Below are 144,179 nucleotides of genomic sequence, written 5' to 3' on the forward strand. Positions count from 1 at the left end.
TGTGACAAGAGATACTCTGATAAAAGCTGATCAAACATCAGAAAATACATACATGGAGGAGTTGTTTCATGATATCAATGAAATATCCCACTTAGCAAAATGTAGTTGAAAATAAGACTAAGTCCGAAGTCCAATATACATTGGTTGAAAGTGAAAGTTGAGAAGATGTTTTTCTGGCCATTTAACTTAATTTCAACGTACTTGCAGCCTATACACATGGATGCAGTGTAATAAATTAGTATATAATCAATTCTATTAACAATCCTACATCGCTCCAGTATTTCTTAACATTCAAGTGCTACTTGTCTTTATTCCACTACTGAAGAAGCATGACTCACATCACCTCATATTTCAAACATTCAGCCTGCCAAAATATACATGTTTTATTAGTCCATGCCTCACCACTAAGTTAATTATTGCCAATACATTTTAACAAAGGAGTGTACATTTGGTTTTGATCATTCATATTTACAAATCATGTAACATTTAGTAATCATAATTATTTATGCAACCAACTGACAATTTTTGGCTACAATTATATTGACATTGTTGCCCTGCTTATAAAATACCAGAGTTCATTCTCAGATGTGCCAACCCAAATGTACTAGAGCATGACATTGGGGACTGGGCCCCGATCCAACAACATCCTTATCAAGTGAACCCTGAAAAGTGAGAGAAGCTCTGCATGGAGGTGGAAAGTTACTACAGATATTAAGGAATGAGAAGCTAGTGAGCTTTAGGAAGATGAGAGTTCTAGAAGCTAGTGAGTTTTAGGAAATCAAATCAAATTTATTTATATAGCCCTTCGTACATCAGCTGATATCTCAAAGTGCTGTACAGAAACCCAGCCTAAAACCCCAAACAACAAGCAATGCAGGTGTAGAAGCACGGTGGCTAGGAAAAACTCCCAAAACCAAAACCTAGGAAGAAACCTAGAGAGGAACCAGGCTATGTGGGGTGGCCAGTCCTCTTCTGGCTGTGCCGGGTGGAGATTATAACAGAACGTGGCCAAGATTTTCAAATGTTCATAAGTGACCAGCATGGTCCAATAATAATAAGGCAGAACAGTTGAAACTGGAGCAGCAGTACGGCCAGGTGGTCTGGGGACAGCAAGGAGTCATCATGTCAGGTAGTCCTGAGGCATGGTCCTAGGGCTCAGGTCCTCCGAGAGAAAGAAAGAGAGAATTAGAGAGAGCACACTTAAATTCACACAGGACACCGAATAGGACAGGAGAAGTACTCCAGATATAACAAACTGACCCTAGCCCCCCCCCCACACACACACACACATAAACTACTGCAGCATAAATACTGGAGGCTGAGACAGGAGGGGTTCTAGAAGCTAGTGAGTTTTAGGATTCTATAGAAAGAAAAAGGAGACAAAAATAAAACGATTGGTATATTCATATTTAGAAATACGTGTTTTTCTTGTTTTTAATTGTTGCCAGCCAGTAGACACCATGTTTATATTTTAGAAGGTGAAGCAGTGTAGTTGATAATAATGTGAAATTGAAGTTTTCTGTTGGTGGTGAGCAAACCTGTCCATCCATATAGGATATATTTGTCTTAAAGGGGAACGTTTTACAGGCTTTGGTTTTTCCATTTATGTTTTGTGGTTGGATTTTAGCACGTCTAGCTCGTCAATACGTAAAGCTCGTCAGCGCGTATAGCTCATTAGCGTATACGCTCGTTAGTCAATGTGTTACACCTGTGCTGGCTTGTCCATCATGTTGTTAATATTTTAATCAATGGATTTTCCTTAGAGTGCTCATTAGTCTTTCAGATGTTAATCTTCTGTTTGTTATCCTCTTATGTTTGTTGTGTGTTAAATATTTCAGTTTATTTTCATTGTTTTTTATTTTTGTAAATTCATGTGAAGCCATTGTGTTGCATCCATGTCTGAAATGTGCTGTATAAATAAAGCTTGATTTGAACATATTGCAAAACAAATTAACCCAATGACTGACAATCAACAGACTTAATCATTTATTTAACCTTTAACTAGGCAAGTCAGTTAAGAACATATTCTTAATTACAATGATTGCCTACCAGGGGCAGAACAACATTTTTACCTTGTCAGCTCTAACCACTAGGCTACCTGCCGCCCTCTTGCATAACCAACGAGCACATATTTTAGTCCATCTTAGTATGAAAAACAGTCTCAATTCAGTATATCTTCCACTATGTCAAAACAGTATCACTTTTCAACCAACCCAGTGCATTTGTTGAAACTGAAAAGTTTTTAAATCAACAATATGTCAAAGGATTCAACAACTGTAAACTGAAACAAACAATTGGATCAAACAGATCAATACCACTGGACATTAGGTTTCATTCCGACCCTGCAGGGCTTAGATTAAGCCAGTACTAGTTAAACTAGGACATTTAAGTAGCTTTCCTGAACGTGGCTTAAATTAGGCAAAGTTAGTCGGAGACTGGAGAAGGTAAGTAAGCCTAAATGAGAACACCTGGGTTAATCCTGATTGGGTTCAGTATGAACACCTGGGTTAATCCTGATTAGGTTCGGTATGAACACCTGGGTTAATCCTGATTAGGTTCAGTATGAACACCTGCTGTTGGTCTAATGGTGCCCATTAAAACCCGGAATAGAAAACACCAATACTGGTGTGAATACTGAGACGAAACAATGGCAAAAATCATTTGTTTGTGTGAAAAAACGCTACCAAAACAAATGTTGTTAAAACATCCAGTTATTGAATGTAAAACCACACTGCTGCTACTGAGCAGTAGAACAAGCGGGTTGGGCTGCAATTAGCTGTGAATTCAATGGAAATGTGACCACAAGAAGAGTACAACAACTTTAGGTGAGATATCTGTATTATTATCAGTATTTCACATTTCTCATATTCATATTTTTTTGACATCACTTCTATTATTAAATTATATCTGCCTTTTATAGACTCTGTGGAAGAACCTTAAACTGACTTTAAAACGAGAAAGCAGAGATCAGAAGAGATCGATAAATTGGTTACTTCCATTGGTAAATATATTCCACTGTCTGTGTCTTTATTCTTCTTCATTCTAAGGACCATATGAGTTTATTTGTTTTTCTAACCGTGTTCTTTTTCCAGAGGAAGGAATGTTACTATGTAGTGAACAGGTTGTAAGAGCCAGTACACAGTGAGGGTGGAATGTGAACAGGTTGTAAGAGCCAGTACACAGTGAGGGTGGAACGTGAACAGGTTGTAAGAGCCAGTACACAGTGAGGGTGGAATGTGAACAGGTTGTAAGAGCCAGTACACAGTGAGTGTGTTCCCTCCACATCTGCTATAACATCCCTGAGAGAAGATGCTGCCACCACCTTTCAGCAGAGAACAAAGAAGATGACAATGCATGAAACATTAACCAGATAATTTCATGAGAATAAAATGAAATATCTGAAGAACATGAAATGAGAATTGGATATGAAGTTGGAAGAGAGAGTTATGATCCAACAAAGAGACAGTAAATGAGACAATGGTGTTGACCAGCCATGGTGAACAATATACTACATTTTAAACCAGCCTTGGTTTAGTCACTCATTTATTTTTGTTGCACACTATTTGAAATTTTAACAAACATTATCAAAGCAAAATTAAGCCATAATGAATAAATTCCATATTTAAATGCGTCTCATCTAGTTGAAGTGCTGCAGTGTGAAGCAACTCCATGTGCAATCCTCGTTGGTCATTGCCTGCCTCAGTCATGAGCACATCTACCTCAGTCATGGGTACATCTGCTTGATGCTGATCATGGGAGGATCAGAACAGCCATGCTGCTTCAGGTTGTGCATGCAGCACAGTTGTAGCAAGTTGCAGCATCTTATTGGCTTGAAACTAAGTGTTTTGCGAAAACACTGGAATCTATTTTTCCATACTCCAAACATACGCTGGACCATCCCACTCGTGTGGATATGAGCTTTGTTGTATATCTTTACTGCTCAGCTGTTGTGGGATTTATGTCTGGAGTGAATAAAAAGTTACTCTGATCATTTTACTATGTAGTAACTATTAGTAGACCACATGACTATGTAGTAACTGTTAGACCATATTACTATGTAGTAACTATTAGTAGACCACATTACTATATAGTAACTTTGTAGTAACTGTTAGACCATATTACTATGTAGTAACTATTAGTAGACCATGTTACATTGTAGTAACTATTAGTAGACCATATTACTATGTAGTAACTATTAGTAGACCATATTACTATGTAGTAACTATTAGTAGACCATATGACCACGTAGTAACTATTAGTAGACCACATTACTATGTAGTAACTGTTAGACCATATTACTATGTAGTAACTATTAGTAGACCACATTACTATGTAGTAACTATTAGTAGACCATATTACTATGTAGTAACTATTAGTAGACCACATTACTATGTAGTAACTATTAGTAGACCATATTACTATGTAGTAACTATTAGTAGACCACATTACTATGTAGTAACTATTAATAGACCATATTACTATGTAGTAACTATTAGTAGAGCATATTACTATGTAGTAACTATTAGTAGACCATATTACTATGTAGTAACTATTAGTGGACCATATTACTATGTAGTAACTATGTAGTAACTGTTAGTAGAACATGTTACTATGTAGTAACTATTAGTAGACCATGTTACTATGTAGTAACTATTAGTAGTTGTCCACTATGTTGTCCTCTCTGAAACTGAGACAAATGAAGAGTTGAGGGAAATCATTCAATCGTGAGTTGCACCTTTCCAACAGGCAACAATGTTTGAACTCTAAATGAGGAGTGCATCCACCCTGAACATTGATGGAAAACCAGTTGTTATGGTTACGGTACTCTTCAGCATCAGGTGTTGATGGACACTTGATGGGAACATGACATCCATCTAACCTGGGAAGTGCCCATATTCATAGAATTGAACTTTATAGTTGGCTTGACCAGCTGCATCAGAATCTTGATGTATAGACTCCTCAGTTCACAAATGGCCCTGCAGACTTTGTGCACAATTAAACACACATTTGCTTCACTGGCACCACACAAATCACCAGTTCACAATGAAAGATTCCAGATGCCAAAAACCTCAAAGTGATCAGAACTTGGAGAGAATTGGGTGAAGGCCTTCCTCTTTGAGACAGAGAGGAAAGTCTAGGCTCAAGCAGAGATATTATCTCCAATGCATTTTCTTTGTACATAGGAAAGCGGTCTCAAAGTAATGTAATGGATGACTCATATCCACCAGTACTGTTCTGGCCTCTGTAGTGCATGTTGGTCTTCATTTAGACATTCCACATAGTCCAGGCTCCCTCACAAACAGCACGAAGCAGAAGTTAAACCTGCCTCTTTGAAATATTCATTTAAGCTTCCATTTAGTCTTGGGGTAGCTCTAATTCTCCCTCTTGCAATTGGCTTTGTTTAGTCCAGAACAGGCTAAATCTACGACTATTTTAATATAAGTCTGTGCAAGTCGCTTTGGGTTAAGACAGCTCAAACAAGCATTTTGGTCTGGGACTAAACTTAAGCCTTTTATGTGAAACCGGGCCTGAGTGTTGTATATAATATGACTAAATGTGTTTCTGTGTTGCAGGGGCAGTCAAGAAATAGAACAGCAAGGCCACAGAACATGACATAAGCAGAGCTGTGGGAGACCACCTCAACACCCTGGTAGAGCCGGGGGTGGTGTTTACCACTCCACCACATCTTCAGCAGGCTTAAACTGTTTTTCATATTAAGATGGACCAAGAAATGTGTTGCTTTTAAACATATTTGTTCATTGGTTTGGCAAGAGTCTTGGTCAGTCAATGAGTTCATTTGTTTGTTCAAATAAAATTAAGCTTTATTTAAACAGCACATTTCAGACATGGATGGAAGGTGATGGCTTCACAGGAAATAAACAATATTTAGTACACAACATACATGAGGATATAAAACAAGACTAACAACTGGAAGTCTAATGAGCATTCTAAGGAAATGCCATTGATTAAAATATAAAAAATTTGATGCAACCTCCAACCCAAAATATACGTTTGTTTTACTACATTGTTTGTTATTACGTTCCCCAGCAGGAAAACCAGAAATGTCACTTAAATAGAAGAGGGAACTAACAAAGAGTCACTGACAGCAACCATGACACCCACTAAATCTGCCCAAGAAGAAAAACCCACAACAAACTAAAAGACAGGAAGCAAACCAAAAAGGTGGCTCAACTAAAAGGTGTTGACTCTCCACATTTATCAAGACAACTGGAGCACTGGGCCAGACACTCTTAAATAAAACCTGGACCAGCTCAGGTGAAACACCTTCCCACTAACGAGATGGACAAGCCAGCACAGGTGTAACACATACTGACTAACGAGGTGACACCAATCAGTGCGTCCTACGTATTAACGAGCTATACGTGCTAAAGTCCAACCTCAAAGCATAAATGGAAAAACCAAAGCCTGTAACACCTTCCCCCTTAAGAAAACAAATATATCCTATATTTTTGTTGGACAAGTTTGCTTACCAACAGAAAAAAACTTCAATTTCACATGATAATCAACTACAATGCTTCACCTTCACCAATATAAACATGGTGTCTACTGGCTGTCAACAATTAAGAAAAAACACGTATTTCTAAATATTAATATACAATCGTATTATTTTTTTCTCCTTTTTCTTTCTATAGAATCCTAAAACTCTTTAGCTTCTAGAACTCCTCTTTCTAAAACTCACTCGTTTCTAGAACTCTCCTTAATATCCGTAGTATCTCGTCCCCTTGGAAGGAGCCCAAACAAAACTCATCTCCAATAAAGAAAAATGTGCAGTCAAAATAAATTGTGATCCATGGCAACGCACTGGCTAAACACAAAACTTTTTGACTGCCACCCTTGAGACAATCAGCAACCAAGTTGTCCTTACCACGGACATGATTTCAAGAGGAAACTCCTGCAATATCCGTAGTAACTTTCCACCTCACTGCAGAGCTTCTTTCTGAATGGGGAGGCATGGAATAATAAAACATGTATTTTTTGTCAGGCTGGATGTTTGAAATATGAGGTGATTTGAGACATGCTTCTTCAGTAGTGGAATAAAGACAATTAGTATTTGAATGTTGTCATGGAGTGATGTAGGATTGTTAAGAAAATTGATTATAGACCAATTTATTATACTGCGTCCATGTGTATAGGCTGCAAGTACATTGAAACTAAATCACTGATATCGATTAGGGGGGAATTCAGATTGTACGTGCTGTTGAAACTAACACAACAACAAAAACATGGAAATGGGAGATATATTTTACCACCCTGGTTAGAGGACAACCTGGAGAAGACAGTCAGCTACATTTTGAGTTTATGGGTCCCCAACACTAAGAGAAAAACAACACGTATTTGTCATCACTCATATTGCGCAAGAGAGGGGGGGACATCATGTTAAAATTAACAGCTCAGAAACCACACAGAATCTGTGAATAATGTGTACATCACTGGTTAGAGGACAATTTCTAGAAAAGAGCTTGCTACATTTAAGTGCTGCATTTTGATTCAAGTGGGTCACTAACGTGGTAAGTATAACACAACTCTTTTTGTTACTCACTTTGTTAAATCATATAAATAGTACTCATTCATTTCAGAGCCTGGATTTTCCATCATCAAATCAATAGAACAGGGGGCAAACATTTAGGGTTCTACATTGTGACATTATTTCATTGATATCATGAAACAACTCGTTCAGGTATGTATTGTCTGATGTTTTATCAGAGATCTTTTATCAGAGTATCTCTTCCCACATTGATCACAGCCATGAGGTTTCTCTCCTGTGTGTGTTCTCAGATGTACTATCAGAGTGTTTGGCTGAGTAAAACTCTTCCCACATTGATTACAGCTATAAGATTGCTCTGTGTGTGTTCGCTGATGTGTAGTCAGATAGTTAGATGCAACAAACCTCTTCCCACATTGATCACAGCCATAAGGTTTCTCTCCGGTGTGTGCTCTTTGGTGCACTATCAGGCTGCCTGACTGAGTAAAACTCTTCCCACATTGATCACAGCCATAAGGTTTCTCTCCAGTGTGTATTCTCTGGTGTGATTTCAGGCTGCCTGACTGAGTAAAACTCTTCCCACATTGATCACAGCCATAAGGTTTATCTCCTGTGTGTGTTCTCTGGTGCACTAGCAGGTTGCCTGACTGAGCAAAACTCTTCCCACATTGATCACAGCTATAAGATTTCTCTCCAGTGTGAATTCTCAGGTGTCCTTGTAGTGAATTTAACCTTGAGTAATGTTTCCCACAGTAAGAGCAGCGGAAATTTTTCTCTCCTGTGTGAATTCTTTGGTGTACTTTTAGTGAATCTAATCTTGAGAAACTTTTCCCACAGTCAGAGCAGTGGTTAGGTTTCTCTCCTGTGTGTGTTCTCTGGTGCACTACCAGACAGCCTGACTGAGTAAAACTCTTCCCACATTGATCACAGCTATAAGGTTTCTCTCCTGTGTGAATTCTCTGGTGTACTTTTAGTGAATCTGAACATGAGTAACTCTTCCCACAGTAAAAACAGTGGTGAGATTTCTCTCCTGTGTGTACTCGCTGGTGTATTTTAAATTCTGATGAAGATTTGCAACATTTCCCACAGTCAGAGCAGCAGTGAGATTTCTTTCCTGTGGGTTTCTGCTGGTGTTTCTTGAGGTGTTCTGATGTGGAGAGACTCTTCTCTGCCTCGTCAGCATCATGATGTTGTTGAGGCTCCCGAGAGGATCCACGATAGTCTCGTCTCTCTCCTGTGTGAACGACAAAGTCAGACAGATGGTTAAAGGCCCACAACAGCAGAAATACACTGTAAAAGGGGTTGCCAACAGCGATGCCATGTTGTACAACAATTGACATCTGTAATGAATGTTAAAATTATTTGACAATCGTCTTAAAATGAGAAAGAAAAGTCATATTTTGTCTTAAGACAGTCAAGTGAGAAAGTCCTATTTTGTCTTATTCTCACATTAGTAATAACATCGATGATTGTAGGCTAGAAGAAAGTTATTACAGTTGCTGAACCCCTAAGCAGTGTGCCAGACGACTTTTGGTCTCCAATATAGGCCCCTTTCTGTGTTTAATAAAATTGCGGTACCAGGGCGATACGCACACAATCTGATTGCAGAAACTCCTCCTTGCTAATGAGGAAACCGCTAGTTACGGATGTAGTATATCTGCCTGGAACAAAAATGGTGAGTGAAGATTTTCGTTTTTCACAATGTATTCTGAATATTACAGCACACTATCAGTGCAAGATCAGGAGTGCTACTCAAGGAAACTCACATTAACTTATTTGGGATAGGGGGCAGTATTTTCACGTCCGGATGAAAAGCGTGCCCAGAGTAAACTGCCTGCTACTCAGGCCCAGAAGCTAGGATATGCATATTATTAGTTGATTCGGATAGAAAACACTTTGACGTTTCTAAAACTGATTGAATGATGTCTGTGAGTATAACAGAACTCATATGGCAGGCGGAAACCTGAGAAAAATCCAATCAGCAAGTGGGAAATCTGAGGTTTGTAGTTTTCCAATATCCAGTGTAAATGGGGTCAGATTGCACTTCTTATGGCTTCCACTAGATGTCAACAGTCTTTAGAAAGTTGTTTCAGGATTCTATTGTGAAAGGGGAGAGAATAAGACCACTCAGAGTTAGTGGCTCAGCTGAAAGCCATGAGTCGTTTATCGCTCGAGCTCCGTTGCCTTTCCTTTCTAATGACAACGGAATTGTCTGGTTGGAATATTAATGAAGATTTATGATTTTAAAAATCCTAGAGATTGATTATATACATCATTTGACATGTTTCTACAAACTTTAATGGAACTTTTTTGACTTTTCATCTGGACTTAGTGCCCGCGCTTTGTGCATTTGGATTAGTGAACTAAACGCCCGAAAAAAAGGAGGTATTTGGACATAAATTATGGACTTTATCGAACAAAATAAAAATTTATTGTGGAACTGGGATTCTTGAGAGTGCATTCCGATGAAGATCAAAGGTAAGTGAATATTTATAACGCTATTTCTGACCTTTGTTGACTCCACAACTTGCCGGGTATCTGTATGGCTTGAGCGCTGTACTCAGATTATCGCATGGTGTGCTTTCGCGGGTAAAGCTTTTTTGAAATCTGACACAGCGGTTGCATTAAGGAGAAGTTTATCTTTAAGCTCTGTGTCTATTTACGAATTCACCACAGTGGGGGAAACTCAGGGGAGTTCTCATAGGCTGACAGCAAAAAAAGCCTCCATTTACAGGTTGCTTATGAGTGCATTTCACACTACTTTGGATTATAATTGTAAGGCATGCTTGAATGTCCTGTGTGTTATTGATGCAAATCAACTGCTTTATACTTAATATAAGTGTCGAACAAATTGGCCCATAACTTCCCCTAACAACAACATAAATGACAGTATTGATTTGGGTGTTGTCAATAAAGTTAAGGTGACTCTCGGATAGAACCATTGGATTTAGCAAACTCAAATTATTTACAATTTCTGTGCCCATGAAAACTGTTTTCCCAGTGTAACATAGGGACACACTAAATGTTACGTGGTTAGAGTGCATTTCAGAGATCTGAATACAAAAAACTGTCCCACAGCAAGATTGAGTGTTTAAGTTGAAGTTCATCATATGACAAGCTTAACTTCATGACTATAACTACTGTTCCCTGAAGGAGGGAAACTAGGTACAACTTACTATTAAATCCAGACCTTGCTGGAAGCCCTGCCTTCCACAGGTGATGAGCGTGAGGCTCGGGTTTATTTCTTCAATTTAATACCGCTCTTCAACGACCCAGGAAGGGGTGGGGCCAATCAGGTTTTGTAATTCATTTCCCTCCTTCAGGGAGCAGTAATTATAGTCATAAAGTTACACTCCCTTTCGGTCAGTCAACTTCGGTACAACATACTATGGGGAAATAAAATCATTCCCCATGCCGACCCAAACGGATACTAAATGAAACGACCCATGGCAGACCACCCAGACCTTACTTCGCAAGATGCGTCAGTTTTGTCAATTTATTAATTGTCTTGTTTGAAACAATTCGGTCTATGTTGAGTAAGGACATACACCTGATTACCCACAGAGAAGTAGGACTAGTCTATCTGGCCTGCGCGCAAATGTAGACCTATAAATGTGCCCATTTGAGGATGTCTGGTAGTATTTCTGATTGTCTTAACGCTGCACCACTAATGAGTTGTGGAGGTTCTCAAAGCAAATGTTTCTTCACCTCAAACAGCAAGTAAACAAAGTCTAATCAAAATCAATTGCGAATGACAATGGTAAAAGATTTCCAGCTCTTACCCTTTCGATAACCACTCGGCATGAAAGGGAAAAATGTAATGCTCTGATCCAGTGGAAATGTCATAAAATAGCCTACAGCTGTGTCTGTCCAGAACTCAATGGCGCGGGAAACTGAGGGCTGAGAATATGTTTTACAATGTCGCAAGCTTGTTATCCGAGTTTCCTGACCCAGTTGATAGTTGATACAATGTTTCAAGTTGGTTGAAGACAGGCCATTTGAAGCCAATGTGATTTCTAGGATATTTACTTTTATCAGGATATTTTCTACCTGCAGGATGCAATGTTTTTATTTGTTGACTTTATGTAGGCTATTTTTTTTTACATAGTTGGCAATGGCAATAAAAGTTACTTTTAGATTTCTATAATTTTCATTTAGATTTACATTTAACATTTACATTTAAGTCATTTAGCAGACGCTCTTATCCAGAGCGACTTACAAATTGGTGCTTTCACCTTATGACATCCAGTGGAACAGCCACTTTACAATAGTGCATCTAGGTCTTTTAAGGGGGGGAACTACTATAAACTATTAATTTAGATAGATTAATCACAGACAATAATTTTGAGATGCTATTATAAATTAAATTAAACTGTTCCACGAAAATGTGCAAATGAAAATCTTAACTGGCACACAGATTAGCAGAAATGGTCAGATAAATTGGCACTCCAACTGGAAAAGGTTGCAGACTAATGGTGTCGTCTATTAGTCTATCTGTAGACTATTAGTCTATTACTGCAAACTTCATGTGCAGAACGGCAGAATTTACGAAGTCCAGCAGTGGAGGGGGGGCTCCCTCTGGTCGGGTTATGTTGACGACCGGCTCCCTCTGGTCGGGTTATGTTGACGACCGGCTCCCTCTGGTCGGGTTATGTTGACGACCGGCTCCCTCTGGTCGGGTTATGTTGACGACCGGCTCCCACTGGTCGGGTTATGTTGACGACCGGCTCCCTCTGGTCGGGTTATGTTTACGACCGGCTCCCTCTAGTTATGACTTCGAGTCATTTGTGTGTCTTAATTATTTAATCAAACAGAATGCTTAACTTCACTAGGGTAGAGGGCAGCATTCGGAATTTTGGATGAAAAGCATGCCTAAATTAAACTGCCTGCTAATCAGGCCGAGAAGCTAGGATATGCATATAATCAGTAGATTTGGATAGAAAACACACAAGTTTCCAAAACTGTTAAAATAATGTCTGTGAGTATAACAGAACAGATATGGCAGGCGAAAACCCGAGGAAAATCCATCCAGGAAGTACTATTATTTTGAAAGGCTGTTTTGCCATTGAAAGCCTATCCACCATACAAAGACGTAGGACCCAGTTCACGATCGCTATGGCTTCTTCTACATGTGGCCAGTCTTTAGGCATTGTTTCAGGCCTTTACTCTGAAAAATGAGGGAGATACAGCATTTTCAATGAGTGAACAGCGGATATTTCTAGCCATGAGCCAAGATTGGGAGCCCGCATTTCTTGTTTACCTTTTCTTTTGACGAAGCTTTTGTCCGGATGAAATATTATTAAATATTTATGACAAAAACAACCCGAGGATTGATTTTAAACATCGTTTGACATGTTTCTACAAACTTTTATTGTACTTTTTAAAACTATTCGTCTGATGTTGTGAGCGCGCATTGTGCCTTTTGATTACTGAACTAAACGCACCAACAAAACTGAGGTTTTTGGGCATAAAAAGGGACATTATCGAACAAAACGAACATTTATTGTCTAACATGAATACCTGGGAGTGCCACCAGATGAAGATCAAAGGTAAGTGACTAATTTCAACACTGTTTCTGACTTTTGTGACACCTCTCCTTGGTTGGAAAATGGCTATATGGTTCTCTGTGGCTAGGCACTGACCTAACAATCGCATGGTGTGCTTTCTTCGTAAAGCCTTTTTGAAATCTGACACAGCGGCTGGATTAACAAGACGTTTATCTTTAATCCTATGTATAAAACTTGTATTTTTCATCAATGTTTATGATGAGTATTTCTGCAATTTGATTTGGCTCTCTGAAATTTCACCGGATGTTTGTTTGAGACAATGATTACTGTACATAACGCGCCAATTTCAACTGGGGTTTTTGGACATAAAGAGGGACATTATCAAACAAAAGACACATGAAGTCCTGTGAGTGCCATCTGATGAAGATCATCAAAGGTTAGTGACAAATTTAATAGCTATTTCTGACTTTTGTGAGCCCTCTCCTTGGCTGGAAAATGGCTGGTTTTCTGTGACTAGGCGCTGACCTAACATAGTCAGATGGTGTGCTTTCGCCATAAAGCATTTTTGAAATCATACACTGGTTGGATTTGCAAGAAGTTTATCTTTAAAATGGTGTATAATACTTGTATGTTTGAGGAATTTTAATTATGGGATTTCTGTTGTTTTGAATTTGCCGCCATACAATTTCACTTGCTGTTGTCGAGGTGGGACGCTGGTGCCAGACAGGTTAAAGCATCAGACAAGTTCAGTACGTATATTTGATTTTATAAAAACACATGGGGCGATTGGTAGAGAGAACACTTGGTTGACCAAGATGTATTTTAGTTAGAGACAGCACTAGAACATGATTTTGGGACTCCCAGGTGGTGCAGAGGACACGGGATCTCAGGGCTTGAGGCACCACATCAGACACCCTGGATCAAATCCAGGTTTTATTACAACCGACCGTGATTGGGAGTCCCATAGGGCGGCGCACAATTGGCCCAGCGTCGTCCGGGGTAGGCAGTCATTGTAAATAAGAATTTGTTCTAAACTGACTTGCTTAGTTAAATAAAGGTTACATTTAAATAAATACAAAAAATGTTGTTTCATACAAATCCGTCAAGGCAACAACTTTGAGAAGGGATTAAAGCAAATGTTTCAAACCAATTCATGAATGTAATTGAATCTATGTATGTCTTGCCTTTAATGTAAGGGCATGAAAAAAAAAATTGGCTGATTATACAATGACTTATCAACAGCTCTAATAATTTGCCTCCATAGGAAATCTTCACTGGCAATTCTAGAATATATATATAGCCTAGAAACCTGTTTAAACTATCATTATGACATCATGGATGAATTCTAGAATATACTATATATCCTAGAAACCTGGTTAAACTATCATTATGACATCATGGATGAATTCTAGAATATACTATATATCCTAGAAACCTGGTTAAACTATCATTATGACATCATGGATGAATTCTAGAATATACTATATAGCCTAGAAACCTGGTCAAACTATCATTATGGCATCATGGATGGCCAGTTCTTGTATTCATAGTGTAGTGAATTCAGGGAGTAGCCCTGAGCTGAACTCAAACCTGGGTCCAGCGACTGTCAAGTTAACACCTTATAACTGTTACGCCAAGATGTCTGAACTTCTTGACGAGGTAGGGAGGTGTTGGGTTACGGTTTCTACAATAGCGTTCTCTATGAATGTGAGAGTGGTTACATTTCACCTTCTCCCATCCCTCAGTTGTTTACCAAACCAAGTCTCTAGGCAGCCATTTTGTTGCTGTTTAAAAAAAAACACACAACCCGGCAAACTGCAGTTCAAACTAGAGGTCGACCGATATTGATTTTTCAACGCTGATGCCGATACCGATTATTGGAGGACCAAAAAAGCAGATACCAATTTTTATTTTATTTGTAATAATGACAATTACAACAATACTGAAGGAACACTTACTTTAACTTAATATAATACATCAATAAAATCAATTTAGCGTCTAATAAATAATGAAACATGTTCAATTTGGTTTAAATAATGCAAAAACAAAGTGTTGGAGAAGAAAGTAAAAGTGCAATATGTGCCATGTAAAAAAGCTAACGTTTAAGTTCCTCGCTCAGAACATGAGAACATATGAAAGCTGGTGGTTCCTTTTAACATGAGTCTTCAATATTCCCAGGTAAGATGTTTTAGGTTGTAGTTATTATAGGAATTTAAGGACTATTTCCCTCTATACCATTTGTATTTCATTAACCTTTGACTATTGGATGTTCTTATAGGCACTTTAGTATTGCCTGTGTAACAGTATAGCTTCTGTCCCTCTTCTCCCTGGGCTTGAACCAGGAACACAACGACAACAGCCACCCTCGAAGCAGCGTTACCCATGCAGAGCAAGGGGAACAACTACTCCAAGTCTCAGAGCGAGTGACGTTTGAAACGCTATTAGCGCATGCTAACTAGCTAGCCATTTCACTTCGGTTACACCAGCCTCATCTCGGGAGTTGATAGGCTTAAAGTCATAAACAGCGCAATGCTTGATGCACAACGAAGAGCTGCTGGCAAAATGCACGAAAGTGCTGTTTGAATGAATGTTTACGCGCCTGCTTCTGCCTACCACCGCTCAGTCAGATACTTAGATACTTGTACGCTCAGTCAGATTATATGCAACGCAGGACACGTTAGATAATTTCTAGTAATATAATTTCTAGTAATATCATCAACCATGTGTAGTTAACTAGTTTAATGCTAGCTAGCAACTTACCTTGGCTTACTGCATTCACATAACAGGCAGGCTCCTTGTGGAATGCAACGGGAGGCAGGTCGTTATAGCGTTGGACTAGTTAACTGTAAGGTTGAAAATCAGTTGTTCTGCCCCTGAACGAGGCAGTTAACCCACCATTCCTATGCAGTCATTGAAAATAAGAATTTGTTCGTAATCGACTTTCCTAGTTAAATAAAGATGAAATAAAAGTAACAAATATTCGGGCCAAATCGGTATCCAAAAATACCGATTTCCGATTGTTATGAAAACTTGAAATTGGGCCTAATTAATCGGCCATTCCGAAAAAATCGGTCGACCTCTAGTTCAAACAATAAAAAATCTGTCATTCCACCACTGTTTTGGTAATAAGATAATTATGGGGTTGTAACTACAGAAGGACAGACGTATTGGATACAAGGACTGACCATCCATGATATCAACATTATAGTTTTAACCATGTGTTAGTTTACATTGTTTCTAAACATTAGAGTAAAAAAAAGCTTATTTGGGGATCTGATTGGGTACAACAGTTGAACTAAGCTCATGAAGCATGTGTTATATTCTTCAAGAGTCAATGGCTATAAGTAAATAATTTAAAAGTCACAATATTGATGTAGCAATTGCAGATTTCCGCTTTAACACCAAACATCAGTTCAACTGCAGAGTTCGTGCCTCTGTTTTTAAGACAATACTTGGTAGTGTTAATAAGGGAACGGTTTCTCAAAACCATCTTACGGCTAAATTCATCGTTAGAACCATTGGATGCCTTAAGATGCGTTTGGGAAACCGGGCCCAGATATCCGTGTTCTACACGTTACAGTGTAGCTTCAGCCATTCCTACAGAACAACATTAAAGTGTAGAACCCCTTTACTGCATATTGGTTCAACGACTGCAGAGACGGTACTTACTGGTGTTAAACAGATCTCCAACCTCCTCTACCTCCTCCTTCTCCTCTTTCAATGTGACAGTCATGTTCCCCTCCTTCACTCCAAAAACTGCATCCTCCTCTTTCTCCTCTTCTTTTACTGTAACATCCTCCTCTTCTTTCACTCTGAACGAGTATTCCTCTTCTTTCACTGAAACGTCTTTCTCTTCTTCTTTCACGGTAACAGCCTCACCCTCTACTTGTTTTTGTACTGTGACATCCTCCTCTTCCTCTTTCACGAGAGTTTCTCTCTCCGCCCAGCCGACCTCATCTTTATCAAGAGGAGAGTGGCTTAGTGAACTCATGGTCGGAGATGTTAGCTAGCTAGCATTAGCGACTAGCCTAGTTCTAAGCTAACTTAGAAAACCAAACCAGCTAGCTGACAAACAACGTCAATATATAATTAAATGGGCCAACAAGTACATACGACAGAAGTGTGTTTTCACACACAGCAACTAAAATACACAAAAACCGTGTAAAGAGCGTGAATGTTGTAGCTATGTTTGCTAGAAAGCTACGGAGGTGTCTGACTAGCTGTTGTTGTAGAAGAAGCGTCCCGTCCACTAGATTATACGTCACACTGGCAGCGTCTCCTGAACCTAAAAGACGTACATCGCCATCTGCTGACTGGAGTGGGCAACGCAGCTGAGGAACCAAACGTTTATTTTTCATTTATTTCACAAATGTTAAGTAGTATATTAATTAGTTAGAATTTAAAACAAACTTTACACCCACTACATATTTGCATTGAACCATACTTCTGATATGGATCATTTTGACCCCAGAGGCATATCTTTTATCATAGCCAAAAATGTGGTTTATTCAATTGTTTCAAATTTCCATGACTTTGTCAATCAACTTGTTCTTAATCAATCTAAATAACGGTTTAGTGTTTATGTATCAATATGGACTTTTAACAAATTAAAATCCTTTGGAGTCATTTTGACTCCAGCAAAAAACACCATTGATAAAAAGGACGTTTAAAAAAAAATCAAAATCGAATAACATTTTATTGGTCACATACACATGTTTAGCAGATGTTATTGCGGGTGTAGCAAAATGCTTGTGGTTCTAGCCATGACAGTGCAGTAATATCTAACAAGTATTATCTAACAATTTCACAACATACACACACATCTATGTATTTGAATCTAGTTTTCACTGTAGACATGATCCATTCCACCAGAGTGGAGGGGCACCTGTATCAGTGGTTTTGACTGGTAGAAAACTCTGCCAGTGGTATACAGTTAAGTATTCAGACCCCTTCACTTTTTTACACATTTTGTTACGTTACTAAAATTGAATCATTTTCCCCCCTCATCAATCTACACACTGTAAGCCATAATGACCAACCAAAAACAACCAAGACCGTTTGCTATGAGACTCGATATTGAGCTCAGATGCATCCTGATTCCATTGATCATCCTTGAGATGTTTCTACAACTTGATTGGAGTCCACTTGTGGTAAATGCAATTGATTGGACATGATTTGGAAGGCACACGCCTGTCTATATAAGGTCTCACAGTTCACAGTGCATGTCAGAGCAAAAACCAAGCCATGAGGTCAAAGGAATTGTCCATAGAGCTCTGAGACAGGATTGTATTGAGGCACAGATCTGGGGAAGGGTACCAAAAAAATTGTGCAGCATTGAATGTCCCCAAGAACACAGTGGCCTCCATTTTTAAATGGAAGAAGTTTGGAACCACCAAGACTCTTCCTAGAGCTGGCCACCCAGCCAAACTGAGCAATCGGGGGAGAAGGGCATTGATCGGGGAGGTGACCAAGAACCCGATGGTCACTCTGACAGAGCTCCAAAGTTCATCTGTGGAGATGGGAGAACCTTCCAGAAGAACAACAATAGGTGTGAAAGAGGAGGAGGGAGAGATTACTTTTTCATCGAAAAAGGAGGAGGAAGAAGAGGAGGAACCTGGAAAGCAAAGGCTAGCTTTTTCAAACATAAATTTGCATCCTGTAGCTCTAACTCCACCTAGTTTTGGGACACTGTAAAATCCATGGATAATAAGAGCACATCCTCCCAGCTGCCCACTGCACTGAGGCTAGGAAACACTGTCACCACCGATAAATCCACGATAATCGAGAATTTCAAGAAGCATTTCTCTAGGCTGGCCATGCTTTCCTCCTGGCTACCCCAACCCCGGCCAACAGCTCCGCACCCCCCGCAGCTACTTGCCCAAGCCTCCCCAGCTTCTCTTTCACCCAAATCCAGATAGCTGCTGTTCTGAATGAGCTGCAAAACCTGGACCCGTACAAATCAGCTGGACTAGACAATCTGGACCTGCTCTTTCTGAAATTATCCACCGCCATTGTTGCAAACCCTATTACTAGTCTGTTCAACCTCTTTCATATTGTCCAAGCTTCCGCGGTCATCCCCCTCTTCAAAAAGGGGTGACACTCTAGACCCAAACTGTTACAGACCTATATCCACCCTGTCCTGCCTTTCTAAAGTCTTCGAAAGCCAAGTTAACAGATCACTGACCATTTAGAATCCCACCGTACTTTCTCCGCTGTGCAATCCGGTTTCCGAGCTGGTCACGGGTGCACCTCAGCCACGCTCCAGGTACTAAACAATATCATAACCGCCATCGATTAAAGACACTACTGTGCAGCCGTCTTCATCGACCTGGCCTGTTGTCCGGACCTCTGGCAGTCTCTATGGGGGTACCACAGGGTTCAAATCTCGGGCCGATTCTTTTCTCTGTATATGTCAATGATGCCGCTCTTGCTGCGGGTGATGCCTTGATCCAACTCTACGCAGAGGACACCATTCTGTATACATCTGGCCCTTCTTTGGACACTGTGTTAACCGCTAGCGTCCCACCTCGCCAACACTCAGTGAAAGTGCAGGGCACCAAATTCGAAACAAAAATCTCATAATTAAAATTGCTCAAACATACAAGTATCTTACACCATTTTAAAGATACAATTCTCGTTAATCCAGCCACAGTGTCTGAATTAAAAAATGCTTTAAAGCAAAAGCACCACAAACGATTATGTTAGGTCACCACTGTCGTGTCTTTGGCTATGCCGGATTAAGTGATATGACATGCTATTCTGTAAAGTAATTTCTCCATAATTAATATCACCTGATTGAGCTAATCATGTAAATGTAATTAACTAGAGAGTCGGGCACCACAAAATAATATTCATGGAGCTGTTATCTTCCGAATAAACTCTTAAAGACCTAGTAATATTTTACATCAATAGCAGTCAATATCAATCGTCATCTTACTTCAGTCTCATCTGAAAGAACCCTGGCTAACAATTTGAATCAGCAATACAAAATTGGGTTTAATAATTTATTTACTAAATACCTAACTAATCACACAGAATTACACATACACATAATTAAATCATAACTTGATTACAAATGACGTCATAAAGGAAAACGTCCCTAGCGGGCGGAACAGATATGACAGCTTGTTACACAAAAGAAAAGGGGCTGGGTTTGGGTGAAAGAGAGGGAAGACTGAGGAACAAAGGGAAGAAGTTGTGCTATCGTAAATACAGTATCTTATGCATTCTAAATTACCGCCCATTTGGAAAAGGAAAATGCAATAAATATTTACTCTGAGCTGCGCTTCAGTAGGTTGGTGGTAGATGGAAGACCGTGTTGCCAAACCGAGTCCTCTGAAGAATGTCTCTGGTGGTCAATTGGATACATTGTAGTAACGTTGTTGTGTGATAGCAGGATACTCTGTCTGTTTCTTCCTAACCTTCGTTTGCATCTGCTGTTGCTAACTCAACAGCGAGGAGGTATCACTTCTGTAGTGAATAAGAGTTCAAATTTCATAACATTCGCAACCAAAGCTGACGCAGATGTTGTCTTCTGTAGTTGTTATCTGAACCCTTCTGACATAGGACCGTCGTCCTCAAGTCCTCGGAACAGGAAGTTCTATTATCGTCAAGGGCTTATATAGGAAGGGAGAGGAGGGTGTGTTTGAAAAGTTGTATGTCCCTTCACAGGGCTTCACAGGGCGGGCCACTGATTGAGCAGCCCTATCTTATGAAAACCCACATCTCACATTTTAGAAGCTAAAATCACATTTCATCCCCAATAATTTAATATTCAAACATTTACATTGAACAACAATTCCATGTGAATCCGATAACTCTGATGTGTAGACTATCCACTGTAGAGTTTATGTCATCTTATCATTGATGAGAATGTCTCAGATGACAACCTGTCACGGCAGATTTCCTCCTCTTCCTCTGAAGAGGTGAAACAAGGATCGGACCAATATGCAGCGTGGTAGGTGTCCATGGTTTTTAATAAGGAAAACTCAACATGAACACAAAAAAACAATAAACGTGAACTAACCGAAACAGTCCCGTGTGGCACAAACACTGACACAGGAAACAATCACCCACAAAATACCCAAAGAATATGGCTGCCTAAATATGGTTCCCAATCAGAGACAACGATAGACAGCTGCCTCTAATTGAGAACCAATCTAGGCAACCAAAGATATACAATTTACCTAGACAGGGCCAAGCCCCATAAACATACAAACCCCTATGTCACACCCTGACCTAACCAAAATAATAAAGAAAACAAAGATAACTAAGGCCAGGGCGTGACACAACCGAACTGACATCATATTCATATTCGGAATGTGCGATTAATTAGGGCCGATTTCAAGTTTTCATAATAATCGGAAATCTGTATTTTTGGGTGCCGATTTGTTTTTAAATATTTTTTTATATTTTAAAAAAAACATTTTTTTTATACCTTTATTTAACTAGGCAAGTCAGTTAAGAACACATTCTTATTTTCAATGACGGCCTAGGAACGGTGGGTTAACTGCCTTGTTCAGAGGCAGAACGACAGATTTTCACCTTGTCAGCTCGGGCGATCAAATCTTGCAACCTTACAGTTAACTAGTCCAATGCAATAACGACCTGCCTCTCTCTCGTTGCACTCCACAAGGAGACTGCCTGTTACGCGAATGCAGTAAGCCAAGGTAAGTTGCTAGCTAGCATTAAACTTATCTTATAAAAAACAATCAATCATAATCACTAGTTAACTACACATGGTCAATGATATTACTAGATATTATCTAGCGTGTCCTGCGTTGCATATAATCTGACTGAGCATACAAGCATCTAACTGAGTGGTGGTAGGCAGAAGCAGGCACGTAAACATTCATTCAAACAGCACTTTAGTGCATTTTGCCAGCAGCTCTTTGTTGTGCGTCAAAGCATTGCGCTGTTAATGACTTCAAGCCTATCAACTCCCGAGATGAGGCTGGTGTAACCGAAGTGAAGTGGCTAGCTAGTTAGCGCGTGCTAACTAGAGGGACGGAAGCTATACTGTTACACTGGCAATACTAAAGTGCCTATAAGAACATCCAATAGTCAAAGGTTAATGAAATACAAATGGTATAGAGGGAAATAGTCATATAATTACTATAATAACTACAACCTAAAACTTCTTACCTGGGAATATTGAAGACTCATGTTAAAAAGGAACCACCAGCTTTCATATGTTCTCATGTTCTGAGCAAGGAACTGAAATGTTAGCTTTCTTATATGGCACTTTTACTTTCTTCTCCAACACTTTGATTTTGCATTATTTAAACTAATTTGAACATGTTTCATTATTTACTTGAGGCTAAATTGATTTTATTGCTGTATTATATTAAGTTAAAATAAGTGTTCCTTCAGTATTGTTGTGATTGTCATTATTACAAATACATTATTTGAATTTTTTTTTAATCGCCCGATTAATCGGTATCTGCTTTTTTGGTCCTCCAATAATCTATATATATATTTTTTTTCACCTTTATTTAACCAGGTAGGCTAGTTGAGAACAAGTTGTCATTTGCAACTGCGACCTGGCCAAGATAAAGCGTAGCAATTCGACAACACAGAGATACACATGGAATAAACAAAACATAGTCAAAAAAAAAAACAAGAAAACAAAAAGTCTATATACAGTGAGTGCAAATGAGGTAAGTTAAGGAAATAAATAGACCATGGTGGCGAAGTAATTACAATATAGCAATTAAACACTGGAATGGTAGATCGGCAGAAGATGAATGTGCAGGTAGAGATACTGGGGTGCAAAGGAGCTAAATAAATAAATAAATACCAGTATGGGGATGAGGTAGGTAGATATCCCATCTGTAAACAGCCCCTGTATGTACAGGTGTAGTGATCTGTAAGCTGCTCTGACAGCTGGTGCTTAAAGCTAGTGAGGGAGATGTGAGTCTCCAGCTTCAGAGACTTTTGCAATTCGTTCCAGTCATGGGCAGCAGAGAACTGGAAGGAAAGACGACCAAAGGAGGAATTGGCTTTGGGGTGACCAGTGAGATATACCTGCTGGAGCGCGTACTACAAGTGGGTGCTGCTATGGTGACCAGTGAGCTGAGATAAGGTGGGGCTTTACCTAGCAGAGACTTGTAGATAACCTGCAGCCAGTGGGTTTGGGGACGAGTATGAAGCGAGGGCCAACCAACGAGAGCTTACAGGTCGGAATGGTGGATAGTGCATGGGGCTTTGGTGACAAAACGGATGGCACTGTGATAGACTGCATCCAGTTTGTTGAGTAGTGTTAGAAGCTATTTTATAGATGACATCACCGAAGTCGAGAATCGGTAGGATGGTCAGTTTTACGAGGGTATGTTTGGCAGCATGAGTGAAGGATGCTTTGTTGCGATATAGGAAGCCGATTCTAGATTTAATTTTGTATTGGAGATGCTTAATGTGAGTTTGGAAGGAGAGTTTACAGTCTAACCAGACAACCAGGTATTTGTAGTTGTCCACGTATTCTAAGTCCGAGCCGTCCAGAGTAGTGATGCTGGACGGACGAGCAGGTGCGGGCAGCGATCGATTGAAAAGCATGCATTTAGTTTTACTTGCGTTTAAGAGCAGTTGGAGGCCACGGAAGGAGAGTTGTAATGGCATTGAAGCTCGTCTGGAGGTTAGTTAACACAGTGTCCAAGGAGGGGCCAGAAGTATACAGAATGGTGTCGTCTGCGTAGAGGTGGATCAGAGAATCACCAGCAGCAAGAGCAACATCATTGATGTATACAGAAAAGAGACTCGGCCCGAGAATTGAACCCTGTGGCACACCCATAGAGACTGTCAGAGGTCCAGACAACAGGCCCTCCGATTTGACACACTGAACTCTATCAGAGAAGTAGTTGGTAAACCAGGCGATGCAATCATTTGAGAAACCAAGGCTGTCGAGTCTGCCAATAAGAATGTTGTGATTGACAGAATCGAAAGCCTTGGCCAGGTCGATGAATACGGCTGCACAATAATGTCTCTTATTGATGGCGGTTATGATGTCGTTTAGAACCTTGAGCGTGGCTGATTTGCACCCATGACCAGCTCTGAAACCAGATTGCATAGCGGAGAAGGTATGGTGGGATTCGAAATGGTCAGTAATCTGTTTGTTAACTTGGCTTTCGAAGACCTTAGAAAGACAGGGTAGGATAGATATAGGTCTGTAGCAGTTTGGGTCTAGAGTGTCACCCCCTTTGAAGAGGGGGATGACCGCGGCAGCTTTCCAATCTTTGGGAATCTCAGACGATACGAAAGAGAGGTTGAACAGGCTAGTAATAGGGGTTGCAACAATTTCGGCAGATAATTTTAGAAAGAGAGGGTCCAGATTGTCTAGCCCGGCTGATTTGTAGGGGTCCAGATTTTGCAGCTCTTTCAGAACATCGGCTATCTGGATTTGGGTAAAGGAGAAATAGTGGGGGCTTTGGCGGGTTGCTGTGGAGGGTGCCGTGCAGTTGACCGGGGTAGGGGTAGCCATGTGGAAAGCATGGCCAGCCGTAGAGAAATGCTTATTGAAATTCTCAATTAAAGTGGATTTATCGGTGGTGACAATGTTTCCTAGCCTCTGAGCAGTGGGCAGCTGGGTGGAGGTGCTCTTATTCTCCATGGACTTTACAGTGTCCCAGAAGTTTTTTGAGTTAGTACTACAGGATGCAAATTTCTGTTTGAAAAAGCTTGCTTTAGCTTTTCTAACTGCCTGTGTATATTTGTTCCTAACTTCCCTGAAAAGTTGCACATCACAGGGACTATTCGATGCTAATGCAGAACGCCACAGGATGTTTTTGTGCTGGTCAAGGGCAGACAGGTCTGGCGTGAACCAAGGACTATATCTATTCCTAGTTCTACATTTTTTGAGAGGGGCATGCTTCTTTAAGATGGTCAGGAAGGCACTTTTAAAGAATAGCCAGGCATCATCTACTGACGGGATGAGGTCAATGTCATTCCAGGATACACCGGCCAGGTCGATTAGAAAGGCCTGCTCGCAGAAGTGTTTCAGGGAGTGTTTGACAGTGATGAGGGGTGGTCGTTTGGTTGCAGACCCATTACGGATGCAGGCAATGATCGCTGAAATCTTGATTGAATGAGGGTGCCCGTGTTTACTGATTTGGGGTTGTACCTGGTAGGTTCATTGACAATTTGTGTGAGATTGAGGGCATCAAGCTTAGTTTGTAGGATGGCTGGGGTGTTACGCATGTCCCAGTTTAGGTCACCTAGTAGCACGAGCGCAGAAGATAGATGGGGGGCAATCAGTTCACATATAGTATCGAGGGCACAGCTGGGGGCAGAGGGAGGTCTATAGCGGCAACAGTAAGAGACCTGTTTCTGGAAAGGTGAATTTTTAGAAGTAGAAGCTCAAATTGTTTGGGTACAGACTTAGAAAGTAATACAGAACTCTGCAGGCTATCTTTGCAGTAGATTGCAACACCGCCCCCTTTGGCAGTTCTATCTTGGTGGAAAACGTTATAGTTAGCAATGGTGATTTCGGGGTTTTTGGTGGTTGTCCTAAACCAGGATTCAGGCGTGGCTAAGACATCTGGGTTGGCAGACTGTGCTAAAGCAGTGAGTAAAACAAACTTAGGGAGTAGGCTTCTAATGTTAACATGCATGAAACCAAGGCTTTTACGTTTACAGAAGTCAACAAATGAGAGCACCTGGGGGGTGGGAGTGGAGCTAGGCACTGCAGGACCTGGATTAACCTCCACATCACCAGAGGAACAGAGGAGAAGTAGGATAAGGGTACGGCTAAAGACTATACGAACTGGCCGTCTATCACTTTCAGAACAGAGAGTAAAAGGAGCAGGTTTCTGGGCACGATAGCGTAGATTCAAGGCATAGTGTACAGACAAAGGTAAGGTAGGATGTGAGTACATTGAAGGTAAACCTAGGCATTGAGTAATGAAGAGAGATAGACTGTATAGTCTCTAGAGATGTTTAAACCAGGTGATGTCATCGCATATGTAGGAGGTGGAACAACATGGTTGGTTAAGGCATATTGAGCAGGGCTATAGGCTCTACAGTGAAATAAGACAGTAAGCACTAACCAGGACAGTAATGGACAAGGCATATTGATATTAGAGAGAGGCATGCGTAGCCAAGTGAACATATGTGTCCAGTGAGTGGTTGGGCTGGCAGGGGACACAGTGATTCAGACAGTTAGCAGGCTAACAAGCTAACAGTTAGTAGGCCGGAGCTAAACAAGCTAGCAGTTAGCAGGCCGGGTTAGCAAGCAAGCAGTTAGCCTGGGCTAGCAGTTAGTAGACCAGGGCAAGCTAGCAATTAGCAGACTGGGTTAGCAAGCAAGCAGTTAGCAGACCGGGTTAGCAAGCAAGCAGTTAGCAAGGGCTAGCAGTTAGCAGACTGGGCAGGCAAGTTAGCAGTTAGCAGACCAGGGCCCGGCAGTTTAGCAGTTAGCAGACCGGGTTAGCAAGCAAGCAGATAGCAGGGGCTAGAAAGTTAGCCTTTGGGGGGGGGGGGGGGTCGCAATGGGGGTAAGTCTGTTTTTACCTCTTCGTGCTGTGACGTCGATAGACCAGTCGTGGAATTAGTAGGGTCACAAGTAGCTCTAGGTAGCTAGCAGGCCGATATTGTAGCCCAGGAGTATGCTTCGGTGGTAGCACAGGAGCCCTGGCCGGCTCAAGCTAAATTGGTGCTTGCTCTAGGATTGAAACGCTAGCCAGGAGTAGTCATCCGGGATTGCGGTTAGCTAGTTGTGAAGATCCAGATGAAAATGTTCAGTTTGCGGTTGGAATCCGGGGATAAAAATAACAGGTCCGTTATGCTCTGGTTAGAGTCACGTTGTTCGAACTGGCGAGAGCTTTCCGAGCTGAAGGTTAGCTGATGACCGCTGACAATGGTTTGCTGACTGATTTCTAGTAGTTAGCTGGCTAGCTTCAGTTGAGGGATTCCAGATCCGAAGTAAATATAAATACTTATATCGGTATCGGCGTTGAAAAATCATAATCGGACGACCTCTAGAATATATACTTGTGATGGTGAGAACATGTTTTTGTCTGAATTACAGCTGTAATGACCCTTTGGGAAGAATACAACTTGGTTAAACTTCTCTAGTGTCTGTGAGTTATTTACTATGAAAAATTAGAACTTAACGCTATAACTACTGTTCCCTGAAGGAGGGAACCGAGGTACAACACCTGTTTGGCCCCACCCCTTCCTGGGTCGGTGAAGAGCGGTATTAAATTTAGGGAATAAACCCGAGCCTCACGCTCATCACCTGTAGAAGGAGGGGCTGGCGTAACAGTAAGTCAAGTTTGTTTTTGTAAATGTTGTTTTTTTTCATATTTTTTTGTATATATTGCAATATATTTAGATTTCTTTTTCCATTTTTAAATTAAATATACCTTCCGGCAACCGTTCTCACCCAATGTGATACGGATCTGCTATTTTTTAGACCTTATAGCTAGAACCTCCATCAGAAGCTAACCAGCTAATTAGCTACTAGCTATTTAGTCATTGTTGGCCACGGCTAGCGGCCTTCACCTTTAGCTCAGACACCAGCCTCTTTTAGCCTGGATAATACCTGCCAGTTTGCACAGCGCAATATCAACCCTGAGCATATTGGACTGTTTTTCTCCACTACATCACCGTATTCCTGCCGTAAGCTTTGGAACATTACACCGGATACTGCTACCGAGTGGCCCAGCCCCGAAGCTAGCCTTGAGCCAGGCCCATCTCCCGGCCTGCTCAGTGGACCCTATGATCACTCGTCTACACAGCTGATGCGTCCCAGACTCTTCACTAAGACGACTAGAATCCACTACATCACCGGATTCCTGCCATAAAAGCTCTGGACAATTGCATCCGGAGTGGCTATAGTGGCTAACGCCCTTGTCCCAAAGCTAGCGCCAGTTAGCCTCGAGCCAGATGCATCTCCCTGCTAGTAAACAAAATTACTCCACCCACAATACCTCTTTTGCCAATTGGCCTGACCCTTTGTCGACGCGAAGGCCCGCCAATCCATCACGACTGGTCTGCCGACCGATGTGCCCTCAACCGGCCTTTGCCAGACGTTGGTGATGCCCATGTCCCAAAGATAGCACCAGTTAGCCTTGAGCCAGGCACATCTCCCGGCCAGCAGAGTAACGACTACCTAACGGCTTCCCTGTTTCATGTATTGCTGTTCACTGGACCTTCTGATCACTTGGCTACATAGCTGATGCCTGCTGGACTGTTCATTAATCATGGTACTCCATTTTGTTTATTTTGTTTATCTGTCGGTCCCAGCCTCGAACTCAGGCCTTGTGTGTAGTTAACTGACCCTCTCTGGCCATTCATCGCCATTTTACCTGTTGTCTTAGCTGATTAACTGTTGTCTTACCCGTTGTTGTCTTAGCTAGCTCTCCCAATCAAGACCTGTGATTTCTTTATGCCTCGCTTTATGTTTCTCTAATGTCAATATGCCTTGTATACTGTTGTTTAAGGTAGTTATCATTGTTTTATTTTACTGCGGAGCCCCTAGTCCCACACAACATGCCTCAGAGAGCTCTTTTGTCCAAACTCCCACACATGCGGTGACCTCACCTAGCATAACTAGGGCCTCAAGAGATGCAACCTCTCTTATCGTCACTCAATGCCGAGGTTTACCTCCATTGTACCCGCAAACTACCATACCCGTCTGTACATTATGCCTATCCTACCACGCCCAGAAAACTTCTCCTTTTATTCTCTGTTCCCAACACACTAGACGACCAGTTCTGATAGCCTTTAGCCGTACCCTCATTCTACTCCTCTGTTCCTCAGGTGATAAAGAGGTTAACCCAGGCCCTGTGTGTCCCCAGGCCCTCTCATTTGTTGACTACTGTAACCATAAAAGCCTTGGTTTCATGCATGTTAACATCAGAAGCCTCCTCCCTAAGTTTGTTTTACTCACTGCTTTAGCACACTCCGCCAACCTTGATGTCCTTTCCGTGTCTGAATCCTGGCTTTGGAAGGACACCAACAATTCTGAAATTGCTATCCCCATCTACAACATTTTCCGTCAAGATAGAACTGGCAAAAGGGGAAGGAGTTGCAATCTACTGCAGAGATGGCCTGCAAAGTAATGTCATACTTTCCAGGTCCATACCCAAACAGTTCGAACTACTAATTTTTAAAATTACTCTCTCCAGAAATAAGTCTCTCACTGTTGCCGCCTGCTACCGACCCCCCTCGGCTCCCAGCTGTGCCCTGGACACCATTTGTGAATTGATCGCCCCCCATCTAGCTTCAGAGTTTGTTCTGTTAGGATGACCTAAACTGGGATATGCTTAACACCCCAGCAGTTCTACAATCTAAGCTAGATGCCCTCAATCTCACACAAATCATCAAGGAACCCACCAGGTACAACCCTAAATCTGTAAACAAGGGCACCCTCATAGACGTCATCCTGACCAACTGGCCCTCCAAATACACCTCCGCTGTCTTCAACCAGGATCTCAGCGATCACTGCCTCATTGCCTGTATCCGCTATGGAGCCGCAGTCAAACGACCACCCCTCATCACTGTCAAACGCTCCCTAAAACACTTCTGTGAGCAGGCCTTTTTAATCGACCTGGCCCGGGTATCCTGGAAGGACATTGACCTCATCCCGCTCATCCCGTCAGTTGAGGATGCCTGGTCATTCTTTAAAAGTAACTTCCTCACCATTTTAGATAAGCATGCTCCGTTCAAAAAATGCAGAACTAGGAACAGATATAGCCCTTGGTTCACTCCAGACCTGACTGCCCTCGACCAGCACAAAAACATCCTGTGGCGGACTGCAATAGCATTGAATAGTCCCCGCGATATGCAACTGTTCAGGGAAGTCAGGAACCAATACATGCAGTCAGTCAGGAAAGCGAAGGCCAGCTTCTTCAGGCAGAAGTTTGCATCCTGTAGCTCCAACTCCAAAAGTTCTGGGACACTGTGAAGTCCATGGAGAACAAGAGCACCTCCTCCCAGCTGCCCACTGCACTGAGGCTAGGTAACACGGTCACCACCGATAAATCCATGATTATCGAAAACTTCAACAAGCATTTCTCAATGGCTGGCCATGCCTTCTGCCTGGCTACTCCAACCTCGGCCAACAGCTCCGCCCCCCCCCCCCCCCCGCAGCTACTCGCCCAAGCCTCTCCAGGTTCTCCTTTACCCAAATCCAGATAGCAGATGTTCTGAAAGAGCTGCAAAACCTGGACCCGTACAAATCAGCTGGGCTTGACAATCTGGACCCTCTATTTCTGAAACTATCCGCCGCCATTGTCGCAACCCCTATTACCAGCCTGTTCAACCTCTCTTTCATATCGTCTGAGATCCCCAAGGATTGAAAGCTGCCGCAGTCATCCCCCTCTTCAAAGGGGGAGACACCCTGGACCCAAACTGTTACAGACCTATATTACATTTACATTTAAGTCATTTAGCAGACGCTCTTATCCAGAGCGACTTACAAATTGGTGCTTTCACCTTATGTCCATCCTGCCCTGCCTATCTAAGGTCTTCGAAAGCCAAGTCAACAAACTGGTCACTGACCATCTCGAATCCCACCGTACCTTCTCCGCTGTGCATTCTGGTTTCCGAGCCGGTCACGGGTGCACCTCTGCCACGCTCAATGTACTAAACGATATCATAACCGCCATCGATAAAAGACAGTACTGTGCAGCCGTCTTCATCGACCTTGCCAAGGCTTTCGACTCTGTCAATCACCATATTCTTATCGGCAGACTCAGTAGCCTCGGTTTTTCGGATGACTGCCTTGCCTGGTTCACCAACTACTTTGCAGACAGAGTTCAGTGTGTCAAATCGGAGGGCATGCTGTCCGGTCCTCTGGCAGTCTCTATGGGGGTGCCACAGGGTTCAATCCTCGGGCCGACTCTTTTCTCTGTATATATCAATGATGTTGCTCTTGCTGCGGGCGATTCCCTGATCCACCTCTACGCAGACGACACCATTCTATATACTTCCGGCCCGTCCTTGGACACTGTGCTATCTAACCTCCAAACGAGCTTCAATGCCATACAACACTCCTTCCGTGGCCTCCAACTGCTCTTATTCGCCTACCTCCTCATGCCTTTTGCACACAATGTATATAGACTCCCCTTTTTTCCCCCCTACTGTGTTATTGACTTGTTAACTGTTTACTCCATGTGTAACTCTGTGTTGTCTGTTCATACTGCTATGCTTTATCTTGGCCAGGTCGCAGTTGCAAATGATAACTTGTTCTCAACTAGCCTACCTGGTTAAATAAAGGTGAAATAAAATAAAAAATCTCCCCCTCCTCTTTCACTCCAAAAACGGAATCCTCCTCTTTCACTTCCTCTTCTTTTACTGTAACATCCTCCTCTTTCACTCTGAACGTGTCTTCCTCTTCCTTCTCTGAAACGTCTTTCTCTTATTCTTTCACGGTAACAGCCTCACCCTCTACTTGTTTTTGTATTGAAACAGCCCCCTCTTCCTCCTCCTCTTTGACGAGACCCTCTTTCTCCGTTCAGCAGCCCCCCTCTTCTTTAGCAGGAGGAGAGTAGCTTAGTGATCTCATGGTCGGGGATGTTAGCTATGCTAATTGTTACGGATACAGTTATCCTGTGTGTGTGTATCCTGTGTGTGTGTTTCTTTTCTCTCCTTCTCCCCTCACAGGTGAAAATCATCACTCCCCAATCAGTCAACAATCAATCATCAATCAGAAGACACACCTCCTCCTACTTCCTATCCTATCACAGTTCCTTCCCCATGGTTTAAAAACCCCATCATTTGTTTGCTCTAGAGCAATCTCTCGCTCAATCTCTAGCTCAATCTCTCTGTAAATGCCATGTCTGTAGGTCTCTGTGTTTCACTCTCACTTTGTGTCTTAAACCTCTCTTTTGTTTAAAGCACATCCATAGCACGTTGTCATCACCTGTGAGTATTGTTTTTGGTTATGGTGTTTGTTTGTTTGCTGGTGGGAAAAGGGGGAACCAAGACAAGTCGCCCATGGGCATACACTACCCGTAGGTGAACTTTGTTAAATACACTAGTTAGAACTGGGCGGACCACCCACTGTATTTTTGGTTAGTTAGTTAGCTGTTGTTAAAGTAGGCTAGTCTAGCTTAGGGGTGTTTTTGAATACTTATTGTTTCTTTTCTTGGGTCCAGCTCAGCCCCTTTTCCTGCTCCCCCCCCCCCCCCCCCCCCCCCCCCCCCCCCCCCATTACCGTGTGTTTATAAATAAACCTAGAGTTTGACGGTAGATTTCTGTTGTCGTGGTTATTTCGTGCACACTTTTACTTTGTCACAATAATAATTTGCATGAGTTATGTTACGGGTCTCATTACCATCCCCCCTAGACTGTCGGGCCAAAAGGGATTCGTAACACTAATGCTAACTTAACCAGACCGCTAGCTGACTAATAACAACACCGTAAATATGAAATTAAATCGGATAACTAACTAGACGACAGAAGTGGGTTTAAAACACAGTTGCTAATATACACTAAAGAGTCTAAATAACTTTATTGTTTCGTCTACTTTGTCTAGCAAGCTACCGAGGTGTCTGACTAACTGTTGTTGCTGTTGAAAGAAGCGTTCTGTCCACTAGATTATACGTCACACTAACAGCATTGCCTTAAAGTCGCACATCGCCATCTGCTGACTGGAGTGGGTAACGCAGTTGAGTAAAATGTATATTTTGTCTTCAGACAAGTTAAAGTGTAGGAAGCATGAGTTTTTACTCACCAGTGTAAAGATACAGTGTGGTTAAAGACTTAGTAAGCTAGTTGTATTGAAGATCTGGTAACCTATAAGCACAACCAGTTATGTTTTTGAATTATCACATATGTTTTATATATTTTTATTTCACCTTTATTTAACCAGATAGGCCAGATGAGAACAAGTTCTCATTTACAACTGTGACCTGGCCAAGATAAATCAAAGTAGTGCAACACAAACAACACAGAGTTACACATGGAATAAACAAACGTACAGTCTAAAAAACAAGAGAAAAGGGTTATATACAGTGTTTGCAAATGAGGTAAGATTAGGGAGGTAAGGCAATAAATAGGCCGTAGTGACGAAGTAATTACAAATGAGCAATTAAACACTGGAGTGATAGATGTGCAGAAGATGAATGTGCAAGTAGAGATACTGGGGTGCAAAGGAGCAAAACAATAAATAACAATATGGGGATGAGGTACAGTTGAAGTCAGAACTTTACATACACCTTAGCCAAGTACATTTAAACTCAGTTTTTCACAATTCCTGACATTTAGTCCTAGTAAAAAAATCCCTGCCTCAGGTCAGTTAGGATCAACACTTTATTTTAAGAATGTGAAATGTCAGAATAATAGTAGAGAGTGATTTATTTCAGCATTTATTCCCTTTGGGTCAGAAGTTTACATACACTCAATTAGTATTTGGTAGCATTGCCTTTAAAACCTCTACTGACTCCCCATCCCGCATGCGGGAGCGTAATCATCGCCTGACACGAATTAGCATAACGCAACGGACATAAAAATCACAAATTAAATATATTGAGATACAGCTTAGCCTTTTGTTAATCACCCTGTCATCTTAGATTTTCGAAATATGCTTTACAGCCAAAGCTAGACAAGCATTTGCGTAAGTTTATCGATAGCCTAGCATAGAATTTTGTCCAGCTAGCAGCAGGTACCTTGGTCACGGAAATCAGAAAAGCAATCAAATTAAATCGTTTACGTTTTTTTCCAAAAATGAAAATACTGCCCCCTAGAGTCGCAACAGGTTTAAATTGTTTAACTTGGGTCAAACATTTCGGGTAGCCTTCCACAAGTTTCCCACAATAACTTGGGTGAATCTTGGCCCATTCCTACACCATAGCTGGTGTAACTGAGTCAGGTTTGTAGGCCTCCTTGCTCGCATACGCTTTTTCAGTTCTGTCCACAAATTCTCTATATGATTGAGAGAGAGCTATTCTCTATTCTATTCTATATAAGGCTATTCTGGCCTTGCTGGCAGGGTCTGAATCAAACCTAATGTCCACCTGGTACACTGGCAGGGTCTGAATCAAACCCAATGTCCACCTGGCACACTCTGGGCTAAACTTTGTGGTCTCTTTCCATGAAACATGGAGGCCAAATTAAAGTGCTTGGGAACCTAACAAGTCTTCAGGCAAGATTACTCATGTGGTTAACTATACCACCTCTAATAGACGTCACCTCTTTGGACCTCATCTCAGTGAGTTTAGGTTGGGAAACCATGGAGGAGAGGGCTTTGGACCTCATCTCAGTGAGTTTAGGTTGGGAAACCGTGGAGAGGGCTTTGAACCTCATCTCAGTGAGTTTAGGTTGGGGAAACCACGGAGGAGAGGGCTTTGGACCTAGTTCATTGCATTGAGGAGGAGAGAGCAGTTGTAACACAGTACCTGGTCTGGTTCCTGACATTGAGGAGGAGAGAGCAGCTGTAACACAGTACCAGTGGTGTAAAGTACTTAAGTAAAAATACTTTCAAGTACTACTGAAGTAATTGTTTTGGGGTATCTGTACTTTATTTTACTATTTTATTTTTTGACAACTTTTACTTCACTACATTCCTAAAAGAAAACAATGTACTTTTTACTCAATACATTTTCCCTGACACCCAAAAGTAGTCGTTACATTTTGAATGCTTAGCTGGACAAGAAAATGGTCCAATTCAGCACTTATCAAGAGAACATCCCTGGTCGTCCCTACTGCCTCTGATCTGACGGACTCACTAAACAGAGAACATCCCTGGTCGTCCCTACTGCCTCTTATCTGGAGGACTCACTAAACACAAATGCTTCACTTGTAAATTATGTAAATGTGTTGGAGTGTGCCCCTGGCTATCTGTAAATAAATAAAAAAACAAGAAAATGGTTCCGTCTGGTTTGCTTAATATCAGGAATTTGAATTGATTCATACTTTTACTTTTGATACTTAAATATATAAAAAAACATACTTTTAGACTTTTACTCAAGTAGTATTTTACTGGGTAACTTTCTATTAAGGTATCTATACTTTTACTCAAGTATGACAATTGAGTACTTTTTCCACCATTGATCATGAGTCTAATCTGGTCTCCTTCGACATGGTTAGCCTCATTATGAGTCGAATCTGGTCTCCTTCAACATGGTGAGCCTCATTATGAGTCTAATCTGGTCTCCTTCAACATGGTGAGCCTCAATATGAGACTAATCACTGATCAGTATCGATCAGACTTTTGTTTTCTTTCAAGTTATTAATTAATGATTAACACACACAAGTTCTCAGATGTGTGAGGTCTTTACCTATTTCTAACAGTATCATTTCAAATGGAGAAAACATCTCAGCAAAATGGAAACAATGTGGGAGTTTTAGCAAACCACATGTACAAGTGCATTGGACACGGCTATGAGGTCAATACTAATCCCATCATGTCTACATTGGACCCGTCTATGGGCTAGCAGGTAGCCTAGTGGTTAGAGCATTGGGCCAGAAACCAAAAGGTTGGTGGATCGAATCCCAAGCTGACAAGGTAAAAATATGTCGTTCTGCTCCTGAACAAGGCAGTCCATCATTGTAAATAAGTATTGGCTCTTAACGGTCTTTCCTTGTTAAATAAAGCTTAAATTAATAAAATAATTTTTAAATGTAGCAGAATTAAACAATGATTGTGTAATATCATCAGACTAAATTAGAGTAACAACACAATAAAACAAACACGGAATGTTCAATGACTGAAAAAGACACTATAGTTCATTCTGTGAATCAGCCCTTTATTTCCTATCATAAAGAACACCTGTGGAAATGGGTAGTGGGTTTAGGCATCCATCTGACTCCAAAACAAGACATGATTGAATAGTTGAATAGTGTCTAATCCAAATAATCAGCACAATGTCAGGTGATAGTGCAGGGCTGGAACAGAAACCTGCACACCCAGTAGCTAGATCTCTAGCAGCAAGGTTGGCCATGCATTTTCTACGTCTCTGCATCATTGCTTTAACAGTATTGGTGTAGTCATACAACATATATTATAACAGTAAACCAACAGCATATTCAGAACATTCAGAAAGTATTCAGACACCTTGACTTTTTCCACATTTTTACATTACAGCCTTATTCTAAAATGTATTAAATAATATTGTGTTCCTCATCAATCTACACACAATACCCCATAATGACATCCCAATAACGCATAATGAAAAACAGAAATACCTTATTTACATAAGTATTCAGACCCTTTGCTATGAGACTTAAAATTGAGCTCAGGTGCATCCTGTTTCCATTGATCATCCTTGAGATGTTTCTACAACTTGATTGGAGTCCACCTGCGGTAAATTCAATTGATTGGACATGATTTGGGCACACACCTTTCTATATAAGGTCCCACAGTTGAAAGCGCATGTCAGAGCAAAAACCAAGCCATGAGGTCGAAGGAATTGTCAGTGGAGCTCCGAGACAAGATTGTGTCGAGGCACAGATCTGGGAAAGGGTACCAAAAAATGTCTGCAGTATTGAAGGTCCCCAAGAACACAGTGGCCTCCATCATTCTTAAATGGAAGATGTTTGGAACCACCAAGACTCTTCAAGCATAGCAATCAGGGGAGAAGGGCCTTGTTCAAGGATGTGACCAAGAACCCGCTGGTCACTGTGACAGAGCTCCAGAGATCCTCTGTGGAGATGGGAGAACCTTCCAGAAGGACAACCATCTCTACAGCACTCTATCAATCAGGCCTTATGATAGTGTAGAGGTCGACCGTTTATGATTTTTCAACGCAGATACCGATTATTGGAGGACCAAAAAAGCCGATACCGATTAATCGGATGATTTTTTTAGTTGTTTGTAATAATGGCAATTACAACAATACTGAATGAACACTTATTTTAACTTAATATAATACATCAATAAAATCAATTTAGCCTCAAATAAATAATGAAACGTGTTCAATTTGGTTTAAATAATGCAAAAATAAAGTGTTGGAGAAGAAAGTAAAAGTGCAATATGTGCCATGTAAGAAAGCTAACGTTTAAGTTCCTTGCTGAGAACATGAGAACATATGAAAATTGGTGGTTCCTTTTAACATGAGTCTTCAATATTCCCAGGTAAGAAGTTTTAGGTTGTAGTTATAGGAATTATAGGACTATTTCCCTCTATACCATTTGTACTTCAATAACCATTGACTATTGGATGTTCATATAGGCAATTTAGTATTGCCAGTCTAACAGTATAGCTTCCGTCCCTCTCCTCGCTCCTCCCTGGGCTCAAACCAGGAACACAACGACAACAGCCAACCTCGAAGCAGCGTTACCCATGCAGAGCAAGAGGAACAACCACTCCAAGTCTCAGAGCGAGTGACGTTTGAAACGCTATTAGCGCGCACCCCGCTAACTAGCTAGCCATTTCACATCGGTTACACCAGCCTCATCTCGGGAGTTGATAGGCTTGAAGTCATAAACAGTGCAATGCTTGACGCACAACAAAGAGTTGCTGGCAAAATGCACAAAAGTGCTGTTTGAATGAATGCTTTCGAGCCTGCTGCTGCCTACCATCGCTCAGTCAGATATTTGTATCCTTGTATGCTCAGTCAGATTATATGCAACGCAGGACACGCTAGATAAACTAGTAATATCATTAACCATGTGTAGTTAACTAGTGATTATGATTGATTGATTGTTTTTTATAAGATAAGTTTAATGCTAGCTAGCAACTTACCTTGGCTTACTGCATTCGCGTAACAGGCAGTCTCCTTTTGGGGTGCAATGAGAGGCAGGTGGTTATATAGCGTTGGACTAGTTAACTGTAAGGTTGCAAGATTGTATCCCCCGAGCTGACAAGGTGAAAATCTGTCCCTGAACGAGGCAGTTAACCCACCGTTCCTAAGCCGTCATTGAAAATAAGAATGTGTTCTTAACTGACTTGCCTAGTTAAATAAAGATTAAATAAAGGTGTCCAAAAATACCAATTTCCGATTGTTATGAAAACTTGAAATCGGCCCTAATTAATCGGCCATTCCAATTAATCGGTCGACCTCTAATAGAGTGGCCAGCCGGAAGCCACTCCACAATAAAAGTCACATGACATCCCACTTGGAGTTCAAAAAAAGGCCTCTCAGACCATGAAAAACAAGATTCTCTGGTCTGATGAAACCAAGATTGAACTCTTTGGCCTGAATGCAAAGCATCACATCTGGAGGAAACCAGGCACCATCCCTACGGTGAAGCATGTTGGTGGCAGCATTATGCTGTGGGAATGTTTTCAGTGGCAGGGACTGGTAGACTAGTCAGGATCGAGAGAAAGAAGAACGGAGTACAAAACAATTTCCATTGATGAGGCTAATATCCATATCATGCTGAAATCAATTTAACAGGGGGGCAAACGTTTAGGGTTATACATTGTGACATCATAAAAACACTGCTACTACAATGTGTAAAACATTCTACATTGTGACATTATTTAATTGATATCATGAAACAACTCCTTCATGTATGTATTTTCTGATGTTTGATCAGAGATCTTTTATCAGAGTATCTTTTGTCACATTGATCACAGCTATGAGATTTCTCTCCTGTGTGTGTTCTCTGGTGTACAATCTGATGGCTAGATGTAGAAAAACTCATCCCACATTGATCACAGCTATAAGGTTTCTCTCCTGTGTGTTTTCTCTTGTGTGATACCAGGCTGCTTAAGTGAGTGAAACTCTTCCCACATTGAGTACAGCTATAAGGTTTCTCTCCTGTGTGTGTTCTCTGGTGTACAATCTGATGGCTCGATGTAGTAAAACTCATCCCACATTGATCACAACTATAAGGTTTCTCTCCTGTGTGTTTTCTCTTGTGTGATACCAGGCTGCTTAAGTGAGTGAAACTCTTCCCACATTGAGTACAGCTATAAGGTTTCTCTCCTGTGTGTGTTCTCTGGTGTACAATCAGATGGCTAGACGTAGTAAAACTATTCCCACATTGAGCACAGGTATAAGGTTTCTCTCCTGTGTGTGTTCTCTGGTGTGATACCAGGTTGCTTGACTGAGTAAAACTCTTCCCACATTGATCACAGCTATAAGATTTCTCTCCTGTGTGTTTTCTCTGGTGTGATAACAGGTTGCTTGAATGAGTGAAACTCTTTCCACATTGAGTACAGCTATATGGTTTCTCTCCTGTATGTGTTCTCTGGTGTATTGTCAGATAGCTAGATGTAGTGAAACTCTTCCCACATTGATCACAGCTATAAGCTTTTTCTCTTGTGTGAATTCTCATGTGTACTTTTAGTGATTTTGATCTTAAGTAACTCTTCCCACATTGAGTACATCTATAAGATTTATCTCCTGTGTGTACTCGCTGGTGTATTTTAAGTTCTGATGAAGACTTGCAATGTTTCCCACAGTCAGAGCAGCAATGAGATTTCTTCTCTGTGGGGTTCCGCTGGTGTTTCTTGAGGTGTTTTGATCTGGGGAGACTCTTCTCTGCCATGTCAGCATCATGATTTTGTTGAGGCTCCCCAGAGGACCCACGGTAGTCACTTCTCTCTCCTGTGTGAACAACAAAGTCAGACATACGGTTAAAGGCCCACAACAGCAGAAATCCACTGTAAACGTTGATGCCGACAGCCATTACGTTGTACAACAATTTACGTCTGTAATGAATGTTAAAATGATTTAACAAATGTCTTAAAATGAGAAAGAACAGTCATATTTTCATCTTGTTTTCACATTAGTAGTAATATTGATTATTGTAGGCTAGGAAACAGTTATTAAAGTTGTTGAAATCCTAAGCAGTGTGCCAATCGACTTTTGGTTTCCAATATAGTATAGTATGGTTTAAGGCCCACAATAGCAGAAATCCACTGTAAAAGTTGATGCCAACCGCGAAGCCATGATGTTGAACAACAATTAATGTCTAATGAATGTTAAAATTATTTGACAATTGTCTTAAGACAGTCAAGTGAGCAACAATAGTCAAATTTAGTTTTGTTTTCACATTAGTAGTAACATCGATGATGTAGGCAAAAAATAAGTTATTAATGTTGTTGAAATCCTAAGCGGTGTGCCAGAAGACTTTTGGTCTCCAACACAGGCCCCTTTCTGTGTTTACTAAAATTAGTGCACGAGGGCGATGCACACGCAATTTGGTTGCAGAAGCTCCTCCATGCTAATTAGGAAACAACTAGTTATGCCAATACCATAGACCTACTGTAGGACCCATAACTTCACCTAACAACAATATAGACCAGGACTATTAAATCATTTATATATCAGGTATTTCCCACTAGGCTACTCTTTAATGTGTTGTCATTCTAAATGTCCTGAATAAAGGAAAATAGCTCTGTGTGTTGTACAATAGCCTATCCGTCAAGGAACAATTCTCTACACTTGAGGTCGACCGATTATGATTTTTCAACGCCGATACCGATTTATTGGAGTACCAAAAAAAGCAGATACCGATTAATTGGACGATTTATATATATATTTGTAATAATGACAATTACAACAATACTGAATCGACAATGAACACTTTTATTTTAACTTAATAAAGTTAGAGTAGGTTGTATCTCTCTAGGTCATGCCAGTAGATTAGAGTAGGTTGTATCTCTCTAGGTCATGCCAGTAGGTTACAGTAGGTTGTATCTCTCCAGGTCATGCCAGTAGCCTACGGTAGGTTGTATCTCTCTAGGTCATGCCAATAGGTTACAGTAGGTTGAAACTCTCTAGGTCATGCCAATAGGCTACAGTAGGTTGTATCTCTCTAGGTCATGGCAGTAGATTACAGTAGGTTGTATATCTCTAGGTCATGCCAGTAGGCTACAGTAGGTTGTATCTCTCCAGGTCATGCCAGTAGCCTACAGTAGGTTGTATCTCTCTAGGTCATGGCAGTAGGTTACAGTAGGTTGTATCCAAGTGGTTCTCTCTCTCTAGGTCATGCCAGTAGGCTACAGTAGTTGTATCGCTTTAGGTTATGCCAGTAGAATACAGTAGGTTGTATATCTCTAGGTCATGCCAGTAGGCTACAGTAGGTTGCATCTCTCTAGGTCATGCCAGTAGCCTACAGTAGGTTGTATCTCTCTAGGTCATGCCAGTAGGCAACAGTAGGTTGTATCCAAGTGGTTGTATCTCTCTAGGTCATGGCAGTAGGCTACAGTAGTTTAAATCTCTCTAGGTCATGCCAGTAGGTTACAGTAGGTTTTATCTCTCTAGTTCATGCCAGTAGGTTACAGTAGGTTGTAACTCTCTAGGTCATGCCAGTAGGCTACAGTAGGTTGCATCTCTCTAGGTCATGGCAGTAGGTTACAGTAGGTTGTATCTCTCCAGGTCATGCCAGTAGCCTACAGTAGGTTGTATCTCTCTAGGTCATGCCGGTAGCCTACAGTAGGTTACAGTAGGTTGTAACTCTAGGTCATGCCAGTAGGCAACAGTAGATTGTATCTCTCTAGGTCATGGCAGTAGGTTACAGTAGGTTGTATCCAAGTGGTTCTCTCTCTCCAGGTCATGCCAGTAGCCTACAGTAGGTTGTATCTCTCTAGTTCATGCCAGTAGGTTACAGTAGGTTGTATCCAAGTGGTTCTCTCTTTCCAGGTCATGCCAGTAGCCTACAGTAGGTTGTATCTCTCTAGTTCATGCCAGTAGGTTACAGTAGGTTGAAACTCTCTAGGTCATGCCAGTAGGCTACAGTAGTTGTATCGCTTTAGGTTATGCCAGTAGAATACAGTAGGTTGTATATCTCTAGGTCATGGCAGTAGGTTACAGTATGTTGTATCTCTCCATGGTCATGCCAATAGCCTACAGTAGATTGTATCTCTCCAGGTCATGCCAATAGCCTACAGTAGGTTGTATCTCTCTAGGTCATGCCGGTAGCCTACAGTAGGTTACAGTAGGTTGTAACTCTAGGTCATGCCAGTAGGCTACAGTAGATTGTATCTCTCTAGGTCATGGCAGTAGGTTACAGTAGGTTGTATCCAAGTGGTTCTCTCTCTCTAGGTCATGCCAGTAGGCAACAGTAGGTTGTATCTCTCTAGGTCATGGCAGTAGGTTACAGTAGGTTGTATCCAAGTGGTTCTCTCTCTCTAGGTCATGCCAGTAGGCAACAGTAGGTTGTATCCAAGTGGTTGCATCTCTCTAGGTCATGCCAGTAGGTTACAGTAGGTTTTATCTCTCTACTTCATGCCAGTAGGTTGCAGTAGGTTGTAACTCTCTAGGTCATGCCAGTAGGCTACATTAGGCTGTATCGCTCTAGGTCATGCCAGTAGGCTACAGTAGGTTGTATCTCTATAGGTCATGCCAGTAGGCTACAGTAGGTTGCATCTCTCTAGGTCATGGCAGTAGGTTACAGTAGGTTGTATCTCTCCAGGTCATGCCAGTAGCCTACAGTAGGTTGTATCTCTCTAGGTCATGCCTGTAGGCTACAGTAGGTTGTAACTCTCTAGGTCATGCCAGTAGGCTACAGTAGGTTGTAACTATCTAGGTCATGCCAGTAGGCTACAGTAGGTTGCATCTCTCTAGGTCATGGCAGTAGGTTACAGTAGGTTGTATCTCTCCAGGTCATGCCAGTAGCCTACAGTAGGTTGTATCTCTCTAGGTCATGGCAGTAGGTTACAGTAGGTTGTATCCAAGTGGTTCTCTCTCTCCAGGTCATGCCAGTAGGCAACAGTAGGTTGTATCCAAGTGGTTGTATCTCTCTAGGTCATGCCAGTAGGTTACAGTAGGTTTTATCTCTCTAGTTCATGCCAGTAGGTTACATTAGGCTGTATCGCTCTAGGTCATGCCAGTAGGCTACAGTAGGTTGTATCTCTCTAGGTCATGCCAGTAGGCTACAGTAGGTTGCATCTCTCTAGGTCATGCCAGTAGGTTACAGTAGGTTGTAACTCTCTAGGTCATGCCAGTAGGCTACAGTAGGTTGTATCTCTCTAGGTCATGCCAGTAGCCTACAGTAGGTTGTAACTCTCTAGGTCATGCCAGTAGGTTACAGTAGGTTGTATCCAAGTGGTTCTCTCTCTCTAGGTCATGCCAGTAGACAACAGTAGGTTGCATCTCTCTAGGTCATGCCAGTAGCCAACAGTAGGTTGTAACTATCTAGGTCATGCCAGTAGGCTACAGTAGGTTGTATCTCTCTAGGTCATGGCAGTAGGTTACAGTAGGTTGTATCCAAGTGGTTCTCTCTCTCCAGGTCATGCCAGTAGCCTACAGTAGGTTGTAACTATCTAGGTCATGCCAGTAGGCTACAGTAGTTGTATCGCTTTAGGTTATGCCAGTAGAATACAGTAGGTTGTATATCTCTAGGTCATGCCAGTAGGCTACAGTAGGTTGTATCTCTCTAGGTCATGCCAGTAGCCTACAGTAGGTTGTATCCAAGTGGTTGTATCTCTCTAGGTCATGGCAGTAGGCTACAGTAGTTTACATCTCTCTAGGTCATGCCAGTAGGTTTCAGTAGGTTTTATCTCTCTAGTTCATGCCAGTAGGTTACAGTAGGTTGTAACTCTCTAGGTCATGGCAGTAGGTTACAGTAGGTTGTATCTCTCCAGGTCATGCCAGTAGCCTACAGTAGGTTTTATCTCTCTAGGTCATGCCGGTAGCCTACAGTAGGTTACAGTAGGTTGTAACTCTAGGTCATGCCAGTAGGCTACAGTAGATTGTATCTCTCTAGGTCATGGCAGTATGTTACAGTAGGTTGTATCCAAGTGGTTCTCTCTCTCTAGGTCATGCCAGTAGGCAACAGTAGGTTGTATCTCTCTAGGTCATGGCAGTAGGTTACAGTAGGTTGTATCCAAGTGGTTCTCTCTCTCCAGGTCATGCCAGTAGCCTACAGTAGGTTGTATCTCTCTAGTTCATGCCAGTAGGTTACAGTGGGTTGAAACTCTCTAGGTCATGCCAGTAGGCTACAGTAGTTGTATCGCTTTAGGTTATGCCAGTAGAATACAGTAGGTTGTATATCTCTAGGTCATGCCAGTAGGCTACAGTAGGTTGTATCTCTCTAGGTCATGGCAGTAGGTTACAGTAGGTTGTATCCAAGTGGTTCTCTCTCTCTAGGTCATGCCAGCAGGCAACAGTAGGTTGTATCCAAGTGGTTGTATCTCTCTAGGTCATGGCAGTAGGCTAAAGTAGTTTAAATCTCTCTAGGTCAGTCCAGTAGGTTACAGTAGATTACAGTAGGTTGTAACTCTAGGTCATGCCAGTAGGCTACAGTAGATTGTATCTCTCTAGGTCATGGCAGTATGTTACAGTAGGTTGTCTCCAAGTGGTTCTCTCTCTCTAGGTCATGCCAGTAGGCAACAGTAGGTTGTATCTCTCTAGGTCATGGCAGTAGGTTACAGTAGGTTGTATCCAAGTGGTTCTCTCTCTCCAGGTCATGCCAGTAGGCAACAGTAGGTTGTATCCAAGTGGTTGTATCTCTCTAGGTCATGCCAGTAGGTTACAGTAGGTTTTATCTCTCTAGTTCATGCCAGTAGGTTACATTAGGCTGTATCGCTCTAGGTCATGCCAGTAGGCTACAGTAGGTTGTATCTCTCTAGGTCATGCCAGTAGGCTACAGTAGGTTGCATCTCTCTAGGTCATGTCAGTAGGTTACAGTAGGTTGTAACTCTCTAGGTCATGCCAGTAGGCTACAGTAGGTTGTATCTCTCTAGGTCATGCCAGTAGCCTACAGTAGGTTGTATCCAAGTGGTTCTCTCTCTCTAGGTCATGCCAGTAGACAACAGTAGGTTGCATCTCTCTAGGTCATGCCAGTAGCCAACAGTAGGTTGAAACTATCTAGGTCATGCCAGTAGGCTACAGTAGGTTGTATCTCTCTAGGTCATGGCAGTAGGTTACAGTAGGTTGTATCCAAGTGGTTCTCTCTCTCTAGGTCATGCCAGTAGGCTACAGTAGTTGTATCGCTTTAGGTTATGCCAGTAGAATACAGTAGGTTGTATATCTCTAGGTCATGCCAGTAGGCTACAGTAGGTTGTATCTCTCTAGGTCATGCCAGTAGCCTACAGTAGGTTGTATCCAAGTGGTTGTATCTCTCTAGGTCATGGCAGTAGGCTACAGTAGTTTACATCTCTCTAGGTCATGCCAGTAGGTTTCAGTAGGTTTTATCTCTCTAGTTCATGCCAGTAGGTTACAGTAGGTTGTAACTCTCTAGGTCATGGCAGTAGGTTACAGTAGGTTGTATCTCTCCAGGTCATGCCAGTAGCCTACAGTAGGTTTTATCTCTCTAGGTCATGCCGGTAGCCTACAGTAGGTTACAGTAGGTTGTAACTCTAGGTCATGCCAGTAGGCTACAGTAGATTGTATCTCTCTAGGTCATGGCAGTATGTTACAGTAGGTTGTATCCAAGTGGTTCTCTCTCTCTAGGTCATGCCAGTAGGCAACAGTAGGTTGTATCTCTCTAGGTCATGGCAGTAGGTTACAGTAGGTTGTATCCAAGTGGTTCTCTCTCTCCAGGTCATGCCAGTAGCCTACAGTAGGTTGTATCTCTCTAGTTCATGCCAGTAGGTTACAGTAGGTTGAAACTCTCTAGGTCATGCCAGTAGGCTACAGTAGTTGTATCGCTTTAGGTTATGCCAGTAGAATACAGTAGGTTGTATATCTCTAGGTCATGCCAGTAGGCTACAGTAGGTTGTATCTCTCTATGTCATGCCAGCAGGCAACAGTAGGTTGTATCCAAGTGGTTGTATCTCTCTAGGTCATGGCAGTAGGCTAAAGTAGTTTAAATCTCTCTAGTTCATGCCAGTAGGTTACAGTAGGTTTTATCTCTCTAGTTCATGCCAGTAGGCTATAGTAGGTTGCATCTCTCTAGGTCATGGCAGTAGGTTACAGTAGGTTGTATCTCTCCAGGTCATGCCAATAGCCTACAGTAGGTTGTATCTCTCTAGGTCATGCCGGTAGCCAACAGTAGGTTACAGTAGGTTGTAACTCTAGGTCATGCCAGTAGGCTAGAGTAGATTGTATCTCTAGGTCATGGCAGTAGGTTACAGTATGTTGTATCCAAGTGGTTCTCTCTCTCTAGGTCATGCCAGTGGGCAACAGTAGGTTGTATCTCTCTAGGTCATGGCAGTAGGTTACAGTAGGTTGTATCCAAGTGGTTCTCTCTCTCTAGGTCATGCCAGTAGGCAACAGTAGGTTGTATCCAAGTGGTTGTATCTCTCTAGGTCATGCCAGTAGGTTACAGTAGGTTTTATCTCTCTAGTTCATGCCAATAGGTTGCAGTAGGTTGTAACTCTCTAGGTCATGCCAGTAGGCTACATTAGGCTGTATCGCTCTAGGTCATGCCAGTAGGCTACAGTAGGTTGTATCTCTCTAGGTCATGCCAGTAGGCTACAGTAGGTTGCATCTCTATAGGTCATGGCAGTAGGTTACAGTAGGTTGTATCCAAGTGGTTCTCTCTCCAGGTCATGCCAGTAGCCTACAGTAGGTTGTATCTCTCTAGTTCATGCCAGTAGGTTACAGTAGGTTAAAACTCTCTAGGTCATGCCAGTAGGCTACAGTAGTTGTATCGCTTTAGGTTATGCCAGTAGAATACAGTAGGTTGTATATCTCTAGGTCATGCCAGTAGGCTACAGTAGGTTGTATCTCTCTAGGTCATGGCAGTAGGTTACAGTAGGTTGTATCCAAGTGGTTCTCTCTCTCTAGGTCATGCCAGCAGGCAACAGTAGGTTGTATCCAAGTGGTTGTATCTCTCTAGGTCATGGCAGTAGGCTAAAGTAGTTTAAATCTCTCTAGGTCATGCCAGTAGGTTACAGTAGGTTTTATCTCTCTAGTTCATGCTAGTAGGCTACAGTAGGTTGCATCTCTCTAGGTCATGGCAGTAGGTTACAGTAGGTTGTATCTCTCTAGGTCATGCCGGTAGCCTACAGTAGGTTACAGTAGGTTGTAACTCTAGGTCATGCCAGTAGGCTACAGTAGATTGTATCTCTCTAGGTCATGGCAGTAGGTTACAGTAGTTGTATCCAAGTGGTTCTCTCTCTCTAGGTCATGCCAGTGGGCAACAGTAGGTTGTATCTCTCTAGGTCATGGCAGTAGGTTACAGTAGGTTGTATCCAAGTGGTTCTCTCTCTCTAGGTCATGCCAGTAGGCAACAGTAGGTTGTATCCAAGTGGTTGTATCTCTCTAGGTCATGCCAGTAGGTTACAGTAGGTTTTATCTCTCTAGTTCATGCCAATAGGTTGCAGTAGGTTGTAACTCTCTAGGTCATGCCAGTAGGCTACATTAGGCTGTATCGCTCTAGGTCATGCCAGTAGGCTACAGTAGGTTGTATCTCTCTAGGTCATGCCAGTAGGCTACAGTAGGTTGCATCTCTATAGGTCATGGCAGTAGGTTACAGTAGGTTGTATCCAAGTGGTTCTCTCTCTCCAGGTCATGCCAGTAGCCTACAGTAGGTTGTATCTCTCTAGTTCATGCCAGTAGGTTACAGTAGGTTGAAACTCTCTAGGTCATGCCAGTAGGCTACAGTAGTTGTATCGCTTTAGGTTATGCCAGTAGAATACAGTAGGTTGTATATCTCTAGGTCATGCCAGTAGGCTACAGTAGGTTGTATCTCTCTAGGTTATGGCAGTAGGTTACAGTAGGTTGTATCCAAGTGGTTCTCTCTCTCTAGGTCATGCCAGCAGGCAACAGTAGGTTGTATCCAAGTGGTTGTATCTCTCTAGGTCATGGCAGTAGGCTAAAGTAGTTTAAATCTCTCTAGGTCATGCCAGTAGGTTACAGTAGGTTTTATCTCTCTAGTTCATGCCAGTAGGCTACAGTAGGTTGCATCTCTCTAGGTCATGGCAGTAGGTTACAGTAGGTTGTATCTCTCCAGGTCATGCCAGTAGCCTACAGTAGGTTGTATCTCTCTAGGTCATGCCGGTAGCCTACAGTAGGTTACAGTAGGTTGTAACTCTAGGTCATGCCAGTAGGCTACAGTAGATTGTATCTCTCTAGGTCATGGCAGTAGGTTACAGTAGTTGTATCCAAGTGGTTCTCTCTCTCTAGGTCATGCCAGTGGGCAACAGTAGGTTGTATCTCTCTAGGTCATGGCAGTAGGTTACAGTAGGTTGTATCCAAGTGGTTCTCTCTCTCTAGGTCATGCCAGTAGGCAACAGTAGGTTGTATCCAAGTGGTTGTATCTCTCTAGGTCATGCCAGTAGGTTACAGTAGGTTTTATCTCTCTAGTTCATGCCAATAGGTTGCAGTAGGTTGTAACTCTCTAGGTCATGCCAGTAGGCTACATTAGGCTATATCGCTCTAGGTCATGCCAGTAGGCTACAGTAGGTTGTATCTCTCTAGGTCATGACAGTAGGCTACAGTAGGTTGCATCTCTATAGGTCATGGCAGTAGGTTACAGTAGGTTGTATCTCTCCAGGTCATGCCAGTAGCCTACAGTAGGTTGTATCTCTCTAGGTCATGCCAGTAGGTTACAGTAGGTTGTAACTCTCTAGGTCATGCCAGTAGGCTACAGTAGGTTGCATCTCTCTAGGTCATGGCAGTAGGTTACAGTAGGTTGTATCTCTCCAGGTCATGCCAGTAGCATACAGTAGGTTGTATCTCTCTAGGTAATGGCAGTAGGTTACAGTAGGTTGTATCCAAGTGGTTCTCTCTCTCTAGGTCATGCCAGCAGGCAACAGTAGGTTGTATCCAAGTGGTTGTATCTCTCTAGGTCATGGCAGTAGGCTAAAGTAGATAAAATCTCTCTAGGTCATGCCAGTAGGTTACAGTAGGTTATATCTCTCTAGTTCATGCCAGTAGGCTACAGTAGGTTGCATCTCTCTAGTTCATGGCAGTAGGTTACAGTAGGTTGTATCTCTCCAGGTCATGCCAATATCCTACAGTAGGTTGTATCTCTCCAGGTCATGCCAATAGCCTACAGTAGGTTTTATCTCTCTAGTTCATGCCAGTAGGTTACAGTAGGTTTTATCTCTCTAGTTCATGCCAGTAGGCTACAGTAGGTTGTATCTCTCTAGGTCATGCCAGTAGCCTACAGTAGGTTGTATCTCTCTAGGTCATGCCAGTAGGCTACAGTAGATTGTATCTCTCTAGGTCATGGCAGTAGGTTACAGTAGTTGTATCCAAGTGGTTCTCTCTCTCTAGGTCATGCCAGTGGGCAACAGTAGGTTGTATCTCTCTAGGTCATGGCAGTAGGTTACAGTAGGTTGTATCCAAGTGGTTCTCTCTCTCTAGGTCATGCCAGTAGGCAACAGTAGGTTGTATCCAAGTGGTTGTATCTCTCTAGGTCATGCCAGTAGGTTACAGTAGGTTTTATCTCTCTAGTTCATGCCAATAGGTTGCAGTAGGTTGTAACTCTCTAGGTCATGCCAGTAGGCTACATTAGGCTATATCGCTCTAGGTCATGCCAGTAGGCTACAGTAGGTTGTATCTCTCTAGGTCATGACAGTAGGCTACAGTAGGTTGCATCTCTATAGGTCATGGCAGTAGGTTACAGTAGGTTGTATCTCTCCAGGTCATGCCAGTAGCCTACAGTAGGTTGTATCTCTCTAGGTCATGCCAGTAGGTTACAGTAGGTTGTAACTCTCTAGGTCATGCCAGTAGGCTACAGTAGGTTGCATCTCTCTAGGTCATGGCAGTAGGTTACAGTAGGTTGTATCTCTCCAGGTCATGCCAGTAGCATACAGTAGGTTGTATCTCTCTAGGTAATGGCAGTAGGTTACAGTAGGTTGTATCCAAGTGGTTCTCTCTCTCTAGGTCATGCCAGCAGGCAACAGTAGGTTGTATCCAAGTGGTTGTATCTCTCTAGGTCATGGCAGTAGGCTAAAGTAGATAAAATCTCTCTAGGTCATGCCAGTAGGTTACAGTAGGTTATATCTCTCTAGTTCATGCCAGTAGGCTACAGTAGGTTGCATCTCTCTAGTTCATGGCAGTAGGTTACAGTAGGTTGTATCTCTCCAGGTCATGCCAATATCCTACAGTAGGTTGTATCTCTCCAGGTCATGCCAATAGCCTACAGTAGGTTTTATCTCTCTAGTTCATGCCAGTAGGTTACAGTAGGTTTTATCTCTCTAGTTCATGCCAGTAGGCTACAGTAGGTTGTATCTCTCTAGGTCATGCCAGTAGGCTACAGTAGGTTGCATCTCTCTAGGTCATGGCAGTAGGTTACAGTAGGTTGTATCTCTCCAGGTCATGCCAGTAGCCTACAGTAGGTTGTATCTCTCTAGGTCATGGCAGTATGTTACAGTAGGTTGTATCCAAGTGGTTCTCTCTCTCTAGGTCATGCCAGTAGGCAACAGTAGGTTGTATCTCTCTAGGTCATGGCAGTAGGTTACAGTAGGTTGTATCCAAGTGGTTCTCTCTCTCCAGGTCATGCCAGTAGCCTACAGTAGGTTGTATCTCTCTAGTTCATGCCAGTAGGTTACAGTAGGTTGAAACTCTCTAGGTCATGCCAGTAGGCTACAGTAGTTGTATCGCTTTAGGTTATGCCAGTAGAATACAGTAGGTTGTATATCTCTAGGTCATGCCAGTAGGCTACAGTAGGTTGTATCTCTCTATGTCATGCCAGCAGGCAACAGTAGGTTGTATCCAAGTGGTTGTATCTCTCTAGGTCATGGCAGTAGGCTAAAGTAGTTTAAATCTCTCTAGTTCATGCCAGTAGGTTACAGTAGGTTTTATCTCTCTAGTTCATGCCAGTAGGCTATAGTAGGTTGCATCTCTCTAGGTCATGGCAGTAGGTTACAGTAGGTTGTATCTCTCCAGGTCATGCCAATAGCCTACAGTAGGTTGTATCTCTCTAGGTCATGCCGGTAGCCAACAGTAGGTTACAGTAGGTTGTAACTCTAGGTCATGCCAGTAGGCTAGAGTAGATTGTATCTCTCTAGGTCATGGCAGTAGGTTACAGTATGTTGTATCCAAGTGGTTCTCTCTCTCTAGGTCATGCCAGTGGGCAACAGTAGGTTGTATCTCTCTAGGTCATGGCAGTAGGTTACAGTAGGTTGTATCCAAGTGGTTCTCTCTCTCTAGGTCATGCCAGTAGGCAACAGTAGGTTGTATCCAAGTGGTTGTATCTCTCTAGGTCATGCCAGTAGGTTACAGTAGGTTTTATCTCTCTAGTTCATGCCAATAGGTTGCAGTAGGTTGTAACTCTCTAGGTCATGCCAGTAGGCTACATTAGGCTGTATCGCTCTAGGTCATGCCAGTAGGCTACAGTAGGTTGTATCTCTCTAGGTCATGCCAGTAGGCTACAGTAGGTTGCATCTCTATAGGTCATGGCAGTAGGTTACAGTAGGTTGTATCCAAGTGGTTCTCTCTCTCCAGGTCATGCCAGTAGCCTACAGTAGGTTGTATCTCTCTAGTTCATGCCAGTAGGTTACAGTAGGTTAAAACTCTCTAGGTCATGCCAGTAGGCTACAGTAGTTGTATCGCTTTAGGTTATGCCAGTAGAATACAGTAGGTTGTATATCTCTAGGTCATGCCAGTAGGCTACAGTAGGTTGTATCTCTCTAGGTCATGGCAGTAGGTTACAGTAGGTTGTATCCAAGTGGTTCTCTCTCTCTAGGTCATGCCAGCAGGCAACAGTAGGTTGTATCCAAGTGGTTGTATCTCTCTAGGTCATGGCAGTAGGCTAAAGTAGTTTAAATCTCTCTAGGTCATGCCAGTAGGTTACAGTAGGTTTTATCTCTCTAGTTCATGCTAGTAGGCTACAGTAGGTTGCATCTCTCTAGGTCATGGCAGTAGGTTACAGTAGGTTGTATCTCTCTAGGTCATGCCGGTAGCCTACAGTAGGTTACAGTAGGTTGTAACTCTAGGTCATGCCAGTAGGCTACAGTAGATTGTATCTCTCTAGGTCATGGCAGTAGGTTACAGTAGTTGTATCCAAGTGGTTCTCTCTCTCTAGGTCATGCCAGTGGGCAACAGTAGGTTGTATCTCTCTAGGTCATGGCAGTAGGTTACAGTAGGTTGTATCCAAGTGGTTCTCTCTCTCTAGGTCATGCCAGTAGGCAACAGTAGGTTGTATCCAAGTGGTTGTATCTCTCTAGGTCATGCCAGTAGGTTACAGTAGGTTGTATCTCTCCAGGTCATGCCAGTAGCCTACAGTAGGTTGTATCTCTCTAGGTCATGCCGGTAGCCTACAGTAGGTTACAGTAGGTTGTAACTCTAGGTCATGCCAGTAGGCTACAGTAGATTGTATCTCTCTAGGTCATGGCAGTAGGTTACAGTAGTTGTATCCAAGTGGTTCTCTCTCTCTAGGTCATGCCAGTGGGCAACAGTAGGTTGTATCTCTCTAGGTCATGGCAGTAGGTTACAGTAGGTTGTATCCAAGTGGTTCTCTCTCTCTAGGTCATGCCAGTAGGCAACAGTAGGTTGTATCCAAGTGGTTGTATCTCTCTAGGTCATGCCAGTAGGTTACAGTAGGTTTTATCTCTCTAGTTCATGCCAATAGGTTGCAGTAGGTTGTAACTCTCTAGGTCATGCCAGTAGGCTACATTAGGCTATATCGCTCTAGGTCATGCCAGTAGGCTACAGTAGGTTGTATCTCTCTAGGTCATGACAGTAGGCTACAGTAGGTTGCATCTCTATAGGTCATGGCAGTAGGTTACAGTAGGTTGTATCTCTCCAGGTCATGCCAGTAGCCTACAGTAGGTTGTATCTCTCTAGGTCATGCCAGTAGGTTACAGTAGGTTGTAACTCTCTAGGTCATGCCAGTAGGCTACAGTAGGTTGCATCTCTCTAGGTCATGGCAGTAGGTTACAGTAGGTTGTATCTCTCCAGGTCATGCCAGTAGCATACAGTAGGTTGTATCTCTCTAGGTAATGGCAGTAGGTTACAGTAGGTTGTATCCAAGTGGTTCTCTCTCTCTAGGTCATGCCAGCAGGCAACAGTAGGTTGTATCCAAGTGGTTGTATCTCTCTAGGTCATGGCAGTAGGCTAAAGTAGATAAAATCTCTCTAGGTCATGCCAGTAGGTTACAGTAGGTTATATCTCTCTAGTTCATGCCAGTAGGCTACAGTAGGTTGCATCTCTCTAGTTCATGGCAGTAGGTTACAGTAGGTTGTATCTCTCCAGGTCATGCCAATATCCTACAGTAGGTTGTATCTCTCCAGGTCATGCCAATAGCCTACAGTAGGTTTTATCTCTCTAGTTCATGCCAGTAGGTTACAGTAGGTTTTATCTCTCTAGTTCATGCCAGTAGGCTACAGTAGGTTGTATCTCTCTAGGTCATGCCAGTAGCCTACAGTAGGTTGTATCTCTCTAGGTCATGCCAGTAGGCTACAGTAGATTGTATCTCTCTAGGTCATGGCAGTAGGTTACAGTAGTTGTATCCAAGTGGTTCTCTCTCTCTAGGTCATGCCAGTGGGCAACAGTAGGTTGTATCTCTCTAGGTCATGGCAGTAGGTTACAGTAGGTTGTATCCAAGTGGTTCTCTCTCTCTAGGTCATGCCAGTAGGCAACAGTAGGTTGTATCCAAGTGGTTGTATCTCTCTAGGTCATGCCAGTAGGTTACAGTAGGTTTTATCTCTCTAGTTCATGCCAATAGGTTGCAGTAGGTTGTAACTCTCTAGGTCATGCCAGTAGGCTACATTAGGCTATATCGCTCTAGGTCATGCCAGTAGGCTACAGTAGGTTGTATCTCTCTAGGTCATGACAGTAGGCTACAGTAGGTTGCATCTCTCCAGGTCATGCCAGTAGCCTACAGTAGGTTGTATCTCTCTAGGTCATGCCAGTAGGTTACAGTAGGTTGTAACTCTCTAGGTCATGCCAGTAGGCTACAGTAGGTTGCATCTCTCTAGGTCATGGCAGTAGGTTACAGTAGGTTGTATCTCTCCAGGTCATGCCAGTAGCATACAGTAGGTTGTATCTCTCTAGGTAATGGCAGTAGGTTACAGTAGGTTGTATCCAAGTGGTTCTCTCTCTCTAGGTCATGCCAGCAGGCAACAGTAGGTTGTATCCAAGTGGTTGTATCTCTCTAGGTCATGGCAGTAGGCTAAAGTAGATAAAATCTCTCTAGGTCATGCCAGTAGGTTACAGTAGGTTATATCTCTCTAGTTCATGCCAGTAGGCTACAGTAGGTTGCATCTCTCTAGTTCATGGCAGTAGGTTACAGTAGGTTGTATCTCTCCAGGTCATGCCAATATCCTACAGTAGGTTGTATCTCTCCAGGTCATGCCAATAGCCTACAGTAGGTTTTATCTCTCTAGTTCATGCCAGTAGGTTACAGTAGGTTTTATCTCTCTAGTTCATGCCAGTAGGCTACAGTAGGTTGTATCTCTCTAGGTCATGCCAGTAGGCTACAGTAGGTTGCATCTCTCTAGGTCATGGCAGTAGGTTACAGTAGGTTGTATCTCTCCAGGTCATGCCAGTAGCCTACAGTAGGTTGTATCTCTCTAGGTCATGCCAGTAGGTTACAGTAGGTTGTAACTCTCTAGGTTATGCCAGTAGGCTACAGTAGCTCGTAACTCTCTAGGTCATGCCAGTAGACTACAGTAGGTTGTAACTCTCTAGGTCATGCCAGTAGGCTACAGTAGGTTGCATCTCTCTAGGTCATGGCAGTAGGTTACAATAGGTTGTATCTCTCCAGGTCATGCCAGTAGCCAACAGTAGGTTGTAACTATCTAGGTCATGCCAGTAGGCTACAGTAGGTTCTATCTCTCTAGGTCATGGCAGTAGGTTACAGTAGGTTGTATCCAAGTGGTTCTCTCTCTCTCTCTAGGTCATGCCAGTAGGCAACAGTAGGTTGCATCTCTCTAGGTCATGCCAGTAGGCTACAGTAGATTGTATCTCTCTAGGTCATGGCAGTAGGTTACAGTAGGTTGTATCTCTCCAGGTGATGCCAGTAGCCTACAGTAGGTTGTATCTCTCCAGGTCATGCCAGTAGCCTACAGTAAGTTGTATCTCTCTAGGTCATGGCAGTAGGCTACAGTAGGTTGTATCCAAGTGGTTCTCTCTCTCTAGGTCAAGCCAGTAGGCAACAGTAGGTTGTATCTCTCTAGGTCATGGCAGTAGGTTACAGTAGGTTGTATCCAAGTGGTTCTCTCTCTCTAGGTCATGCCAGTAGGTTACAGTAGGTGTTATCTCTCTAGTTTATGCCAGTAGGTTACAGTAGGTTGTAACTCTCTAGGTCATGCCAGTAGGCTACATTAGGCTGTATCGCTCTAGGTCATGCCAGTAGGCTACAGTAGGTTGTATCTCTCTAGGTCATGCCAGTAGGCTACAGTAGGTTGCATCTCTCTAGGTCATGGCAGTAGGTTACAGTAGGTTGTATCTCTCCAGGTCATGCCAGTAGCCTACAGTAGGTTGTAACTATCTAGGTCATGCCAGTAGGCTACAGTAGGTTGTATCTCTCTAGGTCATGGCAGTAGGTTACAGTAGGTTGTATCCAAGTGGTTCTCTCTCTCTAGGTCATGCCAGTAGGCAACAGTAGGTTGCATCTCTCTAGGTCATGCCAGTAGCCAACAGTAGGTTGTAACTATCTAGGTCATGCCAGTAGGCTACAGTAGGTTGTATCTCTCTAGGTCATGGCAGTAGGTTACAGTAGGTTGTATCCAAGTGGTTCTCTCTCTCTAGGTCATGCCAGTAGGCTACAGTAGTTGTATCGCTTTAGGTTATGCCAGTAGAATACAGTAGGTTGTATATCTCTAGGTCATGCCAGTAGGCTACAGTAGGTTGCATCTCTCTAGGTCATGCCAGTAGCCTACAGTAGGTTGTATCTCTCTAGGTCATGCCAGTAGGCAACAGTAGGTTGTATCCAAGTGGTTGTATCTCTCTAGGTCATGGCAGTAGGCTAAAGTAGTTTACATCTCTCTAGGTCATGCCAGTAGGTTACAGTAGGTTTTATCTCTCTAGTTCATGCCAGTAGGTTACAGTAGGTTGTAACTCTCTAGGTCATGGCAGTAGGTTACAGTAGGTTGTATCTCTCCAGGTCATGCCAGTAGCCTACAGTAGGTTTTATCTCTCTAGGTCATGCCGGTAGCCTACAGTAGGTTACAGTAGGTTGTAACTCTAGGTCATGCCAGTAGGCTACAGTAGATTGTATCTCTCTAGGTCATGGCAGTAGGTTACAGTAGTTGTATCCAAGTGGTTCTCTCTCTCTAGGTCATGCCAGTGGGCAACAGTAGGTTGTATCTCTCTAGGTCATGGCAGTAGGTTACAGTAGGTTGTATCCAAGTGGTTCTCTCTCTCTAGGTCATGCCAGTAGGCAACAGTAGGTTGTATCCAAGTGGTTGTATCTCTCTAGGTCATGCCAGTAGGTTACAGTAGGTTTTATCTCTCTAGTTCATGCCAATAGGTTGCAGTAGGTTGTAACTCTCTAGGTCATGCCAGTAGGCTACATTAGGCTATATCGCTCTAGGTCATGCCAGTAGGCTACAGTAGGTTGTATCTCTCTAGGTCATGACAGTAGGCTACAGTAGGTTGCATCTCTATAGGTCATGGCAGTATGTTACAGTAGGTTGTATCTCTCCAGGTCATGCCAGTAGCCTACAGTAGGTTGTATCTCTCTAGGTCATGCCAGTAGGTTACAGTAGGTTGTAACTCTCTAGGTCATGCCAGTAGGCTACAGTAGGTTGCATCTCTCTAGGTCATGGCAGTAGGTTACAGTAGGTTGTATCTCTCCAGGTCATGCCAGTAGCATACAGTAGGTTGTATCTCTCTAGGTAATGGCAGTAGGTTACAGTAGGTTGTATCCAAGTGGTTCTCTCTCTCTAGGTCATGCCAGCAGGCAACAGTAGGTTGTATCCAAGTGGTTGTATCTCTCTAGGTCATGGCAGTAGGCTAAAGTAGATAAAATCTCTCTAGGTCATGCCAGTAGGTTACAGTAGGTTATATCTCTCTAGTTCATGCCAGTAGGCTACAGTAGGTTGCATCTCTCTAGTTCATGGCAGTAGGTTACAGTAGGTTGTATCTCTCCAGGTCATGCCAATATCCTACAGTAGGTTGTATCTCTCCAGGTCATGCCAATAGCCTACAGTAGGTTTTATCTCTCTAGTTCATGCCAGTAGGTTACAGTAGGTTTTATCTCTCTAGTTCATGCCAGTAGGCTACAGTAGGTTGTATCTCTCTAGGTCATGCCAGTAGGCTACAGTAGGTTGCATCTCTCTAGGTCATGGCAGTAGGTTACAGTAGGTTGTATCTCTCCAGGTCATGCCAGTAGCCTACAGTAGGTTGTATCTCTCTAGGTCATGCCAGTAGGTTACAGTAGGTTGTAACTCTCTAGGTTATGCCAGTAGGCTACAGTAGCTCGTAACTCTCTAGGTCATGCCAGTAGACTACAGTAGGTTGTAACTCTCTAGGTCATGCCAGTAGGCTACAGTAGGTTGCATCTCTCTAGGTCATGGCAGTAGGTTACAATAGGTTGTATCTCTCCAGGTCATGCCAGTAGCCAACAGTAGGTTGTAACTATCTAGGTCATGCCAGTAGGCTACAGTAGGTTCTATCTCTCTAGGTCATGGCAGTAGGTTACAGTAGGTTGTATCCAAGTGGTTCTCTCTCTCTCTAGGTCATGCCAGTAGGCAACAGTAGGTTGCATCTCTCTAGGTCATGCCAGTAGGCTACAGTAGATTGTATCTCTCTAGGTCATGGCAGTAGGTTACAGTAGGTTGTATCTCTCCAGGTGATGCCAGTAGCCTACAGTAGGTTGTATCTCTCCAGGTCATGCCAGTAGCCTACAGTAAGTTGTATCTCTCTAGGTCATGGCAGTAGGCTACAGTAGGTTGTATCCAAGTGGTTCTCTCTCTCTATGTCAAGCCAGTAGGCAACAGTAGGTTGTATCTCTCTAGGTCATGGCAGTAGGTTACAGTAGGTTGTATCCAAGTGGTTCTCTCTCTCTAGGTCATGCCAGTAGGCTACAGTAGTTGTATCGCTTTAGGTTATGCCAGTAGAATACAGTAGGTTGTATATCTCTAGGTCATGCCAGTAGGCTACAGTAGGTTGTATCTCTCTAGGTCATGGCAGTAGGTTACAGTAGGTTGTATCCAAGTGGTTCTCTCTCTCTAGGTCATGCCAGTAGGTTACAGTAGGTGTTATCTCTCTAGTTTATGCCAGTAGGTTACAGTAGGTTGTAACTCTCTAGGTCATGCCAGTAGGCTACATTAGGCTGTATCGCTCTAGGTCATGCCAGTAGGCTACAGTAGGTTGTATCTCTCTAGGTCATGCCAGTAGGCTACAGTAGGTTGCATCTCTCTAGGTCATGGCAGTAGGTTACAGTAGGTTGTATCTCTCCAGGTCATGCCAGTAGCCTACAGTAGGTTGTAACTATCTAGGTCATGCCAGTAGGCTACAGTAGGTTGTATCTCTCTAGGTCATGGCAGTAGGTTACAGTAGGTTGTATCCAAGTGGTTCTCTCTCTCTAGGTCATGCCAGTAGGCAACAGTAGGTTGCATCTCTCTAGGTCATGCCAGTAGCCAACAGTAGGTTGTAACTATCTAGGTCATGCCAGTAGGCTACAGTAGGTTGTATCTCTCTAGGTCATGGCAGTAGGTTACAGTAGGTTGTATCCAAGTGGTTCTCTCTCTCTAGGTCATGCCAGTAGGCTACAGTAGTTGTATCGCTTTAGGTTATGCCAGTAGAATACAGTAGGTTGTATATCTCTAGGTCATGCCAGTAGGCTACAGTAGGTTGCATCTCTCTAGGTCATGCCAGTAGCCTACAGTAGGTTGTATCTCTCTAGGTCATGCCAGTAGGCAACAGTAGGTTGTATCCAAGTGGTTGTATCTCTCTAGGTCATGGCAGTAGGCTACAGTACTTTACATCTCTCTAGGTCATGCCAGTAGGTTACAGTAGGTTTTATCTCTCTAGTTCATGCCAGTAGGCTACAGTAGGTTGTATCTCTCTAGGTCATGGCAGTAGGTTACAGTAGGTTGTATCCAAGTGGTTCTCTCTCTCTAGGTCATGCCAGTAGGCAACAGTAGGTTGCATCTCTCTAGGTCATGCCAGTAGCCAACAGTAGGTTGTAACTATCTAGGTCATGCCAGTAGGCTACAGTAGGTTGTATCTCTCTAGGTCATGGCAGTAGGTTACAGTAGGTTGTATCCAAGTGGTTCTCTCTCTCTAGGTCATGCCAGTAGGCTACAGTAGTTGTATCGCTTTAGGTTATGCCAGTAGAATACAGTAGGTTGTATATCTCTAGGTCATGCCAGTAGGCTACAGTAGGTTGCATCTCTCTAGGTCATGCCAGTAGCCTACAGTAGGTTGTATCTCTCTAGGTCATGCCAGTAGGCAACAGTAGGTTGTATCCAAGTGGTTGTATCTCTCTAGGTCATGGCAGTAGGCTACAGTACTTTACATCTCTCTAGGTCATGCCAGTAGGTTACAGTAGGTTGTATCTCTCCAGGTCATGCCAGTAGCCTACAGTAGGTTTTATCTCTCTAGGTCATGCCGGTAGCCTACAGTAGGTTACAGTAGGTTGTAACTCTAGGTCATGCCAGTAGGCTACAGTAGATTGTATCTCTCTAGGTCATGGCAGTATGTTACAGTAGGTTGTATCCAAGTGGTTCTCTCTCTCTAGGTCATGCCAGTAGGCAACAGTAGGTTGTATCTCTCTAGGTCATGGCAGTAGGTTACAGTAGGTTGTATCCAAGTGGTTCTCTCTCTCCAGGTCATGCCAGTAGCCTACAGTAGGTTGTATCTCTCTAGTTCATGGCAGTAGGTTACAGTAGGTTGAAACTCTCTAGGTCATGCCAGTAGGCTACAGTAGTTGTATCGCTTTAGGTTATGCCAGTAGAATACAGTAGGTTGTATATCTCTAGGTCATGCCAGTAGGCTACAGTAGGTTGTATCTCTCTAGGTCATGGCAGTAGGTTACAGTAGGTTGTATCCAAGTGGTTCTCTCTCTCTAGGTCATGCCAGTAGGCTACAGTAGTTGTATCGCTTTAGGTTATGCCAGTAGAATACAGTAGGTTGTATATCTCTAGGTCATGCCAGTAGGCTACAGTAGGTTGCATCTCTCTAGGTCATGCCAGTAGCCTACAGTAGGTTGTATCTCTCTAGGTCATGCCAGTAGGCAACAGTAGGTTGTATCCAAGTGGTTGTATCTCTCTAGGTCATGGCAGTAGGCTACAGTAGTTTACATCTCTCTAGGTCATGCCAGTAGGTTACAGTAGGTTTTATCTCTCTAGTTCATGGCAGTAGGTTACAGTAGGTTGAAACTCTCTAGGTCATGCCAGTAGGCTACAGTAGTTGTATCGCTTTAGGTTATGCCAGTAGAATACAGTAGGTTGTATATCTCTAGGTCATGCCAGTAGGCTACAGTAGGTTGTATCTCTCTAGGTCATGGCAGTAGGTTACAGTAGGTTGTATCCAAGTGGTTCTCTCTCTCTAGGTCATGCCAGCAGGCAACAGTAGGTTGTATCCAAGTGGTTGTATCTCTCTAGGTCATGGCAGTAGGCTAAAGTAGTTTAAATCTCTCTAGGTCATGGCAGTAGGTTACAGTAGGTTGTATCTCTCCAGGTCATGCCAATAGCCTACAGTAGTTTGTATCTCTCTAGGTCATGCCGGTAGCCAACAGTAGGTTACAGTAGGTTGTAACTCTAGGTCATGGCAGTAGGTTACAGTAGGTTGTATCCAAGTGGTTCTCTCTCTCTAGGTCATGCCAGTGGGCAACAGTAGGTTGTATCTCTCTAGGTCATGGCAGTAGGTTACAGTAGGTTGTATCCAAGTGGTTCTCTCTCTCTAGGTCATGCCAGTAGGCAACAGTAGGTTGTATCCAAGTGGTTGTATCTCTCTAGGTCATGCCAGTAGGTTACAGTAGGTTTTATCTCTCTAGGTCATGCCAGTAGGCTACAGTAGGTTGCATCTCTCTAGGTCATGGCAGTAGGTTACAGTAGGTTGTATCTCTCCAGGTCATGCCAGTAGCCTACAGTAGGTTGTATCTCTCTAGGTCATGCCAGTAGGTTACAGTAGGTTGTAACTCTCTAGGTTATGCCAGTAGGCTACAGTAGCTCGTAACTCTCTAGGTCATGCCAGTAGACTACAGTAGGTTGTAACTCTCTAGGTCATGCCAGTAGGCTACAGTAGGTTGCATCTCTCTAGGTCATGGCAGTAGGTTACAATAGGTTGTATCTCTCCAGGTCATGCCAGTAGCCAACAGTAGGTTGTAACTATCTAGGTCATGCCAGTAGGCTACAGTAGGTTCTATCTCTCTAGGTCATGGCAGTAGGTTACAGTAGGTTGTATCCAAGTGGTTCTCTCTCTCTCTAGGTCATGCCAGTAGGCAACAGTAGGTTGCATCTCTCTAGGTCATGCCAGTAGGCTACAGTAGATTGTATCTCTCTAGGTCATGGCAGTAGGTTACAGTAGGTTGTATCTCTCCAGGTGATGCCAGTAGCCTACAGTAGGTTGTATCTCTCCAGGTCATGCCAGTAGCCTACAGTAAGTTGTATCTCTCTAGGTCATGGCAGTAGGCTACAGTAGGTTGTATCCAAGTGGTTCTCTCTCTCTATGTCAAGCCAGTAGGCAACAGTAGGTTGTATCTCTCTAGGTCATGGCAGTAGGTTACAGTAGGTTGTATCCAAGTGGTTCTCTCTCTCTAGGTCATGCCAGTAGGCTACAGTAGTTGTATCGCTTTAGGTTATGCCAGTAGAATACAGTAGGTTGTATATCTCTAGGTCATGCCAGTAGGCTACAGTAGGTTGTATCTCTCTAGGTCATGGCAGTAGGTTACAGTAGGTTGTATCCAAGTGGTTCTCTCTCTCTAGGTCATGCCAGTAGGTTACAGTAGGTGTTATCTCTCTAGTTTATGCCAGTAGGTTACAGTAGGTTGTAACTCTCTAGGTCATGCCAGTAGGCTACATTAGGCTGTATCGCTCTAGGTCATGCCAGTAGGCTACAGTAGGTTGTATCTCTCTAGGTCATGCCAGTAGGCTACAGTAGGTTGCATCTCTCTAGGTCATGGCAGTAGGTTACAGTAGGTTGTATCTCTCCAGGTCATGCCAGTAGCCTACAGTAGGTTGTAACTATCTAGGTCATGCCAGTAGGCTACAGTAGGTTGTATCTCTCTAGGTCATGGCAGTAGGTTACAGTAGGTTGTATCCAAGTGGTTCTCTCTCTCTAGGTCATGCCAGTAGGCAACAGTAGGTTGCATCTCTCTAGGTCATGCCAGTAGCCAACAGTAGGTTGTAACTATCTAGGTCATGCCAGTAGGCTACAGTAGGTTGTATCTCTCTAGGTCATGGCAGTAGGTTACAGTAGGTTGTATCCAAGTGGTTCTCTCTCTCTAGGTCATGCCAGTAGGCTACAGTAGTTGTATCGCTTTAGGTTATGCCAGTAGAATACAGTAGGTTGTATATCTCTAGGTCATGCCAGTAGGCTACAGTAGGTTGCATCTCTCTAGGTCATGCCAGTAGCCTACAGTAGGTTGTATCTCTCTAGGTCATGCCAGTAGGCAACAGTAGGTTGTATCCAAGTGGTTGTATCTCTCTAGGTCATGGCAGTAGGCTACAGTACTTTACATCTCTCTAGGTCATGCCAGTAGGTTACAGTAGGTTTTATCTCTCTAGTTCATGCCAGTAGGCTACAGTAGGTTGTATCTCTCTAGGTCATGGCAGTAGGTTACAGTAGGTTGTATCCAAGTGGTTCTCTCTCTCTCATGCCAGTAGGCAACAGTAGGTTGCATCTCTCTAGGTCATGCCAGTAGCCAACAGTAGGTTGTAACTATCTAGGTCATGCCAGTAGGCTACAGTAGGTTGTATCTCTCTAGGTCATGGCAGTAGGTTACAGTAGGTTGTATCCAAGTGGTTCTCTCTCTCTAGGTCATGCCAGTAGGCTACAGTAGTTGTATCGCTTTAGGTTATGCCAGTAGAATACAGTAGGTTGTATATCTCTAGGTCATGCCAGTAGGCTACAGTAGGTTGCATCTCTCTAGGTCATGCCAGTAGCCTACAGTAGGTTGTATCTCTCTAGGTCATGCCAGTAGGCAACAGTAGGTTGTATCCAAGTGGTTGTATCTCTCTAGGTCATGGCAGTAGGCTACAGTACTTTACATCTCTCTAGGTCATGCCAGTAGGTTACAGTAGGTTGTATCTCTCCAGGTCATGCCAGTAGCCTACAGTAGGTTTTATCTCTCTAGGTCATGCCGGTAGCCTACAGTAGGTTACAGTAGGTTGTAACTCTAGGTCATGCCAGTAGGCTACAGTAGATTGTATCTCTAGGTCATGGCAGTATGTTACAGTAGGTTGTATCCAAGTGGTTCTCTCTCTCTAGGTCATGCCAGTAGGCAACAGTAGGTTGTATCTCTCTAGGTCATGGCAGTAGGTTACAGTAGGTTGTATCCAAGTGGTTCTCTCTCTCCAGGTCATGCCAGTAGCCTACAGTAGGTTGTATCTCTCTAGTTCATGGCAGTAGGTTACAGTAGGTTGAAACTCTCTAGGTCATGCCAGTAGGCTACAGTAGTTGTATCGCTTTAGGTTATGCCAGTAGAATACAGTAGGTTGTATATCTCTAGGTCATGCCAGTAGGCTACAGTAGGTTGTATCTCTCTAGGTCATGGCAGTAGGTTACAGTAGGTTGTATCCAAGTGGTTCTCTCTCTCTAGGTCATGCCAGTAGGCTACAGTAGTTGTATCGCTTTAGGTTATGCCAGTAGAATACAGTAGGTTGTATATCTCTAGGTCATGCCAGTAGGCTACAGTAGGTTGCATCTCTCTAGGTCATGCCAGTAGCCTACAGTAGGTTGTATCTCTCTAGGTCATGCCAGTAGGCAACAGTAGGTTGTATCCAAGTGGTTGTATCTCTCTAGGTCATGGCAGTAGGCTACAGTAGTTTACATCTCTCTAGGTCATGCCAGTAGGTTACAGTAGGTTTTATCTCTCTAGTTCATGGCAGTAGGTTACAGTAGGTTGAAACTCTCTAGGTCATGCCAGTAGGCTACAGTAGTTGTATCGCTTTAGGTTATGCCAGTAGAATACAGTAGGTTGTATATCTCTAGGTCATGCCAGTAGGCTACAGTAGGTTGTATCTCTCTAGGTCATGGCAGTAGGTTACAGTAGGTTGTATCCAAGTGGTTCTCTCTCTCTCTAGGTCATGCCAGCAGGCAACAGTAGGTTGTATCCAAGTGGTTGTATCTCTCTAGGTCATGGCAGTAGGCTAAAGTAGTTTAAATCTCTCTAGGTCATGGCAGTAGGTTACAGTAGGTTGTATCTCTCCAGGTCATGCCAATAGCCTACAGTAGTTTGTATCTCTCTAGGTCATGCCGGTAGCCAACAGTAGGTTACAGTAGGTTGTAACTCTAGGTCATGGCAGTAGGTTACAGTAGGTTGTATCCAAGTGGTTCTCTCTCTCTAGGTCATGCCAGTGGGCAACAGTAGGTTGTATCTCTCTAGGTCATGGCAGTAGGTTACAGTAGGTTGTATCCAAGTGGTTCTCTCTCTCTAGGTCATGCCAGTAGGCAACAGTAGGTTGTATCCAAGTGGTTGTATCTCTCTAGGTCATGCCAGTAGGTTACAGTAGGTTTTATCTCTCTAATTCATGCCAATAGGTTGCAGTAGGTTGTAACTCTCTAGGTCATGCCAGTAGGCTACATTAGGCTGTATCACTCTAGGTCATGCCAGTAGGCTACAGTAGGTTGTATCTCTCTAGGTCATGCCAGTAGGCTACAGTAGGTTGCATCTCTATAGGTCATGGCAGTAGGTTACAGTAGGTTGTATCCAAGTGGTTCTCTCTCTCCAGGTCATGCCAGTAGCCTACAGTAGGTTGTATCTCTCTAGTTCATGCCAGTAGGTTACAGTAGGTTGAAACTCTCTAGGTCATGCCAGTAGGCTACAGTAGTTGTATCGCTTTAGGTTATGCCAGTAGAATACAGTAGGTTGTATATCTCTAGGTCATGCCAGTAGGCTACAATAGGTTGTATCTCTCTAGGTCATGGCAGTAGGTTACAGTAGGTTGTATCCAAGTGGTTATCTCTCTCTAGGTCATGCCAGCAGGCAACAGTAGGTTGTATCCAAGTGGTTGTATCTCTCTAGGTCATGGCAGTAGGCTAAAGTAGTTTAAATCTCTCTAGGTCATGCCAGTAGGTTACAGTAGGTTTTATCTCTCTAGTTCATGCCAGTAGGCTACAGTAGGTTGCATCTCTCTAGGTCATGGCAGTAGGTTACAGTAGGTTGTATCTCTCCAGGTCATGCCAATAGCCTACAGTAGGTTGTATCTCTCTAGGTCATGCCGGTAGCCTACAGTAGGTTACAGTAGGTTGTAACTCTAGGTCATGCCAGTAGGCTACAGTAGATTGTATCTCTCTAGGTCATGGCAGTAGGTTACAGTAGTTGTATCCAAGTGGTTCTCTCTCTCTAGGTCATGCCAGTGGGCAACAGTAGGTTGTATCTCTCTAGGTCATGGCAGTAGGTTACAGTAGGTTGTATCCAAGTGGTTCTCTCTCTCTAGGTCATGCCAGTAGGCAACAGTAGGTTGTATCCAAGTGGTTGTATCTCTCTAGGTCATGCCAGTAGGTTACAGTAGGTTTTATCTCTCTAGTTCATGCCAATAGGTTGCAGTAGGTTGTAACTCTCTAGGTCATGCCAGTAGGCTACATTAGGCTGTATCGCTCTAGGTCATGCCAGTAGGCTACAGTAGGTTGTATCTCTCTAGGTCATGCCAGTAGGCTACAGTAGGTTGCATCTCTATAGGTCATGGCAGTAGGTTACAGTAGGTTGTATCTCTCCAGGTCATGCCAGTAGCCTACAGTAGGTTGTATCTCTCTAGGTCATGCCAGTAGGCTACAGTAGGTTGTAACTCTCTAGGTCATGCCAGTAGGCTACAGTAGGTTGCATCTCTCTAGGTCATGGCAGTAGGCTACAGTAGGTTGTAACTCTCTAGGTCATGCCAGTAGGTTACAGTAGGTTGTATCTCTCCAGGTCATGCCAGTAGCCTACAGTAGGTTGTATCTCTCTAGGTCATGCCAGTAGGCTACAGTAGGTTGTAACTCTCTAGGTCATGCCAGTAGGCTACAGTAGGTTGCATCTCTCTAGGTCATGGCAGTAGGTTACAGTAGGTTGTAACTCTCTAGGTCATGCCAGTAGGTTACAGTAGGTTGTAACTCTCTAGGTCATGGCAGTAGGTTACAGTAGGTTGTAACTCTCTAGGTCATGCCAGTAGGTTACAGTAGGTTGTAACTCTCTAGGTCATGCCAGTAGGCTACAGTAGGTTGTATCTCTCTAGGTCATGGCAGTAGGTTACAGTAGGTTGTATCCAAGTGGTTCTCTCTCTCTAGGTCATGCCAGTAGGCAACAGTAGGTTGTATCCAAGTGGTTGTATCTCTCTAGGTCATGCCAGTAGGTTACAGTAGGTTTTATCTCTCTAGTTCATGCCAGTAGGTTACAGTAGGTTGTAACTCTCTAGGTCATGCCAGTAGGCTACATTAGGCTGTATCGCTCTAGGTCATGCCAGTAGGCTACAGTAGGTTGTATCTCTCTAGGTCATGGCAGTAGGTTACAGTAGGTTGTATCTCTCCAGGTCATGCCAGTAGCCTACAGTAGGTTGTATCTCTCTAGGTCATGCCAGTAGGTTACAGTAGGTTGTAACTCTCTAGATCATGCCAGTAGGCTACAGTAGGTTGCATCTCTCTAGGTCATGCCAGTAGGCTACAGTAGGTTGTAACTCTCTAGGTCATGCCAGTAGGCTACAGCAGGTTGTAACTCTCTAGGTCATGCCAGTAGGCTACAGTAGGTTGTATCTCTCTAGGTCATGCCAGTAGGCTACAGTAGGTTGCATCTCTCTAGGACATGGCAGTAGGTTACAGTAGGTTGTAACTCTCTAGGTCATGCCAGTAGGCTACAGTAGGTTGTAACTCTCTAGGTCATGCCAGTAGGCTACAGCAGGTGGTAACTCTCTAGGTCATGCCAGTAGGCTACAGTAGGTTGCATCTCTCTAGGTCATGGCAGTAGGTTACCGTAGGTTGTATCTCTCCAGGTCATGCCAGTAGCCTACAGTAGGTTGTATCTCTCTAGATCATGCCAGTAGGTTACAGTAGGTTGTAACTCTCTAGGTCATGCCAGTAGGCTACAGTAGGTTGTATCTCTCTAGGTCATGCCAGTAGCCTACAGAAGGTTACAGTAGGTTGCATCTCTCTAGGTCATGGCAGTAGGTTACAGTAGGTTGTATCTCTCCAGGTCATGCCAGTAGCCTACAGTAGGTTGTATCTCTCTAGGTCATGCCAGTAGGTTACAGTAGGTTGTAACTCTCTAGGTCATGCCAGTAGCTACAGTAGGTTGTAACTCTCTAGGTCATGCCAGTAGGCTACAGTAGGTTGTAACTCTCTAGGTCATGCCAGTAGCCTACAGTAGGTTGTATCTCTCTAGGTCATGCCAGTAGGTTACAGTAGGTTGTATCTCTCTAGGTCATGCCAGTAGGTTACAGTAGGTTGTAACTCTCTAGGTCATGCCAGTAGGCTACAGTAGGTTGTATCTCTCTAGGTCATGCCAGTAGCCTACAGTAGGTCACAGTAGGTTGTAACTCTCTAGGTCATGCCAGTAGGCTACAGTAGGTTGTATCTCTCTAGGTCATGCCAGTAGCCAACAGTAGGTTGTAACTATCTAGGTCATCCCAGTAGGCTACAGTAGGTTGTATCTCTCTAGGTCATGCCAGTAGGTTACAGTAGGTTGTATCCAAGTGGTTCTCTCTCTCTAGGTCATGCCAGTAGGCAACAGTAGGTTGTATCCAAGTGGTTGTATCTCTCTAGGTCATGCCAGTAGGTTACAGTAGGGTTTATCTCTCTAGGTCATGCCAGTAGGCTACAGTAGGTTGTATCTCTCTAGGCCATGCCAGTAGATGACAGTAGGTTGTATCTCTCTAGGTCATGGCAGTAGGTTACAGTAGGTTGCATCCAAGTGGTTGTATCTCTCTAGGTCATGGCAGTAGGTTACAGTAGGTTATAACTCTCTAGGTCATGGCATTAGGCTACAGTAGGTTGCATCTCTCTAGGTCATGGCAGTAGGTTACCGTAGGTTGTATCTCTCCAGGTCATGCCAGTAGCCTACAGTAGGTTGTATCTCTCTAGATCATGCCAGTAGGTTACAGTAGGTTGTAACTCTCTAGGTCATGCCAGTAGGCTACAGTAGGTTGTATCTCTCTAGGTCATGCCAGTAGCCTACAGAAGGTTACAGTAGGTTGCATCTCTCTAGGTCATGGCAGTAGGTTACAGTAGGTTGTATCTCTCCAGGTCATGCCAGTAGCCTACAGTAGGTTGTATCTCTCTAGGTCATGCCAGTAGGTTACAGTAGGTTGTAACTCTCTATGTCATGCCAGTAGCTACAGTAGGTTGTAACTCTCTAGGTCATGCCAGTAGGCTACAGTAGGTTGTAACTCTCTAGGTCATGCCAGTAGCCTACAGTAGGTTGTATCTCTCTAGGTCATGCCAGTAGGTTACAGTAGGTTGTATCTCTCTAGGTCATGCCAGTAGGTTACAGTAGGTTGTAACTCTCTAGGTCATGCCAGTAGGCTACAGTAGGTTGTATCTCTCTAGGTCATGCCAGTAGCCTACAGTAGGTCACAGTAGGTTGTAACTCTCTAGGTCATGCCAGTAGGCTACAGTAGGTTGTATCTCTCTAGGTCATGCCAGTAGCCAACAGTAGGTTGTAACTATCTAGGTCATCCCAGTAGGCTACAGTAGGTTGTATCTCTCTAGGTCATGCCAGTAGGTTACAGTAGGTTGTATCCAAGTGGTTCTCTCTCTCTAGGTCATGCCAGTAGGCAACAGTAGGTTGTATCCAAGTGGTTGTATCTCTCTAGGTCATGCCAGTAGGTTACAGTAGGGTTTATCTCTCTAGGTCATGCCAGTAGGCTACAGTAGGTTGTATCTCTCTAGGCCATGCCAGTAGATGACAGTAGATTGTATCTCTCTAGGTCATGGCAGTAGGTTACAGTAGGTTGCATCCAAGTGGTTGTATCTCTCTAGGTCATGGCAGTAGGTTACAGTAGGTTATAACTCTCTAGGTCATGGCATTAGGTTACAGTAGGTTGCATCCAAGTGGTTTTAGCTCTCTAGGTCATGCCAGTTGGCTAGTGTCGAATTTGGTCAACAACAAAATTAATGGCTTATTTGCTACGTGAGGTATACTTGATCAAACAGAAGTTTGGTCATTCTTCGGTTGTTATGTGGACAGGACACGTGACATACCGACAACTTTGATAAAAACACTATTGGAGTGGTCTCCAGATCGCTATGTATATTAATGCTTATAGCTCAGCATCTCTCTCCATTGAATACAGGCGGTTGACGTCAACAACCCTCATAGATTATAAACAATAGATAATAATAATAAGATCGATCATTTCTTTGGATTGGTGGATACGCGGGAGCTAGACAACCCACCGTGCCGCTTTGTGGAAAACGACTCCACTTGTGAGGGCAGAGACATCTTGTCAGTATATCCATGATTTTTGGTGTAGCCAACCCAACTCTCACATGGCACTATTGGGGGGGCACGGTGTGTAGTAAATCATCACTACATTAAAATCACTACATGCCATACCCCCCAGTCTGCGGTCAACAGATAGACCCTTCTCAAATATATATGTTAAGTCACTTTTTGGAAACGGAACAGAGAAAACAAGGAGTAGCTTGCTCTCTGCGTCGTCTGATTCTAGACATATCAGTCATCATCCCAGGGCCCTCCGTTGAAGAGGTATTGACGAGGCAACTCCAGATATCCAAAGTTGAAAACCAATTTAAGGCAGTACTTACTGATGTTAATCGGATCTCCTATCTCCACCTCTTCATCTTTCAATGTGACAGTAATCTCCCCTTCCATCTTCACTCCAAAAACTGCATCCTCCTCTTCTTTCACAGTAACATCCTCCTCTTCTTTCACAGTAACATCCTCCTCATCTTTCACTCTGAACGAGTCTTCCTCTTCTTTCACTTTAACAGCCTCACCCTCTACTTCCTGTTTTACTGTGACATCCTCCTCCTCCTTCTCCTCTTTCACAACAATGTTCAGCCCCAGAGCTTCTTTCTCCGTCCAGCAGACCTCTTCTTTAACAGGAGGGGAGATGTTTAGGGAGCTCATGTTCGGGGATGTTAGCTAGCTATTATCATTAGCGACTAGGCTAGTGCTAATTTAACCAGACAGATACTATAGCTGACTAATACAAAATAACGTAATATTAAATTAAATAGGTTCACAAGTAGATACGACAGAAGTGTGTCTAAAACACGGTAGCTAATATACACCAAAAGTGTATAAATAGCTTGAATCTTTCGGCTATGTTGGCTAGACAGCTACGGAGGTGGTTGACGAGCTGTTTCTGAAGAACCGTCCACTAGATTATACGTCGCGCTGGCAGCGTCGCCTGAAAGACGCACATCGCCGTCTGCTGACTGGAGGGGCAACGCAGTTGAGGATCATATTTTATTTTCAGACAAAGATTATATTTAAATGGATTTAATTAAATAATACTATTATGTTGAGACATACAAAGACCTGAATGTGTTGATTGATTAGTGCGAATAAAAAAGGTTTACTACAGCAGATTTAAGGCAGTTTCATTAAGTCAAACTAAGTCTAAATAAGTAACAATACATCATGTAGATGTATATAATGAACAGACTAGGTTCATACTACTCCTACATGGTGTAACAATACATCATGTAGATGTATATAATGAACAGACTAGGTCCATACTGCTCCTACATGGTGTAACAATACATCATGTAGATGTACACTACCGTACATACGTTTGGGGTCACTTAGAAATGTCCTTGTTTTTTAAAGAAAATCAAATTTTTTTGTCCGTTAAAATAACATCACCAGCACCGCTGAAAACGTTTGTGCTGATTTAACAAAGCTTTTGTAAACAGTGTGTGGGCCTTCTTGTTCTTTATCAAAGCTTTTGTAAACAGTGTTGTTGCATAACAATCAGGCAGTAGAACAACAATAATCATCACCCTCTTGACCAATCTTCCCCTCTTAACATTGGGTTTGATTCAGACCCTGACAGTGTACCAGGTGGACATTGGGTTTGATTCAGACCCTGACAGTGTACTAGGTCGTCATTGGGTTTGATTCAGACCCTGTCAATGTGCCAGGTGGACATTGGGTTTGATTCAGACCCTGTCAGTGTGCCGCCAGGTGGACATTGGGTTTGATTCAGACCCTGCCCGCAGTGCCAGAAATGTATTCCAAGGTCTGTAACTTATAACCACAGAACCACCCCAGACCTTTCATGCATGACTAAAAACACCTAAGTATTCGATTTACTGCCATGGTCTAGTATGTCACCGCCTCAATGACACCATTCACAATGCTGGCTGAGGTACGAGTAAAACATGACATATTATTTCCTAACCTTTCACAATGCTAGCTGAGGTACGAGTAAAACATGACATATTATTTCCTAACCATTCACAATGCTGGCTGAGGTACGAGTAAAACATGACATATTATTTCCTAACCATTCACAAAAAATCCTTACTCCTTAATCAACTAGTCTCTCACTGTTCAACCAGAATAACATGAGTTGTGTCCGGAAATCATTAATTATCATGTTGCTCTCGTGAAATGAACAAAATATTTCACAATCATTACCACTGCTGAAATTCACATAGAATATATATAATAATTACAGGGATCATATTTCTCAGTTGCATTGACCTGCAGACATCAGACACGCCTTTCCCGTATGCACATGTGACTGAAAAGTAACCAAATCACATGGATTTATGCTATGATGAAAGCAGGGGAAGCTACTCCATTGTTGATGAAAGCAGGGGAAGCTACTCCATTGTTGAGGAAAGCAGGGGAAGCTACTCCATTGTTGATTAAAGCAGGGGAAGATACTCCATTGTTGAGGAAAGCAGGGGAAGCTACTCCATTGTTGATGAAAGCAGGGGAAGCTACTCCATTGTTGATGAAAGCAGGGGAAGCTACTCCATTGTTGATGAAAGCAGGGGAAGCTACTCCATTGTTGATGAAAGCAGGGGAAGCTACTCCATTGTTGATGAAAGCAGGGGAAGCTACTCCATTGTTGAGGAAAGCAGGGGAAGCTACTCCATTGTTGAGGAAGCTAGAGGTGTCACTACAGACCCTGGTTCAAATCCAGGCTGTTTCATAACAGGCCGTGATTGGGAGTCCCATAGGGCAGCGCACAATTGGCCCAGCATCGTCTGGGTTAGGGTTTGTCCGGGGCAGGCCGTCAATGTAAATAAGAATTTGTTCTTAACTGACATGCCTAGTTAAATAAAGGTTAAATATATTTAAAACATGTAGCTGCATTACACCGTTACAATGGCTGTGCTGCCATCCTGTTAGAAGGTAACAGATTATTTTATTACAATGGTTAAATTGGATTTTCATTGTGTTCAATGGTGTTATTTGCCCCCTAGTGGAGCTTTCTGGTACTTAGAAAGACTACGCAAACAGGAAGTAGAACATTTGTTCTGCAAGCATAAAAGCAGCTACAAACAACCCTACGGTGCAGGTCTTTCAATGTAGTTATTTCTTGTCACGCTTCAGCCTTGGAAAATATTTGTTTGTAAGTTCGATTCAAGCATTTAGTTAATTATGATAATCTTGTTATTGATATAGTTGCTTACATATCAATGTTGGTTGGTTGCATTTACTCACAAATGCCTTTCATGTATGTCGTTAGCTGTATTACTTTGCTCGTGCGTCATGCAAACGAATTGTAAAATATACAATACTGTAGTTTGTTACTGTTTCTAGTGTAATATGCTTTGTTATTCTACATAGATGGTTGTACATTATTAGAGTAATGAAAGGAGCCAATTGCCATGAGTAACAATTAGCTATATTGTTTGGCATCATGCCAGATGCATGGTACCTTAGCACGTGTTTTGTATTTATGCAACTTGAAATGTTTAATGTACAGCTACAGTATGTCGGTGTGAATTGAATACTAAAGTATATTATTTTCTGTATTTTGCAGTTTCACAACATAAACGTTTTCAATATATTAATTCAAGAAAAGTCACGCCTTGGGAGTTTTATTGAAGACTTAGTTGTTAGCTATCTGATTAGTTTTGCATGGGAACGCAACTCAAGGGCAGAATACTGGCATACAAACTCAGTAGCACAGAGTAGATCATCCATATGACCTTGGGAAATAGTGCATTGTGGGTAGTTTAGAAGATTTCCCGAAATAAGTTAATAAATATGTAATAACGCAAAAACATAACTGTTTGTACTTATAGGTAACCATACCGTGACTACAACTAGCTTACTATGTCTTTAACCACACTGTATTGTAACACTGGTGAGTAAAATGCTCACCTACACTTTAACTTGTTGTCTGAAGATAAAATTAACATTTTACTCAACTGCGTTACCCACTCAAAGTCAGCAGATGGAAATCTGCGACTTTAAAGCAATGCTGCTGGCGTATAATCTAGTGGACGGAACGCTTCTTTTAACAGCAGCAAGAGTTAGTCAGTCACCTCCGTCGCTTGCTAGACAAAATAGCCGAACCAATATAGCTCTTTAGACGCTTTAGTGTATATTAGCCACTGTGTTTTAAACCCACTTCTGTCGTCGAGTTAGTTATCCGATTTAATTTCATATTTACGGTGTTGTTATTAGTCAGCTAGCGGGCTGGTTAAGTTAGCATTAGCCTAGCCAGCTAACATCCCAGACCATGCGGTCACTAAACTACTCTTCTGCCCAAGAAGAGGAGGATATCACACTGAAACAAGGAGTAGAGGGTGATGCCGTTACTGTGAAAGAAGAGGAAGACGCGTTCAGAGTGAAAGAGGAGGAGGATGTTACAGTAAAAAGAGAGGAGGATGCAGTTTATGGAGTGGAAGAGGAGGAGGGAGAGATGTTAAATCATGTCGGTGACTATAACATAACGTGTGTAGGAGGCAAAATCCCAAGGAAAACTGTTCACAAAAAACACAATAGAAATATCCCTCCGCCAGTCTCTGTATTGTCAATGGCAAGGGAAATAGATGGCGTCCAGTTTACAATGCCTACAGCTTCCACACGATGTCGCCAGTACTGGCAATTGAGTTGAAGTTTATCCTTGGTTAGACGAGGAATAGGCACTTTCCTGTCTTCGGGTACACCAGAGGAAGTTACCATTCCACCATGGCCTTTTTTGCCTTTACCTCCCTTCTCACCTAATTTGCTCACATTGTATATAGACTTTTTTTTTTTTTTTTTTTTTTTTTTTTTACTGTATTATTGACTGTATGTTTGTTTTACTCCATGTGTAACTCTGTGTCGTTGTATGTGTCGAACTGCTTTGCTTTATCTTGGCCAGGTCGCAATTGTAAATGAGAACTTGTTCTCAACTTGCTTACCTGGTTAAATAAAGGTGAAATAAAAAAATAAAAAAAAAATGAAAGGGAGAATATGGACCATGATTTCAAGACTTGCTGCTATCGAATACAGATCGCCCCGTGATCCATTTGATCGATTATTAACGTTTACTAATACCTAAAGTTGGATTACAAAAGTAGTTTGAAGTGTTTTGTCAAAGTTTATAGGCAACTTTTTTAATTAAAAAAAATGACGTTGCGTTTTTGAAAGCAGTTTTTTTTCCTGATCAGACGGGCTTCATAAATGGATATTGTGGGTATACATGGATGGATTTAATCGAAAAAAAGACCCAATTGTGATGTTTATGGGACATCTAGGAGTGCCAACAAAGAAGCTCGTCAAAGGTAATGAATGTTTTATATTTTATTTCTGCGTTTTGTGTAGTGCCGGCTACGCTAATTATTCTGTTTACGTCCCCTTTGGGTATTTCGGGGGTTGCATGCTATCAGATAATAGCTTCTCATGCTTTCGCCGAAAAGCATTTTAAAAGTCTGACATGTTGGCTAAATTCACAACGAGTGTAGCTTTATTTGAGTACCCCGCATGTGTGTTTTAATGAAAGTTTGAGTTGTATCGAGTACTATTAGTTGTTACTCTGAAATTTCCGCTGATTTCCGCTGATGTTGATCCCTGTACAGGGCTGCAGCCCTAGGAGGTTTTAAGGCATCCAATGGTTCTAACGATGAATTTAGCCATAAGATGGTTTTGAGAAACCGTTCTCTGATTAACACTAGTAAGTACTGTCTTAAAAACAGAGGCACAAACTCTGCAGTTGTTGAGCTGATATTTGGTGTTAAAGCGGAAATCTGCAATTGCTACATCCATATTGTGACTTTTAAATTATTTATTTATAGCCATTGGTTCTTGAAGAATATAACACATGCTTCATGAGCTTAGTTCAACTGTTGTAACCCATCAGAACCCAAAATAAGCTTTTTTTACTCTAATGTTTAGAAACATTGTAAATCAACACTGTATAGCCTCAACATGGTTAAAACTATAATGTTGATATCATGGATGGCCGGTCCTTGCGTCCATAGGTCTGTCTGTCTGTAGTTACATTTCTCCAACCCCATAATCATCTTATTACCAAAACGGTGGTGGAATGACACATTTGTTATTGTTTGAACTGCAGATTGCTGGGTTGTGTGGGTTTTTTAAACAGCAGCAAAATTGCTGCCCAGAGGCTTGGTTTGGTAAACAGCTGAGGGATGGGGGAAGGAGAAGTGTAACCACTCTCAAATTCATAGAGAATGTTATTGTAGAAATCGTAACCCAACACCTAGCGACCTCGTGAAGAAGTTCAGACATCTTGGCTTAACAGTTGTAAGGTGTTGGCTTGACAGTCGCCGGACCCAAGTTTGACTTCAGCTCAGGGCTACTCCCTGAATTCACTACACTATGAATACAAGGACTGGCCATGCTTGATGTCATAATGATAGTTTAACCAGGTTTCTAGGCTAAATTGTATATTCTAGAATGGCCAGTGAAGATTACCTGTGGGGGTTAAGTTATTAGGGCTGTTGATAAGTCACCATATAATATTCAGCCAATGTATTTTCATGCCATTACATCAATATGCCCAACCAGAAGAGAGCGAACTCTTCCTGAACCACCTCGTCCTGCTGGCCTTCATAAATTCTGAAGTTGCTGGTAATAGGCTACACAAGCATCTTACCATCTTACCATTTATACTGATCTGCATGCCAGTTATGATTTTAATATTCTCATTTTCATGGAACAGTTCAATTCCATTGATAAAGTATCTCAAAATCATTGTCTGTGATTAATCTACATTCTATCTAAATCTAAATGAAATTTATACTATTAATTTATACTAACTTTTATTGCTTAACTATGTAAAAAATATCCTACAAATAAAAACATTGCAAATAAATATCCTGTAAATCACATGGCCTGTCTACAACAAACTTGAAACATTGTTTAAAATAATTCTGGGCTCTCGGTTTCCCGCGCCAGTGAGTTTGGGACTGACACAGTTGTTGGCTATTTGTAAAAGGGATAAGAAGTAATTAGGTATTTTATGACATTTCCAATGGATCAGCGCATTACATTTGTCCCTTTTGTGCTGAGTGGTTATCGAAAGGGCGAGAGCTGGAAATGTTTTTCAAATACTTTAAAGAACTATTCTCAATTGCAATTGATTTTGATTAGACATTGTATACTTGCTGTTTGCGGTGAAGAGAATTTTGCTTTGAGAAGCTCCACAACTCATTAGTGGTGGTGCGTTAAGACAATCAGAAATACTATCAGACATCCCCAAATAGGCACATTTCTAGGCCTATTTGCGCTCTGGCCAGGTAGATAAGTCCTACTTCTATATGCTACAGTAGGTCTATGTTAGGTGAAGTTATGGTTCCTACAGTAGGTCTATGTTGTTAGGTGAAGTTTTGTGCCAATTTGGCAAACACTTAGTGTACAAACCCTCATTGTCAGGCTGATGGATAAGCTAGCCAAAGAGCATTTTACTGGTTGAAGTGTTTTTAAAAAAAGTATAAAGCAGTTGATTTGTGACAATAACACAAACATCATATTAAGCAGGACATTCAAATGAGCCTTACAATTATAATCCAAAGTAGTGTGAAATGCACTCATAAACAACCTGGAAATGGAGGTTACTCCCCTGAGTTTACCCCCATTCACATTCAGAATACATTGCGAAAAACTAAAATCTTTGCTCACCATTTTTGCTCCAGGCAGATATACTACATCCATAACTAGCGGTTTCCTCATTAGCAGGGAGGAGTTTCTAAAACCAAATTGAGTGTGCATCGCCCTCGTGCCTCAATTTTAGTAAACACCGAAATTGTCCTATATTGGAGACCAAAAGTTGTCTGGCAAGAATATGACTTTTCTTGCTCATTTGAACTTTTACAGTGGATTTCTGCTGTTGTGGGCCTTTAAACATCTGTCTGACTTTGTTAGTCACGTCTCTCTCCTGCATGAACATCGTAGATCCTCGGGGGAGCTTCAACAACATCATGATGCTGACGAGGCAGAGAAGAGTCTCTCCACAACAGAACACCTCAAGAAAGACCAGCAGAGACCCACAGGGAAGAGAACTCATCACTGCTCTGATTGTGGGAAGAGATTCACCTCATCATCAGGCATTAAAATTCATCAGACAATCCACACAGGACAGAAATCCTTTAGCTGTATTCAATGTGGGAAGAGTTTGACTCAGTCAATCAGCCTGATATCACACCATAGAACACACACAGGAGAGAAGTCTTATAGCTGTGATGAATGTGGAAAGCGTTTTGTTTCATCTAGCAAGCGGACTACACACCATATAACACATACAGGAGAGAAATCCCCAGCTGTGGTCAGTGTTACCAGAGATAATCTGATTAAATACCTCTGATCAAACATCAGAAAATACATACACGAAGTAGTTGTTTCATGATATCAATGAATTAATGTCACAATGTAGAATGTTTAAACATTGTACTAGGAGTATTTTAATGTCACAACGTCGATCCGTATCATTTGCCCCCTGTTCTATTGATTTCAACTTGATAGGGATATTAGCCTCACGGGAAAATCCAGGCTCTGAATTGAATGAGTTACTATTTATGTGATTTGACAAAAAGTGACTAACAAAAAAAGAGATGTGTTGGCGACCCACTTGAATCAAAATGTAGCAATCTGTTTTAATTTTTTTTTTTTTTACAAATTCTCCTCTAACCAGTGATGTACATATTATTCCCAGATTCCGTGTGGGTTTTGAGCTGTTAGTTTTAACAGGATGTGCAACCTCATCTCCCTCCTCTCCCACAAATGATTTTTGCGATGAGTTATGACAAATAAGTGTTGTGTTCATTTGTTTAGCGACCTCTAAATTTAAATGCATCACTCCAAAATGTAGCTGACTGTCTTCTGCAGGTTGTCCTCTAACCAGTGAGGTAAAATATATCTCCCATTTCCATGTGTTCTTTTAGTTGTGTTAATTTCAACAGTACGTACAACCCGATTTCCCCCCTAATCGATATCAGTAATTTATTGCTACTTGTCAAAACAAGTGTTTTTGGTGCTTGTGCAGTTTATAAGATGCTTGTTTAAAAATACAAGTAATATGATTATTGTGGCAGATGTTTGTGTGTAAATAAACATAACATGTGCTAGGTTTTCAATTTATCCCAAACTGTTTCTGCATACTGGTTATCGATTTGGACACATTAAACCTGTGTTTTGACATTGGGCTATCCCACCTAGCAAAATGTAATTGAAAAGCAGTTGAAAATAACACTATGCAATCAAATATTCCATATTTACATTTCATGTAACATTTAGTAATGATAATTATTTATGCAACCAACTGACACATTTTTGGTACAATTTATATTGACATTGTTGCCCTGCTTTTATAATATCATGGTTCATTCTCAGATGTGCCAACCCAAATGTACTAGAGCATGACATTGGGGACTGGGCCCCGATCCAACAACATGCCTATCGAGGGAACCCTGATAAGAGAGAGAAGCTCCGCAGTTAGGTGGAAAGTTACTACGGATATTGCAGGAGTTTCCTCTTGATATCAAACATGTCCGTGCTAAGGACAACTTGGTTGCTGATTGTCTCAAGGGTGGGCAGTCAAAAAGTTTTGTGTTTTGCGTTTAGCCAGTGAGTTGCCATGGATCACAGTTTATTTTGACTGCATGTTTTTCCATATTGGAGATTAGTTTTGTTTGTGCTCGTTCCAAGGGGACGATAGTTCTAGAAGCTAGTGAGTTTTAGGAAGAAGAGAGTTCTTGAAGCTAGTGGGGGGAAGAAAAAAACATGTTTTTATCTTGTTTGTAATTGTTGACAGCCAGTAGACACCATGTTTATATTGGTGAAGGTGAAGGATTGTAGTTGATTATAATGTGAAATGGAAGTTGTTTTCTGTTGGTGGTAAGCATTCTCTTAAGGTGTTACAGTCTTTCGTTTTTCCATTTATGTTTTGAGGTTGGACTTTAGCCTGTTTTGCTCGTTAGAACGTAGGGTGCACTGATTGGTGTCACCTCGTTAGTCAGTATGTGTTACACCTGTGCTGGCTTGTCCATCTCGTTAGTGAGAAGGTGTTTCACCTGAGCTGGTCCAGGTTCTATTTAAGAGTGTCTGGCCCAGTGCTCCAGTTGTCTTGATAGATGTGGAGAGTCAACACCTTTAGTTGCTCCACCTTTTTGGATTTTTTTCCTGTTTATAAGTTTGAGGTGGTGGGACGGGTGCGCCATCGTCCGTGAGGAGATGGCGCAAAGTACATCTGGTCAGTCGGTTCCGGGGATTGGACTGGCCAACACGGTGCGCTTTTCTTGGCGGGAAAAAGAGATGGAGCCTTGGGGGAGAGAAACCTTCGGGAGGAACATCCTAATGGGGCACCTAAAATTGAAGGTTAAAGATGTTCTCTGCCTTCAGGGGAACCCAATGGAGAAGGGGTTTGATGTAACCCTATATTTGGAAGAAAAACACAATGAGATTATGAAGACGGTGACGGAAGGGAAAGAAGATGGTCCCCTGTGTCATTACACGGTGACCAGCCTGGCAAGAAACAACTTCAGGGTGGTCACCGTAACCATGTACAATCCGCACGTGAAGGACGAAGAAGTGAGGGCCTTTCTGGGGAGGTACATGGACAATGTCTCCTCAGCGAGGTACCTCAGGGACTCCCTGGGTTTCTGGAATGGGAAGAGAGGCTTCCAGGCGTTACTCAGGAGTCCCCGAAGAGTGTGGATGGCTACCTCCATCCTCCGGCAATGTTCTCCCTGGGGGCTGACAGGGAACCCTATACTATGCACGTCAGCCCCCGTTCTGCAGGCGTTGTATGGCCTACGGCCATACCCTGGCCTCGTGCAGTAACAAGAAATGTTGCTTTTGTGGGTCGGAAGAGCACGAGGCCAGGGAGTGTGACGAGCCCAAGGCTTGCCACGGGTGTGGCTCCAGAGAACACCTGTGGCGTGATTGCCCGGATCGTCAGAGGTCATACGCGTCTGCAGCTGGGGGGAGTGGGGGATGGGGGGAGGAAAGAAAGGACGCGTGCGGATTGTACGGATGGCACAGGGAAAAGAAGGCAAGAGAAGAGGATGGAAAGAAGGAAGAAATGAGAAGAAAGAGGCGGGAAGAAGGAAAGAGTGGAAAAGAAGAGGAGAAGGAAAAGAAGGCAGAAGAACGAAAGGAGCGGTGAAGGGGACAGTGGTGCGAGAAGGAGTGGAAGAGGGAACGGGGACAGTGACGGAGAAGGAGGGAGGAGTGGAGGTGGGAGGGAGGGGGAGGAGATGGGGGAAGGAGTGGGGACAGCCTGCCAGGCTTCCTCGAGGTCGAATGAGGGATTTGGTGGAGGAGTTAGCGGGGATGGGACGTTGTGTCTCCCCGCTACCTCCTTCACCAAAGAGGAAAGGGATGAAGAGGGGGAGCTTGGCAGGAAGTGAGAGGGAGGGGGTGTGGAGGGGGGGGGTTAAGAGAGTGGCGGGGGGGGAGGTAATTTGTCCTCCAGGTTTGCCTCAGCCCCTTGCATTTTAGTGGATGACTCCAGTGAGGGGTCGGTGGGCTGTTTGTTAGAGGGATCCCAACTCCTGTTTGAGGAGATGGGGTCCCCTACATGCAGCCCCGAGGCAAACAGGAGGGGGATGGTGGGTGGGGGGGAGGACCCAACACACTGCCTGGGTCATGGGTTGGGATGGAGGACGGGGGGCCAGGAGAGGAGAGGACGTCCCCGCCGGTGGAGATGGACCAGGGGAGCATCGGGTGAGTCTCCTGTTTTTTTTATTTTTTATTATTTTTTATTTGTTGTTAATAATTAAATGAATAGTTCTGTTTCTTTTTTTAGTCTAAATGTTAGGGGGTTAAGGAATAATGTTAAAAGGAGGGCGGTTTTTTGTTATTTAGAGGGTGTGGGGTTTGATTTCTGTTTTTTACAGGAGGTTCACCTGAGGGATGGTGGGGATGTGTGTAGATTTAAGAGGGAGTGGGATAAGGGGGAATCTTTTTGGGGCATAGGAGGGGTGCACTCAACAGGAGTAGGGATTTTGTGTGGGCATAGATAGGTTAAAATAGAGAACACTTTTGTAATAATGCAGGGTAGAGTTTTGGGGATAGATGTTAAGTTTAGAGAAGCTAGATATAGGTTAATTGGGGTGTATGGGCCACAGGTGGCGGCAGACAGGAGGGAGATGGTGGACTGTCTGGCGCCCCTGTGTGTTACAAACAGGCACTTGGTGATAGGAGGAGACTTTAATATAGATTTAGGGGTAGGCGGTGATAGCAGTGCAGGTGCCATCTCTGGGCTAATGGCTTGCCATGGTCTGGTTGATGGTGGCCTGCACACTACTCCGGCAATGGTCGGTCCTACATGGCGCAACTCCAGGGGGTTTGCACGGAGGCTCGACTACATTTTTGTATCCAGGTCCATGTGCGAGGGGGTGTTAGAGTGGTGGGATTTAGTTAAGGTGAGGATTAAGGGCTTTTATAATAGGATATTGTAGAAGGAAAAAAAGGGAGGAAAGGAGGGAGGTGGATCGTATCCAAAGGTTAATTGAACTCGAGTACGAGGCAGGCAACCTCGGCGGGTCGATTGACTGGGAGAGATTCGCAGCCCTAAAGGCGCAGCTCAGGGAGCTGCAGGAGCAGAAGGCTCGAGCTTTCCTGGAGCGTGCGCATAGTGGCTTTCTAGAACATAATGAGACTTGTTCCGCTATGTTCTTTAAGTCGGTTAGGGCCAGGCAGAGTAGGGAAGAAAATGGTAGTATAGTAAGTAAACCAGAGGAAATGGTCAGAGTGACAACTGATCATTTCCAAGGTTTATTTAAGGAAAGGGAAATAGATGTAGAGCAGGGAAACGTGTTTTTAGAACACTTGTCCCGGCGGTTGCCAGAGGACATTAGAGACGTGATGGAGGCCCAGATCTCACTAGAAGAGGTTGAGAGCGCTCTTAGGAGGATGGGAAAAGGGAAGGTGCCTGGGATGGATGGGCTGCCGGCTGAGTTTTACCTCAAGTTTTGGGGTATACTTGGACCAGTGGTTCTTGAAGTCTTGAAGGCCATCCTTGAGACGGGGGTCCCGGGGGGGGATCAATGGCTGTTGGTGTGCTGTCACTTCTTTATAAGAAGGGGGAAGCAACTGACCTTGGCAACTGGCGGCCATTGACCATGCTGTGCGTAGATTACAAGATTCTTGCAAAGGTTTTAGCAGACCGGTTGCGCACAGCCCTTCCCTACGTCGTCCACGAGGATCAGACGTGCGGGGTAGAGGGCCGCTCTATAAGAAGGAACCTACAGTTGATCAGGGATTCCATCGCTTGGGTTGAAGATAGAGGGCTGCCTTTAATGGTAGCAGCGCTAGATCAGGCGAAAGCTTTTGATCGCGTGAATAGATCTTTTTCTATTCAGGGTGTTAGGTAGATTAGGATTTGGGGAGAAGTTTATAGGATGGATCCGTACTTTATATGTCGGAGCGGGGTGTCGAGTTAGTGTAAATAGTCACTTAGGTGACGTTTTTGACCTCTCGTCTGGGGTCAGGCAGGGATGCCCACTCTCGGCTCTCCTCTTCATTCTGTACATGGAGCCTCTGGGGGCTGCCATTAGGGCAGACACAGGGGTGGAAGGCTTGTTGATCCCTGGAAGTGGTGGGCTGCGTGTTAAGATGACGCAGTACGCCGACGACACTTCCTTGCTGTTGTGCAAGGACTCGTGACTGACAAGGTCCCTTGCCATCTTTGGGGATTTCACCCGAGCGTCGGGAGCAGTTCTGAACCATGCAAAGTCTTCCGTCAAGTTTTTCGGAAGATGGCGAGGTAGAACGGATGTGCCTGGGGGGTTATCTCTCTGTGAAGGGGCCCTGAGGATTCTCGGGGTTCATTTTGAGACCTCCGGCTCAGCGACGCTAAACTGGAACATGCGTATCGCAGTGGTACAGAGGAAGCTAGCAATGTGGAAGGCTAGGTATTTGTCTTTTATGGGCAAAGTCCTGGTCCTAAAGGTGGATGTGTTGCCGTCTCTTTTGTATTTGGCATATATCTACCCATTGCCGGCTTGTCTGAGGAGGCCTCTAGTGAGGCTTGTGTTTCAGTTTATGTGGAGTGGCAGGTGCGAGTGGGTCACCAGGGCACGCATGATCTGTCCCATCGGGGAGGGAGGTAGGGGGGTACCACATTTCCCCCTCAAGCTGGACGCCATTTTTGTTTCTTTCTTGTTGACGGAGCTTGCTCGTCCGGTTATACACCCGTCCGGTTACCTCCTGCGTGTGATCTTCTCGTATCAGGCGAGAAGCGTAATGGTGTGGTCTAACACGGGTCCTCGGGCGGAACAGCTGCCGTGGCACTTTGGTCATGCGGCCAAGTGGCTGCATGCGCACCCCGAGGTTGAAGTTGCCCGAGTAGGTTTAGACCACAGGCACCTGTACGAGGAGGTCAGGCAGACAGGGAGTCCTGCGCCCGTAGCGGGCATCTCGTCAGTGGTCTGGGAGGGAGTGCAGGCGCGGGGCCTGGACAACAGGCTCAAGGACCTGAATTGGTTGAGCCTTCATAAGCGTTTGCCGGTACTTTCCATCTTGTACCGGTATAGTTTGGTGCGATCCCCCACCTGTCCAAGATCCTCTTGTGGCAGGGAGGAGACTGTGCGCCATGCCTTCTGGGACTGTGCCTTTGCCGGACTAGTCTGGGCTAGGGCACGGGTGATGTTAGGTGTGGTTAGGAGTGATTTTGTTTCGACATGGGCTAGGCTAGAGAGAGGCGTAGGGAGAGCAAAGGGAACGGATAGGGACAGGTTTCTGCTCTGGCTTCTCATGAGTCTCTTTAAAAAGGGACCGTGGGAAGCCAGGCAGAATTTAGTCAAGAAAGGGAGAGATTGGGGGGTGGAAGGGATAGTGAGAAGGGTGGAAGGTGATTTGAGGGGGAGGATGAAGAGGGAGGAGAGGAAGTGGGGGAAGCATGCGGCACGGGAGAGGTGGAAAGGGGGTTTAGGGCTGGGAGTGTTAGAGTGAGTTTGGTAAGGGGATAGATTAGGGAAGGGGAGATAGGGAAAGGGTTAGGTATTGGTTAGGTATGACGGGGAGGGACGATGCTCCCTGAGGTTTGTTTTTGTTTGATGTTTTTGTAAATAGAATTAATTAAGAATGAATGAGAATTATGATTTTGTAATAGTATGAATGGTATTGATTGTAATAAATTATTTTAACCACCTTTTTGGTTTACTTCTTGTCTTTAAGTTTGTTGTGGGTTTTTCTTTTGTTTGCCTCTTCTTGGGCAGATTTAGTGGGTCTCATGCTGGGTTTCTTTTTGGTTCCAGTTGTTGTTACTAGTCAACTTTCAGTGGACACTGAGAGTAAGATTTTGTTATAATACTTTCACTGCATTAATTGGTGGTTTTATGCAACAGAATAGAGGGTTCTTAGAACTATTGTGTCTGTGTGTTCTACTGAGGATGGGCCTCTGGGAGAAAACACTGACAGGAGATTTAGTGTCTTTTGGGTGATGAAACCTAAAGAGACCGCATTCCAGAGCACGAGTTAATGTATCTGTTCTATATGGTACCAGGGAGAGATGACCCCAGGGCCAGACCCTGGTCTCTACACAAAGAGGACTGTTTTTGCAGCAGATACTGTCTGCTGAGAATTATAAGTATCTTTCATTCAAATCTTAATCTTGTAACCTGTTCTATACATCTGTTTGTCATGTAGATTGAAAGGGGTGTATCTTGGCTGTAAAAGGCCTTTGTACTTTTGTCGTGGCTCTCAACGAATCATCTGGGGGTGATTTGTTGACCTGCCATCCTTATCATAGAGCACTCAATTGATTCACTTTATATGTGTGTTGTATTGACCTGATCCCTTAATAAGTGAATAAAGATTTAGTTTAAGAATAACTGACTTGTGTTTTAAGTTTCTCTCATTTACTTTAAAGAAAGGAACTACCACATTTGGCGATGGGGATGTATGATATGATAAATTGTGTGTAAAATGATTACTAGAGATTTGATGGAAGTAATACTGGGAGAAGTATTAGATACATTTTAAACAACCCATATGTAGACAAATGTAGGTTTTGAGTTGGTATCTTTAATGGATAATTTGATAAAGATGAGGTTTACGCATTATTCACCAGTCTACAAAGTCTGGGCAGTTGTTCTCCGTTCAGGTACTACGTTTGAAATAAAACTGAAAATGTGTGTGTGTGGGGGGGGGGTCTTCCCAGTATGAGAGGAGTTGCTATTGTAACGGCATAGCTTCTGTCCCTCTCCTCACCCCTACCCGGGCTCGAACCATAGAGCCACTGCACACATCGACAACAGCCACCTTCGAGGCATCGTTACCCATCGCTCCACAAAAGCCGCTACCTTTGCAGATCGGCTTCAAGGTCTCAGAGCGAGTGAAGTCACCGATTGAAACGCTGTTAGCGCGCACCCCGCTAACTAGCTAGCCAATTCACATTGGTTACACTATGTTTTTTGCATTAACCTTTTTGCATAAAGTTAGTGAACCAAGGTGGCTGACTAGCTGTTGATATTGAAGAAGCGTTCCGTGCACAAGATTATACGTCAGTGGCAGAATCACCTGAAAGATGCACATCGCCATCTGCTGACTGGAATTGGTATCGCAGTTGAATACTTTCAGACAAAAAGCTAAAAAGCAACTGCCCCTAAAAAACAACGACTCCCTTTGAAAATGGGCTATGTTGCATCAAACATTTATTGACGTGTAAAAATGTACTAAGTGTAGCTAAATAGAGTAACTTTGGTCATAACCACTCAGCACGTAACGACCAAGGACGTCGAATTATTGGCGATATCAGGTCTGTCTGTGGTGGCCGCTATTTTGCCCCAAAATAGTCATCCCAAATTGGGCTGTGTATAACTGTGTAAATGTCTCTCGGACAAGGTGACTTTGATCAATATACACACTAAAAAGTATAGGTTCCTGGAGTGTCCTGTAGGGCTTATTCAAATTGAAACTGGGGGAACCGCTTATCATGGTTCCACTAAGAACCTTTTGTGGTTCATTTTTTAAAACTCCCTGTCCACCCTCCATTACAAAAACATATTTTAATAATAACAATATTGACCATATTGATTTAAATAATTCATTGTTTATTTAGTGGCACCACAAAGGTGAATTAATATTTACAAAAAAATTGAACACATTTACTTTGTATAGTGCTTTTCATGACATTTCATGACAATATAAATAATGTACAATAAACCAACATACATTAAAAATGAATCATAGGTAAACTAACATTATTGTAGACTTGATGCTAAATGCAGATTTTTCAGCTTTAGTGTGTATATCATATCCACTTAGTTATGTTAGGAAGTTTGCCATCTTTATGACCGGCCCTGGTAACTTCACCCCAACTTCTCTTCTCCCCAGAACACAGTAATTTAACAACATCAGTGTTTTTCTGACATTTTTGGGAAATTTAAGGGAAAATACAAATACAGTCGTAGCAGAGCCCCAAGTCCCATGGGGATGTTTCCCCCCATCATAGGTCAGCGGGATTTCACTCTCATATCCATTCCCTGGACTTGATTAATTTCTGAGAAGATCTGGAAAGATCATTTGCACAGATTTGTATGCTAATAGATTTCAGTTTGTATTGACTGCTATGTAGGTTAAATGTACACTTCAAATGCAGCTGTCCTACAACATATCTGTACCTTCTTATTGATCCCAATTGCGTTGTGTCCATGTTCTGTCCTATAAGAATTTCAAAGGAAGAGAAAATGTGTCAAAGAATAGTCTTACAAGCATTTAAATATATATATATATATATATTCAATAAATATTGAAAGATAAATGGCATCGACATACAATTGAATGTAAAATAGAAGAACATATTGGATAAAGCATTAGCCAATACAGTACTGCCATACAGTAACAGTACTGCCATACAGTAACAGTACTGCCATACAGGCCTAATATCACATTTCAAGATATCTTTGTACACAAATCGTTCAAAATTTTATCAGGTTGACTTGAAAGATTATACGCAACATTTTGCTGCGTGGCAATACTGTGTTTGGATTCTGAAGGGCATTTATACAAAAGACGTAGTCTAGACACTGTATTAATACCATCATTTGAATTCCATCTGCAGCTACCATCTAAGATATTAATTTCCCTCCACAAGGGGGCGGACATATAACGTTTCCAAAATGGGAAAGTATTGTACCTGTCACGTTTCCAAAATGGGATAGTATTGTCCATGTAACGTTTCCAAAATGGAATAGTATTGTACATGTAACGTTATGCCCCCTTGTGAGTTAATAGTATTGCATGCTGTAGCAGGCTATATAAAGAGGAAGGCCTCCATTGACGATTCAGTTCGTTGTAACATCTCGTCTGGACAGGTCACCGTCCTTTGTTAGTTAGTTCGTTAGTTAGTTAACGTTAACTAGTTAATTATCACAAAAGTGAGAACTGCTCTAGATTGGAAACTTGCGTTAATGAGTGTAAAGCCATGTTGGCTTTATGGAAACGATATACAATATATGGGAAAGAATATAGTTCAGGGAAATAATCCAAACCTAGTTGTGCCTAGTTAGGACATAACGTTATCTAGCTAGATAACGGTACTGTACTGTAGCTCATACAACGCCGACGGTCAAACCCGGCTTTATAATATTTACGGTAATTAGCTATAGTAACGTTATGGAAGATAATCACAGAAAACCATCATTGTCTTCGTTATTCATTATTAGTATGTTATATTATTATATATAAATTATTTCAAGACATATTCAGAGCCAAACATCAACCCAAACTTAACATTTTTAACTTGTTAAGTTCAATAAAATGAATTAGTGAAACGGTTAAAAAATAGTATATGGCATATTAAATATATTAGGCTATTGTTATCATATAGAAACGTCATGGAATATTGTACATCATATTAGCATCAACATACATTATTGTTTCATTCAATTTCACATAATAAGGATATTTAATATTTTCAAGTTCAGAAGTCAGAACCCATCACCTGCTATGTAAAAGAGACAGAAGAATCCACAATGGTCAATGCTATCCGGGATCCTTGGGACATTCCTACCCTAAACCCTACCTTAACCCTTTTAAATGTCAACTTCAACGGGCTAGGGACGTCCCAAGGATGTATCTCTACCTGAAAATACATGATCTAAGTGATTGATAGTTGGTATTCAGCAGTCATAAAGCCTTAATTACTTTAATGAACTACTAAAATAGTGATTTTGTCAGACAGCAGCTCTACACTTTTTTGACTGACTGATCCATTTATCCTTCCATCCCTCCTCAGCCTTTCTCTCCTCTGAAGACCCAGTGAGGGTGAAGCTCAGTCAGAGAGCTGTTGAGGGACTGGTTAGGAAGATCACTTCTACAGCCAGAGAGGTAAGAGGTCACACATGGTTTAGATGGTAAATATTTATGTCGCCTTAACGGTTCATCACTTAAGCAAAAGGTAATATGTTCCATCATCCATGTTTATTTACATTAGTGCAAATTGTCTGATATTGGTGTAATTTCTCATCCCTTTTGGCTGTATGAATGTTAATTTCCTCTCAGGCACACACATTTGTTCTTTGATATTATGACGGTAATCTGTGTAGAATGTACTTTTCTCCACATCTCTTTACATTGCTTATGCATATTTGGTGGCCTGACTGTGTCCAGACTATGTCAAAGGCCCATCCTGTTAGATCTGAACCTAATGGTGCTTAGAATGATCGGATGACAGGAATCACATTTAGGTGCCAGGTGTAACTGAGGCCATAGATGCTCCATATCCATTAATTTGAGTGTTTTATATAATATGACTAAATATATTTATTTCTGTGTTGCAGGGGCAGTCAAGAAATGGAACAGCAAGGCCACAGAACATGACATAAGCAGAGCTGTGAGAGACCACCTCAAGCCCCTGGTAGAGCCGGGGGTGATGTTTACCACTCCACCACGCCTTCAGCAAGCTGGAAAAGAAAGATAGATCTGCTTGATCCATTTGTTAGTTTCAGTTTTCAGTAGTTGAATCCTTTAACATATTGTTGATTTCAACGTTTTTCAGGTTCAACAAATGCACTCGGTTGGTTGAAAAGTGATACTAAAATGACAAACCATAGTGGAAGACATACTGAATTTACACTAAGATGGACCAAGATATGTGTTGCTTTGGGACATATTTGTTCATTGGTTTGAAGAGAGTCAATTGACTGATGTTAACTGACTTGCCTAGTTAAAGGTTAAATAAATTATTAAGTCTGTTGATTGTCAGTCATTGGGTTAATTTGTTTTGCAATATGTTCAAATCAAATCAAGCTTTATTTATACAGCACATTTCAGACATGAATGCAACACAATGGTTTCACAGGAAAAAACATAAGAAACTAAAATAAACAAATATTTAATACACAAACATAAGAGGATAAAAAAACAGAATAACTGAAAAACTAAACTGGAAGACTAATGAACATTCAAACAAAAGAAAAACCCACACCAAACTTAAAGACTTAAAGACAGGAAGCAAACCAAAAAGGTGGAGCAACTAAAGGTGTTGACTTTCCACATCTATCAAGACAACTGGAGCACTGGGCCAGACACTCTTAAATAGAACCTGGACCAGCTCAGGTGAAACACCTTCCCACTAACGAGATGGAGAAGCCAGCAGAGAGCTGTTGCATTACCAACACACTGTTTGATATCTATGTCCATCTTCTCAAGGGTCTGTTTCACAAGGTCCACAAAGTACTGTCCAATCGATGACTCACAGTCAATGACCGTAATGAGTCTGTGACATATCGCAGAACTACTGCACACTGGTCTTTGGATGTTAAATCCTGTGTTGTGTCCATTCGTATTGAGAACATCCCTGCCTTTCTCACTTCAACAGCAACTGTCTGCTGAATCAACATTCTGATGGCTTCAATTACTTTAAATAAAATCAAATGTATTTATATAGCCCTTCGTACATCAGCTGATATTTCAAAGTGCTGTACAGAAACCCAGCCTAAAACCCCAAACAGCAAGCAATGCAGGTGTAGAAGCACGGTGGCTAGGAAAAACTCCCAAAACCTAGGAAGAAACCTAGAGAGGAACCAGGCAATGTGGGGTGGCCAGTCCTCTTCTGGCTGTGCCGGGTAGAGATTATAACAGAACATGGCCAAGATTTTCAAATGTTCATAAGTGACCAAAAATCCAACCTAGATGCACTCAATCTCACACAAATTATCAAGGAACCCACCAGATACAACCCTAAAAATCTATCTGTAAACAATAGTTGGAAAAATTACGTGTCATGCACAAAGTAGATGTCCTAGCCGACTTGCCAAAACTATAGGTTGTTAACAAGAAATTTGTGGAGTGGTTTTAATAACTCCAACCGAAGTGTATGTAAACTTCCGACTTCAACTGTAATTGTACCCAAAAATTGTCAGTTGGTTGCTTAAATAAATATGATTACTAATGTAAGTATGAAATATAAATACCAAATGTACACCCCTTTGTTAATATGTATTGGCAATAATTAACAGTGGTGAGGCATGGAATAATAAAATATGTATCTTTTGTCAGGCTGAAGGTTATTTGAGTCATGCTTCTTCAGTAGTGGAATAAAGACAATTAGCACTTGGATGTTGTAAATAAATACTGGAGTGATGTCGGATTAATAATAAAATTGATTATAGACCCATTTATTATACTGTGTCCATGTGTTCAGGCTGCAAGTACGTTGAAAAAACGAAAACCTCTCAACTAAAACCAAACGTGTACTGGACGTCGGGCATAGTCTTCTTTTCAACATCTTTTCAATTACATTTTGCTAGGGTGGGATAGCCCAATGTCAAAACACAGTTTTAACGTGTCCAAATCAATTGAACAGGGGACAAACGTTTAGGGTTCTACATTGTGACATCATTCAAATACTCCTACTACAATGTATAAACATTTTACATTGTGACATTATTAAAATACTCCTACTACAATGTATAAACATTCTACATTGTGACATTATTTAATTGATATCAGGAAACAACTCCTTCATGTATGTATTTTCTAATGTTTTATCAGATCGTTTATCAGAGTATCCACATCGATCACAGCTATAAGGTTTCTCTCCTGTGTGTTCTCTGGTGTATCTTCAGATAGCCAGATGTACCAAAATTCTTCCCACATTGATCACAGCAAAAATATTTGTCTCCTGTGTGTGTTCTCTGGTGCCTCTTCAGATAACCAATTGATACAAAATTCTTCCCACATTGAGTACAGCCATAAGCTGTCTCTTCTGTGTGTGTTCTCTTGTGTGATTTCAGGCCACCTGACTGAGTAAAACTCTTCCCACATTGAGTACAGCTATAAGGTTTTTCTCCTGTGTGTGTTCTTTGGTGTGATATCAGGCTGGTTGACTGAGTAAAACTCTTCCCACATTGAATACAGCTATAAGGTTTATCTCCTGTGTGTGTTCTCTGGTGTGATTTTAAACATCCTGAAGTACCAAAACTCTTTCCACAGTCAGGGCAGCTAAAAGGTTTCTCTCCTGTGTGTGTTCTCTGATGTTTAGTCAGACTGCCAGCTTTAGTAAAACTATTCCCACATTGATCACAGCTATAAGGTTTATCTCCTGTGTGTGTTCTCTGGTGTGATTTTAAACATCCCGAAGTACCAAAACTCTTTCCACAGTCAGAGCAGCTAAAAGGTTTCTCTCCTGTGTGGATTCTCTGGTGAATTTTAATGCCTGATGCTGTGGTGAATCTCTTCCCACATTGAGCACAGCTATAAGGTTTCTCCCCTGTGTGGATTCTCTGGTGAATTTTAATGCCTGATGAGGTGGTGAATCTCTTCCCACATTGAGCACAGCTATAAGGTTTCTCTCCTGTATGGATTCTCTGATGTCTTTTGAGGTCTGCTGAGGAGGTGAATCTCTTCCCACAGTCAGAGCAGCGGTGAGTTCTCTTCCCTGTGGGCCTCTGCTGGAGTTTCTTGAGGTGTTCTGATCTGGAGGAACTCTTCTCTGCCTCGTCAGCATCATGAGGTTGTTGAGGCTCCCCAGAGGATCCACGATAGTCCTGTCTCTCTCCTGTGTGAACAAAAAAGTCAGACAAATGGTTAAAGGCCCACAACAGCGGAAATCCACTAGAAAAAGGTGATGCCCAGAGCATAACCATGATTTTGTATAACAATTGTCATCTGTAATGAATGCTAAAATCATTTGACAATTGTCTTAAGACAGTCAAGTGAGCAACAAGTCATATTTTGTCTTGTTTACACATTAATAATAACATTGATGATTGTAGGCTAGAAATAAGTCATTACAGTTGCTGAATCCCTAAGCAGTGTGCCAGGCGCATTTGGTCTCCAATACAGGCCCCTTTCTGTGTTTGCTAACAATTGCGGCACGAGGGCAATGCACAAACAATTTGGTTGTAGAAACTCCTCCCTGCTAATGGGTAAACCGATAGTTATGGATGTAGTATATCTGGTAATGAGGAAACCACTAGTTATGGATGTAGTATATCTGGTAATGAGGAAACCACTAGTTATGGATGTAGTATATCTGTTAATGAGGAAACCACTAGTTATGGATGTAGTATATCTGGTAATGAGGAAACCACTAGTTATGGATGTAGTATATCTGGTAATGAGGAAACCACTAGTTATGGATGTAGTATATCTGCTAATGAGGAAACCACTAGTTATGGATGTAGTATATCTGCTAATGAGGAAACCACTAGTTATCGATGAAGTATATCTGCATGGAGCCAAAATGGTGAGCGAAGATTTTAGTTTTCACAATGTATTCTGAATATTACAGTAGGACGTTACCTAACAACGTTACCGAACAACAACATAGACCTACTGTAGGACCCATAACTTCACCTAACAATAACATAGACCTACTGTAGGACCCATAACTTCACCTAACAATAACATAGACCTACTGTAGGACCCATAACTTCACCTCACAATAACATAGACCTACTGTAGGACCCATAACTTCACCTAACAACAACAAAGACCTAGGACTATAAATAATTTAATATTTCAGGTGAAACATGGACAATAAAATGTCTTTGTCATGACATTTCATAACCTGATAATGTTGTGAATAATCCCACTAGCCTACTCTGTAACGTGTTGTCATTCAAGCAGACAATACAAATTATAAACATTCATTTGTTAGGGATGTTGGATCCAACGTGGAGCACGACATAACTGTCATGATGTTTGCATGTCGTGATGTTTGTCATGTGACTGGCATTCAGAAAATGATTTCCTGGATCAGCTGATGATAGTTGAACATGTGACTGTAACTGAACAGCAACAGTATTAAGAATTATGTTTAATTATTGAAGAATCGCATTAATGACAGTATCCATTGGGGTGTTGTCAATAAAGTTAAGGTAACTCTCGGTTAGAACCATTGGATTTAGCAAACTGAAATTATTTAGGATTTCTCAAAGTAATTTTTTCTTCACCTCAAACAGCAAGTAAACAAAGTCTTATTAGAATCAATTACGAATGACAATAGTTACTCAAAGTATTTAAAATATATTTCCAACTCTCGATAACCACTCGTCATTGAAAGGGAAAATGAAATTCTCTGATCCAGTGGAAATGTCATAAAATCCCTGATGACTTTTTATTCTTTGCACAAATAGCCTAGAGCTGTGTCAGTACAAAACTCACTAGAGCGGGAATCTTGAGGGCCCAGAATATTTTATACAGTGTTGCAAGCTTGCTATTGCTAGTTTTGGACGACCCAGTTGATACAATGTTTCAAGTTGGTTGTAGACAGGCCAAGTGCATCCAATAATGTGATTTATAAAGGACATTCATTTTAAACAGGATATTTAACTGCAGGCTGCAATGTTTTTATTTGCTTTATTTATGTTTACAATAAAAAATGACCTTTAGATTTGTATAATTTTCATTTAGATAGTTGATTTTATTAAACACATGGGGTGTGTCTATATATGAAAAAATACACATAACATTTTACCCAATCGTTTGGTAGAATGAACAGACGACTCTTGGTTGACCAAGATATATTTTAGTTGGCGACAGCACTAGAACAAACATGACTTTGGGTCTGCCGAGTGGTGCAGCGGTCAAAGGCACTGCAACTCAGAGCTTGCGGCGTCACTACAGACACCCTGGTTCGAATCACACAACTTCCCTTTTTCCACATTTTGTTTTGGTAGTCTTATTCTAATAATTATTACAATTAAAATAAATCCCCATTAATCTACACAAAATAGACAAAAATGAAAACAGGTTTTTAGAAATGTTTGCTCATTTATTAAAAATGAAACACAAATACCTTGTTTAGTTAAGCATTCAGACCCTTTGCTATGAGACTTCAGGTGAATCCTGTTTCCATTAATCATCCTTGAGATGTATCTACAACTTGAGTGGAGTCCACCTGTGGTAAATTGAATTGATTGGACATGATTTGGAAGGCACACACCTGTCTATATAAGGTCCCACAGTTGACAGTGCATGTTAGAGCAAAAACCAAGCCATGAGGTCGAACGAATTGTCCGTAGAGCTCCAAGACAAGATTGTGTCAAGGCACAAATATGGGGAAGGGTGCCAAAAATGTCTGCAGCATTGAAGGTCCCCAAGAACACAGTGGCCTCCAACATTCTTAAATGGAAGAAGTTTAAAGCAACTAAGAGCTCCAAAGTTCCTCTGTGGAGATGGAAGAACTTTCCAGAAGGACAATCATCCCTGCAGCACTCCACCAATCAGACCTTGATGATAGAGTGGTCAGGTGGAAACCACTCCTCAGTAAAAGGCACATGACAGCCTGCTCGGAGTTTGCCAAAATGCACCTCAAGGACTCTCAGACCATGAGAAACAAGATTGGCCTGAATGCCAAGAGTCATGTCTGGAGGAAACCTGGCACCATCCCTACGGTGGAGCATGGTTGTGGTAGCATCATGCTGTGGGGATCTTTTTCAGCAGCAGGGACTGGGAAACTAGTCAGGATCGAGGGAAATATTAACGGAGCAAAGTGCAGAGAGATCGTTGATGAAAGACCTGCTCCAGAGTGCTCAGGACCTCAGACTGGGGCAAAGGTTCACCGTCCAACAGGACAACGACCTTAAGCATACAACCAAGACAACACAGGAGTGGCTTCAGGACAAGTCTCTGAATGTCCTTGAGTGGCCAAGCCAGAGCCCAGACTTGAGCCCGATCTAACATCTCTGGAGAGACTTTAAAGATAGCTGTGCAGTGATGTTCCCCATCCAACTTGACAGAGCTAGAGAGGATCTGCAGAGAAGGATGGGACAAACTCCACAAATGCAGGTGTGCCAAATAAATGAGCTAAATTAAAGTTTTTAAAAACTAATTTAAACTCCCTGTTCGAAGACTGATTTAAGTCTGTCAATCACACAGCATCATCTGATTTAGGAATTTGCAGTGAGCCAGGCTTTTGTGAGAAACAATTGTCATCTAAAGCAGCATTGGTTTGGTCGTTTTCATGCAAGATTTGTACTGTAAAGCCACATTGGTACTTGTGCTGATTCATTGACTTTGCTTTGTAAAGGCAGCTATTGCACACATAAGAACCCTGACCACAACGTGATTTGAACACGCAACCTTTTGATGTGGAGTCAGCCGTGCAACCGTGCTTTTTTGAAGGGTTGCCTAGTTCAGATTTCATTGATTGTATCATTTGGAATGAAGGCCTGGTTCTCTGGGGAAATGTACCATCTGACAATGCCCCCTCGTCAGTCCGTGCCTCTGACCGGCAGGTTAGGTGTATGAAAATAAGCAAATTTAGAGCTCGGATAGTTCAGTCAGTAGAGCATCAGGCTTTTAATCTGAGGGTCCAGGGTTCAAGTCCCTGTTTGGGCTTTGCTTCAATCTTCACCCTCCTTCAGTAGGCAGTCTTTCTATACTTGAATTTTCTATTACTTTCCATGACATGTTCACCTGTGGACAATACACTCCCAGAGCCAAAACAGCTTAGTCTGAAAACTTTTGGATTTTTAATCTGAACCTCCAGGTTTAACCTTTCTGGCGCAGGCGTTCCGCTAGCAAACCACATCGACAACATCCAGTGTAATTGCAGAGTGCCAAATTCAAAATACAGAAATAGTCATAATAAATACTCACAAAAATACACGTTATACATTGGTTTAAAGATTAACTTCTTGTTAATCCAGCGTCTTTGTCAGATTTCAAAGAGGCTTTATGGTGAAAGAATACCATGCGCTTATCTGAGGACAGCGCCTCGCTTACAAAAGCATACAAACATTTTCCAACCAAATAGGAGTCACGAAAGTCAGTAATAGCGATAAAATTAATCACTTACCTTTGAAGATCTTCATCTGGTTGCAGTCACAAGAGTCCCAGCTACACAATAAATGTTTGTTTTGTTCAATAAAGTCCCTCATTATCTCCCTAAAACTCTATTTTGTTGGCGCGTTGTGTTCAGTAATCCACAGGCTCAAAGGTGGTCAAAACAGGCAGACTAATACATCCTAACTGTACCGGTAAAGTTTGTTGAAACATCTCAAACGATGTTTATAATTCATCTTCAGGATGTCGGTTGTCTAAATAATCGATAATATTTCAAACGGACAATAGAGTATTCAATAATAAGGGAAAAAAAAACAAAGGGCACGCACCAGACTTCAAAATACTGCCCCCAAGCCATAAGAATTTAATCAAATTTAGAATAAGGCTTTAAAGTAACAAAATGTGGAGAAAGGCAATTTGGAATACTTTCCAAATGCACTGTATACAGCAGTTTCGGTAAAAAGCTGAGGGATGGAGCTGGAGAAATGCAACCATCCATGATATCAACATTCTAGTTTTATCCATGTTTTGAGTATATACAGTGTTTGTTTATATTAACTGACGAACATTGGAGTAAAAAAAAGCTTATATTTTGGGTTCTGATGGGGTACAACAGTTGAACTAAGTTCATGAGGCATTTATAAGTGAATTATTCAAGAAACAGGTGGGTACATATCATTAATGTATAAGTCCCAAAATGGATGTAACAACTGCTGATTGCCCCTTTAAGACTACATATTGGGCTAATCTAATAGGAGATATTGATGAATACAGTATTTCAGGCATTGCCATTGGATGCATTTCATCAATTGTTAACGTTTTGTTGATGGTCCACTCTTGATGTTCTACACGTTACAGTGTAGCTTCAGCCATTACTACAGAACAACATTAAAGTGTAGAACCCCTTTACTGCATATTGGTTCAATGATTGCAGAGACGGTACTTACTGGTGTTAAACAGATATCCAACCACCTCTTTCACTCCAAAAACTGCATCCTCCTCTTTCTCTGCCTCCTCTTCTTTTACTGTAACATTATCCTCCTCTTTCACTCTGAACGCGTCTTCCTCTTCTTTCACTGAAACGTCTTTCTCTTCTTCTTTCACGGTAACAGCCTCACCCTCTACATGTTTTTGTATTGTAACATCTTTCTCTTCCTCCTCCTCTTTCACCAAAGCTTCTTTCTCCGTCCAGCAGACCACCTCTTCTTTAACAGGAGAGTAGCTTAGTGAACTCATGGTCGGAGATGTTAGCTAGTTAGCATTAGCGACTAGCCTAGTTCTAAGCTAATTTAGCAAACCAGCTTGCTGACAAACAACGTAAATATATATTTAAATGGGCCAACAAGTACATACGACAGAAGTGTGTTTAATACACAGCGACTAATATACACCAAAACAGTGTAAAGAGCATGAATGTTGTAGCTATGATTGCTAGAAAGCTACACAGGTGTCTGACTAGCTGTTGTTGTTGAAGGAGCGTACCGTCCACTAGATTATTCGTCACACTGGCAGCGTCGCCTGAACCTAAAATATGCACATCGCCATCTGCTGACTGGAGTGGGCAACGCAGTTGAAGAACCAAACGTTTATTTTTCATTTATTTCATAAACGTTTAATATTATATTAAGTCGTTCAAAGATAAGCATGTGTTGATCGATTCGTGTTTAATGAGTGAGAATTTAAAACCATATTACACCCAGTACACATTTTAATGAGTGAGAAATTAAAACAAACTTTTCACCCACTACATATTTGCATTGAAGCATAATTCTGACAGGGATCATTTTGACCCCAGAGGCATATCTTTTATCATAGCCAAAATGTGGTTTATTCAATTCTATTCAATTTTTCACTACTTTGTCAATCAACTTGTTAGTAAATCTAAATCATGGTTTAGTGTTTCTGTATCAATATGGACTTTTAAATAATTCAAATCCTTTGGAGTCATTTTGACCCCAGGCAAAAGCACCTTTGATAAATAGGACATTTATTTCAAATCAAAATCAAATCACATTTTATTGGTCACATACACATGTTTAGCAGATATTATTGCGGGTGTAGCTAAATGCTTGTGTTTCAAGCTCTGACAGTGCAGTAATATCTAACAGGTAATATCTAACCATTTCACAACATATACCCAATACACACACATCTAAGTATTTGAATCTAGGTTTCTCTGTAGGCATGATCCATCCCACCAAAGGGTGGAGGGGCACCTGTATCGGTGGTTTTGACCAGATAAACACCTGCAGATATAGTGCCTCCCATGTTCTCTCCTAAGATTGGATTTTTCTAGACCATGTGTCACATGACTGTGTACAAAACTGCCAACGGTATACAACTCTACCAGGGGTAGAAAACTCTGCCAGGGGTATACAGCGCATTCGTAATGTATTCAGACCCCTTCACTTTTTCCACATTTTGTTACATTACAGATTTTTTTCCCTCATCAATCTACACACAATACCCCATAATGACATCACAAAATCCCATAATGAAAAAACAAAAATAGGTTTTTAGACATTGTTGCACATTCATTTACAGTATTCAGACCCTTTACTGTGAGACTCGAAATTGAGCTCAGATGCATCCTAATTCCATTGATCACCCGTGAGATTTTTCTACAACTTGTTTGGAGTCCACCTGTGGTAAATTCAATTGATTGGACACGATTTGGAAAGGCACACACCTGTCTATATAAAGTCCCACAGGTAACCAAGCCACGGGGTCAAAGGAATTGTCCGTAGAGCTCTGAGACAGGATTGTGGCGAGGCACAGATCTGGGGAAGGGTACCAAAACATTTCTGCAGCATTGAAGGTCCCCAAAGAACACAGTGGCCTCCATCATACACAATGGAAGAAGTTTATTATTATTTGAAGTCTTGCATGTCGTCTACTTTGATGCTAATTGTCATTTTCGAATCTGTGAATAAAGGATCCCCATTAGTTCCTGCCAACGCAGCAGCTACTCTTCCTGGGGTCCAGCAAAATAAAGGCAGTAATACAATTTTAAAAACATTACAATACATTCAAAACACACGATGTGCCCTCAGTCACATTGTCCTAGAGAGATTTACATGGTTATTTACATGGTTATCAAAACATCACACCAGGGTGAGCCTAAACAAAACACAGCCCTATGGGAAAAATGAATGGTGGATAAACGATTGGAGCCATTTCCCTGTTTGACCTGTAGTTGTTATGGATATTATGACTCTACAGCGCCCCAAAGTGGACGTGTCACAATATGTTCCATTGATAAAGCACACTTTATTTAACCTCCATGTCATCTTGTTTTTACATGGCGTTGTAGATTGTAGTGGTATACAGAACTTATTTTTGATGTTTTCAATGTATTTTTAATCCTTTCAAACAATGGATTAATTGATTAATTAACATTACAAAAAGTAAACTCAAGTCTGACAGTCCAAACAAAAACAAATTCTCAGTCAAAAACACAAGTCAGAACACAGTCTCTCTATTCTCTCATGTGTTTTCAAGTCCTCTGACTGGGAAAATGTATTTTCACAATGAGAGCAGTGGTATATCTTCTCCTCCTGTGTATTAGTATGTTGGAAAGGCTTTTCGCCTGTGTGTTTTCTCTCATGCTTTTTTAGACTCCCTGACCACCTAAAACTCTTTTCACACTGGGAACAATGGAAAGTATTTTCTCCTGTGTGTATTCTCTCACGCGTTTTCAGGCTCACTAACCACCTAAAACTGTTTCCACAGTGGGAGCAGTGGTGTTGGTTAGGCGTCTCCGGGTCTGTTTCCTCTGAGGAACTCTTCCCGCTGTCAGAGTCTGGTCTCTCTCCTGCCAAAGACAAACATATTATTTAGTTAAACAGAGAGACCTCAATGACACCTGCATTAAATAAATAAGATCCCTCAATAACCTGAGGTCAGTTTTCACAACATTACATCATTAAAAATAAACTTGGTGACGGTGAGATTTAAAAACAAATGACGTAGAGCTCCAAATCTAATTCCTCAGGGAATGTATTGATGTCATAATAAGAGCTCTATAAAAATAGATAATGTGATGTTTTAGGCTGAGCAGAGCTCTATAATAATAGATAATGTCATGTTTATAGACTGAACAGAGCTCTATAATAGTAGACAATGTCATGTTTATAGGCTGAACAGAGCTCTTTTATAATAGATAATGTCACGTGTATAGGCTGAGCAGAGCTCTATAATAATAGATAATGTCAAGTTTATAGGCTGAGCAGAGTTCTATAATAATAGATAATGTCATGTTAATAGACTGAACAGAGCTCTATATTAATAGATAATGTCATGTTTATAGGCTGAACAGAGCTATTTTATAATAGATAATGTCATGTTTATAGGCTGAGCAGAGCTCTATAATAATAGATAATGTCATGTTTATAGGCTGAACAGAGCTATTTTATAATAGATAATGTCATGTTTATATGCTGAGCAGAGCTCTTTTATAATAGATAATGTCATGTTTATAGGCTGAGCAGAGTTCTATAATAATAGATAATGTCATGTTTATAGACTGAGCTCTATTATCTATCTATAGCTTGACAACATTCAGCTGTTTTCGTGATATGTATTATCTAACACTTACAATATCTTTCCTTTTTGGTTACTAAGCAGTTATATCAACATTTAGCAACTACGTTAAACTTGCAACATTAGCAAACTGTTAGCTATATTTCAGAGGTTAAAAGTTGGATATTAAATGAAATGTCACGCAGTCTAATTTTACAATATACAGAATGTTGCACAAAATGTGTACATATTTGTAACGGTTTTCTAGGTGTGTTGAAGGAGAGTCGGACCAAAACGCAGCGTGTAGATTGCGATCCATGTTTAATCAAACAAACTTAGACACGAAATAACACAAACACTACAAAACAATAAACGTAACGAAAACCGAAACAGCCTATACTTGTCAACTAACACAGCGACAGGAACAAAGACACTAAAGACAATCACCCACGACAAACTCAAAGAATATGGCTGCCTAAATATGGTTCCCAATCAGAGACAACGATAAGCACCTGCCTCTCATTGAGAACCACTCCAGACAGCCATAGACTTTGCTAGATAACCCACTAAGCTACAATCCGAATACCACCACCAAAACCCCAAGACAAACACACCACAATTACAAAAAACCCATGCCACACCCTGGCCTGACCCAATACATGAAGATAAATACAAAATACTTCGACCAGGGCGTGACAATATTACTCTTTTCAAATCTCTCTTAACCAACTTAACTAAAACCTAACTTAACCAAAACCTAACTTAACTTACATGAATTGCAATGAAAATCGGTGGTCAGCTAGCTAGACGGGTGTATGTAGTCGTAGTTAATATTATTTTTGTTTCTTGTTGACTATTTTAATTGAAAGAAGCCTTATGTATTTTACATTAAAGGGCCAATGGAGACGTTTTTAATCTCAACATCAAATAATTTCTGGGTAATGATGAAGTCGCTTCCTGGTTTTGTTTTCAAAGATGTCCACTGTCTGGGTGTTCACTCCCCCCACAGGTGACAATAGCAACACACATCACCCCCCAAGGGTTACTATAGCAACACACCACCCCCACTGGTTACTATAGCAACACACACCACACCCCGTGGGTTACTATAGCAACATACATCACCCCCACGGGTTACTATAGCAACACACATCCCTTGTCATTTATATCTTGTTTGTCAATTCTGATTGACATTAAAGTTGTGAATTTGCTCATCCATTGTTAAGGTTTTGTTGGTGACTTGCTCTTTGGTGGTATACACATCTTACAGTGTAGTTATCAATTCCTACATTAAATAATAACATATTCAAGCATAAACATTCAGCAGAATGCTGCTTTAAAAACATGCACCAGTTCAACAATAGTTTGTGCTCCTGTTTTTAAGACAGTACTTACTGGTTTTAATCAGATCACCTGTCTCCTCCTCCTGTTCTCCATTCTCCTCTTTCAATGTGACAGTCATCTCCCCTTCCTCCTCTTTCACTCCAAAAACTGCATCCTCCTCCTCTTTCACTCTGAGCGTGTCTTCCTCTTCTTTCACTGAAACATCTTTCTCTTCTTCTTTCACTGTAACAGCCTCAACCTCTACTTCTTGTTTTACTGTCACATCATCCTCTTCTTCCTTCTCCTCTTTCACAACAATGTTCAGCCCCAGAGCTTCTTTCTCCGCCCAGCAGACGCCCTCTTCTTTAACAGGAGGGGGGTAGTTTAGAGACCCCATGGTCGGTGATGTTAGCCAGCTAACCTAGCTAGTTAGCGACTAGCCTAGTGATATGCTAATTTATCAAGCCAGCTACCGTTACCTGACAAAACGGAAATATGACATTAAATTGGGAAACTAGTTATATGACAGAATTATGCTTAAAATACAGAGGAAAATATACACCGAAGCAGTCTGAACAGCTTGAATGTATCGGCTAGGAAGCTACCGAGGTGGCTGACTAGATGTTGTTGTAGAATTGTGCCGTCCACGGGATTATACGTCATGCTGAGCCCGTCGCCGGAAAGACGCGCATCGCCTGAAAAACGCTGTTGACTGGAGTGGGAAACGCAGAAAAATGTTTATTTTATTTCCAGGCAAAAAGTGCATTTTTAAATTTATTTCATTAAATAATAATATAATAGTCAGACAACTGCAGATTTGTAATAAGTATGAATTTTAAAGCTACTTCTAAATTATGCCAACCCAACAGATGTTTCTACTACAGGGAATATTGACCAATGAGGTGGGTCTTTCCACATTCTACCAACCCAACAGATGTTTCTACTATGAAGCAACGCTTTCAGGTTGATTAAAGTTTAATTCCCAAATAGCCTATACAGGTTTGGTCATTATCATGTGTTGGAGCGTTGAAAGATGATGCACAACAACGGTTTCTTCCAGGAAACAACGACTCCAATAACCACCGCGGTCTAAATAACTGTAAAGTACGTCACCATCGAAACGACTACCGCTACAATTGACCTGTTCACAAAACATGGGCATTGGGATGTGACCTCATTGATCTGCCAGTAAGATATGTTTACATGTGATCTGACCTCATTGATCTGTCAGTAAGCTGTTTACATGGGTATTGGGATCTAACCTCATTGATCTGTCAGTAAGCTGTTTACATGGGTATTGGGATCTCAGCTATAGTGTAGTGTCTTAACACTTCGTACTTATTTATGTAATAAGAAAGACTCTGAATACAAGCAATTGAACTGGAGCTTCACATTTACTCAAACTAGTTAGTACCAGAATAACATAGAACAATACTGCGCATGACCAAGGGTGCTCCATCCTTAAAGGGGACATCAGTAATTAACAGAACATAGCAACACATTTGTGTTCTTCAACTTGATAGCCTTAAAGTGCTCATTGTAGACAGTAGTGGAAATTATAGACACTGCAGATCCTGTGTCCAGCTCCATTTTGAGGGGTTTGCCTTCGATATCTGGTGTCACCCATATTATGCTACTGCTGGGAGAAGTCACTGTGTTTAACTCCATTGTACCAATTAATCGTTCATCTGAATCACTGCCACTGTTCTCTGCTAGTGCATTCACAGACCCTTTAATTTTCTCAGTTTTCCTGTTGTGACTGTATTTTGCTTTGCATGCTCTTTGTATGTGCCCCCTTCTACTGCATTTGTGACAAATTTCGTCTTTGAAACGGCAGTCCTCTGCTCTGTGACCGTCTCTGTCACATCTGTTGCATTTTTCGGCCACACGGGGCGCTGTCGACTGCGTGAAAACTTGTGCAGGGAAATTTGTGACAGGTCAGTACTTCTTTTACTTTGCAACTCAAATGCATCTTTAGTCGCGATTTCCATAGCCACAGCAATTTCAACAGCATTTGCAAACGTGAGCTCTGATTCTGTGAGCAAACGTTTTTGAATGTGTTCATGTTTCAGTCCACAAACAAATCTATCCCTTAATGTGTCATTTAGGTTCTCTCCCAACTGGCAATGTTCAGACAGTTTCTTCAACACTGCTACATATGTACTAACACCCTCCCCCTCATTCTGATCTCTCTTGTGGAAACGAAAACGTTCCGCGATGAGGAATGGTTTAGGTGATAGGTGATTTTGAGGGCTTCAGAGGGGCAGTCAGATCTCTTAGCAAACTGTATGTTTTTGGGCCAATTAAACTCAACAACGCTGGTACTCTTTTGTTATCAGCAATGTCGTTTGCAATGAAGTACTGTTCCAGTCGTTCAATGTATGTTCAATTGCCCATCTATTTTCCGGATGCTAGCCATTCTCTTTACCTCCGGCTCCACGGGTCTTTGATCTGCCGCCTCGTTCTCGTCAGCTCTCCCCTCGTCTTCACTGCTTGCTAGCTGTTGTGCTACAGGGTCAAAATATTCCTCTCTTCCTACGAACTCCATCTGTATTCGTGATGCACACTGCAGGTAATCATCCTCGTCGCCATTGTAGTGTCTTAACACTTCGTACTTATTTATGTAATAAGAAAGACTCTGAATACAAGCAATTGAACTGGAGCTTCACATTTACTCAAACTAGTTAGTACCAGAATAACATAGAACAATACTGCGCATGACCAAGGGTGCTCCATCCTTAAAGGGGACATCAGTAATTCACATAACATATAGTATAATCCAAGATCCAAGATGGCATAGCAGTTCAGACGTCTTTTGTCCTCGTCTTGTCGTATATATATATATATATATATATATATATATATATATATATATATATTTACACATTTTTTCACATACATTTTTTTAAAAATTTTCCATAAACTCATCTTCAAAACACTCTCCTGCAACCCGCCTCACCAATTTATATTTATAAAAAAGTATTAATTTACCTCAAATCTGTAATCCTCCAAGAAGCTAGCCAGAAGCTAGCCATGAGCTAGCCAGAAGATAATCCAGAAGCTAGTTCAGAAGCTATTTCGCTTCTTTACTGGCAAATCGTTAGTATTTCTGCTAACCACGGTTTGTGGAACGGAACATACCGGACCAATTTTTCTCTCCATGTGTTAGAGTTGCATAAATTCGAATCTGGTATCAGGATAAATATAACAATGAGTCACCGATTTTATACTATGTATTTTTTATTAGCTAAGTAATAAATGGCAAATGCAACTTTCGTATATAGGGGCTCACTGTAATACCACGCAGGGCAGAACAGAGAACTGACAAGACGTATGTAAAACAGTATTCTTTATACTGTGATAGACAGTTCCAACCCGTCTGTTGGCCTATCACAGTAGAGACTGGGCGATGTTTAAACTTGCTCAGCCTATTGCAGGCGCTCACTTGGCGCTTCTGTTGATAGATGTAACTGTTGCTTGTGAAGAACATCCAGGCTCTCATGCTCCATACCGTTATCTCGCACCTGGCTCCTGTTATCTAACAAAAGACTGCTTGTTCTCGCAACACCCCGCTCTGAATGTGCCCCCCCAACTCATTGCGTCTTCTGTATCACAACTATCACAACTTTGTAAGATACAGCAAGTCACACCATGTGCTCAATATTGTTACATACAAACACAAGGACAAAGCATCTGCTGGGCTGTTATCTACAGTTTTGCAACATGCAGGTCACACCATGTTACTCAGTTCTTGTCACACACAAACAGGCAAGTAGCAAGCAGTTGTTTAATCTCATAATGATGCTCCAGTGCACAAATGCAGACACCTCACACAACCAACATCAGATAATATTTAATCATATATATCTAATGGCTATAATGTAAAATACAGGATCCAACACATGTCCCTGGATTTCAACCGCTAACTCTGGACATTCATACCTGGATCTCACAGCTAGCTAGCTGCTATCCGTGTGACTATCGGCTTTCATCGATTCCGGAGCAAACATCAATTATTCCGGAGCTAGCCAGCTGAAGAGTTCCATCAATCACTCCTGGGCTGCAGTCACCTATCCGGACCCGTTTTACTGCCTACGCGGAGCCCCACCGGGCCTTCACAACTGGACTGCCGACGTTATCTACCCGAAGGAGATCCGGCTGGCTCCTCCGTCGCGACGTTACCTGAACGCCCATCTGCGGCTTGCTAACCGTTAGCTGTCTTATTGGCTGCTATCTGAATAGACAATCGGACAATTTATTTATTTATTTTTATTATTATTATTATTTTTCTTCTTGGGCCTCTATAACTATATCTGTTGTTTTTATTTTTGTTGTTGTTGTGTGATTTGGATTAATCCCCTCTACCACACGGAACCCCACTAATCTACTGACGGAACGCAAGAGGTGGCTAATAACAGACCTCCATCCTATGCTAGCTTGCTACCGATGGCCTGGCTAGCTGTCTAAATCGCTGTGACCCCCAACCAACCTCTCCACTCACCGGACCCTTTTGATCACTCGACTAAGTATGCCTCTCCTTAATGTCAATATGCCTTGTCCATTGCTGTTCTGGTTAGTGTTTATTGGATTATTTCACTGTAGAGCCTCTAGTCCTGCTCACTATACCTTATCCAACCTATTAGTTCCACCACCCACACATGCAATGACATCTCCTGGTTTCAATTATGTTTCTAGAGACAATATCTCCACTGTATTCACATCCTTTGCCTGTACATTATACCTTAATGCTATTTTATCGCCCCCAGAAACCTCCTTTTACTCTCTGTTCCAGACGTTCTAGACGACCAATTCTTATTGCTTTTAGCCGCACCCTTATTCTACTCCTCCTCTGTTCCTCTGGCGATGTAGAGGTGAATCCAGGCCCTGCAGTGCCTAGCTCCACTCCTATTCCCCAGGCGCTCTCTTTTGACGACTTCTGTAACCGTAATAGCCTTGGTTTCATGCATGTTAACATTAGAAGCCTCCTCCCTAAGTTTGTTCTATTCACTGCTTTAGCACACTCTGCCAACCCGGATGTTCTAGCTGTGTCTGAATCCTGGCTTAGGAAGACCACCAAAAATTCTGACATTTTAATTCCAAACTACAACATTTTCAGACAAGATAGAACTGCCAAACTGTCTCTCACCGTTGCCGCCTGCTATAGACCACCCTCTGCCCCCAGCTGTGCTCTGGACACCATATGTGAACTGATTGCCCCCCATCTATCTTCAGAGCTCGTGCTGCTAGGCGACCTAAACTGGAACATGCTTAACACCCCAGCCATCCTACAATCTAAACTTGATGCCCTCAATCTCACACAAATTATCAATGAACCTACCAGGTACCTCCCCAAAGCCTTAAACACGGGCACCCTCATAGATATCATCCTAAACAACTTGCCCTCTAAATACACCTCTGCTGTCTTCAACCAAGATCTCAGCGATCACTGCCTCATTGCCTGCATCCGTAATGGGTCAGCGGTCAAACGACCTCCACTCATCACTGTAAAACGCTCCCTGAAACACTTCAGCGAGCAGGCCTTTCTAATCGACCTGGCCGGGGTATCCTGGAAGGATATTGATCTCATCCCGTCAGTAGAGGATGCCTGGATTTTTTTTTTAAATGCCTTCCTAATCATCTTAAATAAACATGCCCCATTCAAGAAATTTAGAACCAGGAACAGATATAGCCCTTGGTTCTCCCCAGACCTGACTGCCCTTAACCAACACAAAAACATCCTATGGCGTTTTGCATTAGCATCGAACAGCCCCCGTGATATGCAGCTGTTCAGGGAAGCTAGAAACCATTATACACAGGCAGTTAGAAAAGCCAAGGCTAGCTTTTTCAAGCAGAAATTTGCTTCCTGCAACACTAACTCAAAAAAGTTCTGGGACACTGTAAAGTCCATGGAGAATAAGAACACCTCCTCCCAGCTGCCCACTACACTGAAGATAGGAAACACTGTCACCACTGATAAATCCACCATAATTGAGAATTTCAATAAGAATTTTTCTACGGCTGGCCATGCTTTCCACCTGGCTACTCCTACCCCGGTCAACAGCACTGCACCCCCCACAGCAACTCGCCCAAGCCTTCCCCATTTCTCCTTCTCCCAAATCCGTTCAGCTGATGTTCTGAAAGAGCTGCAAAATCTGGACCCCTACAAATCAGCCGGGCTAGTCAATCTGGACCCTTTCTTTCTAAAATTATCTGCCGAAATTGTTGCCACACCTATTACTAGCCTGTTCAACCTCTCTTTCGTGTCGTCTGAGATTCCCAAAGATTGGAAAGCAGCTGCGGTCATCCCCCTCTTCAAAGGGGGGGACACTCTTGACCCAAACTGCTACAGACCTTATATCTATCCTACCATGCCTTTCTAAGGTCTTCGAAAGCCAAGTCAACAAACAGATTACCGACCATTTAGAATCTCACCATACCTTCTCTGCTATGCAATCTGGTTTCAGAGCTGGTCATGGGTGCACCTCAGCCACGCTCAAGGTCCTAAACGATATCTTAACCGCCATCGATAAGAAACTTTACTGTGCAGCCGTATTCATTGATCTGGCCAAGGCTTTCGACTCTGTCAATCACCACATCCTCATCGGCAGACTCGACAGCCTTGGTTTCTCAAATGATTGCCTCGCCTGGTTCACCAACTACTTCTCTGATAGAGTTCAGTGTGTCAAATCGGAGGGTCTGCTGTCCGGACCTCTGGCAGTCTCTATGGGAGTGCCACAGGGTTCAATTCTTGGACCGACTCTCTTCTCTGTATACATCAATGAGGTCGCTCTTGCTGCTGGTGAGTCTCTGATCCACCTCTACGCAGACGACACCCTTCTGTATATTTCTGGCCCTTCTTTGGACACTGTGTTAACAACCCTCCAGGCAAGTTTCAATGCCATACAACTCTCCTTCCGTGGCCTCCAATTGCTCTTAAATACAAGTAAAACTAAATGCATGCTCTTCAACCGATCGCTACCTGCACCTACCCGCCTGTCCAACATCACTACTCTGGACGGCTCTGACTTAGAATACGTGGACAACTACAAATACTTAGGTGTCTGGTTAGACTGTAAACTCTCCTTCCAGACCCATATCAAACATCTCCAATCCAAAGTTAAATCTAGAATTGGCTTCCTATTTCGCAACAAAGCATCCTTCACTCATGCTGCCAAACATACCCTTGTAAAACTGACCATCCTACCAATCCTCGACTTTGGCGATGTCATTTACAAAATAGCCTCCAATACCCTACTCAACAAATTGGATGCAGTCTATCACAGTGCAATCCGTTTTGTCACCAAAGCCCCATATACTACCCACCATTGCGACCTGTACGCTCTCGTTGGCTGGCCCTCGCTTCATACTCGTCGCCAAACCCACTGGCTCCATGTCATCTACAAGACCCTGCTAGGTAAAGTCCCCCCTTATCTCAGCTCGCTGGTCACCATAGCATCTCCCACCTGTAGCACACGCTCCAGCAGGTATATCTCTCTAGTCATCCCCAAAACCAATTCTTTCTTTGGCCGCCTCTCCTTCCAGTTTTCTGCTGCCAATGACTGGAACGAACTACAAAAATCTCTGAAACTGGAAACACTTATCTCCCTCACTAGCTTTAAGCACCAACTGTCAGAGCCGCTCACAGATTACTGCACCTGTAAATAGCCCACCTATAATTTAGCCCAAACAACTACCTCTTTCCCTACTGTATTTAATTAATTGATTTATTTTGCTCCTTTGCACCCCATTCTTTTTATTTCTACTTTGCACATTCTTCCATTGCAAATCTACCATTCCAGTGTTTTACTTGCTATATTGTATTTACTTTGCCACCATGGCCTTTTTTTGCCTTTACCTCCCTTATCTCACCTCATTTGCTCACATCGTATATAGACTTGTTTCTACTGCATTATTGACTGTATGTTTGTTTTACTCCATGTGTAACTCTGTGTTGTTGTATGTGTCGAACTGCTTTGCTTTATCTTGGCCAAGTCACAATTGTAAATTAAAACTTGTTCTCAACTTGCCTACCTGGTTAAATAAAAGTTAAATAAAAATAAAATAAATAATCCAGTCCTACCAGCTAGCAGTGTAATGAAACTTGTCTGATAGCCAATCAACCGTGTCCTGAGCCTGTCGCCTGCAGTCCGTATTTTCTTTCTCGTAAAGTTACACAGGGTCCACGAGCCATATAAATAATTATTGTCCAGCACATTGTCTAGGAAGGTATTGCTCCTAGGCCGTCAATTTGTTGTTAACTGACTCGTCAATTTAAATAAAGGAAGAAAAAAAAGGGAATATGTTCCATCATCCATTGGTATAATTGAACTGCAATGACCATAATGCATTGTGTGCCCACTTGTCTTGTCTGTTTATTTTACACCTGCTATGTAAAAAAGACTGAAGAATGCATGATGGTCAATGCTATCTGGAATCGTTGGGACATCCCTACCCTAAACCCTAAACTTGACCCCTAACTTAACCATTTTAAATGTCAACTTCAACGGGCTAGGGATGTCCCGAGGATGTATCTCTACCTGAAAATAAATTATGTAAGTGATTGATAGTTGGTATTCAGCAGTCATAAATCCTAATTTACTTTAATGAACTACTAAAATAGTGATTTTGTCAAACAGCATAGACAGCAGCTCTGATCCTTCCATCCCTCCTCAGCCTTCCTCTCCTCTGAAGACCCAGTGAGGGTGGAGCTCAGTCAGAGAGCTGTTGAGGGACTGATTAGGAAGAACAGTTCTACAGCCAGAGAGGTGAGAGGTCACACATGGTTTAGATGGTAAATATTCATGTCCCCTTAGTGGTTCATCACATAAGCAAAAGGGAATATGTTCCGTCATCTATGTTTATGTACATTAGTGCAAATTGTCCACTGACATGGGTGTCATTTCTCACCCCTTTCACCTGTATGAGTTATTTTCCCATCAGACAGACATTTGTTTTTTGCTATTATGAATGTCATTTGTGTAGAATGTACTTCTCCCCACTCATTCACCCCACCTCTTTACGTTGCTTATTTATATTTAGTGGCCTGACTGCGTCCAGACAATGTCAAAAGCCCATCCTGGTAGATCTGAACCTAATGCAGCTTGGAGTGATCAGATGACAGAAGTCACATTTAGGTGCCAGGTGTATCTGAGGCCGTAGATGCTCCATATCTTTTAGTGTTTTATATAATATAACTAAATGTGTTTATTTCTGTGTTGCAGGGGCAGTCAAGAATTGAGGTGGGAGACCACCTCAAGCCCTTGGTAGAGCCGGGGGTGGTGTTTACCACTCCACCACGCCTTCAGCAGGCTTGAAAAGTGAAACTGTTTTTCATACTAAGATGGACCAAGAGTCTGTTGATTGGTCAGACATTGGGTTCATATGTTGAAATCAAATCAAGCTTTATTTATACAGCACATTCCAGACATGGATGCAACACAATGGCTTCACAGGAAAAAAAACTAAATGAAAATAAAAAAAAATATTTAGTACACAAACAGAAGACTAACAACTGAAAGACTAATGAACATTCTAAGGAAATTCCATTGATTAAAATATTAATTGGATGCAATATCCAACCTAAAATATAAGCTTGTTTTTTTAGGAGTGGCTCTGAAAGACACTATAGGGGTGTCCACTGGAAGTTGACTAGTAACAACAACTGGGACAGAAAAGACACCCACCATGAGACCCACTAAATCTGCCATGAAGAGGTAAACAAAAGAAAAACCCACACCAAAACAGTGGTTAAAATAATTTATTTACAATCAATACCATTCACACTTTACAAAATCATCTCTCTCATTCATTCTTAATTTATATTTACAAAACCAAATCACCAAACACCAAACAAAAACAAACCTCAGGGGAGCATCGTCCCTCCCCGTCATACCTAACCAATACCTAACCCTTTCCCTATCTCCCCTTCCCTAATCTATCCCATTACCAAACTCACTCTAACACTCCCAGCCCTAAACCCCCTTTCCACCTCTCCCGTGCCGCATGCTTCCCCCACTTCATCTTCATCTTCCCCCTCAAATCACCTTCCACCCCCCAATCTCTCCCCGTCTTGACTAAATTCTGCCTGGCTTCCCACAGTCCCTTTTAAAGAGACTCATGACAAGCCAGAGCAGAAACCTGTCCCTATCCGTTCCCTTTGCTCTCCCTACGCCTCTCCTCTAGCCTAGCCCATGTCAAAACAAAATCACTCCTAACCACACCTAGCATCACCCGTGCCCTAGCCCATACTACTCCGGCAAAGGCACAGTCCCAAAAGACATGGCGCACAGTCTCCTCCCTGCCACAAGAGGATCTTGGACAGGTGGGGGATTGCACCAAACTATACCGGTACAAGATGGAACGTATTGGCAAGCGCTTATGAAGGCTCAACCAATTCAGGTCCTTGAGCCTGTTGTCCAGGCCCCGCGCCTGCACTCCCTCCCAGACCACTGACGAGATGCCCGCTACAGGCGCAGGACTCCCTGCCTGCCTGACCTCCTCGTACAGTGGCGCAACTAAAAGGTGTTGACTCGCCACATCTATCAAGACAATTGGAGCACTGGGCCAGACACTCTTAAATAGAACCCGGACCAACTCAGGTGAAACACCTTCCCACTAACGAGATGGACAAGCCAGCACAGGTGTAACACATACTGACTAACGAGGTGACACCAATCAGTGCGTCCTAACGTGCTAAAGTCCAACCTCAAAACATAAATGGAAAAAAGCCTGTAACACCTTCCCTCTTAAGAAAACAAATATATCCTATATTTTTGTTGGACATGTTTTCTCACCACCAACAGAAAACAACTTCCATTTCACATTATAATCAACTACAATGCTTCACCTTCAATATAAACAGTGTATCTACTGGCTGTCAAAAATTTAAAACAAGAAAAAACACATTTTTAAATAATAGTATACAATCGTATCGTTTCTCCTTTTTCTTTCTATAGAATCCTAGAACTCACTAGCATCTAGAACTCTCGTACCCTTGGAACGAGCCCAAACACAACCCAACTCCAAGACGGAAACACATGCAGTCAAGATAAATTGTGATCCATGGCAACGCACTGGCTAAACGCAAAACACAAATATTTTTGACTGCCCACCCTTGAGACAATCAGCAACCAAGTTGTCCTTACCACGGACATATCTGATTTCAAGAGGAAACTCCTGCAATATCCGTAGTAACTTTCAACCTCACTGTGGAGCTTCTCTCTCTTTTCAGGGTTCACTAGATAGGCATGTTGTTGGATCGGGGCCCAGTCCCCAATGTCATGCTGTAGTACATTTGGGTTGGCACATCTGAGAATGAACCCTGATATTCTAAAAGCAGGCAAACAATATCAATATAATTGTACCCAAAATATTGTCAGTTGGTTACATAAATAATTATGATTACTAAATGTTACATGAATTGTAAATATGAAATATTTGGTTGCATAGTCTGATTTTCAACGTCTTTGCAATGACATTTTGCTAGGTGGGATATCCCCAATGTCAAAACACGTGTCTAAATCAATAACCAATATGCAGAAACAGTTTGGGATAAATTGAAAACTTAAACATAACATGTGCTATATACACAAACACCTGCCACAATAATCATATTACTTGTATTTTTTTAAACAAGCAGCTTATAAACTGCACAAGAACCAAAAACGCTGTTGTTTTGACAAGTAGCAATAAATCACTGATATCAATTACGGGGGAAATCAGGTTGCATGTGCTGTTGAAACTAACACAACTAAACAAACACATTGAAATGGGAGATATCTTTTACCTCACTGGTTAGAGGACAACCTGCAGAAGACAGTCAGCTACATTTTGGAGTGATGCATTTAAATGTAGGGGTCGTTAAACAAAGGAACAAAGGAACATTTGTCATCACTCTTCGATATCATGTTGAAATCAATTGCGCGAGAGGAGGGAGATGAGGTTGTATGTCCTGTTAAAACTAACAGCTTAAAAACCACACGGAATCTGGGAATAATGTGTACATCACTGGTTAGAGGACAACTTGTAGAAAACAGCTAGCTACATTTTGAAGTGTTGCATTTTAGTGTTGCATTAAATAGTACTCTTTAAATTCAGAGCCTGGATTTTTCCCCTGAGGCTAATATCCATATCATGTTGAAATCAATTAAACAGAGGACAAACGTTTAGGGTTCTACATTGGGACATTCTGACTGACTCTGACTGCAGCTTAAACAACAGTGAAAAGGATAGTTAGCTAGCTACCATTATCTGAGAAGACACTATAGTGTCCTGGAAATACGATGACATAGTAATTAGACAACTTTGCCATTGTGACATCATTAAAATAATCCTACTACAAAGTTAAAAACATTGTGACATTATTTCATGCATGTATTTTCTGATGTTTGATCAGAGATCTTTTACGAGAGTATCTCCTCCCACATTGATCACAGCTATGACATTTCTCTCCTGTGTGTGTACGCTGGTGTGATATCAGGTTGTTTGGCTGAGCAAAACTCTTCCCACATTGGTTACAGCTATGAGGTTTCTCTCCAGTGTGTGTTCTCTGGTGTATAGTCAGATTGCTAGATGTAGCAAAACTCTTCCCACATTGAGCACAGCTATAAGGTTTCTCTCCTGTGTGTGTTCTCTGGTGGTATATCAGGCCACCTGACTGAGTAAATCTCTTCCCACATTGATCACAGCTATGAGGTTTCTCTCCTGTGTGTGTTCTCTGGTGTGCTTTAAGATGACTTGACTGAATAAAACTCTTCCCACATTGATCACAGCTATAAGGTTTCTCTCCTGTGTGTGTTCTTTGGTGTGATATCAGGCAGCTTGACTGAGCAAAACTCTTCCCACATTGAGTACAGCCATGAGGTTTCTCTCCTGTGTGTATTCTCTGGTGTATAGTCAAATAGTAAGATGAAACAAAACTCTTCCCACATTGAGTACAGCTATTCGGGTTTTCTCCTGTGTGTGTTCTATGGTGTGATTGTAATGTATATGATTTTGAAAAGACCTTTCCACAGTCAGACCAGCAGTGAGGTTTCTTCCCTGTTGGTGTCTGCTGGTGTTTCTTGAGGTGTTCTGACCTGGAGAGAGACTGTTCTGCCTTGTCAGCATCATGAGGTTGTTGAGGCTCCCCAGAGGATCCATGATACTCCCGTCTCTCTCCTGTGTGAATGAATAAGTAAGACAGGTGGTTAAAGGCAGACAACAGTATAAATCCACTGAAAAAGGTGATGCCCACAGCGTAGCCATGATGTTGTTCAACAATTGAAGTCTTTAATGAATGTTAATATTTTTTGACAATTGTCTTAAGACAGTCAAGTGAGAAAGTCTCCTGTGAAGACATCAAAACTATGAAATAACATGGAATCATATTGTAACTAAAAAAGGGTTAAACAAAATATATGTTATATATTTGATATTCTTCAAATTAGCTACCCTTTGCTTTGATGACAGCTTTGCACACTCTTGGCATTCTCTCAACCAGCTTTATGAGGTAGTCACCTGGAATACATTTAAATTAACAGGTCTGCCTTGTCAAAAGTTATTCAAATCAAAGGTTAATTTGTGGAAATCCTTTCCTTCTTTATGCATTTAAGCCAATCAGTTGTGTTGTGATAAGGTAGGGGTGGTATACAGAAGATAGCCCTATTTGGTAAAAGACCAAGTCATTATTTTGGAAAGAACAGCTCAAATAAGACATGAAGGTCAGTCAATGCAGAAAATGTCAAGAACTTTGAATGTTTCTTCAAGTGCAGTCGCAAAAACCGTCAAGCGCTATGATGAAAACTGGCTCTCATGAGGAACACTTTTTATAAAAAATATTTTTAAAAATTCAAAAAGGCACCAAATAGTAGGAATATAGTAGGATAGCATAGTATATATAATAGTAGGAATATAGTAGTATAGTATATATAACAGTAGGAATATAGTAAGATAGTATAGTATATATAATAGTAGGAATATAGTACGATAGTATAGTACATATAATAGTAGGAATATGGAAGTATAGTATAGTAGGAATATAGTAGGATAGGAAAATATTAGTACAGTATAGTACAAATAATAGTATGAATTTAGTAGTATAGTATATATAATAGTAGGAATATAGTAGTATAGTATATACAGTGGGGCAAAAAAGTATTTAGTCAGCCACCAATTGTGCAAGAGAGGCCTGTAATTTTCATCATGGGTACACTTCAACTATGACAGACAAAATGAGCGGAAAAAATCCAGAAAATCACATTGTAGGATTTTTAATGAATTTATTTGCAAATTATGGTGGAAAACAAGTATTTGGTCACCTACAAACAAGCAAGATTTCTGGATCTCACAGACCTGTAACTTCTTCTTTAAGAGGCTCCTCTGTCCTCCACTCATTACCTGTATTAATGGCACCTGTTTGAACTTGTTATCAGTATAAAAGACACCTGTCCACAACCTCAAACAGTCACACTCCAAACTCCACTATGGCCAAGACCAAATAGTCAAAGGACACCAGTAACTAAATTGCAGACCTGCATCAGGCTGGGGAGACTGAATCTGCAATAGCTAAGCAGCTTGATTTGAAGAAATCAACTGTGGGAGCAATTATTAGGAAATGGAAGACATACAAGACCACTGATAATCTCCCTCGGTCTGGGGCTCCACGCAAGATCTCACCCCGTGGGGTCAAAATGATCACAAGAACGGTGAGCAAAAATCCCAGAACCACACGGGGGGACCTAGTGAATGACCTGCAGAAAGCTGGGACAAAGTAACAAAGCCTACTATCAGTAACACACTACGCCGCCAGGGACTCAAATCCTGCAGTGCCAGACGTGTCCCCCTGCTTAAGCCAGTACATGTCCAGGCCCGTCTGAAGTTTGCTAGAGAGCATTTGGACAATCCAGAAGAAGATTGGGAGAATGTCATATGGTCAGATGAAACCAAAATATAGCTTTTGGTAAAAACTCAACTCGTCGTGTTTGGAGGACAAAGAATGCTGAGTTGCATCCAAAGAACACCATACCTACTGTGAAGCATGGGTGTGGAAACAGCATGCTTTGGGGCTGTTTTTCTGCAAAGGGACCAGGACGACTGATCCGTGTTAAGGAAAGAATGAATGGGGCCATGTATCGTGAGATTTTGAGTGAAAACCTCCTTCCATCAGCAAGGGCATTGAAGATGAAACGTGGCTGTGTCTTTCAGCATGACAATGATCCCAAACACACCGGCCGGGCAACGAAGGAGTGGCTTCGTAAGAAGCATTTCAAGGTCCTGGAGTGGCCTAGCCAGTCTCCAGATCTCAACCCCATAGAAAATCTTTGGAGGGAGTTGAAAGTCCGTGTTGCCCAGCAACAGCCCCAAAACATCACTGCTCTAGAGGAAATCTGCATGGAGGAATGGGCCAAAATACCAGCAACAGTGTGTGAAAACCTTGTGAAGACTTACAGAAAAGTACAGTATATATAATAGTGTGGATATAGTAGTATAGTATAGTATATACAAAAGAAGGAATATATTAGTATAGTATACATTATAGTACGAATATGGTAGTAAATTATAGTATATATAATAGTAGGAATATAGTAGTATAGTATACATAAAATTATGAATATGGTAGTAAATTATAGTATATATAATAGTAGTAATATAGTAGTATAGTATATATAATAGTAGGAAAATAGTAGTATAGTATAGTATAATAGTAGGACTATAGTAGTATAGTATATATAATAGTATGAATATAGTACAGTATATTATATATAATAGTAGGAATATGGTAATACAGTATAGTATATATAATAGTAGGAATATAGTAGTATAGTATATATAATAGTAGGAATGTAGAAGTATAGTATAGTATATATAATAGTAGGAATATAGAAGGATAGTATAATATAGTATATATAATAGTATAGTATAGATAATAGTAGGAATATAGTAGTATAGTATAGTACATATAATAGTAGGAATGTAGTAGTATAGCAAAAAATAGTAGGAATGTAGTAGTATGGTACAGTATATATATAATAGTAGGAACATAGTAGTACAGTATATATAATAGTAGGAATATGGTAGTATAGTATATATAATAGTAGGAATATTGTAGTGTAGTATAGTATATATAATAGTAGTAATATAGTAGGGCAGTATATATGATAGTAGGAATTTAGTAGTATATATAATAGTAGGAATATAGTAGTATACTATACATAATAGTGGGAATGTAGTATAGTATATACAATAGTAGGAATATAGTAGTATAGTATAGTATAAATAACAGTAGGAATATAGTAGGATAGTATAGTATATATAATAGTCGGAATATAGTAGTATAGTATATATAATAGTAGAAATATGGAAGTATAGTATAGTATATATAATAGTAGGAATATAGTAGGATAGTATAATATAGTATAGATAATAGTAGGAATGTAGTAGTATAGTATAGTACATATAATAGTAGGAATATAGTAGTATAGTATATACAATAGTAGGAATGTAGTAGTATAGTATATATAATAGTAGGAATATAGTAGTATATATAATAGTAGGAATATAGAAGTATAGCAAAAAATAGTAGGAATGCAGTAGTATAGTATATACAATAGTAGGAAAATAGTAGTACAGTGTAGTATATATAACAGTAGGAATATAGTAGGATAGTATAGTATATATACTAGTAGGGATATAGTAGTATAGTATATATAATAGTAGGAATATGGAAGTATCGTATAGAATATAGAATAATAGGAATATAGTAGGATAGTATAATATAGTATATATAATAGTATAGATAATAGTAGGAATATAGTAGTATAGTACATATAATACTAGGAATATAGTAGTATAGTATATACAACAGTAGGAATGTAGTAGTATAGTATATAATAGTAGGAATATAGTAGTATAGCAAAAAATAGGAATGCAGTAGTATGGTATAGTATATATAATAGTAGGAAAATAGTAGTACAGTATAGTGTATATATAACAGTAGGAATATAGTAGGATAGTATAGTATATATAATAGTAGGGATATAGTAGTATAGTATATATAATAGGACTATAGTAGTATAGTACAAGTATATATAATAGGAATATAGTAGTATAGTATCTATAATAGTAGGAATATAGTAAGATAGTATATACAATAGTAGGAATATTGTAGTATAGTATATATAATAGTAGGAATATAGTAGTATAGTATATATAATAGTAGGAATATAGTAGTATAGTATAGAATAATAGTAGGAATATAGTAGTATAGTATAATAGTAGGAATATAGTAGTATAGTATATTTTATAGTAGAATGACCCAACTAGCATTTATTTTGGGATTCCACAGTGGAAACATAATTTTCTGAAGCGAGATTAAAGAAGGAGTCTCATTTTACACAAGCACATTTTCATCAAGTTTGCCTCTCTTCGATTACCTTTGACCTTTTTCAAGAGAAGGCCAGAAAGGATGGAGGAGATGAGCAACTCTAATTGAGAAAAGCCCTTATGAATGCTTATTACAGCGCCACCCATGGAACACTCTGCTCCCTTGTTGTCGTAGTGTTTTTTTTTACCATTGATCCATTAAGAGATTAATGAGAAGAAATCCATCAAAACAATATGTTTGATTACATCAGAGCTCTATAATAAAGACAGAAGACTACAGTATTATGATCATGCGAGCTCTTTAATAATAGATAATGCCATGTTTTTAGGCTGAACAGAGCTCTATAATAATAGATAATGTGATGTTTTAGGCTGAGGAAAGCTCTTTATGAATAGACAATGTCATGTTTACAGGCTGAGCAGAGCTCTATAATAGATAATATCATGTCTATAGGCTGATCAGATATCTATAATAATAGATAATGTCATGTTTATAGGCTGAGCAGAGATCTATAATAATAGATGTCATATTTATAGACTGAACAGAGGTCTATAATAATATATAACATCATGTTTATAGACTGAACAGAGCACTATAATAATAGATAATGACATGTTTATAGGCTGAGCAGAGCTCTATACTAATAATGTCATGTTTTAGGCTGATCAGAGCTCTATAATAATAGATAATGTAATGTTTTAGGCTGAGCAGAGATCTATAATAATAGATAATGCCATGTTTTAGGCTGAGCAGAGCTCTATAATAATAGATAATGTCATGTTTATAGGCTGAGCAGAGATCTATAATAATAGATAATGTCATGTTTATAGGCTGAGCAGAGATCTATAATAATAGATAATGCCATGTTTTAGGCTGAGCAGAGCTCTATAATAATAGATAATGTCATGTTTATAGGTTGAGCAGAGATCTTTAATAACAGACAGAGGCCTACAGCTATAGGACAGAAGATGACGGAAGTGTGTTTAAAACATAGTGAGTATATACACCAAAATATGTATTTTGTCTTTCTTGGGTCTCTCGCTACCAAAGTGGCTAGCTGTTATTGTTGGGGATACACTCTTTTCACGCCACTTTGATACAGCTACGACCGGAAGTGATTTCCACAGGAGAGCATTTTCGCTAACCTTAAGCTCAGTCTCTTAACCTGCTACGTTAATTATCCTAACCTGCTACGAAAAAAGCCACTTCCGATCGTAGCTGTATGAATAGTGACGTGAAAAGAGGGTTTCTCGTTGTTGAAGAAAATAATCACTCTTTTCAGGCCACCATTTTAAAATATCCAAACCATATACTGAACATTAGGGGTTCTTGAATCCAATATATCAACGAATCAAAACAAAATAAACATTTTAACAATTTAATCTTAGTTTAGATATGTCTCGAAATACAAAATCACGTCTATTGTTGAATAAGAATTCATATAAACAATATGATTTAAAGTGGGATAAACAAAAACACATTCTAAGTCAAAAACATAAATCAGAACACAGCCTCTCTATTCTCTTGTGTGATTCCAGGTCCTCTGACTGGGAAAATGTATTTCCACAATGAGAGCAGTGGTATGTCTTCTCCTCCTGTGTATGTATTCTTTCATGCTTATTCAGATTCCTTAACCTGTTAAATCTCTTGCCACACAGGGAGCAGTGGTACGTCTTATCCCCTCCTGTGTGTGTCCTCTCATGCCTTGTCAGACCTCCTAACTTGGTAAAACTCTTTCCACACAGGGAGCATTGGTAGGGATTTTCTTGTGGGAGTGTCCTCTCATGCTGTTTCAGGTTCACTAAACCCCTAAAATTATTTTCACACTGGGAACATTGATAAGGCTTCTCTCCTGTGTGTATTCTCTCATTAGATTTCATGTTTACTAACCAGGTAAAAGTAATTCCACAGTGGGAGCAGTGGTAAGGCTTATCTCCTGTATGTATTATTCCATGTAATTTCATGGACTTTAACTGGGTAAATCTCTTTCCACACATGGTGCATTGGTAAGGCTTTTCTCCTGTGTGTCCTCATGCATTTTCAAGGTCCCTAACCATCTAAAACTCTTTTCACACTGGGAACAGTGATAAAGCTTCTCCCATGTATGTGTCCTCTTGTGTCGATTTAGGTTCTCTAACTGGGTAAAATGATTTCCACAGTGGGAACATTGAAAAGGATTTTCTCCAGTGTGTATTCTCTCATGTGTTTTCAAGCTCCCTAACCAGGTAAAAGTCATTCCACATTTGGAGCAGTGTTAAGGCTTCTCTCCAGAGTGGATTCTCTTATGTATTAATAGGTACCCTAAGTCGTTAAAACTCTTTCCACACTGGGAGCATTGGAAAGGTTTTTCTCCTGCGTGTGTCCTCTCATGCCTATGCAGGTGATATAACCAAAGAAAACCTTTTCCACACTGGGAACATTGGAAAGTATTTTTTCCTGTGTGTGTCTTCATGTTTCTTCAGGCTCCCTAACTTGTTAAAACTTTTTCCACAGTGGGAGCAGTGATGTCCTCCTATTGCTTTTGGCGTCTCTGGGTCTGGTTCCCCTGAAGGACTCTTCTCTGGGTCTGATTCCCCTGAAGGACTTCTCTGGGTCTGATTCCCCTGAAGGACTCTTCTCTGGGTCTGATTCCCCTGAAGGACTCTTCTCTGGGTCTGATTCCCCTGAAGGACTCTTCTCTGGGTCTGATTCCCCTGAAGGACTCTTCTCTGGGTCTGATTCCCCTGAAGGACTCTTCTCTGGGTCTGATTCCCCTGAAGGACTCTTCCCGCTGTCAGAGGGAGAGTCTGGTCTCTCTCCTGTCAAAGACAAACAGAGTATCTAGTTACTTAGTTGTCTACTGTGCTGTACTGTGTGGCACAACTTGTGAAACATATAAGTCTATGATTTGTTAAGATTTGGTCTTGTTTGGGGGAGTTCCTTAAAATCAAGACTCAGTTTCATCACCACCCTCTCCTGAGACTGAAAGCCCAGAGACTTGCACTTTGAACCGGGTGTGCGGTTTTGTCTGGGGGCGCTAAAATGACCATTGGAGAGTAGAGGTCGACCGATTAATCGGAATGGCCGATTAATTAGGGCCAATTTCAGGTTTTCATAACAATCGGAAATCTGTATTTTTGGGCGCCGAATTGCCAATTTTAATTTTTTTACACCTTTATTTAATCTTTATTTAACTAGGCAAGTCAGTTAAGAACACATTCTTCTTTTCAATGATGGCCTAGGAACGTTGGGTTAACTGCCTTGTTCAGGGGCAGAAATACAGAATTTTACCTTGTCAGCTGGGGGGATCCAATCTTGCAACCTTACAGTTAACTAGTCCAAGGCAATAACGACCTGCCTCTCTCTCGTTGGAGACTGCCTGTTACGCAAATGCAGTAAGCCAAGGTAAGTTGCTAGCTAGCATTAAACTTATCTTATAAAAAACAATCAATCATAATCACTAGTTAATTACACATGGTTGATGATATTACTAGATATTATCTAGCATGTCCTGTGCTGCATATAATCTGACTGAGCATACAAGTATCTGACTGAGCGGTGGTAGGCAGAAGCAGGCGCGTAAACATTCATTCAAACAGCACTTTCGTGCGTTTTGCCAGCAGCTCTTCATTGTGTGTCAAGCATTGCGCTGTTTATGACTTCAAACCTATCAACTCCCGAGATGAGGTTGGTGTGACCAAAGTGAAATGGCTGGCTAGTTAGCGCGCGCTAATAGCGTTTCAAACTTCACTCGCTCTGAGCCTTGGGGTGGTTGTTTCCCTTGCTCTGCATGGGTAACGCTGCTTCGATGTAGTGGCTGTGGTCGTTCTGTTGCTGGTTCGAGCCCAGGGAGGAGCGAGGAGAGGGACGGAAGCTATACAGTTACACTGGCAACATTAAAGTGCCTATAAGAACATCCAATAGTCAAAGGTTAATGAAATACAAATGGTATAGAGGGAAATAGTCCTATAATAACTACAACCTAAAACTTCTTACCTGGGAATATTGAAGACTCATGTTAAAAGGAACCACCAGCTTTCATATGTCCTCATGTTCTGAGCAAGGAACTGAAACGTTAGCTTTCTTACATAGCACATATTGCACTTTTACGTTCTTCTCCAACACTGTTTTTGCATTATTTAAACCAAATTGAACATTATCTACTTGAGGCTAAATTGATTTTATTGATGTATTATATTAAGATAAAATAAGTGTTAATTCAGTATTGTTGTAATTGCCATTATTACAAATACATATATATAAAAAATATTTTTTATTATTATGATTTTTTGTACATATATATACATATACTTTTTTATTTTTTAAATCGGCCGATTAATCGGTATCGGCCTTTATGGTCCTCCAATAATCGGTATTGAAAAATCATAATCGGTCGACCTCTATTCGAGGCCATCAAGCTACTATGCTCGGAGACAGATTTAATTTCAACTGAGATAGTTGCTACAATTCAGACCTAAATAGAAGGGGTTTCTGATACTTTCAAAGCAGATTGAACTAATCTGTGAAACGAGACTGTGCCTGTTATTGCCTCACTGAAAACAACAGTTCCACACCATGATGATTGCAGCACTTTACACCTGACTACCTCTCTGGAGGCTGACGTGAATCGCTGAGGATCTGATAAAGGTGCAGGAGAGCGGTGTGAGCTTAGAGGGGTTTTCTCGCAGCAATATCCTGAGACCGATATTACATTTTTTTGCCAATACTGATATCCAATATTTTCCTTGCCCCAAAAAACGATTCCGATAACCGATATTTAAAATTTTAGCTGCCTTTTAAGCATTCTAGTACAGTTAAATAGTTAACACACACCCGGATGCAGCGGTCTAAGCCACTGCATCTCAGTGCAAGAGGCGTCACTACAGTCCCTCGTTCGAATCCAGGCTGCATCCAGGCTGTATGATTGTAGTTGTCTGTTATTGGTGTAGAGTGGACAACAAAGGTGAGGGATCCCACATGTGGATAGGAAGATACAAATTATCATTATTACTGGAAAATATTCATTTAAAATCCAGGAATGTAAAACTTTAGCTCTCTAGGTCATGCCAGTAGGTTACAGTAGGTTGTATCTCTCTAGGTCATGCCAGTAGGTTACAGTAGGTTGTAACTCTCTAGGTCATGCCAGTAGGTTACAGTAGGTTGTATCTCTCTAGGTCATGCCAGTAGGTTACAGTAGGTTGTCTCTCTCTAGGTCATGCCAGTAGGCTACAGTAGGTTGTATCTCTCTAGGTCATGCCAGTCGGCTACAGTAGATTGTATCTCTCTAGGTCATGCCAGTCGGCTACAGTAGGTTGTAAATCTCTAGGTCAAGCCAGTAGGTTAAAGTAGGTTGTATCCAAGTGGTTTTATCTCTCTAGGTCACACCAGTAGGCCACAGTAGGTTGTATCTCTCTAGGTCATGCCAGTCGGCTACAGTAGATTGTATCTCTCTAGGTCATGCCAGTCGGCTACAGTAGGTTGTAAATCTCTAGGTCAAGCCAGTAGGTTACAGTAGGTTGTATCCAAGTGGTTTTATCTCTCTAGGTCATGCCAGTAGGTTACAGTAGGTTGTATCTCTCTAGGTCAAGCCAGTAGGCTAGAGTAGGTTGTATCTCTCTAGGTCATGCCAGTCGGCTACAGTAGATTGTATCTCTCTAGGTCATGCCAGTCGGCTACAGTAGGTTGTAAATCTCTAGGTCAAGCCAGTAGGTTACAGTAGGTTGTATCCAAGTGGTTTTATCTCTCTAGGTCATGCCAGTAGGTTACAGTAGGTTGTATCTCTCTAGGTCAAGCCAGTAGGCTAGAGTAGGTTGTATCTCTCTAGGTCATGCCAGTCGGCTACAGTAGATTGTATCTCTCTAGGTCATGCCAGTCGGTTACAGTAGGTTGTAACTCTCTAGGTCAAGCCAGTAGGTTACAGTAGGTTGTATCCAAGTGGAAACAATTATCAACCCAATGTGGAAAGTGTCAAATTTGGTCAACAACCAAATGAATGGCTTATTTGCTACGTGAGGTTTACTGGATCCAACAGAAGTTCCATAATGATTAAGTTGTTATGTGGACATGTGACATACCGACAACTTTGATAAAAACACTATAGGAGTTGTCTCCAGATCGCTATGCATATTCATGCTTGTAGCTTAGCATCTCTCTCTCTTCATTGAATACAGGCGGTTGATGACAACAACCCTCAAAGAATATAAACAATAGATTACAATAATAAGATGTATCCACCAATCCAAAGAAAGGATAGGCGGGAGATAGACAACCCGCAGTGAAGCTTTGTGGACAACGACTCCCCTTGTTAGGGCAGAGAGACATCTTGTCAGTATATCCATAATCTTTGGTGGAGTCAACTCAACTCTCACATGGCACTATTGGGGGGCACGGTGTGTAGTAAATCATCACTACATGAAAATCACTACATGCCCCCCAGTCTGCGGCCAGCAGATAGACCCTTCTCAATTATATATACGTGAAGTCACTTTTTGGAAACGGAACGGAGAAAACAAGGGGTAGCTTGTTCTCTACGTCGTCTGATTCTAGACATATCAGTCATCATCCCAGGGCCCTCTGTTGAAGAGGTATTGACGAGGGAACTTCGAATATCCAAAGTTAAAAACAAATTTAAAGCGGAACTTACTGGTGTTAATCAGATCTCCTTTCTCCACCTCTTCTTCTTTCAATGTGACAGTCATCTCCCCCTTCTCTTTCACTCTGAAAACTGCATCCTCCTCTTTCTCTTCCTTTACTATAACATCCTCCTCCTCTTTCACTCTGAACGCGGCTTCCTCTTCTTTAACTGAAACGTCTCTCTCTTCTTTCACTGTAACAGCCTCACTCTCTACTTGTTGTTTTACTGTGACATCCTCCTCTTCCTTCTCATCTTTCACGACAATGTTCAGCCCCAGAGCATCTTTCTCCGTCCAGCAGACCACCTCTTCTTTAACAGGAGGGGAGTAGTTTAGGGAGCTCATGTTCGGGGATGTTAGCTATCTATCATTAGCGACTAGGCTAGTGCTAACTTAACCAGCCAGCTACTATAGCTGACTAATACAAAATAACGTAATATTAAATTAAATAGGTAAACAAGTAGATACGATATAAGTGTGTCTAAAACTCAGTAGGTAATATACACCAAAAGCGTCTAAATAGCTTGAATCTTTCGGCTATGTTGGCTAGCAAGCTACGGAGGTGGTTGACGAGCTGTTTCTGAAGAACCGTCCACTAGATTATACGTCACGCTGGCAGCGTCGGCTGAAAGACGCACATCCGACGTCTGCTGACTGGAGGGGAAACGCAGTTGAGGATCATATTTTATCTTCAGATAAAGATTATTTTTAAATGGATTTAATTAAATAATACTATTATTTTGAGACATACAAAGACAAGAAAGTGTTGATTGATTAGTGCTAATAAAAAATGTTTACTACAGAACATTAAAGGCAGTTTATTAAGTCAAACTAAATCTAAATAAGTAGCCAGCTACTGTCGGTCTATACTGCTCCTACATGGTGTAACAATACATAATGTAGATGAATATAATGAACAGACTAGGTCTATACTGCTCCTACATGGTGTAACAATACATCATGTAGATGTATATAATGAACAGACGAGGTCTATACTGCTCCTACATTTTTATGTATTATTGTGTGTTATTTATTTCTCCTTTATTTAACCTAGTGGCCAGTTGAGAACAAGTTCTCATTCACAACTGTGACCTGGCCAAGATAAAGAAAAGCAGTGCGACAAAAACAACATGGAATAAACAAACGTACAGTCAATAACACAATAGAAGTTACAAGTTACACATGGAATAAACAAACGTACAGTAAATAACACAATAGAAGATCAATATATTTTTTTTGTTTAGGAATATTGTGAAACACGATCATTCCACTATTACTGCAGATATTATGGACATTTTATTTAAAACATGTAATTAAATTATAATTGTAGCTCCTTTAATTCAGACCCAAAATGTATTTGCTATCATGTGTGCCATTGCCCGGCTAATAAAATGGACAGGCGACTATTTGAGACTCAGCCTTGAATTTAAATTTTATGGAATGTTAACTTCGATTGTCTTCAATGAAAATGATAGACCTTTCAAACATGGAATGCAACGTTGTATGAAACATTATTGTCAAGTGACTTGATGTCTACGGTGCCAAATACATTGATAGTTGGGAGTGTCAAGTGTGTTGATATAACGGTAATAATGTCAAAATCACACTTTTAACAAACATCAGAATTTGTAAAAAAAAAAAAAGGAGGTTATACCTGAGTAGTGCAGCAATCTAAGGTACTGCATTGAAGGGCTAGAGGCATCACTACAGACCCAGGTTTGATCCCGGGCTGTACCACAACCTACTGCGATTGGGAGTCCCATTTACATTACATTTACATTTAAGTCATTTAGCAGACGCTCTTATCCAGAGCGACTTACAAATTGGTGCATTCACCTTATGACCTCCAGTGGAACAGTAGTGCATCTAAATCTTTTCAGGGGGAGGGGGGGTGAGAGGGATTACTTTATCCTATCCTAGGTATTCCTTAAAGAGGTGGGGTTTCAGGTGTCTCCGGAAGGTGGTGATTGACTCCGCTGTCCTGGCGTCGTGAGGGAGTTTGTTCCACCATTGGGGGCCAGAGCAGCGAACAGTTTTGACTGGGCTGAGCGGGAACTGTACTTCCTCAGTGGTAGGGAGGCGAGCAGGCCAGAGGTGGATGAACGCAGTGCCCTTGTTTGGGTGTAGGGCCTGATCAGAGCCTGGAGGTACTGAGGTGCCGTTCCCCTCACAGCTCCGTAGGCAAGCACCATGGTCTTGTAGCGGATGCGAGCTTCAACTGGAAGCCAGTGGAGGGAGCGGAGGAGCGGGGTGACGTGAGAGAACTTGGGAAGGTTGAACACCAGACGGGCTGCGGCGTTCTGGATGAGTTGTAGGGGTTTAATGGCACAGGCAGGGAGCCCAGCCAACAGCGAGTTGCAGTAATCCAGACGGGAGATGACAAGTGCCTGGATTAGGACCTGCGCCGCTTCCTGTGTGAGGCAGGGTCGTACTCTGCGGATGTTATAGAGCATGAACCTACAGGAACGGGCCACCGCCTTGATGTTAGTTGAGAACGACAGGGTGTTGTCCAGGATCACGCCAAGGTTCTTAGCGCTCTGGGAGGAGGACACAATGGAGTTGTCAACCGTGATGGCGAGATCATGGAACGGGCAGTCCTTCCCGGGAGGAAGAGCAGCTCCGTCTTGCCGAGGTTCAGCTTGAGGTGGTGATCCGTCATCCACACGGATATGTCTGCCAGACATGCAGAGATGCGATTCGCCACCTGGTCATCAGAAGGGGAAAGGAGAAGATTAATTGTGTGTCGTCTGCATAGCAATGATAGGAGAGACCATGTGAGGTTATGACAGAGCCAAGTGACTTGGTGTATAGCGAGAATAGGAGAGGGCCTAGAACAGAGCCCTGGGGGACACCAGTGGTGAGAGCACGTGGTGTGGAGACGGATTCTCGCCACGCCACCTGGTAGGAGCGACCTGTCAGGTAGGACGCAATCCAAGCGTGGGCCGCGCCGGAGATGCCCAACTCGGAGAGGGTGGAGAGGAGGATCTGATGGTTCACAGTATCGAAGGCAGCCGATAGGTCTAGAAGGATGAGAGCAGAGGAGAGAGAGTTAGCTTTAGCAGTGCGGAGCGCCTCCGTGATACAGAGAAGAGCAGTCTCAGTTGAATGACTAGTCTTGAAACCTGACTGATTTGGATCAAGAAGGTCATTCTGAGAGAGATAGCGGGAGAGCTGGCCAAGGACGGCACGTTCAAGAGTTTTGGAGAGAAAAGAAAGAAGGGATACTGGTCTGTAGTTGTTGACATCGGAGGGATCGAGTGTAGGTTTTTTCAGAAGGGGTGCAACTCTCGCTCTCTTGAAGACGGAAGGGACGTAGCCAGCGGTCAGGGATGAGTTGATGAGCGAGGTGAGGTAAGGGAGGAGGTCTCCGGAAATGGTCTGGAGAAGAGAGGAGGGGATAGGGTCAAGCGGGCAGGTTGTAGGGCGGCCGGCCGTCACAAGACGCGAGATTTCATCTGGAGAGAGAGGGAGAAAGAGGTCAGAGCACAGGGTAGGGCAGTGTGAGCAGAACCAGCGGTGTCGTTTGACTTAGCAAACGAGGATCGGATGTCGTCGACCTTCTTTTCAAAATCGTTGACGAAGTCATCTGCAGAGAGGGAGGAGGGGGGGGGGGAGGAGGATTCAGGATGGAGGAGAAGGTTGCAAAGAGCTTCCTAGGGTTAGAGGCAGATGCTTGGAATTTAGAGTGGTAGAAAGTGGCTTTAGCAGCAGAGAGAGAAGAGGAAATGTAGAGAGGAGGGAGTGAAAGGATGTCAGGTCCGCAGGGAGGCGAGTTTTCCTCCATTTCCGCTCGGCTGCCCGGAGCCCTGTTCTGTGAGCTCGCAATGAGTCGTCGAGCCACGGAGCGGGAGGGGAGGACCGAGCCGGCCTGGAGGATAGGGGACATAGAGAGTCAAAGGATGCAGAAAGGGAGGAGAGGAGGGTTGAGGAGGCAGAATCAGGAGATAGGTTGGAGAAGGTTTGAGCAGAGGGAAGAGATGATAGGATGGAAGAGGAGAGAGAAGTAGCGGGGAGAGAGAGCGAAGGTTGGGACGGCGCGATACCATCCGAGTAGGGGCAGTGTGGGAAGTGTTGGATGAGAGCGAGAGGGAAAAGGATACAAGGTAGTGGTCGGAGACTTGGAGGGGAGTTGCAACGAGGTTAGTGGAAGAACAGCATCTAGTAAAGATGAGGTCGAGCGTATTTCCTGCCTTGTGAGTAGGGGGGGAAGGTGAGAGGGTGAGGTCAAAAGAGGAGAGGAGTGGAAAGAAGGAGGCAGAGAGGAATGAGTCAAAGGTAGGCGTGGGGAGGTTAAAGTCGCCCAGAACTGTGAGAGGTGAGCCGTCCTCAGGAAAGGAGCTTATCAAGGCATGGGCAAGTCCCATAGGGCAGCACACTATAGACCAAGCGTTGCCCAGGTTAGGGGAGGGTTTGGCCGGGGGGGGGCTTTACTACTCTAGCGATTCCTTGTGGCGCCTGCAGGCTGACCTCCGTCGTCAGGTGAACAGTGTTTCCTCCGACATATTGGTGCATCTGGCTTCCGGGTTAAGCGGGCAGCTTAGCGGTTTGGCGGGGCATGTTTCAGAGGACGCATGACTCGACCTTCGAATCCTGAGCTCTTTGGGGAGTTGCAGCGATAAGACAATATTTTTATTTTTATTTTACCTTTATTTATACAGGTTTTTCTCATTGAGATAACATCTCTTTTCCAAGAGAGACCTGGTCCAATAGCAGCAGGGGGAACAACGTTTCAGACAAAACAACTTACATAAACTAACACAACATTAAACAAAGCTATAAACACACACACAGTACAACAATAACATTTTACGTTAAAAACACGAAAGTCTTGACTAAAAACAGCTGTCCTAAACACAATTACACTCTTCTATGATATATACATCGATCAAGTGTTTAAGCTCCACCAACGAAACTAGATCATCAAATTTTAAAATGTTCAGGAAAGAATTCCAGGACCACGGAGCTGAGTAATTAAAACAATTTCTACCATGACCTGCTCAAATATTTGGTACTGTTAGAAGCAAATGAGAAGGGGACCGTAATTTATATTTATTTACCGATCTGACAAAAAAAAAGAACAGAGATAAAATGGCATTTTACCCAATATGGCCTTAAAAATCAGTGTATACCAGTGTTTAAGCCTACGCAAGGTCAATGACGAACAGCCAACAGCTGTAGATATCACATTATCGAAATTGTGGAGAAAAAAATGGGGGTACAATTATTTAAAAAATGCCAAATTTGGTTGTTCCCCACCATTTGCAACAAAGTCGCTGAGCACCATCACTATCTTTCCTTCATGGATCTCCTACATGTTTACATATCTGGCATTACTCATCTCATATGTATATACTGTATTCTATCCTATTCTACTGTATCTTAGTCTATGTATTACTCATCTCATATGTATCTCATCTCATATGTATCTTAGTCTATGTATTACTCATCTCATATGTATCTCATATGTATCTTAGTCTATGTATTACTTATCTCATATGTATATACTGTATTCTATCCTATTCTACTGTATCTTAGTTTATGCATTACTCATCTCATATGTATATACTGTATTCTATCCTATTCTACTGTATCTGTCTATGCCACTGACATCGCTCATCCATATATTTATATATTCTTATTCCTTTACTTAGATTTGTGTGTATTAGGTATTTGTTGTGAAATTGTTAGATATTACTGCACTGTTGGAGCTAGGAACACAAGCATTTAGTTAGATATTACTGTTGGAGCTAGGAACACAAGCATTTAGTTGGATATTACTGGACTGTTGGAGCTATAAACAAGCATTTAGTTAGATAATACTGTTGGAGTTAGGAACACGAGCATTTTGTTAGATAATACTGTACTGTTGGAGCTAGGAACACAAGCATTTAGTTAGAAACACCCCACCTATTTACATTGCTTATGCATATTCAGTGGCTTGACTGTGTCCAGACTATGTCAAAGGCCCATCCTGGTAGATCTGAACCTAATGCAGCTTGGAGTGATCAGATGACAGAAGTCACATTTAGGTGCCAGGTGTAACTGAGGCCATAGATGCTCCATATCCAGTGTTTTATATAATATGTAATATGACTAAATGTGTTTCTGTGTTGCAGGGGCAGTCAAGAAATGGAACGGCAAGGCCACAGAACATGACATAATCAGAGCTGTGAGAGACCACCTCAAGCCCCTGGTAGAGCCGGGGGTGGTGTTTACCACTCCACCACGCCAGTCTGTTGATTGGTCAGTCATTGGGTTAATTTGTTTTGCAATATGTGCAAATCAAATCAAGCTTTATTTATACAGCACATTTCAGACATGGATGCAACACAATGGCTTCACAGGAAAAAACTATGAAAATAAACAGAAATATTGAGGATAAAAAAACAAAGAACAACTGAAAGACTAATAAGCATTGCAAGGAAATGCCATTGATTAAAATATTAATATGATGCTTCATCCAACCCAAAACACACAGTAACTTGTTTTTTAGGAGGAGCTCTGGAAGACACTATGGGGGCATCGATTGAAAATTTACTGGTAACAACAACTGTGACCTAAAAGACACCCACCATGAGACCCACTAAATCTGCCCAAGAAGAGGCAAACAAAAGAAAAACCCACACCAAACTTAAAGACAGGAAGCAAACCAAAAAGGTGGAGCAACTAAAGGTGTTGACTCTCCACATCTATCAAGACAACTGGAGCACTGAGCCAGGCACTCTTAAATAGATCCTGGACCTTCTCAGGTGAAACACCTTCCCACTAAGGAGATGGACAAGCCAGTGTAGCGTGGTTCATTCTGCATTGTATACTTTTAATTAGGACACTGCCACAACTGAAGGTCTGCTAGTTGAATTATTTTTATTTGCCCTGCACACGAAGAGACACCACACATGATGTTAACCCTTGACGCAGTCCTAGCTCTCAGGCACCTTGCTAGCCGAAGGTCAGGCAAAAGAGAACCAAAAGGAAATAACAGGTGCTGCGTGCACACATTCAATGCACAACAGCACACCATACAACACAAGTAAAATGATACAGATCATAATTCAGACAAAATAAAAGGCATACCTGCACACGAAGAGACTACACACATTATGTTAACCCTTAGCGCAGTCCTAGCTCTCAGGCACCTGCGCAAGCACATGGACACTCACTCAAACACTGTCCCAAGTACTCACAAGTTACAATAGATACCCTAGTTAGCGAGCTTTGTGAAACTTGTTAACATAAATCTTTATACTGTCCACATTGTAACAAACGTATGATAGCATAACAGTACATTGTGTAACATTATGCCGGTTTTATATTAAACAATCGGAGCCAAGGACAACATACTTTGTAACAATAAGGGGGTATGGAAATACAGATAACCCACGATGGGCCAAACCAAAATATACAAAACTTTTACAATCACATGTATGTACAATATTGATATGAAAAAGTGTTTGTACACCAAAGAAAAACGTTAGCTATGCAGCTGTAATTCAATTTAAAAAATACACTGGATTATTATTATTATTATCAAATTATTAACATCCCCTCTTGACCTGGCCTATTTCAATTGGTCCTTGTGTGCAACTTGGTGCATAATCTAGGTGGAACAACATCACACTGCTACATTCACCCCACTGTTTTACACTAGATTATAGGCACAAAACACATTACCTCGAAGGTAACAAAGCAAAGAAAGAAAAAAAACACATTTCCCACCCGCAGGGCAACAGAGTAACCCCGTGTAGTCCCTTAATTCTAGACCCACAAATGGTCAATCAGATGAAAAGCTATCCCGCGAAGGATTAGGAAAAATAAGGGGTAGCTAATCCCTTATTCAACCGTATAAGAAAAACGGCATATACATTTTATGCCGACGGACTACACACAAAGTTACATGAATTGTCAAGTATATTAGACAAACCCACAAATCATTCTAAGACACGCTTAGATTATGACATATATATATATAAAAAGAAAAGGTAGGCAATATCCTACCGTCACTGAGAAACCAAGAACTGTTTCATTTCCTGTGTAGACATAGTTTGGATTAGCCTATCCACTGGCTTAATAAATCTACCTAGTCCAGTCCAAACACCCTCACCCAAAAACCTAGCAGGAATGTCACAGACAGCACTAACCGTGCTCAGAGGTCTAACCTCAGGATGGGGAGTATTACAGATCGGCATATCCGGAGCCAGCACACTTTCAGTTACAGACTCAACACTAGTAGTGTCAGATGACTGATCAGAATCCTGGTAGATTGTCACAGACCACACTGACGAAGCATCTTCAACCAAGGTAACATTATCTGTCACAGCATCATCCACACGGAATGGAGTTTCGCAATTAGAACTCTTGTGAGCTTCGTGGATATCTCTCTGGTCCACTTCCGCTAAGCACACCTCACTTAAGGGGACTTCATACGGTTGTTCCACCTCACTTCCATCAGCTGGGACTTCACCATCCTCTTGGAGTATCCTCCCAGAAAACTCAGTAAGGCCTGCTACCCAGTGGACAGTCCTGGCGTCCCTCCCATCCATTTGGCTGGACTCTGCAGACATCTCAGAGATCACGTCACCACTCGATAGAGATCCGTGACCCTCAGGTTCCTCCCACGAAGGCAAAAGGCAGACAGTTGACTGGCATAATCAGGTTCCTATGCACAGTTTTGATGCGTCCAGTGGTAGGGTGTTGGATACGATATGTGTTGAGTGAGCTGTTCTTCATAACCACTATGTACACCACACTCTCCCAGCGATCAGCCAGTTTCTTCTTGCCCCTCTCCCCCTTGTTAGCAAGTAGAACGCTGTCTCCCTTCTGCACAGAGTGACCCTTAGACCGTTTGTTGTAGACCTCGGCTTGTCTCTTTTGTGGCTTACTGGCATGCTGCTGGGCCAATGTCATGGCCTCTCTCAGATCCTCACCAGAGACTGGACATACTTACCCACATCTACTGTGTCCCCATCCAACAGCACACTTTCAAACATAACATCTACCGGCAACCTAGGGGTGCGTCCAAACATCAAGAAGAAGGGTGGAAACCCAGTAGTCTCGTGAACAGTGCAGTTATAGGAGAATGTGTTAAACATCTCAGGCCATTTAGCCTTGGACCTAGCTGGCAGAGCTCTAATCATCCCACCCAGGTTGCGATTCAGACGTTCTGCTTGACCGTTAGCCATGGGATAATAAGGTGTGGTGTGGGACTTTTCAACACCAGGTAACTGAAGCAATTCTGCAATAAGTAAACTCTCACCCCTGTCAGAATGGATACAATCAGCGAACCCATAAATGCAGAAGAAATTATTCCAGAGAACACGAGCAACAGTCTTAGCAGACTGGTTTGGAGATGGATACGCACAGGCCAGCTTAGTAAAGTGATCAGTCACTACTAACACATCAATAGACTTGTTGTTTGAATCTTCTGCAGTCCAGAAATCAATACACACAAATTCTTAAGGCGCCGTTGTCACAATGGAGACAAGTGGAGCTCTTGCTTCAGGCTCAGGTGCTTTACTCAACACACATCTCTTACAGTGGGCCACGTATTCCTTGACATCCTTCTCCATAGATTCCCAGTAAAACCGCTGTCTCGCGAGCCACAATGTGCGCTGCTGACCCTGATGACCAGCATCATCATGAACTCTCTTCAACACAACGCCACTCAAAGACACAGGTACGACATATTGGAATATTTTCTTCTTACTCACTGGGTGTTTTGAGGCACGATACAGAATCCCTAACCGCGTGGTGAGTTTCCCCCACTGTCTTAGAGTATAAACTGTTTCTTTAGCTTCAAGGACTCGCTCTCTCCTAGATGGGCGTCTGCCTCTATCTACAAAGAACACGACTCTGCTGATGACAGGATCCAGTGACTGGTTATCATACAGCTCCTTGTGTGTAGGGACAGGTAAAGGGCTTTGACCCATGGACATCAACTTCTCAAGGTGCTGCACATGTGAAACTACCCTCACTGTGGCACCATCATCCCATCGGCGGTGAGCATGGAGGACAGCAGACACCTCTTCACAGGAAACCATCCCACTGACATCGTCTTCAGCTCTATTCAACTCACTCCCAGGAGCCATAGACGTTCTACAGCCAGCCTCGGGCTTTTCACATGAGAGACGGAACATGTCTTGTACATCATCCACTCGAAGACCTCTGGTTTCCTCCAGCAGGACATCATATGGAATTCTGGGTCAGTCGGTGCAGAACTTTGGAGCGGACAAATGGCTCTCTGCTCAAAGCATCAGCAATGACATTCTTGGGCCCTGGTATGTACTGGATATCAAAATCAAAGGGTGCCAGCTTTGCAACCCATCTCTGCTCGGATGCATCAAGTCTCGGCTTTGTAAGAATATATTTGAGTGGATTGTTGTCGGTCCACACAGTAAAAGTATGCCCTCGCAGCCAATGGCTGAATTGATCATGAATGGCCCATTTCATGGCTAGAAATTCCAGCTGGTGAGCAGTATACTTGGATTGTGCATGATTAAGAGACTTACTAGCAAAAGCTATTGGCCTGGCTATGGCCTTCCCATCTTGCACTTGGGATAGTACAGCTCTCAAACCACTAGTAGATGCATCAACATAAAGTAAAAATGGCTGAGAGAAATTTGGATGAGCCAGCAGTGCCTGGTCAACTAGTGCTGCTTTCAAAGCTTCGAAAGCAAGTTGACATTCGGCAGTCCAGCCTGCGAGAGACACCAGGCCTCTTTCTGCCCTTGCCTCTCCTAGGATACTTCTGACCTGTAGTCAGCTGAAACAATGGCCTAGCAACCATGGAACAATTCTCAATGTAGTGTTGATAGTATAATACCATACCAAGGAAAGAACGGATTTTGCTAGGAGACGGAGTGACACCATCAGCTTCCATCATCTCACTCTCAGTCACATTTACAATGGTTTGAACCTTAGCAGGGTCAGTGGCTACACCCTCCTGAGAAATGATGTGGCCCAAAAACTTAACAGACCTCCTCAAAAATTTGCACTTAGACGGAGACAGTTTAAGATTGTGCTCCTGCAACCACTGAAAAACCATCTCAAGTCTCTGCAGACTCTCTTCCCCCGTCTTAGCAAAAACCATCAGATCATCCAAATAGCAAAGGAGACTTAGAAAGTTTTGGTCACCAAAGATGGTCAGCATCATTCTCATAAAAGTAGCTGGGCTGTTACAAAGGCCTTGAGGTAAATGATTGTACTCGATTCGTAAACGATTGTGCAGACCTAAAGGAGAGGAAAAGGCAGTGTATTTCTTAAACTCTTCATGCAGTGGCACATTGTAGTACCCTGAGGTCAAGTCCATTGTGCTGAAGAAGGCATTTACCTCCCAGCGCAGCCAGTACATCAGCCTGATGAGGCAGGGGATGAGCATCCTTTACTGTGCGGGCGTTTAACCACCTAAAGTCAGTACATAGATGCGAGTCCCCATTCTTTTTCCATACCAACACCAATGGTGAGGCATACTCGCTGCTGGAATTTCTGACGATTACCTTTTCCTCCATATTGTCCAGTGTTTCACTGAGTTTTTGGTAATGAGCTGGAGAAAGCCTACTATAGGGTAATCGAAATGGGCAGACATCAGTCAGCCATATGCGATGGCAGAACTCTTTTGCCTCTCCACAATCAAGGCTATGTCTAGAGAACACTGTGTCATACTTCTCAATTAAACTGACAAGTTTGTCTTTCCAGAACTGTGAAACTGGACACTCCTCAACATACAGGCCTTGAAGTCCAAGATTGCTCAGTGTACTGTTGCCATTAACTGCACTGTCACCAACTGAACTCTTAGCTGTCAGACTGCCATGTGAGCTGTCACATTGTACTTTTGCCACGTTCGGGCAAGCTATTTGCTGCTTGACATCATCAAAATCCTCCAATGCAATGCAAGGGTACACATCTGCCACTTTAGCATTTCGTCTCAGGGTAACTGGCGAAGTTGTTGGATTCACAATCTTCACAGGGAGCCATCCATCCCCCCACAGAGGCTTAACTACTCTCCCTACTAGTATGTGTCGATTCACACGAGACGTGCTGGGCTCGACAACAACAGTACTGCCCACAGAGAGTTTTGTCTTTGGGGGTAGGCGGCCCCACACCAGATGCTCACTCATGGGTTGGAGCGTTACTGCTCTCTTCAACTTAATGGTGCCCACTTTATCTGGGATGGAGTCTCAAATCTCTCCAGATTTGATAGGAGACGCAGGAACTGGCTGTCATCACACTGGCCAGAAGGACCTGGCGTACCCACCACCCGCCAGTAGCTGTCACTTGATTTCAACTGTCTAATCAGAGATGAGTTCATCAACCTGCCTATCTACAATGAGCACTGGGACGACATAACTGAAGCCATAAAGCTGTATTTTTAAGTCACACATGCCCACTGGGCTAGTTTGCGTCCCACCACAACCCACCAGGATGATGTCTGAAGGACCTAGAAAGTTCCCCTCTACCACTCCTGCCTCCCTCAACCGAGGTACAATATATGCGCACAGAGTAGTAGCCATGGACCCACTATCTAAACTCCCCTTCAGCTCAACTTTATCCTGTACCAGCACGGTGGAGTAAAACAAACTGTCATTCTGAGTAATTCTCATTGTGTTCTGAAAAATGACTGTGTTGTTCTTGGGTACTGACTCACAAAAATAAGAATAAACAGATTGGATATCATCATCAGTGGAGGAAAAATTAGACTGCCCCACATTGCCCTCCTCGGAATGGAGACTTTCTAGTTTTCCAGACCTGCCAGTCTGTCCACATCCAGGGCTCTTTCGCTTCCCAGTCTCACTACAGTCAAAGCTCATGTGGCCAGGAGAGAAGCACTTGAAACAGAAGCTGGTGCATCTGACAGTGAGCTTTGGTCCAGTGATTAGTGCTTCCACAGACAGCGCACTCACGCTCACGTTTGGGGAACTGTTTACGGGGCCCTCTGTTCACAGACTGAGTATTGCTGAGAAGAGCCTTCTCTAACATACTCAAAACTTTCTCTAATGTCCCACCCTCAGATACAGATGGGGCCTGTTCTGGTTCACGGCCACATCGAGAAAAAGATGACATATTAGGTCTGCTCTCAGGATCCACTTCCTCCTGGGGAGAGTCAAAGACAGCAGCCACCTGCTGTGGAAGTTGTGTTCTACATGCTTTACGCTCCCTTAACAGTTCATCCAAACGATCCTGTACCTCACTGGCTGTCCAGTCACGAAGGGGTTTGCATTTGAACACTAGGGCCAACTCTTTATCAGGACAGTTCCGTACAAACATGACTGCCAACTCTGAGCACTGATTGGACAAGGTTCTACCCTCACTTACAAGGTACTGTTCAGCTGCCTCTGCAGCTTTGTTAAGCCTAATCCAGAAATCTAGTGGACCCTCATTAGCATATGGTTTCATTGAATAGAAATCAGCTAATGGCATACCTGAGCAGACGATACCCCCAAAGTGTTGCTTGAGAACACTGAACACTGAACACTGCCTTAACATCTGTGACAACAGGGTTGTTACGCATCCAGACTTGTCACATCCTGTGCCCTCCCCATGAGCCTAGACATCACCTCCCCAACATTCTCAGACCGTGTAACCCCTCTTCTCTAGGTAGACTCCCATTAGCTCATCCCACTCCAGGACAGAGTACTTACCTCTGACTTCACAACCAGAGTCAGCTTGGACGCATCAATAAAAGTTGACCCACATTGTTCAGGCAGGGGAAACTGCTGGGGTTGGTGAGGGGAACGGGCAGGAGAAAGACTTGAAGCCCCAGGCTGCAGTAAACTCGCTCTGATAGATTCTCCTATCTCTGACCCAATCTGCTTAATAAGGTCACTCAGCTGACTCGGAGGTGTCCCATTATTACTGAGGACTGGGGATGATGGTACATCAAGAAACAGAGGTGGGATACCCTGGTCAGGTGGAGTAAACAGCCTACCCCTCCCAGTGCTTGTAAACTCAGGACTAGCAAACACTCTACTCCCAGGAGCTGACTGTAAAAATTGTGTAAATGCAAGGACACCCCTCCCTCTACCCACACTAAAATCCCCAGCATAACTCATCTTATGGACTTGAGTCTTCTATGGCTCAATAGAGCACTAAAATACAATGTAATGTACTGCATACAAAAAAAAAATGCAATAAACAAATTCCCTCAAAACATGCAAATAAACACCAATACCCTTATCTAGTGAATATGCTACATTCACCTTCACTATTTACAGTAAACATTCACTTATAGCAAACCATCAACGAGGGCACATGCGCAGATCGCGCATCTCATCCACACGCACAGCTCCGGTGGTCGGCTTGAGCTGACCAGTCGGCAGGTCACGGCACCAGTTTGTAGCGTGGTTCATTCTGTGTTGTGTACTTTTAATTAGGACGCTGCCACAACTGAAGGTCTGCTACTTGAATTATTTTTATTTGCCCTGCAGACGAAGAGACAACACACATTATGTTAACCGTTGACGCAGTCCTAGTTCTCAGGCACCTGTGCAAGCACATGGACACTCACTCAAACACTGTTCCAAGTACTCACAAGTTACAATAGATACCCTAGTTAGCGAGCTTTGTGAAACTTGTTAACATAAATCTTTATACTATCCACATTGTAACAAACTTATGGTAGCATAACAGTACAATGTGTAACATCATGACGGTTTTATATTAAACAATTTCGGAGCCAAGGACAACATACCTTGCTAGCCGAAGGTCAGGCAAAAGAGAACAATAAGGGGGTATGGAAATACAGATAACCCGCGATGGGCCAAACCAAAATATACAAAACTTTTACAATCATATGTATGTACAATAAAAGTGTTTGAAAAACGTTAGTTATGCAGCTGTAATTAAATTTAGAAAATACACTGAATTATTATTATCAAATTATTAACAACCCCTCTTGACCTGGCCTATTTGAATTGGTCCTTGTGTGCAGCTTGGTGCATAATCTAGGTGGAACAACATTACACTGCTACACCAGCACAGGTGTAACACATACTGACTAACGAGGTGACACCAATCAGTGCTAACGAGCTAGACGTGCTAACGAGCTAGACGTGCTAAAGTCCAACCTCAAAACAAAAATGGAAAAACCAAAGCCTGTAACACCCTCCACCTTAAGACCTATGATGAAAATTACAGGCCTCTCTCATCTTTTTAAGTGGGAGTTTTACACCAGATGTGACGCTTGGCATTCAGGCCAAAGGGTTCAATCTTGGTTTAATAAGACCAGAGATTCTTGTTTCTCATGATCTGAGGTTCCTTTAGGTGCCTTTTGGCAAACTCCAAGCTGGCTGTCGTGTGCCTTTTACTGAGGCGTGGCTTCCGTCTGGCCTCTCTACAATAAAGATCTGATTGGTGGAGTGCTGCAGAGATGGTTGTCCTTCTGAAAGGTTCTCCCATCTCCACAGAGGAACTCTGGAGCTCTGTCAGAGTGACCATCAGGTTTTTGGCCACCTCGCTGACCAAGACCCTTCTCCCCCGATTGCTCAGTTTGGCCAGGCGGCTAGCTCTAGGAAGAGTCTTGGTGGTTCCAAACTTCTTCCATGAAATAATAATGGAGGCCACTGTGTTCTTGGGGACCTTCAATGCTGCAGACATTTTTCAGTACCTTTACCCAGATCTGTGCCTCAACACAATCCTGTCTCAGAGCGCTACGGACAATTCCTTTGACCTCATGGCTTAGTTTTTGCTCTGACATGAACTGTGGGACCTTATATAGACAGATGTGTGCCTTTCCAAATCGTGTCCAATCAATTCAATTTACCACAGGTGGACTCCAATCAAGTTGTAGAAACATCTCAAGGATGATCAATGGAATCAGGATGCAAAGTGGCTGTTCCACTGGATGTCATAAGGTGAAAGCACCAATTTGTAAGTCGCTCTGGATAAGAGCGTCTGCTAAATGACTTAAATGTAAATGTAAATGTGGGTCAAAATGATGCATGTCAGAAGTATGGTTCAATGCAAATATTTAGTGGGTGTAAAGTTTGTTTTAAATTCTCACTCATTAAACACGAATCAATCAACACATGCTTTTCTTTGAACGACATAATATAATATTAAACCTTTATGAAATAAGTGAAAAATAAACATTTGGTTCCTCAGCTGCGTTGCCCACTCCAGTCAGCAAATGGCGATGTGCGTCTTTTAGGTTCAGGCGACGCTGCCAGTGTGACGTATAATATAGTGGACGGGACGCTCCTTCAACAACAACAGCTAGTCAGACACCTCGGTAGCTTTCTAGCAAACATAGCTACAACATTCACGTTCTTTACACTGTTTTGGTGTATATTAGTCGCTCTGTATTAAACATAGTTCTCTCGTATGTACTTGTTGGCCTATGCAATTATATATTTACGTTGTTTGTCAGCTAGCTGGTTTGCTAAGTTAGCTTAGAACTAGGCTAGTCGCTAATGCTAGCTAGCTAACATCCCCGACCATGAGCTCACTAAGCTACTCTCCTCCTGATAAAGAAGATGAGGTCTGCTGGACGGAGAAAGAAACTCTCGTGGAAGAGGAGACTGTTTCAATACAAAAACAAGTAGAGGGTGAGGCTGTTACCGTGAAAGAAGAAGAGAAAGACGTTTCAGTGAAAGAAGAGGAAGACGCGTTCAGAGTGAAAGAGGAGGAGGATGTTATAGTAAAAGAAGAGGATGATTCCGTTTCTGGAGTGAAAGAGGAGGAGGGGGAGATGACTGTCACATTGGAGGAAGAAGAGGAGGTTGGAGATATGTTCAACACCAGTAAGTACCGTCTCTGCAGTCGTTGAACCAATATGCAGTAAAGGGGTTCTACACTTTAATGTTGTTCTGTAGGAATGGCTGAAGCTACACTAACGTGTAGAACATCAAGAGTGGACCATCAACAAAACGTTAACAATTGATCAAATGCATCCAATGACAATGCCTGAAATACTGTAGTCCTCAATATCTCCTATTAGATTAGCCCAATATGTAGTCTTAAAGGGGCAATCAGCAGTTGTTACATCCATTTTGGGACGTATACATTAATGATATGTACCCATCGGTTTCTTGAACAATTCACTTATAGATGCTTCATGAGCTTAGTTCAACTGTCGTACCCAACTGTCGTCAGAACCCCAAATATATATATTTTTTTCTGTTATTAGTCAGCTAGTGTGCTGGTTAAGTTAGCACTAGCCTAGCTAGCTAACATCTCCGACCATGAGGTCACTAAGCTACTCTTCTCTTGCTAAAGAAGAGGAGGCCCGCTGGACGGCGAAAGAAGGTCTTGAGGAAAAGGAGGCTGTTACAATACAAAAACAAGTAGAGGACGAGGCTGTTACAGTGAAAGAAGAAGTAAAATACTAGTTCAGAGTGAAAGAGGAGGAGGAAGTTACAGTAAAAGAAGAGGCAGAGAGAGAGGAGGATGCAGTTTTTGGAGTGAAAGAGGAGGAGGGGGAGATGACTGTCACACCAAAAAAGGAGGAGGAGGAAACTGAATATCTGGGCCCTGTTTTCCAAAGCATCTTAAGGCATCCAATTGTTCTAACAGTAAACTTAGCCGTAAGATGGTTTTGGGAAACCGGGCCCTGATTAACACTAGTAAGTACTGTCTTAAAAACAGAGGCAGTTGTGGGACTGACGTGTGGTGTTAAAGGGGAAATATGCAATTGCTACATTTAAATTATTTCTTTCTTTCCATTGATTCTTGAATAATATAACACATGCCTCATGAGCTTAGTTCAACTGTTTACCCCATCAGAACACCAAATACGCTTTTTTTACTCCGATGTTTAGAAACAATGTAAATCAACACTGTATAGCCCCAACATGGTTAAAACTATAATGTTGATATCATGGATGGTCAGTCCTTCCATCCACAAGTCTGTCTATGAATTTGAGAGTAGTTACATTTCTCCAACCCCACTCTCATCTTATTACCAAAACAGTGGTGGAATTAGTTTAGTTATTGTTTGAACTGCAGATTGGTTTATTGTTGTGGCTTTGCTAAAGGGCCAATCTAGGATTTAAACAGAAACAAAATGGCAGCCCAGAGACCTGAGCTGTGTTTGAAGACTC

At 42.1% G+C, this 144,179-nt stretch overlaps 4 protein-coding genes, 2 long non-coding RNA genes and 1 other non-coding gene across 9 annotated transcripts in view; 3 read left to right on the forward strand and 4 right to left on the reverse strand.

Moving 5' to 3' along the window:
* Positions 1-1,959, forward strand: part of LOC135563543 (uncharacterized) — a 17,524-nt gene extending 15,565 nt beyond the window's left edge. For both annotated transcript variants that reach the window (XR_010460362.1, XR_010460361.1), the window contains exon 2: positions 1-1,959. This exon is cut by the window's left edge and continues 469 nt beyond it. This is a non-coding gene — a long non-coding RNA (uncharacterized LOC135563543).
* Positions 1,960-5,796: 3,837 nt separating this feature from the next.
* On the reverse strand, positions 5,797-70,037 carry LOC135563494 (zinc finger protein 850-like). The gene is made up of 4 exons (XM_065006142.1): positions 69,474-70,037; positions 38,407-39,446; positions 16,681-17,017; positions 5,797-8,738 (listed from the first exon to the last, which is right to left on the reverse strand). The coding sequence occupies exons 1-4, from the start codon at positions 69,796-69,798 to the stop codon at positions 7,696-7,698; spliced, it is 2,745 nt and encodes a 914-aa protein (XP_064862214.1). The 5' UTR covers positions 69,799-70,037; the 3' UTR covers positions 5,797-7,695.
* A 19,290-nt stretch (positions 70,038-89,327) lies between these two features.
* Positions 89,328-97,805, reverse strand: LOC135563537 (zinc finger protein 501-like). The gene is made up of 2 exons (XM_065006330.1): positions 97,278-97,805; positions 89,328-92,095 (listed from the first exon to the last, which is right to left on the reverse strand). Exons 1-2 carry the CDS (start codon positions 97,564-97,566, stop codon positions 91,122-91,124), a joined length of 1,263 nt encoding a protein of 420 aa, XP_064862402.1. The 5' UTR covers positions 97,567-97,805; the 3' UTR covers positions 89,328-91,121.
* trnak-uuu (transfer RNA lysine (anticodon UUU)) lies at positions 95,811-95,883 on the forward strand. Its single transcript has one exon. It is a non-coding gene; the product is annotated as a tRNA-Lys (tRNA).
* Positions 97,806-97,979: 174 nt separating the features above from the next.
* Positions 97,980-103,403, reverse strand: LOC115115319 (uncharacterized). Its single transcript, XR_003861351.2, has 2 exons — positions 102,247-103,403; positions 97,980-100,144 (listed from the first exon to the last, which is right to left on the reverse strand). It is a non-coding gene; the product is annotated as an uncharacterized LOC115115319 (long non-coding RNA).
* An 8,840-nt stretch (positions 103,404-112,243) lies between these two features.
* LOC115115312 (gastrula zinc finger protein XlCGF17.1-like) lies at positions 112,244-126,784 on the reverse strand. 2 transcript variants are annotated; one of them, XM_065006331.1, is made up of 2 exons: positions 126,159-126,784; positions 112,244-115,332 (listed from the first exon to the last, which is right to left on the reverse strand). In XM_065006331.1, the coding sequence occupies exons 1-2, from the start codon at positions 126,490-126,492 to the stop codon at positions 114,539-114,541; spliced, it is 1,128 nt and encodes a 375-aa protein (XP_064862403.1). In that variant the 5' UTR covers positions 126,493-126,784; the 3' UTR covers positions 112,244-114,538. The 2 variants fall into 2 exon arrangements, with proteins under 2 accessions (XP_064862403.1, XP_064862404.1); XM_065006332.1 differs by lacking the exon at positions 112,244-115,332 and adding an exon at positions 120,901-122,334 and having other exon boundaries at positions 126,159-126,768.
* Positions 126,785-142,336: 15,552 nt separating this feature from the next.
* Positions 142,337-144,179, forward strand: part of LOC115115310 (zinc finger protein OZF-like) — a 10,711-nt gene continuing 8,868 nt past the window's right edge. The window contains exon 1 of the mRNA XM_029643809.2: positions 142,337-142,880. Coding sequence (XP_029499669.1) covers positions 142,577-142,880 — 304 coding nt within the window. The 5' untranslated portion in view covers positions 142,337-142,576. The remainder of the gene's footprint in view (positions 142,881-144,179) is intronic.

The sequence above is a fragment of the Oncorhynchus nerka genome, linkage group LG21 (assembly GCF_034236695.1).
Source record: "Oncorhynchus nerka isolate Pitt River linkage group LG21, Oner_Uvic_2.0, whole genome shotgun sequence".
Lineage (NCBI taxonomy): Eukaryota > Metazoa > Chordata > Actinopteri > Salmoniformes > Salmonidae > Oncorhynchus > Oncorhynchus nerka.

Bases quoted from the DNA above. Each gene is read 5' to 3' on its own strand.
- LOC115115312 (XM_065006331.1), bottom strand. From the start codon at position 126,492: ATGAGCTCCCTAAACTACTCCCCTCCTGTTAAAGAAGAGGTGGTCTGC. The intron at 115,333-126,158 runs GTAAGTTCCGCT...TCATTCACACAG, and splicing joins AGGAGATCTGATTAACACCA to GAGAGAGACGGGAGTATCAT.
- LOC135563494 (XM_065006142.1), bottom strand. From the start codon at position 69,798: ATGAGCTCCCTAAACATCTCCCCTCCTGTTAAAGAAGAGGTCTGCTGG. The intron at 17,018-38,406 runs ACATGAAGGAGT...AATGCTAGCTAG, and splicing joins TCAAACATCAGAAAATACAT to CTAACATCTCCGACCATGAG. The intron at 8,739-16,680 runs GTAAGTACCGTC...TCGTTCACACAG, and splicing joins TGGAGATCTGTTTAACACCA to GAGAGAGACGAGACTATCGT.
- LOC135563537 (XM_065006330.1), bottom strand. From the start codon at position 97,566: ATGAGTTCACTAAGCTACTCTCCTGTTAAAGAAGAGGTGGTCTGCTGG. The intron at 92,096-97,277 runs GTAAGTACCGTC...TTGTTCACACAG, and splicing joins TGGATATCTGTTTAACACCA to GAGAGAGACAGGACTATCGT.